General features: G+C 40.8%; 2 protein-coding genes across 2 annotated transcripts; one reads left to right on the top strand and one right to left on the bottom strand.

Moving 5' to 3' along the window:
- Nucleotides 1-19,308: 19,308 nt before the first annotated feature.
- On the bottom strand, nt 19,309-21,552 carry LOC138984414 (uncharacterized). The gene is made up of 5 exons (XM_070358577.1): nt 21,457-21,552; nt 21,257-21,389; nt 20,483-21,089; nt 20,257-20,336; nt 19,309-20,124 (listed from the first exon to the last, which is right to left on the bottom strand). The coding sequence occupies exons 1-5, from the start codon at nt 21,550-21,552 to the stop codon at nt 20,102-20,104; spliced, it is 939 nt and encodes a 312-aa protein (XP_070214678.1). The 3' UTR covers nt 19,309-20,101.
- On the top strand, nt 20,811-129,513 carry GPR156 (G protein-coupled receptor 156). The gene is made up of 10 exons (XM_070369951.1): nt 20,811-21,004; nt 48,611-49,063; nt 49,273-49,409; nt 99,298-99,433; nt 99,688-99,798; nt 104,763-104,888; nt 105,889-105,984; nt 108,512-108,748; nt 115,892-116,050; nt 126,482-129,513. The coding sequence occupies exons 2-10, from the start codon at nt 48,968-48,970 to the stop codon at nt 127,808-127,810; spliced, it is 2,427 nt and encodes an 808-aa protein (XP_070226052.1). The 5' UTR covers nt 20,811-21,004; nt 48,611-48,967; the 3' UTR covers nt 127,811-129,513.
- Nucleotides 129,514-136,739: the final 7,226 nt, after the last annotated feature.

Raw genomic sequence — 136,739 nt, 5'->3', positions numbered from 1 at the left:
GAAGTCCAAATCCTTAAACAACCCCACATACACACACACATACCTCATGCAAATATACACATGCACACCCAAAGACTGAAGTTTGGTCATTGAGCACAGACTGCAGAATGTGTCTGTCATTCTCACTTTACCACACGGACCAGAGAGGAATAAATGAGCTGCTGAGTGACGCTACACACAGCACTGGGCTCGCTGTGTGGTACTATTGATTTTTTTTCTCCCTTGAGAAATGCACTGCCAAAGCCATCTTAGAGCAAAGGCTGAGTACTTGATCTAACATAAAGCAGATACCCTTTTTCTCAAATCAAGATTTGGGGGGACCTGCCTGTCATTGATGAGCCTATTCCCCTGATGAGAGTGCTTTTCCTACACATGCCCTTTAGTCTCGGGTATCCAGCACCTAGGGCTCCCCAGGTGGCTCAGTGGTAAAGAATTTGCCTCCCAAGCAGGAGTCGCGGGTTTGATCCCTGGGTTGGGAATATCCCCTGGAGAAGGAAATGGCAACCCACTCCATCCCTGGAGAATTCCATGGACAGAGGAGCCTGGCAGGCTACAGTCCATGGGGTTGCAAAGAGTTTGACATGACTTAGTGACTAAACAGCAGCAACAGTCAGCATCTAATCTCTTTCCTTTGCACTTGAACACCAAGTCAGGATTAGGCAATCATTCATACTAGCAGATCCAGGAAAACAAGGCCCCATGGGTATATGCTGTCATAAAATTGGGCACTTAGGAAAGTGGGAAGATTGTGAAGATGCAAATGGTGATTTAAGGAAATCCCTTGGCACTAAGAACTAATCTCCAAAAGATAGCTGTATCACTGAAGATTTTTAGTACTTGTATCTTGCTTTCCTTTCTCCTCATTCTCTTTTTCTCCTCCCCCTCTTTTTCTCCTCCCTTCTCCTTCTCCATCTTGATTATAATAGTGATATGTAGGTCACAGGATTAGACATGGAGGACACAAGAGGCAGTCATGCTTTCCAAGAGCTTAGTAAGTAATTAAGATTTAGAACACTGAGAAGATAGCAATTTAAGTAGAGTTGCCTTCTCTTTAACTAGCAACTCCGATATTTTTGTTGAGTGGCAGCTAAGACTATGAGTGTATGAATGAAAGTTAGGCTTTGAATGAGTCTCAGAGGGAAGATAGGGTGCCAGGATCCCCTTATCAAAGACTATAAATAAGAGAGACCACCATTGGAAATGCCCAGGGGTAGAATAAACTCTTAAAGCTAGGGAAAACTTGGCTCTGAGAGATCTTGTTGATCTTAAGGATGAAGGTTGATTTTTCTGGTCTGAAGAAGGCAGGAAAGAATTGAATAGTGAGCTGTACCTTCCCTGCCTCTGAGGCTGAGAGAATCTATGAAGAACAGGAAACAGTACATCTCCCTCCCTGCTTCAGTCGAGTCTTGTGGACAGCTTCTCTCCACACAGGAAGTTCAAAGAGAGACCACTTTGCCTTCCACAATATCTAAGGCCGAAGCCTCTGAGGAAACTCAATGCCAGCCCTGAGCACCGCTGAGTAAAAAATGGACATAACAATAGTAGCAGAAAGGAGGATCAGTCAGAACAGACAAAGCATATATCAGAAAGATAGAAATGCTGGAAAAAAGAAAGGCCTCTGGAGCTGAAAGACAGGGAGAGAGGGAGGAAGAGGAAAAAAAATAGAAAAGGATGGAGGGAGGGAGAGAAGGAGGGTAGAAGAAAGAGAAAGGGAAGAAAAGATTTTCCAATTTCATTTTGTGCATGAATGAAAGGAAAGAATGGTCACTGTTGAGACTAAATTAGTGGGCTAGAAGAGAAAGTATGGAGAAAGTACCTCAAAGCACAGAGCAAAGATAAAATGTAATTGAACTCATGAGAGAATAGACGAGAAGGATAGCTCTGTTCTTGAGAATGGCTCTGCTCTTGAGCTCCAAGAGGCTTAGCATATAATACTGGGACATCAGGATGACGAAAAAGCCACACATGAAGGAAAGGCAGTAATCAAATATAGAAAAGGAGAACATTTCCTTGGAACAAGAAATAGCCTCAGTCTATAGATTGAATGGTCTTTCTAAGTTCCAAACTGAAATAATGAAAACACACACACACACACAAATATCCTGATAAGATTCCTGAAATCTAAGGAAGAAAAGAAATGTTTACCAGCTTCTATATAGAAAAAATAGGCCCCTTATTATAATGAAAATAGAATCAGACATTGTATCTTATTACCAGCAGCTAGAATTTAGAGAATTAGCATCTACAAATGTCTGACAAAAGAGGACTGCAACTCGAGATCCATGACCACCCAAGACAACATTCAGTTGTCAGGGTGAACGAATGATCCTTGCAGATATGTAAGGATATGTAAAGATATGTAAGAAGTCAGAAACTAACTGCTACATTTCCCACTAACAAAAATACTTCAGAAAAGGCTCCAGCCAAAAAACAGATTAGCCATAACAGAGCATGAGGTGATAAAGAAGGAAGGAGATGGTAGTGAGCAACAAAACTTAGAATAATGGATCAGTATAGATGAAGAGTGAAAAAGTTGGCTTAAAACAACATTCTGAAAACTAAGATCATGGCATCCAGTCCCATCACTTCATGGCAAATAGATGGGGAAACAATGGAAACAGTGAGAGATTTATTTTGGGGGGCTCCAAAATCATTGCAGATTGTGACTGCAGCCATGAAATTAAAAGACGCTTGCTCCTTGAAAGAAAAGCTATGACAAACCTAGACAGTGTATTAAAAAGCCGAGACGTTACTTTCCTGACAAAGGTCTGTCTAGTGAAAGCTGTGGTTTTTTCAGTAGTCATGTATGGATGTGAGAGTTTGATTATAAAGAAAGCTGAGTGCTAAAGAATTGATGCTTTTGAACTGTGGTGTTGGAGGAGACTCTTGAGAGTCCCTGGGACTGCAAGGAGATCCAACCAGTCCATCCTAAAGGAAATCAGTCCTGAAGGACTGATGCTGAAGCTGAAACTCCAATACTTTGGCCACCTGATGCAAAGAACTGACTCATTGGAAAAGACCCTGATGCCAGGAAAGATTGAAGACAGAAGGAGAAGGGGACAACAGAGGATGAGATGGTTGGATGGCATCACCAGCTCAATGGACACGAGTTTGAGCAAGCTCCAGAAATTGGTGATGGACAGGGATGCCTGGCGTGCTGCAGTCCATGGGGTCGCAAAGTCTGACATGACTGAGCAACTGAACTGAACTGAACTGATAGAGATATATGTAAAAAATAGAGATCGTCATAGACTGAGAATGTATAAACATATATACCAAACAATATAACAGCAAAATGTTGTTATATAAGATATAAATATAACAGAGTTAAGTACTCTAGTTACCTTAGCCATGATTTATGAAATCATAAAAAGTTATAAGATATACAAGAGGAATTTCAAAAAACAATTATAGCAGAAACTTTAATATATTTCAGAATTAGGCAAATCTAGTATATAAAAAATATGGGATAACATAGGAGTTGAACAGTACAATCATTAAATTTAATGTCATACCTATGTAAAGAATCTAATATCCCTTGAACAACAACAACAAAACATTTTTGAGTACCCATAGGATATTTACAAAAATCATTCATTTGACTGCAGAGAAAACTTTAACAGATTCTAAAACCACATTCTCTGATATTAATAAAGTTGAAAACAAATAATGTAAGGATGACCAAAAACCATACAAAGAGGAAATCAAAACAAAATTGGAAAGTATAAAGTAGTGAAAAAGAACACTTTATACCAAAACCCAAATGTCACAGTAGAAACTGTACTTAGAAGAAAATATATATCTTAAATGTTTTAATTACTAAAGAAAATAATGTAAAAAATATGGGTAGTTTCTATCTTAAGAAACTGGAGGCAGAGAAGAGTGACAAAGTAAACCAAAAGAAATTAGGAAGAGGAAATTAAGATTAAAGCTAAACAAATAGGAAAAAAGTAGATACTACAAATAAATATAAATGCCTTTCTCTGCAAAAGATGAGGAAGATCCCCTTTGATTAAGAAAAAGAAGCTGAGCAAAAGTAGATAAAATTAAGAATTCTGTAGAAAGAAAAAAAGAATTCTGTAGAAAATGACAGAGAAGGAGAAATTTAAAGCATAAGAAATTTATGGCAACAAACTGAAATCCCAGATAAAATGGGAAATTCTCTGGTAAAAATACAAATTACCAAAATGGATCCTAAACTAAGATAAATATAAATAGACCACCTCACACAGAAAATCTTGAAATGTACTTTAAAACTTTGCATTGGAAAGACCCCAGGATTACATGGAATTCAGAGTTGAGCCTTAGTTGACCTTTAGTTAATTCTTATGTTATTTTAAATGGTCAAAACCTAGAGCAAAAAATAGGACTCTTCTATTCATTTTAAGATTTAATATCAAAGCTTGATATAGTTGATATATTTCATCTAATATGCCAATGATGGCAAAATTCATATTATGTTATATACCATAACAAAAACACTTAGGACTTAGAATTTTTATTTTGAATTTACTCAAATTTAGGCTTATTTTGGAGAAGGAAATGGCAACCCACTCCAGTGTTCTTGCCTGGAGAATCCCAGGGACAGGGGAGCCTGGTGGGCTGCTGTCTATGGGGTCACACAGAGTCGGACACGACTGAAGCAACTTAGCATAGCATAGCACACAGGCTTATTTTAAACGATTAACTTCTATCACTCTTGTGCATCATAAAAAAGAAAGTCTTCATATTCAGAGTCAAGCTCTTCTGAATCACTTTTCAATCCAAAGCTGATGATGTCTGTGTTTTCTGTAAAATACTGTACCATCAAAGCATTGGTAATACTGCCTTTCTCTAGAAAAGGGTCCATTGCTGTCTCTGGGTCTTTCCCCCCCAAAATGCTGCTGCTGCTGCTGCTGCTAAGTCGCTTCATTTTCGTCCGACTCTGTGCGACCCCAGAGACGGCAGCCTACCAGGCTTCCCCGTCCCTGGGATTCTCCAGGCAAGAGCACTGGAATGGGTTGCCATTTCCTTCTCCAATGCATGAAAGTGAAAATTGAAAGTGAAGTCGCTCAGTCGTGCCCGACTCTTAGCGACCCCGTGGACTGCAGCCTACCAGGCTCCTCTGTCCATGGGATTTTCCAGGCAAGAGTACTGGAGTGGGGTGCCATTGCCTTCTCCACCCAAAATCCTGACATTGGCAAATTTTGATGCCACTTCTTTCTTACTCTTGCTGTAGGTGTCAATGGAAGGTTTCAGACAAGTTCACACAAGCAACAGAAATAACAGCTGTGTCACAACTTAGGCCTGGCCTATAGCAATTGTCAGTGGCACCTTGATTTCAGAGATTCTAAAGCATGAAACAACATGCATCATAAATTTGAAGAAAAATAGTGCAAAACCATAATCTCACATATGGAATACAGTATAAACATTCTAGAACATCAGCAATGAGAATCCTGCAATGCATCAAAGGAATAATGACCAAACACTAGACCTTCAAATCTGGGGAGCAGTGGTAATAAACAGGAAGAGAAATTGAGTGAAACAAGTTAAGTCGACTACAACAATGCTGGTATCACTTTTAGAAAAACAGTACTTGACCAAGGGCCCAGAGATCTGAGTTAGAATCCTAGTCCAGTCACTGAGCTTCTGTGTGACTTGGACCAGGATGTGTCACTCCCTGGTTTCAGTGTCCTAAAGTAAAAGAAGGGTCCACCTGAAGCCCTTTCCAGCACTGATATTCTGGGAGCTCATGAGTCTAGGGCAGTGTCTCATCCATGATGAATCCAGCCCCGGTTTTATACCGGACTTTGTGTAAGTCAAACCCTTGGTTACTCAGGTAGAAAACTGGTCACGCTGCCCAATAAATCCTTCTGCTCTTTAATTTCATAGAATAGTGCAAAGTGTAACCACAACTCCTATGAAAATGAAAAATCACCAGATTCCCCTCCCCAACTTACTCCAGACAAATATTTATGTCCTGGCTCCTTTCTGAAACCCCTTCCATGAAAGCCCCAGGAGGCCTCCTGTGCAGGAGCCTTCTGTGAGAGCCCAAGACAAGGCACTGGACTTGTTTTTATTGCCAGCTCAGAGCTTTCTCACATTCTCTCTCTTCTTGCAGCTCCTTATCCTCCTCTTGATATTTCTTTTATTTAAAATGAATTTACATTCATTTACATTTTTATTGCAGAAAATAGACATGACGTAAAACATCATTTTAACCATTTTAAGTGTGTGGTTCAGTAGCATTAAGTACATTCACATTGTTGTACAACCTATTTAATTTTCACATTAAAAAAATTAGTAACAAATTCAAATAGCACCTGAAGGTATCAAATGAAAAATTAGTCTCTTTGTCATTTGTGCCAAAGGAAATCACTCATATTTCTTGTGGATCCTTCCAGAATTATTTTTAATTTATATATCAGTATACATAGTATGTGGGGCTTCCCTGGTGGCTCAGTGGGAAAGAATCTGCCTGCCAGTGCAGGAAACACGGGTTTGATCCCTGTGCTGGGAAGATCCCCTGGAAAAAGAAATGGCAACCCACTTAGTATTCTTGCCTGGGAAATCCCATGGACAGAGGAGTCTGGCAGGCTACATTCCTTGGTGTCACAAATGAGTTGAACACAACTTAGCCACTAAAAAACAACAATATACAATATGTACTGTATATTTTAAAAATATTTATACAAGCAGATTTTTTAATTTTAAAGATTTATGCCCATTGTGCTGCCTTTGCTTTTTTACTTAAAAAAATATCTTGGGAGGGTTCAGGATGGGGAACACATGTATGCCTGTGGCAGATTCATTTTGATATTTGGCAAAACTAATACAATTATGTAAAGTTTAAAAATAAAATAAAATTAAAAAAAAATATCTTGGAACTGTTTCTATGTCAACACATATAATTCTACCTCAATTTTTTGTTGTTGTTTTTAAACGTGTGTTTATAAGATAACTGATTTAATAAGTATCCTATTGATAGTATCATATTGTTTCTAACTTTTTGTTGCTATTATTTTTTTCTTTTTGTAACTGCTGTTTTTTCTATTACCAATAATGCTGCCATAACCATCCTTGCATATATAATATGTCATATGTTAATTACTATATCTTTAGTCTCAGTTCCTAACTGTGGAATTCCAGGATCAAAGGGCATATGCATGTAACTCATTTATTTTAAAGACTCTTTTTTGTAGAGTCTAAACATGAAATAGTTTTGTTTCTCAAACCATCATTTTCAACTGTGTTATTTTGAACACCCTTCAGGCTTTTAAGGGCGTCTCGAGCAGATTCCATAACTTTCCAGTCCATTTAAAACTTCAAAGCTGATTCAAAGCTCTCCTTTTCCCTTGAGATACTTGGAAGGGATACTCCTTCAATGATAGAACAGAGGAGGAATGGAGGTGGGAATAAAGCAAACTCTTCTTGACTTTAAACATCTCTTGTTGGCTATGCTGTTTCTCTGGCTGACCAGGTGGATGGTTGATGCTATTTGAGTGGCAGGCATCAAGATCTTTAGTTCTGTGGAGGTGTCTCACGAGGCCTCCTCTGTTGCACGATCCCCAATATGGGCAACATGGCTGTAGTTCAGCCTCTTCCTGAGCACCCACCACTGGACCACGGGGGTCCACTTCACGGCTGTCGCTCGCTGAGTGGGTAACCTTCTTAGATGAAGTACTGGCAAGATAATTCAAGCCCAGAAACCTCCTGTAGGGTCCTCTCAACCCACAGAACAACCAAGTGTCCTTGCCACCCTTGGAGTTACATTCAGTTGGGTTCAAGGAGGAGGGAGCATCCTTCCTTCCCACTCACAAATAAGAATGAAAAGCTGCTCACGGTGATCATGGTTGTCTTTTCTCACAAGACCACCAGTGACCATTCCTCCCACTCTTTCTGAGTCTTCTTAAATTGACTCAGCATGTTGTTGAGGTATGTTGATGATAGGAGTCCCAGTTTTGCTTCCTTCCAGAAGCCGTAGGAAAGTATTTGACTCCCATCTCAAGGTGACTGATGGCTGTCTTGAAAATGTATACGTCTGTAGTTTTTCTTACCTAGTGTCCAATAGTATGAACTTTGGGTTTAAAATGCGATTTAGGAAGAGGAAAAAATCCCTCTCAATTTCTTGTTACATGCATTTAGTTATTTACAAACTACTCTCCAAAAAGGTTATGTTGATGCACACTACCATCAACAGCAAATGGGAATGCCTGTTTGCCAAAACTTCCCTAACATTCCCTTTAACATTTCTTCTTCTTTTTTAAAAAAGTTTATTTATTTGTTTATTTTTGGCTGTGCTGGATCTTCATTGCTGCACTTGGGCTTTCTCTATTTGGGGTGTGCGGGTTTCTCATTGTGATGGCTTTTCTTGTTGCAGAGTGCAGGCTCGAGGGTACAGGCTCAGTAGTTGTGGCCCACAGGCTTAGTTGCCTCATGGCATGTGGAATCTTCCTGGACTAGGGATCAAACCCTGGACTAGGGATCAATGTGTCCCCTGCATTGGCAGGAGGATTCTTAACCACCAGGCCACCAGGGAAGTCTCCCTTCAACATTTCTGAAGATCAAAGCTCCTGGTTGAACCAACCTTCTCAGTTAACTTTGTCTTCTATAGGAGCAGGAAGAAAAAGAAATCAGACTGGGAATACAGAGTCCCAATCTCCCTGCTATCATATGATTATTTGTTGTGTAGATGTTGGGCTATTTTATGTGTATATACTTGACTTCTAATAATTAGCTACAGAGTATGTCTTGCCTCTGTCAGCTCTGAGAACAGGTACTATCAGAAGGCAAATGATCTGTTGTGAATGCTGGAGAGTAGAGGAGAAGCTAGCACCCTGTGAGGATAATGTTGAGGTACTTAGGAAGGTGTATAATAAGATATTTAACTGGGTTTTGTCTGTAGGTGCTGGGTGATTACCTCCAAATTCTTGAAATTTTCAGTGATAAGTGTCTTTATTATTTGTGGTTGGCCCCTCAGATCATATCTGATAGTTTATGCTAATGAAGTGGCTCAGGATGTGGGCTTCACATACCAGAAAGACTAACCATATGATTAGAGGATTGGGTTTTAAATTATATCAGCTCAACTTTCAGGTAGGAGAAGTGTCTGGAGATTGAGTTCAGCCACATGAATGATATTTCAGTCAATCATACCTATATAAGGAAACACCAGTAAAAACTCTGGAAACCAAAGTTCAGATGAGTTTTATTTTGTTTTATATATTGTTGCACACTGATGCGCTGACCAGAAAGGCAATGCATCCTTGAAGATGATTGAAGTTTTGCTTTTGAAAACCTTCCAACTTTGCCCTGGGGCTTCCCTTGTAGCTTTGGTAAAGAATCTGTCTACAATGCAGGAGACCCTGGTTTGATTCTTGGGTTGGGAAGATCCACTGGAGAAGGAAATGGCAACCCACTCCAGTATTCTTGCCTGGAGAATCCCATGGACAGAGGAGCCTGGTAGGCTACAAAGAAGCTGGTAGGCAAGGAGTTGGACACAATTTAGCAATTAAACCACCATCACCACCACCAACTTTGCCCTACATATCTCTTCCTTTCATTAATTTTTATTTATATCCTCTTGCTATAATAAAATTATAACTGTAAGTATGTCACTTTCTTGAAATCTGTGAGTCATTCCAGAATATTATCAATCCTGAGAAGACAGTGGAAACTCCTAAATTTGCAGCCAGTGAGTAAGAAGGTGGGCTGGAGACCACTGAACTTGCAGCTGGTGTTTGAAGTAAGGACAGTCTTACAGAGGACTGTGCCCTTAACCTGTGAAGTTTGGCCTAACTCTCAGCAGTTGGTGTCAGAACTTCTTACACTGAGGGAGAATCTCTAGGCAAAAGTTAGAACTGTGAGGTCTAACCACAGTCACCCTTATGGGAACCTATTTCCATGACAAAAAGAGTTAAGAAAATTAATTTCTATCTATGTTCCTTACTGAAGAGTCAAACAACCCTGTGGCCTAGTGAAGAGATTGTCCACCTGGAATGTCTTATGTATCTCTGCTCAAAAGACTTGGTCCAGTGGGCTACTTCTATAGGTCAAGGCAAGAGAATAGTAGGTTCATCAGGGACCATACGTTATTCAACTATGCGTCCCTCTCTGAGAACATATAATCGTGCTTCCCTATGACAGATACTAAAATAATAACAGTGGTAGTAGTAATTACAATAATAATTTAGTGAAATGGGAATGTCCACTTCTGGTAGTCAGAAGGCTTGAGAATCATCCATCTAATGGGTTAAGAAGGAATAGACTAGGGTCTTCCCTGGCGGTCCAGTGGTTAAGATTGGGCTTCTAATGCAGGAGGCCTGGGTTTGATCCCTAGTCAAGGAACTCACTTTTCAGTGCTGTGTGGCCAATAGATAAAAAATAAACACATTTTTTTAAAAAGGGGAATAAACCAAGTCAAAACAATGAAGACTGAAAGGAGATGGGATAAAAGTTTTCTTAAATCATGAAGGATCATAAGGATAAGAATGCTTATTCTCCATTACATTTCAAAGTATTTGAATCTTGAAGCAGAAAAATTGAATACATGCAGTATATATAGTGGGAAATGGAAAGAGAGAATCCATTACTCAGTGAAACAGCGAGAGCTAAAAATATCCAAAAGGTTTAGAGGAAATTCAAGAGGCACAAGCCAAAATAGATTATTTCTTAAGAAAAAATAAATTTAGGCTGTTATAACTTTCTGAGGTCTTGGAACAGAGTCAAACATTCACACAACCTGTGCTTAGAATTTACTCCAAAAGTAGAGCCCTCAGCTGAGTGGATAATGAAGATGACTCAGTCTCATCTCCCAAAAGGAGGGGACCCATTACATCAGATCCTGGCTCAGCCCACTTAGGATTCTCAGGCTCATTCAGTTGTCTGGTCATGCTGGAATTCTTTGTCCTGCCCACAGATGTCAGTTTATATACCACAAAAGAAATCATTTCAGTCTTCTCTACCAAGTCCCTGACAGATTTCCATTTCTACTGGCACTCTTGCATACTCTGGTGCAGACGGATGCTGGACAAGTTTTGTCTTTATTTATTGAAGAGTTCAGCTCCAGGCCAAAATCCTATGTGTGATAATTTAGAACTGATCATTGAAAATTGCAGGGCTCTGCCTGGCAGGCCTCATGGACAGAAGTTGCCCTTCCCACACCGGACTATACACTGCCGATCCATTGCAAGTTTCTGGAGGGAGTTGCAGTCAAGGACCCAGTCTTCGTTCTCCCTAATCCAGCCAGCCATGCTCATACACATAGCTACATTCCTAATCTAGATGTCTCCACTCAGTCCTGCTCGTTGGGGGCCTTGACTGAACTCTGGGCACTTTTCTCTGCTTTGACTCAGTACCTCTTTACTTTTAGCCCTTCTCTCTCTCTCCTTCCCCCTGGCCCATAGTCCACAAACAGGCAGGAACTTTTGTTCAGGGCTTCTTGACAGGGAGATGATTGCTCCCATATGTTCTTCTCTGATGGTTAAGATGGTAAGCAATCTGCCTGCAATGAAGGAGACCTGGGTTTGATCCCTGGGTGAGGAAGATTCCCTGGAGAAGGGAATAGCGACCCACTCCAGTATTCTTGCCTGGAGAATTCCATGGACAGAGGAGCCCGGTGGGCTACAGTCCATGGGGTCGCAAAGAGTTAGACACAACTGAGCAGCTAACATAACACGTATGCTGCATTCACCTGAAAAGTTTTCAAAATATGTACATTAAGAACCTAAATACCCAGCAATAAGGACTTTAGCAAATAAATTCTGGTGCATTTATAAGACAGAATACTGTACAGATGTTCAAAGTGGTGATGGAGATAATTGAAACAATGCTTATCATACATGATTCAAAGCAGCATATACTGCTTTGTGTATTTGTGTAAAGCAGCATTTGTGTAAAGAAAAAGTATGCAGACAGACTAGTTAGCAGTGGGGCTTTCCTGGTGGCTCAGTTGGTAAAGAGTCTGCCTGCAATGTGGGAGACATGGGTTTGATCCCTGGGTTGGGAAGATCCCCTGGAGAAGGAAATGGCAACCACCTCCAGTACATTTGCCTGGAAAATTCCAGGGACAGAGGGGCTTGGTGGGCTATAATCCATAGAGTCAGAAAAGTCAGACACGACATAGTGACTAAACCGCCAACCACCACCAGCTCCATGTCATTACCAATGGATACCTCTGGATAGTGACGTTATTCGTGTTTGATTTTCTTACCTATCTATATTTTTCTAATCTAGGATGACTATATATTATTTCTATAATAAGGAAAAATAATAAAAGTTATTACTTTTAATATACATGCTCCTTGAAAGAGCAATTCTATATCTAGGAATTCATCTTAAGAGTATAATTTTAAGCGTGCATGCAAAGATTTAACTAATGTTTAATGCAAAGTTGTTTATAATGAAACAATCTAGTGAAAGTCTAGAAATAATTCCTTATGTTAGGAGATTGGAAAAATAAATTTTAATACCTCCATAAATTATATTAGGCAGCTAAATTAAATATTTAATGACCTGAAAAGAGGTTCATAATATATTAATAGGGTTTTTTAAAAAGCAGATTACACAACACTGTATATCCATAACCTATGACTCAGAAATTCCACTTCCAGGAAATACTAGTACAAAGAAACAGTGTAAATATCTTGATTGTGTCATTTCAGTGAAAAAGTAGAAACTACTCAAATTTTATCAATGGAGAATACTAAAACAAATAATGGCACATTCATGTAATGGACTACTAAACAACTGTTAAAAACAATGAAATAAATTCTTGTGAGCTAACATGAAAAATGTCATGATATATTCTTAAATGAAGATATGCCTATATGGAGAAATTATGAAATACACTCTAAATTTTTTATTTCCATACTGTTTCAGTAACATTTCCAGAGCATCTATCATCATTCTACTTCTGTCTCTATGAATTTGACTATTCTAGACCCTGCACATAAGTAAAATCATATAGTATTTGTCATTTTGTAACTGGCTTATTTCACTTAGCATAATATTTTCATCCATGTTATAGCATGTGTCATACTTTTATTCTTTTCTAAGGCTGAATAATATTCTATTGTATGTTTATACAATATTTTGTTTATCCATTCATCTGCTCGTAGACATTTAGATTGCTTCCACCTTTTGCCTCATGTATAATACTGCCCTGAACATGAGTATACAAATATCTGTTTGAATTCCTGCTTTCAATTCATTTGGGTATATACACAGAATTGCAATTGTTATATAGTAATTCTACATTTCATTCTCATCAATTAGGGTTTCTTTTTGAGGTAATAAAAGTATTTTAAAATTGACTATGATGATGGTTGTGCATATCTGTGGATATACTAAAAACTACTGAATTGTAAAGTTTAAAATTGGTGAATTGTATCATACATGAATAAACAAATTTGTCTCTTAAAAAAGCAAAACAGAAAAATATTTGCTTAAGAGCACTAAAGCTGCCCTTCTCAACTTCTATCCCCAAGAAAGGCTGGACAACGAGAAAGCTTCTCAACCTCAAAGGACTGGCAGCTTGCATCAACTGTTTTGGATTCTGGACATCTAGTTTCAGGGAGTCTCGTACACGTTAAAACTCTCCCTCTGGCTGTGTGGGGCCACAGTGCATTAAGCATTTGGTGACGAAAGTGGTTTGGAGAATGTCCATTTTATTAATTTAATTATTCTTAATATGATGTTTACTTATGTTTCCCACAGATGTTCCCCTTTGTATCTTGTTTCTGCCTGTCCCATGGAACTGACTGACAAGTAAGGCCTAGGAGACAGGTTCCTTGCTAAGACTCATAATGGCAGCCCTTTCCAATGGCCTCCCATGATTCCAGCAAGCACCAACAAAAGATGTCTCTTACCTTTAAAGACTTGCTGGGGATTGAAAAGTTAACCTAAGTGTCATTTAGGGACATGACTGTAACATGAAAAAATAATCTACTAATTACTATGACTCAGTCCTCCTGTTTCACTCAAGATCAGTATCCATACATGTAAGGACCAGAAATCTTCCCACTTGCTTCATATGAAATTATTCAATTTGTGTTCCTGAAATAGTTCTTGTTGTTGTTGTTCAGTTGCTAAGTTGTGTATGACTCTTCGTGACCCCATGGACTGCAGCATGCCAGGTTTCCCTGTCCTTCACTATCTCTCAGAGTTTGCTCAAACTCATGTCCATTGAGTCAGTGATGCCATTCAACCATCTCATCCTCTGTCACCCCCTTCTCCTCTTGCCTTCAATCTTTTCTAGCTTCAGGGTCTTTTCCAACGAGTTGGCTCATCACTCAGGTGGTCAAAGTATTCGGCTTTAGCATCAGCCCTTCCAATGAATATTCAGGGTTAATTTTCCTTAGAATTGACTAGTTTGATCTCCTTGCTGTCCAAGGGACTCTCAAGAGTCTTCTCCAGCACCACAATTACCTGTTGTGTTACTGGAATTCTGAAGAGCATTTCCCTTCTTTTCCAAAAATGATGCTGTTGCAGTTTTTATTTCTTGGAGTAGATGTCTCACATTAGCATCACCTTTAAGATTTTTTGGTTTGAATATTAACTTCATCTCTCTGAGCTTCTTCATTTTAAAAATAAGAATTTTGAACTAGAAAATTTCTAAAGTCTTTGCCAGTTTTGATATTCTGTAACCGTATAACAAGTAAATTACAAAGGAAAGTATTTATTTGGGGGACAATTTCCCCCCTCTTAAGACATTCGTCTTCTATTGGAAGATTTCTTTTCTACCTGGAGTCACTGACACTTAACCCCATTAGGCTCTAATGCCTCTAATTAGGCCAGAAATCAAGAAACCACACAGTCTAGTTCCAATCTACCTGTCCAGTTATCTTCATTGCTTTCCTCAAAGATCCTTCCAGTTCTATCAAAAGTAAACTGCTTACCTTGATTCTTGCCTCTGAGTTTGTGTGTGCACACATGCTCAGTTGCTCAGTCATGTCCAACTCTGTGAGACCTTCCTGCCAGGTTCCCCTATCCATGGGATTCTCCAGGCAAGAATACTGGAGTGGGTTGCCATGCCCTCCTCCAGGGGCTCTTCCTGACCCAGGGATCAAACCTGTGTCTCATGTCTCCTGCATTGGCACCTGAAAAGCCTTGCCTCTAAGTTCATGCTCATGTTATTTGCTCTACCTGGAATATCTTTTCCCACATTTGCCCTTTGAAATCTTATCCTTCTTAAATGAAGTCACATTCCCTTTTCTTTCCCTGTTCCATATGGTCTTTGAAAACAGAAACCATAACATCTGTATCTTTAGTATTGATAGCAAAACTAAAACAGAAAATGATTCCAAAATATCTGATGATGACATTCTCATTTGAATTGTTATTGTTTAAATGTCTTAGCTCTACTACAAAAATGCAAATTTTTTAAAGGGCAAGGATCATGTACATAATCCTTTGAATTTCTCATAGCTCTTAGCAGTACATTGCACAAAATAAACACCAATAATTGGAATGCTAGAAGGAGAATCGTCTCTTTTGCCTCTGAGTTCTGAACAATAGAAATATAAATCCAGGAATCAGACTATAATCCAAATATCAGCTTTTTTTGGCTGTACTGTTCAGCTTGTGGGATCTTAGTTTTCTCTTCAAATTGAACCCTGGTGCTCAGCAGTGAAATCATAAAGGTCTAACCACTGGACCACCAGGGAATTCCCCAGGTATCAGTTTTTCATGGAAATGTTAGATTGGAGAACACAGCCTGGTTCAGAAGTCAAAATATACCTTTCACATTCCTTCATCTCAAATTGAACCAAACCACCCAAGCACAGGCAGAACTTATACAAATATAGATGCAGTCTGTTCTAGCTAGTCTACTGCATAAAGACAAGAAGACTGCATATCCCCTGTGGGTAAGATCATTCCACAGAAAGTGAAGGAAGAACATGGCTATGTATATGCAGTGAACCTTTTTCTAAAATAACAATTGCACAAATCATTGTATTTCCCATAAGAAACCCTGGGAGGTGAAAGAACAAAAAGGACTGATGCTTTCTCCTTAATACTTCTGAGAAAGCAGAACTATGTTTTGGACCAAAGCAAGAAATTATGGAAAGGGAGGGGTTGTTAGCTCTTACATTTGATAGATAACAAAAGTATGTATGCCATTCTGATAATGGTCCATTCTAGAATGTACCATACACAAACCTGTCACAGCCTTCTACCTGGTAATGCAAATTGAAGCCAACACTAGAAGGTCAATTTGAGGTTAGGCATGGAGCATCTTAAGAAACTGAGCTAGGTGCTAAGTCTCAATTCCTGATGCCACTAGTTGGGTAGAGTGGGAAGTCTGAGAATTCTAATGGTTTTCAAGTCAATGTCAAGGTAAAAATCTAGGGCCTTCTTTTAAATTACAAGTGGAACAAAATTAAAAGGGAGTCAAGATGAGGAGACAAGAGGGTGAAGTATGGAGGCTATCTTTTTTAAAGAATGATTAGCATGAGTGACAGGTGGTGGGGGAGCTTTAGGAGCTTAACTTGGTCAGAGTTCCAGTGCTAACATCAATCCATTTTTTATCTACTATTAAAGGTTTTTAAGTCAGCTATTACATAGTCACAGAATTAAAAGAAATCACACATAAAGAGCTTTTAAAAAAAATGAGAATGATTTCTCACAAAATCTAGAATATCAATAAAGAGATTATTTTACAAAAGAATGAAGTTCAAAGTCTGAAGTTGAAAATTACAATAAGTGAAATAACAAATTCACTAGAGGGGTTTAACGGCAGATTTAACAGGTAGAAGAAAGAATCAGCATACTTGATGATGAGTCAACTGAGATAATGCAATCTGAAGAACAGAAAGAAGAAAAAAGAAAAAGAAAACCTCAGAGATTTGTGTGACACCATCAAGTGTCCTGACATAAGCATAATGGGAGTCCCAGAAGGAGAGGAAGGGGAGAAAAGGACAAAAATATATTTGAAAAAATGATAGATTAAAATTTCCAAAATTTGATGAGAAGAATTAACTTACGTATCCAAGAGGATCAACACACTGTAAGTATGATTACCACAAAGAGACCCATAACTGAGCATATTAGAGTCAAACTTTAGAAAACCAAAGATAGAACCTTTAAAGCAGAAAGAGAAACACAGCTCTTCACATCCAAGGGATCATCAGTAAAATTAGTAACTGACTTTCCTCAGAAACTATGGAAGCCAGAAGGAAGTAGGATAATATATTCAAAGTACTAAAAGGAAAAACCTGTCAACCAAAAATTCTATATCCAGAATTGGATATAAATGAGGAAGAAATTCAACCATTACAAGGAAACAAAAACTGAAAGAGTTTGTGGCTAGCAGACCTGCCCACAATACATGCTAAGGGAAGTCCTTCAGGCTGAAATAAGAGGGCACTAGTGTCACGACTGAAGCGAATTAGCAGCAGCAGCAGCAGTGTGTTAGTCACTCAGTCGTGTCCAACTCTTTGGGATCCCATGGACTGTAGCCTGCCAGGCTCCTCTTTCCTTGGAATTCTCCAGGCAAAAATACAGGTAGCCATTCCTTCCTCCAGGGGATCTTCCCAACTCAGGGATCAAACCTGTGTCTCCTGCACTGCAGGTGGATTCTTTACCATCTGAGCCACCATGGAAGCTAGGCAGTAGCTCAAATCCACATTGAGAAATAAAGAACACTGGTAAACATACTATGTAGATAAATACAAAAGAACACTATAAATTGATTTCTTGTTTGTAACTCTTCTCCTAATTGATTTTAAAATAAACTGAATGAAAAAGTAATTATAAAAGTGAGTTGATGAACTTATAGTGCAAGAAGGATACAAATAATACTTGTGTGAAAATATCACAAAAGAGGGAGGAGGGGATGGAGTTACACTGGAGCAAAGCTTTGTATGCTATTGAAATTAAGTTGGTATTACTCCAAATTAGATTATTTTAGGTATGGATGTTAATTACAATGCCCAGGGCACCCACAAAGAGAATAAATTTTAGTTTTTAAATTCTAAACAAATAAAAATATATACAATCAAAAGAAACAAGGCAGAGCTGAGGATTTTAGTGGTTTGGATTAAGGATAGTCATTTTAAGACAATGTCAATCTAAAATTAAGGATTCAAATTCCTGGAGCATAGAGTCTGTCTGTTCTAGTGTGGGTCATGCCCACCATTACGGTCAAAAGAGGAGTTTCTAGCCTGGCAGATCTTTAGAATTGCATGGGAGGCATTTTCCCAAATAAGTGGGTTTGGGCAAAAATAAATAAGTGATGACCATTAAATGGGTTAACATTTTGTTAAACAGAATATTAAAGAATCAAAATGGTCTATTTAATGTGACTGTGCCAGATAATAATACATAGAAATTTATATTATACTATAAACAGAAGTATATTTGTGAATGGGGCAATTTGGATTAATAGTGACTGAGTATGGGATAAGGATAAGAGAGTAGGATGGTATGTCAAATTTTTTAAATACTGAAATAGAAGATTGATTTCCCTAAGAAGTTTGAAACTTTAAAGTCTATTTTAGTTTTCCAAGTGCTATGTTGACTTGTGAAATTAAGGCATGTGATATTAACTTGCCACAAACTGGAATAAGTTGTAGTTGGTTTTTAAATTCTAAACAAAAAGTAAATGAATAATTGGGAAAAGTATTTGCAAATCACATGACATGTTAACCTGTGACATACATATATAGTTACTATCTATAATATGTCTACTGCCATACCACCCTGAACACTCCCAATCTTGTCTGATCTCAGAAGCAGGGTAACATACAGGAAATTCTTACACTTCGAAAAGAAAAAGACCCATAACTCAAAAAGTAAAATGAACTAAGTATATGAATAAACAATTCATAGAACAGAATATCCAAAAGGGGAAACAGAAAACAAACAGCTTTACTAGTAGACAGTGAAATAAAAATTAAAGGAACAACAAATTATCACTATTCATTTAGCAGAATAGCTAAAAAATAAGTAAAGTAAATTGTTATGGTCTTTTAGAAGGCAATCTAGTAACATTTTAAATAGACCAATCTCACACCTGGAAATCAGTCCCTCAGAAATTAAATTACCAGGGCATTTGGATACACATAAAGGATGTTTATTTAAACACTGGTGCCAGTGGAAATTTTTTAAGAATTGAGTTAATTTTGGTACATCCATACTGTGGAACATTAGGCAGCCTCTAAAATAAAAGAATGAATCAGTGCTATACCAGTTAAACTGGAAGGATTTTTATGACATTGTTTAATGAGGAAAGCAAGAAGCAGAGAAGGGTTTACACTATGATTCCTCACTTTGTAAAATACACATATATATGGTTATATTAACATGCTTAACTTTTTTAAAATAGTTGAGAGGGGGAACAGTGAGGGAAGAGTCAGGTAAGAAAAGAGAATAATAAAAAAGGGTGTATCCTAAACATAACATACATGAGATAATTCCATTTGTGGATAAATGATGGATGGACATATGCATAAATATATACATGAAAATATGATCATCAAAACATTAACAGTGGTTATTTCAGTGTGTTGGTTTATTTCCTTCCTTATACTTTTATTTATTTGAATTTTTACAATAAGCAAAGTTTATATACATCCAAAGGATGGTTATTCATTTTAAAATGCATGTTGCCAATTGCCATGGGATTTAAGTTGAGTCAGAAACATATTATGCCTTGCAGGCTATGACAGTGGGGAGCCAAGAGGACACAGCCAGCTGTAACATACAGACCAACTTAGTAAGTGCTGTAATAGAAGCACAGAGTGTTGGGAAAGAGAAGTTAATTGATCTCTCAGATTTGACTGGGAATTTCTGGAAGAACATTGTTAAAGAAGAAGGCATCTCAGTAGGCTCTTGAAGGTTTGGGAACAATTCAACAGGTAAAGATGGGGATGAAGAGAAATCCAGAATAAATGAACAGAGTGAGCAAATCACACAGGGGCATTAAACATCCAGGATATATTCAAAGAACGGCAATTGGCCCAACACAGTATAACTGGAACACAGGTGTTGAGCAGATAGAAGGTTAGAATGGTAAGCTGGTTTCCAACTGTGAAAGTAGTTCAGACTGTATTCCACTTGCAGAGGGGGCTTACGGAGGGGGTCGGGGGCGGCCGCGGAGGTTTGTGTGTTTGTTTTTTCAGGAAAGCAGCATTCTTAGTTCTGTTTTGGGAGTGGGAAGAGGCAGGAGACAAGAACACCAGTTAGGAAACTTAAAATAATTAGGGCCAAGGTATCAAGTTTAACAAGAGCAGCAATATGGGAATGCAGAGAAAGGAGAAAGATTCTACAAACCTTTTTGAGGTAAATAGGGCAGGCCTTGGTAGAAGATGTTAAACCTTTTGTGCCTGGCAGCTGAGGGCTTGGGGATACACCTATTTGAGAAAGAGAACACTGGAACTGAAAGTGGGAACCACGCTGGGAGAAAAATCCCACTAACTTGCAGAATATACAGGGGCTGTATATAAAAGAAGGGAGAGCTTCTGAGGTAAAATAAAATTATCAAGTTGGTCCCTCTCACTTTCTGTATGTTCCACAGGAAAGGGTCTGGCTGTAGAGAATGAGAGATCCGGGGAAAGTCCAGGGTAAAATCTCAGACATAATTCCTGCTCTTGGGAACTGGAGCATGGGCGTCTTTCTTGCCTCTCCGCCGCCGAGACCCCCCGGGGCAGCCCTGTTCAGGCGAAGGAGGCGCGGGGCGCGGGTCCGCACAGCCAGGAGCGGCCGAGCGCGGGGTCCGGCGCAGCGCGCGGGGCGGTGCCAGGAGAGGGGCGGGAGGCGCGGCCCCGCCAGAGCCCGGCCCGGGTGGCCCCTGAGGCACCCGACGTCCCGCGCAGAGAGCAGAGCCGGGCGCCGCCGTCCCGCCGCCTCCGCGCCCGCCTCCCGGCTCCCAGCGCGGTGATGGGCGCGGCGCCCTGCGGTACTGCTCCCGCCCCTCCCCGTCCCTTCCGGCCCCGCGAACCCGCGAGAGACCCGGGCACCGCCGGCGTTCTGCCGCCCAGCCGCGGGCCTGGCGCTCCTCGGCGGTCCAGGACCTGGTGAGGTGAGCGGCGCGCCCTGGAGGATCCCATAGTCGGGAGTTTGTAGGAGCGCTCTGTGGGCAAGATATGTCCACAGAACGGCAAAGACTTAAATTCTGAAGTAAAAAGTGGAAAGGGGGGAAGGGCGTTCTCTGCTTTGCAGAATCTGGGCCGCTTCTTTGGAAACGGTGAAGAAACTATCTTAGAAACTGGAGGCGAGCCCGGGGTCACTGACCAGGGATGCCCGTGGCAGTTTCCTGAGGAGAGAAGCGTACTGGTATTTGTCGGGAAGAGGGGCTGCGGCTGTTCTGTTTTGTTAAACAGGCGATAGCCTCCTGAAACGGAGGGATCCGAGAACGGCATGTAGACCCTCCAGAGGCTCTTCACGGGGCTTGTCCCCAAACCTGCCTGTCGGGGGGTGGGGGGGAAGTGCACCCTAAGGGTGCCAGGTGGCGAGTAGGGTGGACTCCCTCACGAGGGTTGTGAAGTCCTGAATACAGAACGTTTTATTGCTCTGCTTTCTGTCGAACTGCCTTGTTCTGGGCAGAGAGACGCCCGGGAGCTGCAGCATCCTTGTAACTCTATCTGAAACTAGAGGCCACTTGTTAGATCGGTGTTTGAATGGTGGATATCTTGGTGTACTTGCGGCGCTGCGGAATATGAACTTTGAAGTTTTTCTTTAAAATTGAGTTTTATTGTTATCATTTTAGAGTAAGAATCTGTGGGGAGAGACGTCATGGCATGCTCTCTTCCCTTTGTTGGTTTCCTAGGTACGTGCGTGTATGAATAATAGGCAAATTATGTCCTAGCCTATAATGAAACATTTTTCCTGGTGTAGTCCTTTAACCGGGGTATGGAGGGTAATATCAAATTATTCCATACCTACGTGAAGTGTGGATTAAAAGCTGGAAAATTTGTCATGTAATTGTATGAGGCAGCTAGGCCTGCAAAGGAAAACTAATTTTTCTCTGCTTCAGTCGTGTCCGACTCTGTGCGACCCCATAGACAGCAGCCCACTAGGCTGCCCGGTCCCTGGGATTCTCCAGGCAAGAACACTGGAGTGGGTTGCTCCAGTGCATTTCCTTCTCCAATGCATGAAAGTGAAAAGTGAAAGTGAAGTCGCTCAGTCGTATCCGACTCTTAGCGACCCCATGGACTGCAGCCTACCAGGCTCCTCTGTCCATGGGATTTTCCAGGCAAGAGGACTGGAGTGGGGTGCCATTGCCTTCTCCTACCAATGGCTAAATGCAGCATAGAAGGCCTCCCTTCAGGCTGGGTAGCAGCCAGGCTTGCAAAACAGTAAGTAGCTTCTTCCTTTGCTGCAGTTGGAGGGAATGGATATGGAGATAAATGGCTGAGGATGTGGTAGTACACAATACAAGGCAGTTTGAGTCTGGAGAATAAAATGCCTTGGCAGGCTTTGCTTGAGTTAGAGATCTCTTGGGAGGCGAGTGGTGGCTCTCTGGTCCCAAATTTGCCAACCTAATTCCACTTTAGGGCCATCACTGTCTCTAGACTGCTCCCTGTATTTCCTCTTCTCTCACTCCAGCTTTTAGCGTCTCCCTGTTCCCCATTAAAGTCTAGGGTTGAGCCTGGCAGACGTCGAGTTATGGTGGCCTTGGGATAGAGAACTTCCAAGTCTAGTGAAAGCAGAATTGTGGCCCGGGGGAAACTTGGGGTGGGTAGGGTGAAGCAACTTCCAGCCTAGACTTCCAGCCTAAAAGACTCTCAAAATAGTGGCAGAGTGATAAAGACAGAAGGAAAGAGATTCTCTCAGGTGGACAGTAGGTGCTTAACAGTTTATTTCCTGCTCAGAATTTTAATATTTCCTTTTTTGTTGTTTGACCATAAGGGCATTTCCAGATGGGGTTGGGGGAGTATAGAACTCTGAAAAGTCCCTCCTTCTCCCAAATTTGCGTTTCTTTCTACTCCCTTGTAGGTTTTTAGAGAGTAAGTGGGGACAGGGGGCGAGAGAAGAAAGAAGCAGTGAGGCTCTGCCTTCCCACAGAGACAATGGACCATGGACTGACTTGGGCCCAGAAGTAGGATTTGAAAGTTGAAAAGAATGTTCCATGTTTCATTAAAAATGAGAGCCTTTATTATGCAGAAAGGCATTGAGAACCATGACATTCTCATTTAGTTACTGATGAGTTCTGCTTGATAAGGGATTCAAGTCTCTACTTCTCTTTTATTTTCCCTTCCAACATTTTATTGTGAAAAACTTCAGACATACAGAACTTAAATTGAAAGGTGGTCAAGAAACAGATGTGTGAAGGATATTAACATTTTGAGTAGTGGAGGAAAGGATCTTATTCTTCTGACTTTTCCCTAAGAATTCTAGGCATATCTCTTCATTGCTTCCTTTTTCCCATTCTTAAAACATGTGTGTGCTTAATCGCTCAGTTGTGCCTGACTCTTTTCGACCCCATGGATTGTAGCCTGCCAGGCTCCTCTGTCCTTGGGATTCTCCAGGCAAGAATACTGTGGAGTGGGTTGCCATGGCCTCCTCCAGGGGATCTTCCCAACCCAGGGATTGGACCTGGTTCTCGCTTATTGCAGGCAGATTTTTTACCATCTGAGCCACCAGGGAAGCATAAGTTGGATAATATCACTCCCCTGCTTAACATTCTCCAGTGAAATAAGATCCCTCACACTTTTAATAAAATCCAGCTCTCTACCAGGACTTACAAAACCCTAATTGATCTGGCCTCTTTGACCTCATATCTTTCTCCTCACTTTACTTCTTCCTTGCTCTTTTCTGCCTGAACACTCTTCCCTCAAATATTTACACTGCTTCTTTCCTCAGTTAATTCAGCACTCTTTTCAAATGTGACCTCCTCCATCAGGTCTTCCTTGACCACCTAATCCAAAACCACGCTTTGTCACTCCCTGTCCTCTGACCCTACTTTAGTTTTCTTCACTACATTTACCATTACCTGGCATTGAATAGTATGTCTCTTTCTTTATTAATCATCTCTGTATTCCACCCCTCAAATGTAAGCTTCATAAGGACAAGAAATTTTTTGTCTTATTCACGGCATATTGTAAGCAATTAATAAATTAATGAATAATTGTCGAATTAATTAGATAATTAAATGACACAGATAAGACATTGCCTCCCATAAGGGTGGCATAACCCTTGGTAAAATACTAGAAGTCCTTGTAAGTGATTCAGGTTAATCAATATTTTATAGGTAAATGATGATCCTGGAGATAAGTAGCCACTCTTATCCCCACAGTGCTTTGAAGCTGAATCCTATGTTAGAAGCTGAGCTAGTTTTGACAAACCCTCATCCCAAACAAGATATAAAAAATTTCAATCCTAGAAATTTCCCTCATGCCCCTTTCTAGTTACCCGCCCCCCCAGAAGCAACCTTTGTTATGATTTCTTTTATCATAGTTTTGCTGGTTCCTGGACATCATATAAATGCATTCACACAGTATGTACTTTTATGTCTGCCTTTTTTCTCAGCACAGTGTCTTGAGATTCATCCTTGTGGTTGTATATTAATTGTTTATTTCCTTTTATTCCAAGATGGTATTCAACTGTATGAATATCTACTTTTTATTTACCCATTCTCTTGTTCATGGATACTTGGGTTGTTTCCAGTTTGGGGCTATTTTAAACAAAGCTGCCTTGAACATTTTATAGAGTCTACCTCATTTTAAGTCCTATGTACTTTATGTGAAAATCTTCATGCCACCAGTGCTGAGAGAAAGATGGCAAGATTATGGTGGCTGTGCCCAGTATGGCAGCCTGCCTGTACCCCAGCAAGCGCCTTCTCCAGACAGCCCCACTGGGTGCTGATCTCTCTCCCACTGCAGAGGGGGAGCACTTGAAAAATGCGTGTCCAGGCAAATTGGGGAGCCCTCAAGCATGCTTTCAGTGTTTCTCAGTCCCTAAAAGAGACTGTAGAATGCTGCCGCCATTGCTGTTGTATTCCCTGCCTCCTCTCAGCTCCCCATCCCAGTACAAATTGACTCTAATCAGCCATTGAGCATTCTGCTCTCAAGAGGTTTAAATATTTAAGAGTAAGAGTCTTGTTCAGAGCCTGATAAAATATTTATGTGTTTCCATGGGGCATTGGTTTTCATCTAGGCTTCTCAAAGTGTTTTTCGGAGACACTTGTCATAATCATGAGCTAGTCAGACAGAGATAGATGATACAGCCAGAGAACATTGGTAATACTGAACCCATCTTGCAGAGTGCCTTGCTTTCTAGGGATGGGGGAGAATGAGCATACAGAAAAACGGGCATTAATAGTATCTGGACCAGGAGACAGGCTGACAATAGTGACTTGGAAAAAGCAGAGTCTGTTAATGGAGTTCCCCTGAGGGTGTGAGCCCAGAGGGATGGTAGAAAGGAGCTTGTCAGCATGAGGAGGGATTATTTTAGATGGAATGCATTCATCCCAAGTAGAAGAATAAAGGAATAAGCCTTTAAAGGACACAGTTCCTTTGACACCAAGGTAGACAAAGCCTGTATAAGATAGCTATGCTGAGTGCTATAATTAAGTCATCACACCTGCTATGAAAATATGGGAGAAGGAGTGGAGGCTAGCGAGTGTTTCCAGGTTGGGGGAGAGAACTAGCTATCTCAGGAGAAATTGTTATTTTCTTCTCCAAGGAAGAAGTGCTTTTTGAGTCAAGTTCTGAAGGAGTTATGGCTCTCTGACTGGCAGCTGTGTGGCATGGAAGGCATTTCCAGACAGAGTAACTTGAGCAGACATTCGAGTCAGGGCTCTAGTGCTGGTGTGGCCTGAGTAAGGTGAAGAGGGGGTGTCAGGGAGGGTTAGGGCAGGTTTGCAGTAAGAGATAAAGCAGGAGAGCTAAAGGCCAACTTGTAAAGGACACAGGAGCATGGACTTTAGTCTGTTTGTTGAAGGGAATCATGTAACTCTTGATTAGGTCAGATTTTGAGCAATTCTTGAGCGGTGCCTGTAGCCCAAGCAAGGCCTTGAGGTCTGTTTATGTCTAAGGCACTTCCAGAATATTCTGCTATGTCCAATCCAGTCTAGAGCCTTTGTAAAATCTACTCTAAAGGATGTAAACAGAAGGAGGTCAGATTCATTCAGTATACTCCTGGGACTAGCCAGAAACAGGTCTCATCCATCACAAATACTCCAAGTCAAACTGAATTCATAGGCTGTATGCTGCATCCTCTGATGGCAGCATACATCCTCTTTCGTGGCCACTTTGCCTCAGTGGGGGCTAGTTGGGAGGGTCTAAGTACCCCTTATCACCTGAACCTAAATCTGAGTCAGTATACTTCAGGCTGGGTTGCAGGCAACAGAGGACCAAGTGATGAGACAGGCAGACCATTGCTACAGAACTCAGACTTTCTTTGACCCGGCTACTGGTAACAGAGGATTGAGGCCGTGCAGATTGACAACCCATAGACAGGACCGTTCAGCCACCTACCACAAGTGTTCCCTTCAGATTCCTATTCAGAAGTGCCTCAGGATGTTTATTTTAATGAATAATGAAAATAGGGAGGGAGGAAAGGGTGTGAAACCTCTCCATCATCTTCGCTTTATGATGTTTGTAATAAGGAAGAGATAAGTAGAAGTGATGGTCCTGGGGAAGTCAGTCCTCAGCGCAGCAGTGAGGAACTTTGCCTATGTGTAGATTAGCTGCAGAGCTCTGGAATTCTGATGGGGAGAAGCGATTTCTTGGTGTGAGGACAGAAAAAGGCATGGAGGACCCCATAGAGAAACTTCATGATTCTGCTCAGGGTCTTGCTGTTTGTAACTTTTCTCTTGCGGTGGTGGGTACATGTTCCAGAGTGACACTGGAAACACCCAGAAGAGAATGCACTGGGCCTTCCCATTGCCTTCTGCCTATGCTGGAATGTCAGCCTCTCAATCAGTACTGTCAGCTCCCATCCTGATTTTCCCAGGGTAACTGGGAAGACCCTGAGAGAGGAGGCAGAAGCGGAAGTCTTAACTAGGGAAATAACAAGACTTCAGACTAACAATATCCTTCAATATTTAAGACATTCTTAGTTTTCTGCATGAAGTGAAATCTCCCAAGGGCCATGTTTGCTGTGTATTTCCTCCGAACAGGTGAAGAGGGTTCGTGCTTAACTGAGTGCCTTCTCGTAATGGACATTTCAGTGATTGTATGTTGTTCCCTGGCCTGCTTTTGGATGTTGTTTGGAGATTGGAGTAAAAAGGGAACAGGAAAGATGATGGCAGGAGACAGGAAAGGGAAGAGAGTAGTGACTGGCTGGGGTCCTAGGTACCCGATTATCTGCAAGTGAGAGACTGGGACGAAAGGAGATCAAATAACCACCCATGGGAATCTTTATGTGCAAATATTGCTGACTGCCAAAGTCAGTTGTGAAGAGAAAAGAAGGGCTGAGACATGAGGCTGCTCTCAGTCAGTCTGAGGAATATTAATACAGGCTTGACACACCAGAATACATAGCCACACCACAACCATGCAGATCCCAGCAGTAATATACTGTCCAAACCCCTTCACACTTCCATCACGTTCTCTCATATTCATTTATAATATTAGTTATGTATGTGAGATACTTGTAAAGATATACAAATGCAGACCTACTTTAAAAAGTAAGTATAAAGAAGCATTCTAAAATATTAGCAGCAGTGGGATTATGAATGATTATTTTTTTCTAACTTATCTGTATTTCCCATGATTGCTATTATAAGCATGGATTTCTATGATACTCAGTAAAACATTAAATAAAATAATCTTTCAAGGGACTCAGTACGAAGAAAGAAGAAAAGGCATACGTGGAGGACAGTAGGATTTTACCAGAATAGAAAAAAGATGTTGGAAAATGAATGAAAATCACAGAAGTGATTTTGTCAGGAAGACGGAGGGGAGAGTAGGTGGAGATTAGTAATGTTTTCTCTATTTACTGTTATTTACTAGACTTGTTATAATGAGTGTGTATTACTTTTATAATTTAAAAATGCAATAAATTTAAAATATAAAAAGAATTTATTGAGACTATTATTTACAAGTAATACCAGTGGAGTGTATAGTCACTTTCAGGCTGCTAACTTCTGCATATTTTTTGTTCATTGTTGAATATCATGTATTTCTTGCTGCCCCACCCCCACCCCCGCCAAGGATCTGGAAGCTTTTATCAGCATGAAGCCAAGTTGCCAACACTCTGCCAAATGTCACACCTCCAAGGCCTTAATGCCATTCTCTGGGCGACAACTGGAAGTCAATCGGCTTCCAGTGGTCCACCAAGGTGCTAACACAGAGCACTTCGCAACTGGACAGCAGCATCTTTCCCAGAGTTTAATATTTATTCCTGAAGCTGCCAGGCCATCCTTATACATCACATCTCTGAAATATGAAACTGGAGCCAACAAAAGCTGTCAGTAGCTGGAGTAGTGGGATTTTTCCAGACAAAACACTGTTCTTCTCTCATTCAGCTTACTGACTCGAGCAGCCTCTTGGGAACCTCTGCGGCTGAGCTTCTGGAGAGGTGGATGTACTTTTCATTTCACAACCACTGGCCTTTTCCAGAGACATTGTCGAGTCTGTGCTTTAATTGGCTCCTTCTGAGGAACAGGTGGTGAGGCCTCTCTCCAGGAACAAAAGTTGCTGCCTACCTCTGTGTACCAGGATCAATTTAAAGCAAATGCTGGAGAACTGTACCATCCACTGGCATTACTTGTAAATAATAGTCTCAATAAATTCTTTTTATATTTTAAATTTATTGCCTTTTTAAATTATAAAAGTAATACTCATTATAACAAGTCTAGTAAATAACAGTAAATATAGAAAATGTTACTAATCTCCACCTACTCTACCCTCCGTCTTCCTGAAAAAAAAAATTTCTTCTGTCCTTTTCTACATTCAAATCTAGGTAGAGTTATTTTCTATTTCATATGTAAATGGGATCATATAATACCAGTTACTTTATGTTTCATTTTATTTATTATATTAAGTACATTACTATAGGTACATACATATAGTTGATCCAATTTTTAATAACTACATATATTCCTTTGGAGACATAATTTTTCCCATTATTTTTGTATTGATAGATATTCTAAGTTATCCTCCAGTGTTTTTTCTTTTAAACAAAACAAATTATGCTACAATAAATATTCTACATTTATCCTTACACTTTGGCTTGTATTTCCATAGGAAAATTCCCCAGATTGGCATTTCTGGGTCAAAGGGAACACACACAATTTTCCTGCTCACTGTGGGTCTCCCCTCCAGCAGCCGTTTCCCTCCCTCCTTTTGTCTTGCTCTCCACTCTCCCGCTGCATTTCTTCAGGGAGGCCTGTGTATGTAGGCAGGAGAGCCCTGCAGTGAGAACTCATCCTTGCCAAGTGTGGATTATATCAGCTCAATGGGGAGCAGGGTCTGCTGTATCTTGGTTGCATTGTGTGTCTATTGCTTCTGGTTGGCCAAACTATTTACAGTTCCCCTTGTTCATTTATTCCATGCTGAGGAATTATCCATGGTCTTCATCTGTGGCAGGAGCAGCCTAATCAGTGGGGAGGGAGGCGCTTTCAGAGAGAAAAAGTCGTTACAGTGCTTTCTCACAATGCCAAATCTGCTATGTTTTTATGTCCTTTCCTTAATAGTTGGATTGAGAAAAGTTCTTTGATTCCATCCCAGTCTTCTCCCTCTATTTTGAGGGATTTGGGGATTTTTATGAGTATATAGTCAATCAACTTCAGCTGATTACTTGACATGAGGATAATTAGTTGAGAAGGTAGGGGTCTTACACCTAAAGAATCAGTGCCACTCAACAGATGTAAACATTTTTAAACAAGTGATTTTACTTAGCCTGGTATGAGTAGTGAGCTTCCCAGGACTACTTGGTTTTCATTTTTAGTTTTGCTCTTGTTTGCCTGTAAAAATTCAGTCTAGCTCTCAAGACTGGAGAGGAGCAGGATTCTTCACCACACCAGGGCTAGAGAAAATATCAGAGAAGCATTAAGGGAAGCCAGTGAGTATGAACAAGGGAAATGTAAGTAATGAACTGCCAAAGTAGCAAGAAGTATATGGGGTTTTTAAATCCTCAGCTGCAGGCTGCTGTGTGGGCCTGTGAGCTCTTGGACATGCTATGGAGATCTGTGATCCTCTAGTTCTGTGTTCAGAATGCAAACATTAGCTAAGTCATCCTAGATGACTTCAAAATTATGAAGTCCTGTGACAGACATTTTGCTGTTGGCTTCTATAATACATGCTGCAATTTTTGCTTGGTAGCTTTGAAATGAATTTTTATGTCCTAGATTGAAAACTAAAGAAAGAAAAGAAAACCAGAATAGAAGTTATTGTCGTTAATTTCTAAGAAGAAATTTTACTTTCATTTGGACATGTATAAACCTGAAGAATAAGCATCATTCTTTGTATTAATACATACTTTTTCATCAACTTTTCAGATATGTACTGATGGAGTAAAAATGATAGTTAATAATTGACTATAGTCAGTCACTATGATAGGTTTGTCTCATAACTTAGGGATTCTATAATGTATCTTAATTGGTCTCATAGTTAATAGTAGGATAGTTATATTTTATACTGTTTTCATTGTGATTTGAATCTCTAAAGATTATCTTTAAACAGTTTTGTCTCCTCAGTTAAAAAAAAATTAAGGTGAAACATATTATAAGACATTAAGCATCTGCTTCTAGCCATAATGAACCATCTGGTAGTAGACTGTTGCTCCCACAGGGGACACCTAGAAAATCCAGATTTCCGTAATCTGTTTAAAGGCATAAAAGACCTACTAATGCCAGTGCTTGAGATCTAAAACCTCAGAAAGAAGAGAAATTCATTGAGTGCCCCATATTCTGGGTTGCATTTTCCCTTGAGACATTTGCCATTTGTTAAGTAGCATGTAAGGAAAAGCTAAGAACCCAAGCAAAAAGAAGCTACTGAGAGTCAAAGAAGCTGAGCAGAACATTCTGCAGCCTGATAGAGCTGGGGAGGGAAAAAAGGGGGAATTCAAGGACACTAAATGAGCTGGGACATAGAGGTCATGATCGTGGAAAGAAAAGAGACTCAGAGGAATTAGTGCAATAAATTTGAGCCATTTTCCTTACAAGTCATTCGCCAATGTATAAGTAGCACAGCTGTTGTTTAGTCTCTAACTCATGACAGGCTTTTTTGCTACCCCATGGACTGTAGCCTGCCAGGCTCCTCTGTCCATGGGATTATCCAGGCAAGAATACTGAAATGGGTTGCCATTTCCTTCTCCAGGGGACCTTCCCAACCCAGGTATTGAACCCACATTTCCTGCATTGGCAGAGCAATTTTTTACATCTGAGCCCCACCCGAGGAGCCCAAGTAGGAGCCCAAGGATTAAAAAAAAGCCAAACAGAAAGCAATGCTAAAAAGCTAAACTCATCAGAGCTAGTGCAATCTTACTGTGCTGAGGAGATTAAAATGGGAGTGTTGGGTCCACCAAAGTGGAAGGGCCTGAAAAACACTGATGGTTAATTTCATGTGTCTCCTTGTATCGCCAATTTATTTTGGAGGTATACCTGTGAGAGTGTTTCTGGAAGAGATTAGCAGTTGAATTAGTGAACTGAATAAAGCAGTTGGCCCACCTCAATGTGTGACAGAACATTATTGAGAGAAATTTAAGAAGACCTAAATAGACAGAGAGATACATCTTATTCACAGGTGCTATGGATTGAATGTTTGTGTCCTCCCCAAAATTAATAGTTGAAATCTAGTCCCCAGTGTGATGATATTTGGAGACTGGGCCTTTGTGAGATGATTAGGTCAGAAGGATGGGGAAACCTTCATGAATATGATTAGTGCCCTTATAAGGAGAGGCCCGAGAGCTGAATAGCTCTCTTTCCATCGTGTTAGGGTATAACAAGAAGTCAGCTATCTGCAGACTGGAAGAGGGCTCTTACCAAAACACAGTCATGCTGGCACCATGATCTTGAGCTTCCAGCTTCCAGAACTGTGAGAAATAAATTTCTGTTGTTTATAAACCACTTTTAATCTATGGCATTTTTTAAATAGCAAGTGATTAGATTATTAGAACATTATTATTAAGATGTTAATTCTCTCCTAACTGATCTATACATTCAATATAATCCCAATCAGAATCCCAGATGACCGTTTTATAGAAATGATAATCTCATTTTAAAATTCCCTGGAAAATGTGCACTGTCTAGAATAGCTAAAACAACTTTCAAAAAAGGAACAAAGTTGAAGGATTATCACTCCTTGTTTTTTCTTTTGAATTCAAGAGTGGTTTCACAGGTGTATGGATATGTCAAAATTTATCAAATTGACATTTTAAATATTTGCAGTTTAATGTAATTTATACCTCAGTAATGGAGAAGGAAATGGCAGCTCACTCCAGTATTCTTGCCTGGGAAATCTCATGGGCAGAAGAGCCTGGCAGGCTACAGTCCATGGGGCTGCAAAAGAATCAGACAAGACTTAGTGACTAAACAACAACAACAATACCTCAAGAGAGCTGTTTAAAAGCTAATAGGAAAATGGGATAAAATACAATTGCAAAATATTTTAAAATACCAAAAAAAGAACATAGGACAGATTGGGAAAATAAAACAAATAGTGACATAATAAATTTTAACTCATTTATGTCAGTAATTCATAAGAATAAATAGAATACAACTAAAAGATTATTGTACTAGATAAAGAGTAGACATATTAAAAAGGATTATTAAAATGTTTTAATTGGTGACAGAGTTTTTCATAGCTTTCATCCTTTTAATGCATCATGCTTTACTTGTGGGTAGCCACAAGTATTTGATTTATGAGAACAATATAAATAGAAACCTTAATTTAAAAAAAGTTTTATCCCTAGCTTCACCTGAGTTGTGATTTGAAATGAGCCTCCTCACTGGACATGAATGGGGTTTGTAGGAGAGGTTGACATGGGCTATGATTCCCCTTTCTGATTTTATATGTAAAATATTACATATTTGTACATGTTTTTCAGAAGAGGGTCAATAGTTTACATCAGTATTTCATGTCCAAAGAACTATTTAAGAATTATGGTTTGAAGAATGAATAAATTGAGTACTATTCTAGGTGTCTAATTTCTCAGTAGTATGTCTCTGAGATTAATTTTTAGTGAATAATTCAAATTCAAGTAGACTCAGATTCTCATGGTATGAATGCCAAATCAACAGGTGCAGCATCACCTGGGAACTCACTAGAAATGCAGATTCTCAGGCCCTACTGAATCAGAAACTCTGGTGGTAAGGGCCTGCAATCAGTGTTTTTAAAGGCATTTTCTAGATAATTCTGATGTGCACTAAAGTTTGATAACCACTGGGTTAAACTGTTCTTAGAAAAGTCTATTCTGTACCTCATACTTCCAAGCCAAATTTAGGACATTTTGATAAGAAAGTGGCTGCAGAATGGAGAAGGCAATGGCAGCCCACTCCAGCATTCTTGCCTGGAAAATTCCACGGCGGAGGAGCCTGGTAGGCTGCAGTCCATGGGGTCGGACACGACTGAGTGACTTCACTTTCACTTTTCACTTTCATGCATTGGAAAAGGAAATGGCAACCCACTCCAGTATTCTTGCCTAGAGAATCACAGGGACAGAGAAGCCTGGTGGGCAGCTGTCTATGGGGTTGCACAGAGTCGGACACGACTAAAGCGTCTTAGCAGCAGCAGCAGAATGAACAGTCTGCTGTTAATAGCTTGCATTTTCCATCTTTTTATCCTCAGAGAGCCTGTATCACTCCAGTGTCCAGATTAAAGTGGAATTTGGAGACACAGCATATAAAGTGAAAACTGAAAGTGTTAGTTGCTTAGTCTTGTCAGACCCTTTGCGAACCCCATGAACTATAGCCTCGGAGAAGGCAATGGCACCCCACTCCAGTACTCTTGCCTGGAGAATCCCATGGACGGAGGAGCCTGGTAGGCCGAAGTCCATGGGGTCGCTAAGAGTCGGACACGACTGAAGCGACTTAGCAGTAGAACTATAGCCTGCCAGGCTCCTCTGTCCATGGAATTCTCCAGACAAGAATACTGGAGTGGGTAGCCTTTCCCTTTTCTAGGGGATCTTCCCTACCCAGGGATTGAACCCAGGTCTCCTGCATTGCAGACAGATTTTTTACCAGGTAAGCCACCAGGGAAGCCCACAGCATGTAAGTTCACTCACAGAAATTCTAACAAAAAGATTCAGGGATGAGTCCCATTAATTCCAAGAGCCTTGGACCTCTGCTTCTTTTGAGGAGTTGGACATTGCTTTCTCAATAGACTGAACCTCATGTTTTCACAGCTGTGTGGCACCTTCACAAACTTCTTTTGAAAGAATGCTCAGCATTACCATGGCTCTATTTGAAAGGTAGATTAATGAATTCACACAGCTTATGTTCTGGATACCCAAAAGGGCTGAGGTTTCAGCTATAGCAGCATAAAACTTGAGCCATCCAAAACCAGCCTCTGAAACCTTCAAATTTCCTTCTGTTGCCTGAAGCTTGATTTGTATGACACCTTACTGTTTCGCTGATGAGAAATACCATAGAGCACTTCACAGCAGTTCTCATTAAAGGAGGGCAGCCAAGTGGAATTCATTCTTGGCTCTTAGTAGTTTTCAAATGAGAATTTTATTGCATATTAATGAGCACTAATTGACATTTGTGACTGGTTTTTATGGAAAGCATGCATGTATAATTTGCATAATAGTACCTAAGTGCTTCTAGGAAACAGTGCAACTCTGGGAAGTTGGTGAGGGTTTTAGTATGTTGCTTTTTTTTTTTTTTTTTAATTCCCAACTCCAGTCCCTGGCAATAGTGTGGAATATTAACAGGTCTCTAAGATCCATCTATAAAACAGTGGTGACTCACGCCCAGTTCATGTGGTTGTGCCAGTTTATACCCGAGTTCAAAAAGAGTCAGCAAACCACATCAGGGCAGGAGCAGGAGATGCTCTCACAGTAGTCAGGGGGATTTTCCAGCCCTTCTGTATGAATCAAACCTCCTGTTTCTGCTGAGTTATAGTAGTATCTAGATGTCCTGAGGGTTGTTCCTAGGAGTATAGTACTCCTATAGAGTTTAGAGTTTTCTAAACATCTCTGGGTTCACATCAACACATATGTACTGATCACCTGCTAAGTATCAGGCACTGTGTTAGGTGCTAGAGCAAAACCTCATTGTCTTGTTCCCTGCATTCCTAGCTCTTAGCATAGTGACCAGGACACAATAGTTGATCAATCAATATTTATTGAATTATTGAACATGGTCTCTACTATCAGGGATCTATAATTTCATCTTACAAAATCTGATCTTACCTAAAATACAAAGATCATTACTCTTCCTGTTAGAAGAAACAATGATTAAGAACTCAGGATTCCATTAGAAACTTTATAACAAGAAAGATCTATAACCTTGATTATATGACCCAAGTCTTCTGTACAGATGACCCTTTCCTCTACTGTGGAGATGAAAGAAGCCAGTACTTATTGACAATCTAGTATATTAGTTACATTTACGAACATCTTGGATATCATATGACTTAATCATCAACAAAACCTATGAGGTACAGATAGTATTACCTCATTTCACTGAGGAGGAAACTGAAGAATTGAAGTTAAGTGACTAACTTAAGCCATCATGGATAGAAAATGATGGAGCTGAGATTTAAATTCAGCCTTGGCTTTGCCCATTGTAATATCACTCATTATACCAAGTAGTCCAAGGATGTGTGAAATGAAGCCAAACTCCATGTACTGAGATGGAGGCTGAATTGGCCCAGGAACCCTGGGGTGTGCCCTGCATTCAGTTGACCTACTGTTTACAGCAAACCTGGTGCTTACAGCAGTGTTTTTCAGGTCCTATGGGGGACCCACTCCAATAGCCAGTCTGATTCATTTTACTTCTACCAAGAAGCCAGAAATGTTTAAACACTGTAAGCAAAGGGAGAAATCAGGTTTACTGGAAGAAAAGTTACAGGTTAATATCAAATTTAAAAGTTGAGTATGTTCTTCTGTAATCTTGAGCAAAAATGTTCTCCAGATTGTGGAGAAATCACTGACTATGAACTGAGAAGCCCTGGAGAGGAGAGGCTTTAGAACACAGGGATTAGGAAAGAATGGTGGTGTGGTCCAAGAATTCATACAGAGCCCCATGATCCAAAAGCTTTGTTTCCTCTAAGTTTCAAATTACAGTGGTGAATCAAATCCACTCTTCTTCCTCCCATCCTGTCCACCTCCCACCTCTGCCAAGGACATCCAGTGATTCCCTTCTGCTTCTAAAGCCCCCTAAGAGGGATGTGTTTCAAGCAGCCGTCTCTTCTGCCCTTGCTCTTCCCTCTGGTGAATCAAGATTCCCTGCATAGCCCTGCTTCAGGGTCCTAGGGATGATTACTCAGAAACCATGCAAGTATGTGGAAAACTTAATTGGAGGCACTTCAAAGGCTTTACAAGGAAACTTTTATTATTTCACCCTCTTTTATAAGGCAAATCTGTGAAGCAGATTAATTCAGTCCATTTTACATTTTGGGGGAGAAAACGTGCACGTTCCCAAACTTATACTGTCCCAGGAGAATGGTCTTTCGTCTTCCACATTGTTCCTTTTCTCTCTCAGACTTCCTCCACAAATGTCTACAGCCCTAGAGCTGTTATCCCTGTGGCCTGGCCTCTCCAATTGCCTATACTGGTCCTGTGCACATTCAGTGTATTCAAATCAAACTTGCCTTCCTTCTGGTCACTATTCCCATCTGGCACTCCCCATATACACACACACTCTCCATCTTCCCTTCCCCAAGTCCAGGCCTTTGCTCAGATATTCCATATACATTAAAGGCTAACTGTAGTTTCCTTTAAAGTCCTTTAGCTCAGTTGGTAAAGAATCCACCTGCAATTCAGGAGACCCCAGTTTGACTCCTGGGTTGGGAAGATCCATTGGAAAAGGGATGGGCTGCCCACTCCAGTATTCTTGGGCTTCCCTTGTGGCTCGGTTGGTAAAGAATCCGCCTGCATTGTGGGAGACCCCGGTTCGATCCCTGGGTAGGGAAGATCCCCTGGAGAAGGGAAAGGCTACTCACTCCAGTGTTCTGGTCTAGAGAATTCCGTCGACTGTATAGTCCATGGGGTCGCAAAGAGTCAGACATGAGCAACTTTCACTTTCAAAGTAATATAGAAAAAGTGCTGAAGTTGGGAGACCAGAGCTCTGTTCCTACACTCACAAGGTGATCCTGAACCTCCCAACCTCTGTGAAGCACTTTTCTGGCCCATAAAATGAAGAGATTGGACTTTATTATGTCTAAGATTACTTCCAGCTCCAGCCTTCTTTCCCTGACTGAACCGTCTGTTCACATACATGGAATATTTTCCCATCCTGATCTCATGTTCATGCTCTCTTAGAATTTACAATGGTGAGCCATCTTCTATGTTGTAGATCTGTGTGGCGTGTGATCTTTAGGAGAGCTTTAATCTCTTCTGCCCTGCTTGTACCTGCCTGTTGTCCTCACGAAGAGCAGTGTATGTTCAGGAAATAGAAATGAATTTTACTGCTAATGTAAGTGACCCATATTCAGCATGTTTGTAAATCTGCTAGCAGAACGCAATACAGTGCAATCAAAAACAGCTAAAATGCATTTTGCATTCCCTGCTGTTTATAATTATCCATATATCTGCTGTCTACATTAACATAGTTAATGGGGAGGTACTACTTCAGACAATATTAGCACCAGAAGGTTAGCGCCAGAAGGAACGTTAGTGAATATCTAGTACAATACTACTGGGGCTTCTCTGGAGGCTCAGTGGTAAAGGATCCACCTGCCAGTGCAGGTTCACAGGTTTGACTCCTGGTTCAGGAAGATCCCCTGAAGTAGGAAATGGCAACCCACTCCAGTATTCTTGCCTGGGAAATCCCATGGACAGAGGAGCCTGGTGGGGCTATAGTCCATGGATTTGCAAAAGAGTAGGTCACTACTTAGGGAGTAAACCACATATTGACTAAACAACAGTGCTCTTGGTGGTGATTTGAATAGATACATTTTTTATTAATTTGCATGTGGTTCTGACTTGCCTCTTCTTAGTGGATAATCTGAGGCTGAGATACTTCAAACAGTGTATCTATTTGTTCACATTGGGTGGAAATATCCCTATTACTTCAGTTGTCCCTTTTCCTGTTTTTAATATAAAGCATGAAATGGGTTGAAAAATGAAGAGGTAATGAAATCCGGACAAAAGGAAATTAGTCATAGGATAATAAAAATGAGCCAGAAATGCCTAACACTGCACAGTTGCTGTAAGTGAACCACATATTTGATTCCAAGCATCCCGGCAGCCAAAAGAGAAAGAAACATACTATTCATGACATTAAAATGTTCCAGAAAAAGATAACTTTTCCTGGTATTTGAAAAAAAAGAGAAATTTAAACCATCTGTCCTCATGGAGGAGCCACCAAGTCAATGTTATCGACCACACCTTCAACAATATTTTTTTTTCTTTTTTTTTTCTTCAACAATATTTTACTAATACCTATGATGCTAAATTCATTTATGCAATAATCATTTATTGTGTGCCTTCTATGTGCCATATATGTGTTACTGTATTAGTTATTTTTTGTTATTGTTCACTCAGTCATGTCCAACTCTTTGCAACCCCATGGACTGCAGCACACCAGGCTACCCTGTCCTTCACCATCTCCCAGAGCTTGCTCAAATTCATGTCCATTGAGTCAGTGATACCATCCAACCATCTCGTCCTCTGTCATCACCTTCTCCTGCCTTCGATCTTTCCCAGCATCAGGGTCTTTTCAAATGAGTCAGCTCTTCGCATCAGGTGGCCAAAGTATTGGAGCTGCAGCATCAGTCCTTCCAATGAATGTTCAGGGTTGATTTCCTTTAGGATTGACTGGTTGATCTCCTTGCAGACCAAGGGGCTCTCAAGAGTCTTCTCCAACACTACAGTTTGAAAGCATCAATTCTTTGGCTCTCAGCCTTCTTTATGGTCCAACTCTGACACTGGAAAAACCATAGCTTTGACTAGACAGACCTTTGTTGGCAAAGTAATGTCTGTGCTTTTTTATACACTGTCTACGTTTGTCATAGCTTTTTTCCCCCAAGGAGCAAGCATCTTTTAATTTCATGGCTGCAGTCACCATCCGCAGTGATTTTGGAGCCCAAGAAAATAAAGTGTCATGGTTTCCATTGTTTCCCCATCTATATGTCATGAAGTGATGGGACCGGATACCATGATCTTACTTTTTTGAATGTTGAGTTTTAAACTAGCCTTTTCACTCTTCTCTTTCACCTTCATCAAGAGGCTCTTTAGTTCCTCTTTGCTTTCTGCCATAAGGGTGATGTCGTTTGCATATCTGAGGTTATTGGTGATTCTCCTGGCAGTCTTGATTCAAGCTTGTGATTTATCCAGCCCTGTATTTCGCATGATGTACTCTGCATATAAATTAAATAAACAGGTTGACAATATACAGCCTTGACGTACTCCTTACCCAATTTGGAACCTGGTGACTGCAGCCATGAAATTAAAAGACGCCTACTCCTTGGAAGGAAAGTTATGACCAACCTAGATAGTATATTCAAAAGCAGGGACATTACTTTGCCAACAAAGGTCTGTCTAGTCAAGGCTATGGTTTTTCCTGTGGTCATGTATGGATGTGAGAGTTGGACTGTGAAGAAGGCTGAGCCGCCGAAGAATTGATGGTTTTGACCTGTGCTGTTGGAGAAGACTCTTGAGAGTCCCTTGGACTGCAAGGAGATCCAACCAGTCCATTCTGAAGGAGATCAGCCCTGGGATTTCTTTGGAAGGAATGATGCTAAAGCTGAAACTCCAGTACTTTGGCCACCTCATGCGAAGAGTTGACTCATTGGAAAAGACTCTGATGCTGGGAGGGATTGGGGGCAGGAGGAGAAGGAGACGACAGAGGATGAGATGGCTGGATGGCATCACTGACTCAATGGACGTGAGTCTGAGTGAACTCCGGGAGTTGGTGAGGGACAGGGAGGCCTGGTGTGCTTCGATTCATGGGGTCGCAAAGAGTCGGACACGACTGAGCGACTGATCTGATCTGTTCCATGTTTAATTCTAACTTGCTTCTTGACCTGCATACAGATTTCTCAGGAGGCAGGTAAGGTGATCTGGTATTCCCATCTCTTTAAGAATTTTCCAGTTTGTTCTGATCCACACAGTAAAAGGCTTTAGTGTAGTCAATGAAGCAGATGTTTTTTGGGAATTCTCTTTTCTAAAGATCCAATGGATTTTTCTTTTTGATACTTAAATTATCTTGTCATTGACAAGAAGCCTGTTGACTCCTACATCCATTTGACATGATTCTGTAGTCTCTGTAGTCTGATAATTTTTTATTTTCTAGCAAGGCAAAATATCCCAGTTTCATCTTGGATATTTCCAATTCTGTAATTTAAACTGGCAATTTCACTAAAGAAAACTGATTTCTTTTTAGTGAAAGTGTTTTGAGAGATTGCAGTCTGGGCACTTGGAGGGCTTATTGTTACAGATTGTACTTATTTCTGAACTTTGGTTGACAAACTGGGAAATATGAATATTTTAGGAAAAGAACACTTTGATTCCATAGTTATATTTCCCATTTAAATAATAGATGGAAAGATTTTACTTATTTTATATGTTTATCTTTTTTCTGTTACTTTGAAAATCTTAGTTTCCAGTGGCATGAACATAATTACTTATTTGCTTTACCTAGTAAATAGATGTGTCTATATGTGTATGTATGTATATGTATATATATAATGTATATGTATATATTTGCTTTACCTAGTAGATAGATGTGTCTATATGTATATGTATGTATATCCATCTCTATAAAATAGGAACAATATCCAATACCCACTTCATGTTGTTTAAGATTTCTTTGTGGTTATTTTTTGTCCTTTGATGTATAATCAAAATACTCTTATTTAAATTAATTCTGGGCTCCCCTGGTGGCTCAGATGGTAAAGAATCTGCCTGCAATGCAGGAGACCTATGTTCTATCCCTGGGTTGGGAAGATCTCCTGCAGGAGGAAATGGCTACCCACTACAGTATTCTTGACTGAAGAAGAGGAGCATGGCAGCAACAGTCCATGATGTCACAAAGAGTTGGACATGACTGAGTAACTTCACACTTTCAAATTAACTCTTCTTTATGTGGTTATATCATCAACTTGTTGATAGGTTGATTTGTTTCAGTTTGTTTCCTAAGTTTAGACATCAATTTTCTTTTTTTAATTTTGTTTTTAAACTAAGTAAACTATTTATATGGTTTCAGAGTCAAAACTATAAATATTAAGAGATCTGTTTTGCCTCTCTGTCTTCTCCTTGTTGTTCTTTTCCTTCTCTTATAGGTAATGCTGGTAATGCTTTTATTTTTTCCATTGTTTCTTTTGGAAAATGAGCCAATGACCTAAATGAGTTTCATCCCTTTTCTTACATAAAAAGCAGCATACTATATACATTTTGTTGCATCTTCCTTTTTTTAAACAATGTGATTTGGAAATCATAGTATATAGAAATTTACTCATTCTTTTTAAAGAATTGAGCTATTATTCATTTTTATAAACCAAGTATTATTTGTAGAAAAGCAGTAGGATGATTTTCTCAGGCGAGGGGGTACTAGAATGAGACAGGTAGATTGGAATGAATATGCCAAGGTATTAATGTGTAATTTTGGATGCTTATTATTTTCTTCCATGTACTTTTCTGAGTTTCAAAACTATCAATTAAAGAATAAGTTTAAATACAACTTCACACCAGAGCAACAAAGGAAAATACTCAGGAATCACTGAGCTATAAACATTTAATGGAATTAGATCAAAGAGGGAAGGTTTAGGTGAGTATGTACATGGGAAACTTCTATAGGTGGTCGTTGTTGTTTTTGTTGAGTCGCTAAGTCATGTGTGAGTCTTTGCAACCCCATGGATTGCAGCATGCCATGCTTGCCTGACCTTTACTGTTTCCCAGAGTTTGCTCAAAAACTCCTGTCCATTGAGTTGGTGATGCCGTCCAACCATCTCATTCACTGTTGTCCCCTTCTCCTCCTGCCCTCAATCTTTCCCAGCATTAGGGTCTTTTTCAATGAGTCATCTCTTTGCATCAGGTTGCCAAAGTACTGGAGCTTCAAGTCAGCATCAGTCCTTCCAATGAATGTTTACAGTTGAATTCTTTTAGAATTGACTGCTTTGATCTCCTTGCAGTCCAAGGGACTCTCAAGAGTCTTCTCCAACACCACATTTCAAAAGCATCAATTGTTTGGTGCTCAGCCTTCTATATGGTTTGGCTCTCACATCTGTACATGACTACTGGAAAAGCCATAGTTTTGACTAGATAGACCTTTGTTAGCAAAGTGATGTCTCTGCTTTTTTAATCTGCTGTCTAGGTTTATCATAGCTTTCCTTTCAAGGAATCATAGGCTGGAATCAAGATTATGGAAAGAAATATTAACACCCCCAGTTATGCAGATGATACCACTCTAATGGCAGAAAGAGGAGAGTGAAAAATCTGGCTTAAAATGCAACATTCAAAAAAAAAAAAAAAAAAGATGATAGAGATGGGCCTAAACAGAGAGCTCTCAGTACTCTACTCTCAGAGAGCTCTACAGTTACCTAAAATATGAGAAATTGCAGAAGAGAATGGAAGATGCCTATCCTCCCCAAATTTAGTTGCCTAACTGATCATTATTGGATGACTCTGCATAGAGCCATTCTTTTATCCTCAAAACCACTCATTCCCTGCAATAACAAGAGGGAGGTTAGCATGGAAAGCTCTCATAATTTTCACAATAGAATTAGACTTTAATTTTTTTAGGTTTATGTAGCCAAACCTGATATTCTCATTTAAAATGGTGTAACTCTTCCTCTGGCATTCCCAAACACTCTTGCCCAGGTCTGCCTTTTCCTCCATTGTCCTTAATATCTTCTAAATTCTATGTATGTATGTATTATGTCCACTGATTACTGTTTGATTCCCCTATTGTAATATAAATTCTTTAAAGGTAGGGATCTTTTTTTTTGTTCACCAGTGTATTCAGGAGCCTAGAATGGTGCCAGTCATGTTGTTAGTACTCTTAAAAGATTTATTAAGTGAATGGATATTGGAAGCAGTGGAGTTTTGGAGGAAAAGGGAATGTGTAACCATGAAGTTCAGCACTTATGTATTCATCATCCCCTTATCAGAGAAAGCAATGGCACCCCACTCTGGTACTCTTGCCTGGAAAATCCCAGGGATGGAGGAGCCTGGTGGGCTGCGGTCCATGGGATCGCTAAGAGTCAGACATGACTGAGCGACTTCACTTTCACTTTTCACTTTCATGCATTGGAGAAGGAAATGGCAACCCACTCCAGTGTTCTTGCCTGGAGAATCCCAGGGACGGGGGAGCCTTGTGGGCTGCCGTCTATGGGGTTGCACAGAGTCCGACACGACTGAAGTGACTTAGCAGTAGCAGTAGCAGTATAGGTGATTGATAATGAATGTAAAGAATTTGGTATGTGTGTGTTTTTCTAATAGGCACATCTTTATTAGCATAACTTAAAAAATTAAGAAACACAATTCTTTTTTATTTGCCCATACACTCACCATTTCCAGCACCCTTTATTCCAGATTTGCATGTGGTATCATTTTCCTTCGGCCTGAAGGACTTCCTGTAACATTTCTTGTAGTGCATGTCACTCAGACTTTCTTTTTCTGAAAATGTCTTTATTTTACCTTGATTTCCTGAAGACATTTTCACTGGGTATTGTATTCTGGATTGACTTTTGTCATTCCACTCTTTTCTGGTTTACATAATTTCAAATTAGAAATCTGTTGTAAGCATTACTGTTGTTCCTCTATACAAAATCTGTCTGAATCAGAGATTTTTATCTTTATCATTGGTTTTCAGTAATTTCATTGTAATGTGTCTTGGGGTATGTGTGTTTGGGTGTTTCAGTGTTTCTTCTGCCTGAGTTTGGTTGAGCTTCTTGAATCTGTAGGTTTACCCTTTTCATTAAATGTTTAAAAAGTATGGTCATTATTGCTTTCAAATATTTCCCCTCTTTTTTTCCCAGAGCTCCAATTACATGTATGTTATACCACTTTCTATTGTTCAGTATGTCACTGAGGCTACCTCCATATTTATCAATTATATACCTCATTTTGGATAATTTCTTTTGTTTTTAAGCTAAGCAGTGTTTTATTTTTGCAGTGTCTAATCTACTATATTTTCTATTTTACAATTGTGTTTTAATCTCTAGAATCCTATTTGGCTATTTTTTATATTCTCCATTTCTCTTTTCATTTTGTTTATGTTGTGTTCTATGTCTTTGAGCATATTTATAATAGTTGCTTTAAGGTCCTTGTGTGCCAATTATATAATTTCTATTATTCCTGTATGTTTTTATTAAACTTTTTAAAATGTATTGTTATAGGTCTTTTTTCCTTTTTCTTCTTTGCATGCCTGGTAATTTTTTACTGATGATGGACATTTTGAGTTTTATGCTATTGAGTGCTGGATCTTGTTGTAGTCCTTTAATGAGCATTGGGTTTTGTTCTAGATTGCAGTTAAGTTTTTTGTAGATAAATTTGATCCTTTTTAAGACTTACTTTTAAACATTATGAGGGAAGGTCTAGAGTAGTTTCTAGTCTAGGGTTTATTTGTTCCATTTTTTTCCTGAGAATTTTATCTAATATCCTGTGTATCATGAGATCTGTCCACTCTGGTTGGTGGGAACACAAAGTATTTTCAACCATGTGTGAACTCCAGGAATTGTTCAGCTATTGTCTATCAGTGGTTATTTCTTTCACTTCAGATAGTTTCCTCTCACTAGATCAATACTCAGAAAAAGACTGAGAGGGTCCCCAGCAGATTTCCAAAGCACTCTCTTTCTTGGTATCTCCCTCTTCTTTGTTACTCGGCCTCACAAGTTTGTTTGCCTTGATGTCCATAACTCCAGTCTATTCTCCTTACCTTAGCAAGACTTCTAGGCTCTCTTTGAGTTTCCCTTCTTGTACCCTGGCCTGGAAACTTCCTTCAGGCAGTAACTTGGGGTCAGTTATAGTCATTGGGATAATGTTTATTTATATTTCGTTTTCTGTCAGTCAATTGTAGGTTCACCTCATTTGTTTTCCAAAGTCCTGTGAAATTTGTTATCCAGTATCTGAAAAGAGCTTTTCGGATATTTTGTCTGGTTTTTGAGTTGGTTATAGCAGGAAGGCAATTCCAATAGCAGTTAATGCTTCATGAACAGAAGCAGAAGTTCTACCAACTGCAAAACAACTTTTTAAAGGACAATAATTGTAGGACTAGTTTTTCAATAGCCAGAAATAATGTGTAAAAGGATAGGGCAGATTTTTGTGGAAAGATATGGGGACTGTTGTGGAGAAGGAAATGGCAACCCACTTCAGTATTCCTGCCTGGAGAATCCCATGGACAGAGGAGCCTGGTGGGCTACAGTCCATGGGGTCTCAAAGAGTTGGGGATGTCTGAGTGACTAATACACACACATGTGGGAGCGGTTGAGCGTTGTAAACCTATAAAGCACTGTCTTGCTCTTGGGAGCAGCATAGCTGATACAGTGTCTTTTTTCCTAATGACTGGGCAGGATTCTACATTCTGTCAAGTAAATTGAAAGTCCTGCCATGGTCTTGGATCTGCTACTGTCTGTGAACGAGACAGTTTACCTCTATAGACTTAGTGGGAGAGGCAAGGAAGGGGGTTGTTCTTGGAGGAGCCTGGCACACTTTTCTCTTTGTGCCTTGGATTCTTTATCTGTTTTATGGTCAGATGCCTTACTGTTATCCCCTCTGACATACCACTTCCCACCCACTTTCCCAATCACTCAATACGTTTTTGAAATCATTCAACTCTCTTCTTTCAGTGACTAAGCCATTCACTGTTTCACCAGCTCCTCATGTGTGAATCTTTGTGAATGTGTGCTAATATTGAAGTTGAAAGCCTGCCCCATGGTGGAGCCTAGTATCATGGTTTATAAAGCTCCGACACTGGGTAGCCATTGATTGTAGGGGGGCCCAGCACTCAAATTTCCATACCATTGTGTTAGTCTGTCCACAAGTGACCTTTAGAATGTACTCAGAAATCTGTTCAAATGGACAATTCCATCATGTTCACAAAATCTCCCAAGAATGATTTGGGCTTAAGGTTGTTATTCCTTCTGAGATCCACAGTGTTGACCATGGTTTCTCTACCTTAGCATTATTGACATTTGAGAATAGATTAGTCTTTGTTATTTGGACCATTCTGTGAATTGTAGGATATTTAGCAGCCTCCTTGGCTTCCACCCTCCTCTGTTTTGACAACCACATCTGCCAGATGTCCTCTGAAGGTACAAAATTGCCCTAGTTGAGAGTCACTGGTATACACATGCTGTTGTGCGCCACACTCCAGAGAACCCATAGATATGAGACTCTAGAAACTAAACATGAAGAAACTTAATAGGACATTGGTGTCCTCTTGGGTGAGCTCAGTCCAGGTTGTCTGCCCCATCCAGGGTGTATACCAGAAGGACACTGACCTTGCAACGTAAACACCAGATTTGAGTCCTATCTCTGCAGATTTGGAGCAAGTTTCTCCACTTTTCTGCTCTTAAGTTTCCTTTTGTGAAAATGAGGAATGGTCTTGTTTACTTCACATGACACAGTTGCAAGAGCAAAATGAGGTTTTATGTATAAACACACGTCTATATGATATAAGGATACACAAACAAGGACTTAATAATGTTAAGGTTATTAACATTATAACCTTATTATAACATAATAATGTTAAGGTTCAAATATAAGTGTACTTATTTGCAAGTATGATTAAAAGGGTGATATAGGAAAAATGTCTCTTTTAATCCATCATGCAGTATAGTCTTTCCTGTGGTTTCTAATATTGCTCTATGCTAGAAGACATAGTAGGGGATGTCTAGCTTTTAAGAAAAAGAAAAAAAATGTCTTTTCAATTAAAAGACAATTAAATTTTAATTAATTAAAATTAAAATTTCAGGTTAAAATTTCAACTAAATTAAGATGCAAATAGTCATGTTTTTGGAGAAGGAAATGGCAACCCACTCCAGTGTTCTTGCCTGGAGAATCCCAGGGACGGGGGATCCTAGTGGGTTGCCATCTATGGGGTCACACAGAGTCAGACACGACTGAGGCGACTTAGCAGCAGCAGTCATGTTTTTATATATACTTCTTAATTTTCCATTCAGTAATCTGACCAGTCTGCACAAGAATTTAAATGTCTTGACAGGAGGTAGTGGCTTTTAGTTCTCTTGGGATTTCATTGTAATGAGCCTGGTAAATAATTCAGGAATATATGAGAGGCCAATATATGGGCAGCACCTGGTGCTATATTGTTCATGTCTAAGTATGCAGAATCCAAAGATGGCATTCTACACCTGTCACTATTATTCTGTCTTAAACACAAGTCCTATATTCAGTGGCTATTGAAATAATTGATATTTTTTCCTCTTCCAATTTTCCTCCATAGTGAAAGAAAAATGTGCTAAGCTGTCCCAGAAACACAAACCAGAAGTGGCATCCTCTTTAAAATTCCCACTGATAAAATTTCAAATCTGTTTTTCTTAAGAGATAGGTGCTTTAAAGAATTGGGGACATGTCTGCCTTTTCTGCTGGGATTAATTTGAGCCTCTCTGCATTTCTACTTTTGTTCTGCAAGGTAGAGCTTGTTTTTAGATCACAGTGTTCAAATTGTAGTCATCTTCTGAGAAAAGATGGGTACTCGCTCACTCTGTGGGAATTTTTAGAACCCTCAGTTTCTCTCCCTACTATCTGAGTAGCCTTTCTAGTAGTCTGACAGTTTTAAAAACAAATGAGTAAAAAACTCGATAAAGAGTTTGCGTATCCTTCTGAGATTTCATCTGACTAGACAGAATGCTCCTCCATTCGCTGAGTGAATAGATCATCACAGGACCAACCAACAGACAATGTGTATAGACACTATGGGGCAGCTGAGCCCACTGTCAGCCAGGACCAGACAGAGCTTAATCCCTGAGGTGCATAGAAAGATCTTGGAAGGCCAGGGGGCGTTCCTAGTAGGGAAAAAAAGAAAGATGTGCTCACCTATGTAAACTAAAATTTTTGTGGTGCTGGGCCATGAAAGGATCTGAAGAGGGACTGTAGAGCTTTATATCTATAAATTGTTAGATGTGCTTTATCTTTTTTTTAAAAGTATTGTTTATTAAAGAGGTTTTGATATATATTTATTTAAATATATACTGTATTTTAAACTTTTGTTGTATATAAGGATGTATTATGTATAATTATGGAAAATAAAAATATGCTTCCCTGGTGGCTCAGACGGTGAAGAAACTGTCTGCAATGCAGGAGACCCAGGTTCAATCCCTGGATCAGGAAGATTCCCTGGAGAAGGGGATGGCCACCCACTCCAGTATTCTTGCCTGGGAAATGCCATGGACAGAGGAGCCTGGTAGGCTACAGTCCATGGGGTTGCAGAGTCAGACACAGCTGAGTGACTTTCACTCGCTCGCTTGCCTAAACCTTTGTTATATATAAGAATGTATTATACATAACTATATCTAATAAAAATATAGCTATTATAGTTAAATGTATAAAATATTTTAAAACCTCTGTAATAATCCATTTACATATATGTATGTGTTTATTTGAGTAAATTATATGTATGTAAATAAAACATTTATTTATTAACAGGTTTAATTGCTTTCCTCTCCTTCAGGACCTGTGTGAGAGTACTTGGAGCAGTGACTGCCATCTGGTGGCAAGCTAGAATCATCGCTTTGTGTGACCTAATGGTTACTAAGATGTCCACTCTTCACTCATGTGGTCTGCACTGGCAGCAAGGGACCAGGAGAGCCTGGAAGGTGTCTGATGTAGGAGCCTAGTGAAATAACTCTGTGCTTCCACCTGAATGGATTGTTCATCCCAGATTCTGAGCCAGGATCCAGCTCCAAAATGGCGCCTCTGAAGGAAAGATCTGAGTTGCTGTTGTGTTTTAGTCAAAGATCTGCTGGTTACCTACCAGTGGGTAACCAAGACTGTGAATAGGCACATACCAAGAGGGGCATATGATGACATGGAGCCTGAAATAAACTGCTCTGAATTGTGTGACGGTTTTTCTGGTCAGGAGCTGGAACGTAGACCCCTTCATGATCTCTGCAGAACTACAATTGTAAGTGAGCAGCCATGGGGTGTCAGGGCTGCTGCTTAGATATACATGTTGTTGTTGTTATTGTTGTTAATGATAGTGGTGGTGGAGGGGGGAGGGGTAGATGTTTATGCAGGACACCTGTGTCCCAACTCTGGAGGTAATGGGGGCAGTTCATGTTTGACCTATAGAAGAGCTTCATTTCTAACAGCTTCTCTTCATTCTGTTCTCAGACCTCTTCCCACCACAGCAGTAAGACCATTTCTTCATTGTCTCCTGCCCTTTTGGGTATTGTTTGGACTTTCCTAAGCTGTGGACTTCTCCTCATAGCCTTCTTTCTTGGCTTCACAATTCGCTGCAGGAAGAACAGGTAAGCAGCATGCCTAGTTTCTCATCTTTCATCACCTGAAACATAAAACCCAGAGTGTTGGTGTCATTTTGGCACCATGAACTGCTGGCTGGTGTCAGAAAAGCTTGTGTCCTACTGCAGCATTAAGCTATGTGAGACACTCCCCCTGACGGAGGCCTGGCTTTGCAGTACAGATCCATCTTGAGAAGGTGAAAGATCTTCCCAGTATTGTGCTAACTACAATATCAAAACAGCGAATGAAAAGTTTCTCTTCATGAAGGAAGGTGAGATCCTTCTGAGAAGATGTATTTGTATTAAAAACAGAGATCATGTAGAGAAATATTCCAAAACAACATTAAAGTTTATGGCAGCAGAATTGGAACCAGTCTGGGTAAGCTAAGATTCTGCAAAAATAGTGAAGCCCTGCTCCTGGCTATTCTGCTAGACAATTGTGACTAATTGGAAAGTCACCGGTTCATCCGGGTAAGTGTGTATGGCACCCACGACTGACAAAAGGGACTTGAAGAGTCTTTCCTTCACTGCCATCCAGTCATTCCCTCAGGACCTACCCCATCTCTCCCGTTCTGCGCCGTCATTCTGCTCCAGCTGTCCCAGGCTGCCTCCCGAGAAGCCTTGCTCCAGCCCTCTCTTCCTGGCCCATAGGCCATTTCTGGTTGGATCCTGTTGTCAGATTTCAGCAACTCCCTCGGAGATGCCAAACTCATCTGGCTCCATATCAGCCTGATATTTTGTGGTAATCAGTGTGTTCTGCTCTATTGCCTGGGCTTGGCACTCAGATGAGGGTCATTTAGTTGGATTTGTCTATAGGTGTTTGGGGCGCCTCTGGCTATCTGAGGCATGGAGGATATGAAACTGTTAGGCAGAAGTGGCTTGATCTGCTGGGTCAACCTCAGCATGGCCATGAGGCATGGCACTCAGCCCTGGGGGTACCCCTGAAGCTTCCCCAGCCACTTTTCACTCTATTCCTTAGATACACTAAGCCTGCTCTCATCTTAAGACCTTTGACTTACTGTCCCTTTACTGTTCCCACTGCCTGAGAGTCTTCTCCAGATCTTCCCATGACTAGTCCTTCTCATCTGATAGATGGCTCAAAAGTCATCTCTTCAGAGAAGATTTCCCTGATCATCCTATCTAAGGTTACCTCTTTACAGAATGGCCACCCAGCCTCTACACCTCATGCCATATCCTATCACTCATTTATTTTCTTCACAGCAAGTCTCAGTCTCTGACATTACCATATTTGTCGATTTACCTGTTTATTGTCTGTATCACCCACCAGAATGTAAAGCCCACGAACACAGGAACCTTCTCTGTCATGTTCACCACTGTCTCCAGTACTTAGAACAGACAGGAACATAATAAATGCTCAGTATATATGCTTTTGCTTCCCTGATGGCTCAGTGGTTAAGAATCTGTCTGCCAGTACAGGAGACATGGGTTCAATCCTTGAGTTGAGAAGATCACCTGAAGAAGGAAATGGCAAACCACTCCAGTTTTCTTGCCTGGGAGATTCCACGGACAGAGGAAACTAGCAGCATATAACCCATGGGGTTGCAAAAGAGTCAGACACAACTGAGAGACTAAACAACAAAATATGCTTTCAGTCATCCTGGAAGGAAGGAGATTTAAATCCCAGCAGTGTCTGCTGCCAAGAAAATGACTAGGAAAATCACACATTTCAAGGTTAGAAAACTATGGAGTATCCTGTTTTCAGCTGCAACATATTTCTGTAATGCAAATTAGTGCCCAGTTGGCAAATAAGAAAATAACATCATTGGTTCATATATAATTTTTTCCCCCAGCAAATCAATAGTTTAAAGAATTGAGTGCTAATTTTTCTTAAGTTAAAGAAGGAAGCCTTAAGTTAAGAATATTGTGGCAGTGCAAGAAGTGGCTGGTTTAATGACTTGAAGAACTGGTATTCTACCTTACAATGTGACCCTATCTGATGAAGTTGTGGGAGCAGATGAAGACATGGAAAAGACATTTCTCTTGATTTTAAAAACAATGTGCTGTTGAAGACAATATAGATTCAAATTAGATTTTGATGACAGTGTTATCTATTGGAGGTATATGCCCTTAAGGACCTATCTCTTGCAGATTTAAGGCTATAAAAATCAACTGTGATCCTGGGTACAAGTGGTAGTGGACATCTACTGAGTACTAACATTTTAATTGAGATTATTATTATTTTATTAGTATTCTGGTTACAAAGTTAAATGTGTTTCAAATGTTATGGTCCCATACTATTTTCCCCATAACCCATTATTTTTATACACAGTTTTGTGGAATGCAAGGTTTTTTTAGAAGCGTTTATATGTCCTGTCAAAATAGGAACACTTATAAACAGTGTTATGCTAGAAGCACCTATATTTCTTTCATTCTGTTGAAGGTTTTGTTGCCTGTCCTGCCTGCAGCAGGCGCATGACTTGGCATAAAGAGACACTGTGAATAAAAACACATTTCACAATTAAGTAGCTTACAAGGTCAGACAGGGAAAGATAAAATAACCCAGTTTCAAGAGCGCTTTCTTAAACAGCAAAATTTGTTCAGAGGTGCAGCATCACAGTTAGATGTCTCATTTCATTCCATTTCTGTGGTCTCTAAATTTCTGCCTGTGATTCTGTGTGTGACAGAGTAAGAAAAACATTTTAATAAAATAAAAATAGTTTAGTAATGTTCAAATTCTGTCACTGATATTGCATTTTTATAACATTTTTAAATGTAGTCTACAAGAGAAAATCAGTAAAGATATAGAAGACTTGAACAATCCCATCAACCAACTGGACCTAATTGACATTTGTATAATCCTACACCCAAAAGCAGCAGAATACACATTCTTTTCAAGTATGCATGGAACATTTACCAAGATAAATCATCTTCTGGGCCATAGAAAAGGTCTTATTAAATTTAAAAAGATTCAAACCATAAAGAGTGTGTTCTTTGACCCACAATGGAATTAAACTAGAAATCCATAACAGAGAAATCTCTGGAATATTCTGAAATATTTGGAAACTAAATGTTGTTTAAACGCTAAGTCATGTCCAACTGTTTTGTTAGCACTTTAAAATGACCCATGATCAAAGACAAAATCAGAAAGGAAACTAGAAAGTATTTTCAACTGAATGAAAGTGAAAATACAACATGTCAAAATTTGTTGGATGCCATTAAAGTAATACTTTAGGGGAAATTAGAGCAGTAAACTCTATGTTATAAGAAGAAAGATCTATCTTAGAGAACAGAAAAAAAGGGTGAATAAGTCCCAAAATAAGCAGAGAAAAGGAATAATAAAGATTAGAGTGGACATTTATAAAAGAAAAAACAGAAACAAAACAAAACAGTGAAACCAAAAGCTCTTTATGAGGATCAATAAGATTGACCAACTTCCAGGTCAGGAAAAAAAGAAGATTAATTACCTAAGTAAGGAAGAGAGAGCTATCATCACTAAAGATTCTATATATATTAGAAGGATAATAAGTTACTGTCATGAACAACTATGGTAGGCAGACTCTAAAATGTTCTCTGATAAGGCCTACCTCCTAGTTGTCACACTCTTGTGAAATCCCTTCTCCTTGTGGGTGGGCTGGACTTGTTGATTTGCTTATTAATCACTTGGAATAAGGTTACAAAAAGGGTATGGGATCCCTTTCACTCTTTCTCTTACACTCTAAGGAAATACACCTTCCATTTTGTGAGCTGGCCTGTGGAGAGGCCTACATGGCCAGGAACTAATGTTTCTAGTCTGTAGTCAGCAAGGACTTGAGGATTACTAACAGGCATGTCAATGAGCTTGAAAATAGATCATCTGAGGTCTGCTAAGGACAATGTGAATAAGCTTGGAAGCAGATTTTCCCCTTGGAGGACTACAGCCATGGCTCACCAAGAGGTATACTTGTGAGAGACTCTGAGCCAGAGGCACCCCGCTAAACTGTGCCTGTATTGCAAAAATATTACCAGTTTTACAAAATTCTTCTAAGAAACTGAAAATAAAGGAGCATTTCCTAATTCATTCTAATGAAGAAAACATTACCCTGATATCTAAATCTAACAGACATTAGAAGAGAAAAATCATAGGCTAATGAACATAGATCCAAAATTCTAAACACAGTTGTAACAAATTGAGTACAGTTCAGTTCAGTTCAGTCGCTCAGTCCTGTCCTATTCTTTTCGACCCCATGGACTGCAGCACGCCAGGCTTCCCTGTCCATCACCAACTTGCAGAGCTTTCTCAGACTCATGTCCATCGAATCCGTGATGCCATCCAACCATCTCATCCTCTCATCCTCTCTTCCTCCTGCCTTCAGTCTCTCCCAGCATCAGGGTCTTTTCAAATGAGTTAGTTCTTCACATCAGGTGGCCAAAGTATTGGAGCTTCAGCTTTAGCATCAGTTCTTCCAATGAATATTCAGGACTGATTTCCTTTAGGATTGACTGGTTGGATCTCCTTCCAGTCCAAGGGACTCTCAAGAGTCTCCTCCAACACCACAGTTCAAAAGCATCAATTCTTTGGCTCAGCCTTCTATATGGTCCAACTCTCACATCCATACATGACTACAGGAAAAACCATAGCTTTGACTAGATGGACCTTTGTTGGTAAAGTAATGTCTCTGCTTTTTAATATGCTGTCTAGGTTTATCATAGCTTTTCTTCCAAGGAGCAAGCATCTTTTAATTTCATTGCTGCAGTCACTATCTGCAGTGATTTTGGAGCCCAAAAAAGTAAAGTCTGTCATTGTTTCCACTGTTTCCTATTCAATTTGCCATGAAGTGATAGGACCAGATACCATGATCTTAGTTTTCTGAATTGTTGAGCTTTAAGCCAACTTTTTCACTCTCTTCTTTCACTTTCATCAAGAGGCTCTTCAGTTCCTCTTCACTTTCTGCCATAAGGGTGGTGTCATCTGCATATATGAGGTTATTGATATTTCTCCTTGCAATCTTGATTCCAGCTTGTGCTTCATCCAGCCTGGCATTTCACATGATGTACTCTGCATATAAGTTAAATAAACAGGGTGACAATATGCAGCCTTGACATATTTTCCAATTTGGAAGCTATCCATTGTTCCATGTCTAACAGTTCTAACTGTTGCTTCTTGACCTGCATACAGATTTCTCAGGAGGCAGGTAAGGTGATCTGGTATTTCCATCTCTTTCAGAATTTTCCACAGTTTATTGTGATCCACACAGTCAAAGTCTTTGGCGTAATCAATAAAACAGAAGTAGATATTTTTCTGAAACAATTGCTTTTTTGATGATCCAATGGATGTTGGCAATTTGATCTCTGGTTCCTCTGCCTTTTCTAAATTCAGCTAGAGATCTCTCCAAGAAAATTAGAGATACCAAGGGAACATTTTATGCAAAGGTATGCACAATAAAGGACAGAAACGGTATGGACCTAAGAGAAGCAGAAGATATTAAGAAGAGGTGGCAAGAATACACAGAAGAACTGTACAAAAAAGATCTTCATGACCCAGATAACCATGATGGTATGCTCACCTAGAGTCAGACCTGGAATGCAAAGTCATGTGGGCCTTAGGAAGCATCACTACTAACAAAGCTAGTGGAGGTGATGGAATTCCAGTTGAAAGTGAAAGTCTCCCCATCATGTCCAACTCTTTAGAACCCCATGGACTATACATATAAGTCCATGGAATTCTCCAGGCCAGATTACTGGAGTGGGTAGTTATTCCTTTCTCCAGGGGCTCTACCCAACTCAGGGATCAAACTCAGGTCTCCCACATTGCAGGCAGATTCTTTACCAGCTGAGCCACCCGGTAAGTCAATTCCAGTTGCGCTATTTCAAATCCTAAAAGATGATGCTGTTAAAGTGCTGCACTCAATATGCCAGCAAATTTGGAAAACTCGGCGGTGGCCACAGGACTGGGAAAGGTCACATTTCATTCCAATCCCAAAGAAAGGAATGCCAAAGAATGTTCAGACTACCACACAGTTGCACTCATCTCACACGCTAGCAAAATAATGCTCAGAATTTTCCAAGCATGGCTTCAACAGTACCTGAACCAAGAATTCCAGATATTCAAGTTGGATTTAGAAAAGGCAATTTGATCTCTGTTTCCTCTGCCTAAATCGAGTACAACCAATATCAAAAGAATAATTCATCATGACAGTGAAGTTTATCCCAGGAATGCAAAATTGTTTTTTATATCCAAAGATAATATAATACACTATATTTACCAACTGAAAAAGAAAACCATATGATCATCTCAATAGACATAGAAAGAGTATTTGACAAGATTCAACATACATTCCTGATAAAGCCTCAACAATCTAAAATAGAAAAGGACACCCTCAACCTAATTAATGAATCTGTGAAAATCCAATAGCTAACACCATTTTTAATGGTAAAAGACTGAATGCTTGCCCATTGCAACCAGAAACAAGATGTCTGCTCTCATCACTTCTCTTCTACAGTGGAGTGTGAAAAGAAATAAAAGCCACCTAATTTAAAAAGGAGGGCTTCCCTGGTGATTCAGTGGTAAAGAACCCACCTGCCAATAAAGGAGACATGATTCGATCCCTGGGTTCAGAAGATCCCCTGGAGAAGGAAATGGCAACTCAGTCCAGTATTCTTGCCTGGGAAACCCCATGACAGAGGAGCCTGGTGGGTCCAAGGGATTGCAAAGAGTCATACAACACTGAGCATGCATGCATTCAGTGAGTTACTGAATCACTAACTGTTACAGAAAGATGGATATATACATCAATAGAGCAGATAGAATCCAGAAATAAACCTATGCATATATGGGAAACTGCTTTTCAGTAAAGGTGCAAAGACAATTCAGTGGAAAAGGGACAGCCAATCTTTTCAACAAATGGTGCTGGAACATTTGTATACCCATATGCAGAAATGAACTTTGATCTCTATCTTGCACCTATTCAGAAATTAACTCAAAATGGATCATAAACCTACCTATAAAATCTAAAACTGTAAAACTTCACAAAGAAAGCATAGGAAAACCATTTTGTGACCTTGGAATAATCAAAGATCTATTAGATACAACAATAAAGGTAAAATCCATAAAAGAAAACACTGATGAATTGGACTTCATCAAAATTGGAAGCATCTTCTTTTCTAAAGAGAATCTTAAGAAAATTAAAAAGAATGCCACATAGTGGAAGAAGATCTGCAAGTCATGTATCTGATAAAGAACTTGTATCTGGAATATATACATAATGCTAAAAATTGATAATAAAAGAAATAATCCAACAACAACAACAAATGAGTGAAAGATTGAATAGACATGTCACTGAAGAAGATATATGGATGGCAAATAAACATGTGAAGAGAGAGTCATAAGGGAAATGCAAATTAAAACAAAATGAAACACTGTCACACACCTATTAGAATGGTTAAAATTTTAAAAGACTAACCAAATTAGGCAAGGATCTCATTCAGAATTGATGAAGAAATAAAAAGCTTTTCAGACAAGCAAAAGTTAAGAGAATTCAGTACCACCAAACCAGCTTTACAACAAATGTTAAAGGGACTTACATAGTCAAGAAATACAAGAGAAGAAAAAGATCTACAAAATCAACCCCAAACAATTAAGAAAATGGCAATAGGAACATATATATTAATAATTACTTTAAATGTAAATGGATTAAATGCCCCAACCAAAAGACACAGACTGGCTGAATGGATGCAAAAACAAGACCCATATATATGTTGTTCACAAGAAACCCACTTCAGACCTAAAAACACATATAGACTGAAAGCGTAAGGATGGGAAAATATATTCCATGCAAATGGGAAGCAAAAGAAAGCTGGAGTAGCAATCCTTATATCAGACAAAATAGACCTTAAAATAACGAAGATTACAAGAGATAAGGAAGGACACTATATAATGATCAAGGGATCAATCCAAGAGGAAGACATAGCAATTGTAAATATCTATGCACCCAACATAGGAGCACCTCAGTACATAAGACAAATACTAACAGACATAAAAGGAGAAATTGACAGTAACACAATAATAGTAGGAGACTTTAACACCCTACTCACACCAATGGACAGATCATCAAAACAGAAAATGAATAAGGAAACACAAGTTTTAAATGATACATTAGATAAGATGGATGTCATTGATATCTTCTGGACATTCCATCCAAATGCAGAAGAATACACCTTCTTAAGTGCTCATGGAATATTCTCCAGGATAGACCACATCTTGGGTCACAAATCAAACCTCAGTAAATTTAAGAAAATTGAAATTGTATCAAGCATCTTGTCTAACCACAACACTATGAGACTAGATATCAATTACAAGAAAAAACTAAAAGAAACACAAACACATGTAGATTAAGCAACACATTCCTAAATAACCAACAGGTTACTGAAGAAATCAAAAGGGAAATAAAAAAATTTCTAGAAACAAGTGACAATGAAAACATGACAACTCAAAACCTATGGGATGCAGCAAAAGCAGTTCCAAGAGGGAAGTTTATACCAAAACAATCCTACCTCAAGAAACAAGAAAAACATTGGATAGACAACCTAACTTTACACCTGAAACAATTGGAAAAAGACGAACAAAACCCCCCAAAATTAGTAGAAGGAAAGAAGTCTTAAAGATCCAAGCAGAAGTAAATGAAAAAGAAAAGAAAGAAACAATAGTAAAGATTAATAAAACTAAAAGCTGTTTCTTTGAGAAGATAAACAAAATTGACAAGCCTTTAGCCAGACTCATCAAGAAAAAGAGAAGAATAAAATCAACAAAATTAGAAATGAAAAAGGAGAGGTTACAACAGATAATGCAGAAATACAAAGGATTGTAAGAAACTATTATGAACAACTATATGGCAATAAAGTGGATTACCTGGAAGAAATGGACAGATTCTTAGAAAAGTTCAATCTTCCAAGACTGAACCAGGAAGAATTAGAAATTATGAACAACCCAATTACAAGCACTGAAATTGAAGCTGTGATAAAAAAAATCTCCCAAAAAACAAAAGCCCATGACCAGATGGCTTCACAGGAGAATTCTGTCAAATATTTAGAAAAGAACTAATGCCTATCCTTCTAAAATTCTTTCAAAAAATTGCAGAGGAAGGAATACTTCTAAATTCACTCTATGAGGCCACAATCACCCTGATACCAAAACCAGACAAAGACAACACAAAAAAAGAAAACTACAGACCAGTATCACTGATCAACATAGATGCAAAAATCCTCGACAAAATTTTAGCAAACAGAATTCAGCAACACATCAAAAAGCTTATACACCATGATCAAGTTGGGTTTATTCCAGGAATGTAAGGATTCTTCAGTATACACAAATCAGTCAATGTGATACACCATATTAACAAATTGAAAGATAAAAACCATATGATAATCTCAACAGATGCAGAAAAAGCCTTTGACAAATTCAGCTCCCGTTTATGATTAAAACTTCAAAAAATGGGCATAGAAGGAACCTACCTCAACATAGTAAAGGCCATATATGATAAACCTACAGCAAACATTATTCTCAATGGTGAAAAACTGAAAGAATTCCCCCTAAGATCAGGAACAAGACAAGGATGTCCACTTTTGCCACTATTATTCTACATAGTTCTGGAAGTCCTAGCTACAGCAATCGGAGAAGAAAAAGAAATAAATCCAGATCAGAAAAGAAGAAGTAAAGCTCTCACTGTTTGCGGATGACATGATACTGTACATAGAAAACCCTAAAGATAGTATCAGAAAATTACTAAAGCTTATCAGTGAATTTAGCAAAATTGTAGGATACAAAATCAATATACAGAAATGACTTGCATTTCTATATACTAACAATGAAAAATCAGAAAGAGAAATTAAGGAATCAATCCCAATTTACCACTGCAAAAAAAGAATTAAATATCTAGGAATAAACTTATCTAAGGAGACAAAAGAACTGTACACAGAAAATTATAAGACACTAATGAAATCAAAGACAACATAAACAGATGGAGAGATATTTCATGTTCCTGGGAAGGAAGAATCAATATTGTGAAAATGGCTATACTACCAAACACAATCTACAGATTCAACTGGATCCCTATCAAATCACCAATGGCATTTTTCGCAGAACTAGAACAAAAACTTTCACAATTCATATGGAAACACAAAAGACCCTGAATAGCCAAAGCAGTCTTGACAAAGAAGAATGGAGCTGGAGGAATTCAGATCATACTACAAAGCTACCATATACTACAAAGTACCATACTGGTACTTTGGTATGTACTGGCACAAAAACAGAAATATAGACCAATGGAACAAGATAGAAAGCCCAGAAATAAACCCTTGCACTTATGGGTACCTTATTTTCAAAAAAGGAGGCAAGAATATACAATGGGGCAAAGACAGCCTCTTCAATAAATGGTGCTGGGAGAACTGGACAGCTACATGTAAAAGAATGAAATTAGAACACTTCCTAACACCATACACAAAGATAAACTCAAAATGGATTAAAGACCTAAATGTAAGACCAGAAGCTATAAAACTCTTAGTGGAAAATATAGGCAGAACACTCGACATAAATCAAAGCAAGATCCTCTATGACCCACCTCCTAGAGTAATGGAAATAAAAACAAGAGTAAACAAGTGGGACATGTTAAACTTAGAAGCTTTTGCACAGCAAAGGAAACTATAAGCAAGGTGAGAAGACAACCCTCAGAAAAGGAGAAAATAATAGCAAGTGAAACAACTGACAAAGGATTAATTTCCAAAATATACAAGCAGTTCATACAACTCAATACCAGAAAAACAAACAACCCAATCAAAAAGATGTAAACAGACTTTTCTCCAAAGAAGACATACAGACGGCTAACAAACACATGAAAAGATGCTCAACATCACTCATTATTAGAGAAATGCAAATCAAAACTGCAGTAAGATATCACCTCACACTGGTCAGAATGGCCATCATCAAAAAGTCTACAAAACAATAAATGCTGGAGAGGGTGTGGAGAAAGAGAATATTCTTGCACTGTTAGTGGGAATGTAAATTGATACAGTCACTCTGGAAGACGGTATGGAGATTCCTTAAAAAACTAGAAATAAAACCACTATATGATCCAGCAATTCCACTCCTAGGCATATACCCTCAGGAAACCAAAATTGAAAGAGACACATTATCCCATGGTTCATTGCAGCACTATTTACAATAGCTAGAACATGGAAACAACCTAGATGTCCATCTACAGATGAATGGATAAAGAAGTTGTGGTATATATACACAATGGAATATTACTCAGCCATAAAAAGGAATGCATTTGAGTCAGTTCTGAAGAGGTGGATGAACCTAGAACCTATGTTACAGAGTGAAGTGAGTCAGAATGAGTAAGATAAATATTGTATTCTAACATATATATGGAATCTAGAAAAGTGGTACTGAAGAACTTATTTACAGGGCAGCAATGGAGAAACAGACATAGAGAATAGACTTACGGACATGGGGAGAGAGGAAGAGAGGGTGAGATGTATGGAAAGAGTAACATGGAAACTTACATTACCATATGTAAAATAGATAGCCAACGGAATTTGCTGTATGGCTCAGGAAACTCAAACAGGGGCTCTGTGTCAATATAGAGGGGTGGGATGGGATGGGAGATGGAGGTAGGTTCAAAAGGGAGGGATATATGTATACCAATGGCTGATTCATATTTAAGTTTGACAAAAAACAACAAAATTCTATAAAGCAATTATCCTTCAATTAAAAACTAAATTTAAAGAAAAGACTAGCTAAATTAAATATTGGAAATACTGCTGATGGGAATGTAATATGGTAAAATCACTCTGGAAAATAGTCTGGAAGTTTCTTTAAAAGTTTATCATATGGCTACTGTAAGATCCAGTCATTCTGCTCCTGGGTTTTTATCCAGAGAAATGAAATTATATGTCTGTATAATTACTTATGTACCATGTTCACAACAACTTTATCTGTAATAGCCCCAAACTGGAAATAATGCATATTAATACAAATATCCATCAACAAGTGAATGGATAAATGAAGTATGGTATATCCATACAATGAAATAGTACTCAACCTTAAAATAATTATTAATACTCGGAACTGCATGGATGAGTATCGGAATAATTATACTGGGTGAAAGAAGGCAAAAAGGATTACATACTATGTAATGTCAATTATACAAAATTCTAGAAAACTAATCTCATTACATAATCTGTAGTGATAGAAATCAGATGAATGGTTGCCTTGCAGGTTAGGAGTAGCACAGAAGAGTAGGAAGGAAGGATGACCAATGGACATGTGGAAACTTTTGGGGTGATGTTTCATACTTTGATTGTAGTGAATGTTTCACAGGCATATATCAAAACTTAGCAAGTCATGTACTTTAAAAAAAATCATAGTTTATTGTATGTCAGTTACACTCAGTAAAGCTATTTCAGTTCAGTTCAGTCGCTCAGTTGTATCTGACTCTCTGCGACCCCATGGACTACAGCATGCCAGGCCTCCCTGTCCATCACCAACTCCCGGAATTTACTCAAACTCATGTCCATTAAGTCAGTGATGCCATTCAACCATCTCATCCTCCATCGTCCCCTTCTCCTCCTGCCTTCAGTCTTTCCCAGCATCAGGGTCATTTCAAATGAGTCAGCTCTTCACATCAGATGGCCAAAGTATTGGAGTTTCGGCTTCACAATCAGTCCTTCCAATGAATATTCAGGACTGATTTCGTTTAGGATTGACTGGTTGGATCTCCTTGCAGTCCAAGAGACTCAAGAGTCTTCTCCAACACCACAGTTCAAAATCATCAATTCTTCAGTGCTCAGCTTTCTTTATAGTCCAACTCTCACATCCATACGTGACCACTGGAAAAACCATAGCCTTGACTAGACAGACCTTTGTTGGCAAAGTAATGTCTCTGCTTTTTAATAAGCTGTCTAAGTTGGTCATAACTTTGCTTCCAAGGAGCAAGCATCTTTTAATTTCATGGCTGCAGTCACCATATGCAGTGATTTTGAAGCCCCCCAAAAATAAAGTCTCTCACTGTTTCCACTGTGTCCCCATCTATTTGCCATGAATTGACGGGACCAGATGCCATGATCTTAGTTTTTTGAATGTTGAGTTTTCAGCCAACTTTTTCACTCTCCTCTTTCACTTTCATCAAGAGGCTCTTTAGTTCTTTTTCACTTTCTGCCATAAGGGTGGTGCCATCTGCATATCTGAGGCTATTGATATTTCTCCCTGCAATCTTGATTCCAGCTTGTGCTTCATCCCCCAGCATTTAGCATTATCTACTCGACATATAAGTTAATAAGCAGGGTGACAATATAAAGCCTTGACGTACTCCTTTCCTGATTTGGAACCACTCTGTTGTCCCATGTCCCATTCTAACTGTGCTTGTTGACCTGCATACAGATTTCTCAGGAGACAGGTAAGGTGGTCTGATATTCCCATCTCTTGAAGAATTTTCCACAGTTTGTTGTGATCAATAAAGCTATTAAAAACTCTTATTTAGAAGCATTCTTATTTATCTGAGAAGGTTCTCATGAGTGAGAAAAGTATACCATATTTGGTGTCCTTTTCCAAAGGGCCCTGCTAGGTAACCTAAAACCCAGCTGATAACTGTGCTAGATATTAATGACTGATATGGAAGAATGCACTCTTTTTTTCTAGATTCCTCATGCAGTTTAATAAGGACCAAATTAACTCTTGGAGCAAAGCAGATCTTTCAGTTCCAAAGGAAGGCTCTCCTGGTGCCTCTTCTGAAATGCACAATATAAGGGCAATGTTATAAATTCTGCATGAAGCTAAACTTGTTCAATTAAAAGTCTATCTTTTGTTCTAAAACCTTACCTCACTGTCATTTGTGATAATAATTGTTGATGGTAGTTACTGACATATTGTTACTTCTCAGAATCAAAAGTAACATTCCTCTAACAATCCCTAGTGTCTGGGGTCTGACTTCCTGAGATATCAAGAAGTTTGAGGATTGAGTGTGAGATTTTGAGTGTGAGTATGGGTGTGAGATTTTTCCCTACTTATGAATTAACAACTTAACCTGTTACTGTTTTATGTTAAAAGACACGAGACTCTTGGGTCAGAAACAAAGTAGTTCATTACTCATGGTAAAAAGCAGTCGGGAGAGCCTCATGTTGACTTTGTGCTGGTTCCCATGCCCCTGGTCCCATGGGGATGATTCAGGGCCCATGATGGATGATGTTGCACACTCAGGGGGCTGCCATTAAAGGAAAGCAACCTAAGCCTGGGGAATTCATCACTTTTATAGTGAGTCATAACAAGCCTGTTCTTTGGTAGGGAGGGTATATTAACTCATCCCTCAAGGTTGCTCACTGCAGACACAACCCTGCAAAATCATCTGGGTAAAGAGCAGTCAGGGCCTTTCCTGTGGGCATACCCAGCAAGAATGTGTGGAGCTGTTCATGCACACGGCAGATTGCCTGTCCCAACACTGGGAACCCTGCATGGAGGCATCTGCTACCTCTGCCGGTACCCCGGGCTGGAGTGGCAGCCAGAGACCCAGATGCTGGTAAATGGCTGGAATATATTCATCCCTGTGGCCTGTTCACTCTACCATATCTCGTTCCTGAGTAGTGTCCTCATACAGGTCCTCTGGCAGAATCTAGCAAAGTTGAATTATGTTCAACATTCAGTGAATTCAGGCAGTTCATTCATGAGTTACTTCTTGTACCCTGCTCTATTTGTTCTCTTTGCCTTCAGAAAGTCCAATTACAATATGAATTATGGTTCTCAAGCATGTTTAGCCTTTCTAAGAATCTCTCTGACTCCCCAGGTTTCACATTATTTTTTATTATCATGAAAAGATCTCAGTATCCCCACACTTTTGAGAAGGATTAGATTCATCCTCAACTTTTCTTTATCCTTTGCATCCCTGAGCTCTCTGTATTATCACCTTAGTGAGTTTTATCTATCAATGTCAATAGTAAATATTTACTGAACACCTACTGTGCTCAAGATACTGTGTAAAATGTGATTAAGGATTCCTGGGAACATCAAAGGGATCACCTGGGTGGAAAAACACAAGCAAGTCCGAAAGGTACATTCTGTTTTTTAAAATAGCTTTTCAAAAAATAATGCTTTGTGGCAGAGATGGGAACTGTGCTCTTCTCATATCAATTGTTTCAGGCCTGTTTTCTGAGTGGTTTGAATAATTAGAGATGAAGGGGAAGTGACTGGCAAGAAAAGAAGGCAGTACTGATCTTGTGGGCTTCAACAAAGTTTGCTTTCATACTATGCCCTACAGGGATTTCTGGGATCTTCTCTATAATACTCAATTTGATGGTTATTGGCCAAGAAGGAAGGAGAGCCAGGTAGGCCTAGAATAAATACCACCCATATAGCTCATTTGGGGGATAGTGTGGCAGGGCCATGAATGAATGAGGCAGAGTGACCAGGGACAGATCCTATGAAGCCTTACCAAAAAGAGAGTTAAAGTTTGTAGCTGGGAAAAATTATGTCAGTCATCACATCCAAAGGATTGAGCATAGAATCAAAAATAGGTGGTGTATCATGTCAGAAGCCACTGGATTTCAGGAATAGTGCTGGAAAAGAGGTGCAAAGCTGAAATGAGGTGAAAAAATCTAGGGTTGTGATCAGAGATGATGTCTTCTTTGCGTACCAGCTATGGGTGAGTCAGCAGAAGATAATGAGGAAAAATCAAGATTAATGCATAGGAGTAGTTTCTAGAAAGTCCTTTCATGCTGTTTATCCTCCTTGAAGTCAGGCCTAAAATATCATCGCCAGATGAAGTAGACACACCCTCCTTTGTGTACCCATAATTATAGATAGGTACATAGTTACCCCATCACAACATACTGGTTTGGGATGAAGAGGGGGCTTTGTCTCTCCTCCCAGATAATGAACTCCTTGGCTTTAGGACCATATCTTATTGACCTTTGTATCTTCATTGTGCCTGAATTATACTCCGTGTTTCTTAATGAACAAATTGAATGGCCTAGAATATAGACTATGGTGATAAAGATAACTTCTTAGAAGACAGACATCTTCATTCTTTAACTTTAGTACATTATCAATTCTATATTAAATGGTGCCATAGATAAGCAAGTGCTTTCCATTGTTCTTTCTCTCTCCTGGTGGTTGATCCCTCCAGGAGCCCAGGGAGTGACATCCAAAATCTCAGATTTCCAGTTCTCCTGGTTGTGGCCCTTCATACTGAACTATCCTTTCTGTCTTTGTCATATCACTAAAATCTGTCTGCTTTTAATGCCCTGTTGGCCACAGAGTTCTGAACTTTTAAAAGCCACCTCATAATTGTTTTGTGGTTGAGTCGCCAAGTCATGTCTGACTCTTTTGAGACTCCATGGCCTATAGCCCACCAGGCTCTTCTGTGCATGGAGATTTCCAGGCAAGAATGCTGGAGTGGGTTGCCATTTCCTCCTCCAGGGGATCTTCCTGACCCAGGGATTGAACCCATGTCTCTTGACTCTCCTGCATTGGCAGGCAGATTCTTTATCACTGAGCCACCTGGGAAGCCCTTTAAATATGGGTTGAAGAACATAGAAAACAAGTTGTAAGGTAAAGACTTTTTCAAGCAAAAGGAACAGAATATGCAAAGGCCCTGAGATAGGAATATACCCAGTGTTCAAGGAAAGCAAGGAGGCCAATGTGACTCTAGCAGAGTAAATGAGGCAGTAAATAGGAGAAGTCAGAGAGGTTGTAGAGGCCAGATCCTGTAGGGTCTTGTAGGTCAAATGACTTTGGCATTTACTTCAAGTGATATAGAGAGTCATTGTAGGGTTTGGGACTGAGGAGTGACATGACCTGACTTACATTTAACAAGAAAACTGGCAGCCCTACTGAGAATAGACCTTTAACATTTAAAAATACCCATAGCATTCTTTTATCAATAACCTCAGATATGCAGATGATACCTCTCTAATGGCAGAAAGAGAAGAGGAACTAAAGAACCTCCGGATGAGGGTGAAGGAGGCGAGTGAAAAAGCCGGCTTAAAACTAAATATTAAAGAACTAAGTGATTTGGCTGCATCACTTCATGGCAAATAGAAGGGAAAAAGGTGGAAGCAGTGACAGATTTCTTCTTGGGTTCTAACATCACTGGGGATGGTGATTGCAGCCATGAAATTAGAAGACAATTGCTTCTCGACAGGAAAGCTTTGACAAACCTAGACAGTGTATTAAAAATCAAAGACATCACTTTGCTGACAAAGATCTGTATAGTCAAAGCCATGGTCTTCCCAATAGTCACATATGGTTGTGAGAGTTGGACCATAAAGAAGACAAAGTGCCAAAGAATTGATGCTTTTGAACTGTGGTGCTGGAGAAGACTCCTGAGAGTCCCTTGGACAGTAAGGAGATCAAACCAGTCAGTCTTAAAGGAAATCGACCCTGAATACTCATTGGAAGGACTGATGCTGAAGCTGACGCTCCAACACTTTGGCCACCTGATGGCAAACAGCCGACTCACTGGAAAAGACCCTCATTCTGGGAAAGATTGAAGGCAGAAGGAGAAGAGGGCAACAGAGGATGAGATGGTTGGATGGCATCACCAATGCAATAGAATGAACTTGTGCAAACTCTGGGAGATGGTGAGGGACAGGGAGGCCTGAAGTGCTGCAGTCCATGGGGTTGCAAAGAGTCTGACATGACTTGGCGACTGAACAACAATAGCACTCCCTTAAATAAAAGCATGCTCCTTGGGATACCTTGATTCAAGAACAGAAGTGGCTAAAAATGGAGTTTAAGCTGAATCAGCCCCCAAAATTGCAAAAACCAATTGTCTGACAAATCCATATATCACTTACTAGTTTTGTTTCTCTGAACCCTGACTAATACACTAGGGAAAGATGCAGTATCTCTACATGGAAAATCATTAAATATTTTGAGAGAATTTAAGTTCTAAATAAGTAAAGGATATATTATCTTTGATATAAGAAGGTCCAATACTGTCAAGATATAATTGCTCCCAGATTGGTATATGGTTTCAATGTAATTGCAGTAAAAATTCTGAACTTTTTTTCTTTTATGGTGAGACTCAACATATCAATTCTCAAATTTATATGGAAATTCAAAAGGCCAAAAATAGCACAGAAATAATGAACCAGGTGAGAAAACTTCTTTTGAATGTTAAGGGTTATTATAAAACTAGTAATTAATAACAGGCTCAGTCTGCTTTGGGGGCAGGGGTAAACAGAGACCAGTGTTACAGAACAGGGAGAACTCAGAGCCAAGCATGTATGGACACTTTTTAATAAATGATGCTAAGTCACTTGGCTATCCACATGGGGAAAATAGGCAACTTGAATCCTACCTCAACAAAATCATCTTCAGGCAGGCTGTAGATCTAAATATAAAACAAGCTTCAGGACGATAATGTAGGAGAATATTTTCATGAACTTGGGTCAGGAAAACATGTCTTAAATAGAACACAAAATGTATAGCTCATAAAAGAAAGACTATTAAATTGGTTTATATAAGTATCAAAAATATTTTCTATTCACTAAAAGACACCCTTGAGAAGGAAAAAAGCAAGCCATAGAATGAGAATATATTCATAATGTGTATATCATCAGAAGATTTTTATCCAGAATAAAAAACTGTGATCAATAAGAAAAACACAGAGAAAACAACTTTTAGATGAGCAAAGATATAAATTAGTAGCCACTTCAAAATAGATTACATCAAGGCAGCCAATGTACAAATGAAAAGTGCTCTACCTCTTTAGTCATTAGGGAAATGCAAAGTAAAGGCAAAATGAGATAACACTATATACTCACTTGAATGTCTACAATTTTAAAAAGACTGAAAACGTGAGTGTTGGGAAGGATGGAGAGCAGCTGGTTGTAAGAATTTACACATTGTTATAATGATTTTAGAAAGCTCTTCAGAATCTACCAAACATGAACATAATCATGTCCTTTGTCACAGCAATTCCAGCAAAAATTACATACATGTTTTCACCAAAATGCTAAAAGATGATGCTGTTAAAGTACTGCACTCAATATGCCAACAAATTTGGGAAACTCAGCAGTGGCCCCAGGACTGGAAAAGCTCAGTTTCCATTCCAATCCCAAAGAAAGGTAATGCCAAAGAATATTCAAACTACTGCATAACTGTACTCATCTCACATGCTAGCAAAGTAATGCTCGAAATTCTCCAAGCTAGGCTTCAACAGTATGTGAACTGAGAACTTCCAGATGTTCCAGCTGGATTTAGAAAAGGCAGAGGAACCAGAGATCAAATTGCCAACATCCGTTGGATCATCAAAAAAGCAAGAGTATTCCAGAAAAACATCTGCTTCATTGACTACACTAAAGCGTTTGACTGTGTGGATCACAACAAACTGTGGAAAATTCTATTAGAGTTGGGAATACCAGAGCACCTTATCTGCCTCCTGAGAAATCTGTATGCAGGTTGAGAAGCAACAGTTAGAACCAGACATGGAACAATGGATTGGTTTCAAACTGGGAAAGGAGTACTCAAGGCTGTATATTGTCACCCTGTTTATTTAACTTATATGCAGAGTACATCATGTAAAATGCTGGGCTGAATGAAGTACAAACTGGAATCAAGATTGCAGGGAGAAATATCAATAACCTCAGATATGCAGATGACACCACCCTTATGGCAGAAAATGAAGAGGAACTGAAGAGCCTCTTGATGAAAGTGAAAGAAAAGAGTGAAAAAGCTGGCTTAAAATTCAACATTCAGAAAACTAAGATTATGGTATCTGGTCCCATCACTTCATGGCAGATAGATGGGGAAACAATGGAAACAGTGAGAGACTTTACTTTTATGGGCTCCAAAATCACTGCAGATGGTGACTGCAGCAATGAAATTAAAAGATGCTTGCTCCTTGGAAGAAAAGTTATGACAAACCTAGACAGCATATTAAAAAGCAGAGACATTACTTTGCCGACAAAGGTCCATCTAGTCAAAGCTGTGGTTTTTCCAGTAGTCGTGTATGGATGTGAGAGTTTGACCATAAAGAAAGCTGAGTGCCAAAGGATTGATGCTTTTGAATTGTGGTGTTGGAAAAGACTCTTGAGAGTCCCTTGGACAGCAAGGAGACCAAACCCATTGATCCTAAAGGAATTCATTGCTGAATATTCATTGGAAGGACTGATGCTGAAGCTGAAACTCCAATACTTTGGCCACCTGATGCAAAGAACTGACTCATTTGAAAAGACCCTGATGCTGGGAAAGATTGAAGACAGGAGGAGAAGCGGATGACAGAGGATGAGATGGTTAAATGGCATCACAGACTCGATGTACATGAGTTTGAGCAAGCTCCATGAGTTGGTGATGGACAGGGAAGCCTGGCTGCTGCAGTCCATGGGGTTGCAAAGAGTCAGACGTGACTAAGTGTCTGAACTGAACTAAACTGACTCACCAAAATACGTATGCTAGAATGTCCTTATCAGCACTATTTCTAATAGGCCCCAACTGGAAACTACTGAGCTGTTCATCAACAGTTGTCTAAATGCATCATGGTATATTCACTGCTCAACTATAAGCAACCATGAGAATCAATAATCTATAGTTACATGCAACAATATGGATGACTCTTACAAAAATAATGTTGAGCAAAAGTAGCCACGCACAAGGATTGTACCCTATATGAGTCCACTTAATGTGAAATATGAAATCAGGCAAAACCAATCTCTGGACCTGTATGAGAAAAAAAAGTCTAAAAAAGAGTAGATGTATGTCTAAGTGATATACTTTGCTTTACAGCAGAAAGTAACACAGCATTATAAATGAAATATACTCCAATAAAAATCTTTTTGCCCTCTGCCTCCCTCCCCTCCAATAAAAAATTTTAAAGGGTTAAACCATTTTGGAAATAGATAGTAGAAGTGGCTGCATAACATTGTGAATGTAATTAGCACAATTAAAAATGGCTAAATACAAAAAAACTCTTAGTTATGGAATATAAATATTACTTTTTTATTCTAAAAAAACAACCTTATGATGTTAGAAATCAGGATAGTGATAGCTCTGGAGGTTGAAGGGAGAGTTAGGGGAGCATAGTCACAGAAGGGAGCAAGAGGACTTCTAGCACACTAGTAGTGTTCATTTCTTGACTTGCATACTGTTCACACAAGTGTGTCAAGTTTCCAAAAATTCTCTGAATTGTATACTTATATGCACTTTTCTTTTATAATATTAGTTTCAGGTGTACAAAATAGTGATTCAAAATTTTTATGGATTTCACTACATTTAAAAGTATTATAAATCCCATTTGATCATGTATGTTCGTTTCAATGTATTATTGAATTTGGTGCTAGTATTTTATTGGGGCTTCCCTGGTGGCTCAGATGGTAAAGAATCCACCTGCAGTGCCAGAGACCTGGGTTCAATCCCTGGGTTGGGAAGATCCCCTGGAGAAGGGCATGGCAACCCACTCCAGTATTCTTGCCTGGAGAATCCCATGGACAGAGGAGCCTGGCGGGCTACAGTCCATAGGGTCTCAAAGAGTCGGACACTACTGAACAACTAAGCACAGTATTTTGTTGAGAATTTTTATATCTATGTTCATCAGTATTATTGGCCTGTAATTTTTTTTCTTGTGGTATCTGTCTGGTTTTTGGTATCAGACTGATGCTGGCCTCATAGGATGAGTTCAGAAGTGTTTCTTCCTCTGCAATTTTGGGGAATAGTTTCAGAAGGATGGGTGTCAACTCTTCTCAAAATGCAAAGAATTCACCTATGAGGCCATCTGGTCCTGGACTTTTGCTTGTTGAGAGTTTTAAAATTACTGATTCAATTTTATTACTGGTAATTGTTCTGTTCCTATTTTCTATTTCTTCCTGGTTCAGTGTTGGGAGAGTATACGTTTCTAAGAATTTGTCCATTTCTTCTAGGTTGTCTGTTTACTGGCATAAAAATAGTTTCCTATAATAGTCACTTATCCTTTGTATTTCTGTGGTGTCAGTTGTAATTTCTCATTTTTCTTTTCTGATATTATTGATTTGGGCCCTCTCTCCTTTTTTCTTGATGAGTCTGGCTGCTACTGCTGCTGCTAAGTCACTTCAGTCGTGTCCGACTCTGTGTGACCCCACGGACAGCAGAAGATTTATCAATTTTGTTTATCTTTTCAAAGAACGAGGTGTTAGTTTCATTGATCTTTTGTATTGTTTTTCAATCTCTATTCCATTTATTTCTTCTCTGATCTTTTATGATTTCTTTCCTTCTACTAACATGGATTTTATTTCTTCTTCTTTTTCTAGTTCTTTTAGGTATAATGTTACGTTGTTTGTTGAAGATTTTTTTGTTTCCTAAAGTAGCTGTGTTGCCATAAACTTCCCTCTTAGAAATGCTTTTTCTGCAACCCATAGTTTTTTTTATTGTTGTGTTTTCATTTTCTTTTGTTTTCAGGTTTTTAAAAATTTCTTTGATTTCTTCACTGATACATTGGTTGTTTAGCAGTATATGTGTAGAGTCTACATGTTTATGTATTTTTCAGTTATTTTCTTATAATTGATTCCTATTCTCATACTATTATGGTCAGAAAAGATGCTTGATATGACTTCAGTTTTCTTATAAAGTAAATTTACTGAGACTTGTTTTGTGGCTTAGCAAATGATCTATCCTGGAGATAGTCCATGTGCCCTTGAAAAGATTGTGTATCGTGCTGATTTGAAATGGAATGTCTTATTATATATATATATATATATATATATATATAATATAATGTCTTATAATGTCTTACAGTATATATTATATATATATATAAAATCTTTTATATGTGTTCCTATGTTGGGCACATATATATTTATAATTGTTATACTTTCTTCTTAGATAAATCCCTTGATTATATAATGACCTCCTTTGTCTCTTGCTACAGTTTTTGTTTTAAAGTCTATTTTTTTTTTTGGATATAAGTATTCCTGTCCCAACTTTTGTTTGATTTATATTTGCATGGGATACCTTTTCTCCGCCCCTATTTTCAGTTGTATGTGTCTTTATATCTAAAGCGAGTCTCTTATAGACAGTATATATACAGGTGTTGTTTTTGTATCCATTCAGCCAGTCTGTCTTTTGATTGGATCATTTATCCATTTTCATTTAAAGTAATTATTGATAGGTATGCACTTATTGCAATTTTGTTAACTGTTTTGGGGGTTTTTAGTTCAATTTTTTCCTTTTTTCTTTTGTTGACTTCCCTTTTGATTTGAAGACTCTCTTTAATGTTATGTTTGGATTTCTTTCTCTTCTTGAGAAAAGGAACATATATTTTATGACTTCATTATATAAAATATTTAGAACAGGCAAATGTATAGAGACAGAAAGTATATTAGTGGTTGCCTGTGGCTGGAGAAAAGAAAATTAAAATTGAGATACACATCAAATGCCTTAAATTTTTAAAGATAATGTTAAGATAAAGATGTGAAGCTATGAAATTCTTATCTGATCATGATGAGAATGCAAACTGGTACCACCGCTTTGGAAAGTAGTTTGGCATGTCTTCTTTTTTTTTTCCTATGAAAAGTTTTTTTCTTCCAGTTTTATTGAGATATATTTGACATACATCACTGTATAAGTTGTATAGCACTTTCCATCATCTTGTATAGATAAAAAATTAAAGAAATAGAAAAAGACTTTTCCCTTGTGATGAAAACTCCTAGGAGTCATTCTGTTAACAACTTTCATATGTAACATAGCAGTGTTAATTATATTTATCATGTTGTACATTATATCTCTAAAACTTTTCTTACATGGTGTATCTTCTAAAATTAGCAATTCATATACCTTGTGACCCAGAAAATCCAGTCTAAAGTATTCCCATGAGAAATGTATACACATTTATGCAAAAGGTTGTATAAAGAAATTAACAGTAGCATTATTTTATAGTCACCCTAACCGTCCTTTAGTATTAAAAGAAATAAATAAGTTATGGTATTTTCTTGCAATGAAATACTATTCAGCAATGAAAATGAATAACACCCAGAAACATAGCCAAATCTCACAAAGCCAGCCAGCCACAAAAGAACATGTATTCTTTTATGATTCCCCTTAAATAAAGTTTAAAAGCAGGCATAACTATAGTATTAAAAGTCAAGCTAGTGAAGAAAAAAGGCAGGACAGTGGTTTACTTTTAGGGAGGAATGAAAGAGTAATAATTATGAGTGAAGATTTTGAGGTATTAAAATGTTCTTCTTGACTTGGATGATAGTTACATAGATGTCTTTTATGATAATTCACTAAGCTAAACATTTATAACATGTGCACTTAAAAAATACCTTTCCTAGCCCAAGATTATTTTTTTAAAAAGTCAACCTGTCAGGGATCTACAAGTGTAGGAGTCATGAATAAGAAGTGGCAGTGTCTTCAGGGGAATGTTGAACAGGAGGACAATGAATCAGCTTCCTTCCATAAAGCCAGATGTCCACATGTGTTCAACTGTTTCACCATAATAGCCTTTCTTACTTTGATCAAATTACTGCATCAGGATTTGTTCTTAAACTTCCTGTTCTCTTTGCTTTCATAAATGTAGCTGAGCATCAGATTTTCACTTAATTTGGATGTTAATAAGATTAGACAGTAATCTGACATTAATCAGTTGCTGATCCTATTCTATTCCACTCTTTCCTACTAAAGAGCTTGCTTTCTGAGGGGAGGGAGATTTTCAGATAGTAAGCATTTTTTAGGAATTTTGAATTTTGCCATGATCAATGAAAAAAGATGCCACTTTCCAGCGCGCATGTGTGTGTGCACATGTTGGGAGGAAGTGGTGATCAGGATGCTAATCTATGCACAGTGACCTTTGTTTCTATCTGGCTGAGCAGATGTAGGAATTAATCATTGTCACTCCTGGATGCTATGGCTGCAGCTGTCCCCCACTGCCTCTCTGCCCCTGATAGATTTATTAATGTATTTTGTTTGCTGGAAAACATGCCTCAGCAGAGAAGAGCTGGCAAATTTAAAAAGCTTATCTCTGAATATCGTTTTATAGAAACATGTATTTTTCTGCACATCTTACTTATTCACTAAACTCTTTAAAAGAAGACAGAGAGAAAAGAAAAACAAACTGGTAATATTGTTTATGTAACATCCGAACAATTATGTCTCATCCTGAGAAATTTCACAGTGGACCAGTAACGTGACCGTAGAGCGAAGAACTGATTGTCTTCTAACTTCTGTACCCTTCTTTTTGTAACTGTCCCCCCGCCCTTTACTTTCAGTTTGTTCCTACCCCTGGAATCTAGGCAATCTTTGAGTCTAGGCACAAGAAAATAAGTGGTCTAGATTAATACCAAGTTCGTGTTGTAGCAGCTTCCACTAACAGCTTTCAGATTATAACTAACAGTATCTGAAGTCCAAGAAACCCCAGTGTGTAGATATTTCTAAAGTGAAAGAAAGTGAAAGTGAAGTCGCTCAGTCAAGTCTGACTCTTAGCGACCCCACGGACTACAGCCCACCAGGCCCTCCGTCCATGGGATTTTCCAGGCAAGAGTACTGGAGTGGGGTGCCATTGCCTTCTCCGTTAACAGCAGCAAGGCATATTATATTTACTTGGAGCTGGTATACTTTGTGACACCCTTAGTGCCCTCGGACACGGTGTGCTTGGCCAGCTCCCCAGGTAGCAGCAAGCGCACAGCAGTCTGGATCTCCCTGGATGTGATAGTCGAGCGCTTGTTGTAATGCGCCAGGTGCAATGCCTCGCCAGCGATGCGCTCGAAAATGTCGTTGACGAAGGAGTTCATGATTCCCATGGCCTTGGACGAGATGCCGGTGTCCGGATGGACTTGCTTCAACACCTTGTACACGTACACGGAGTAGCTCTCCTTGCAGCTGCGCTTGCGCTTCTTGCCGTCCTTTAGATATCCCTAAAGCCTCACCAAATTCAACCCAATATTTGCACCAGCCTGAATGGAAATCAGAGTAGCCACACCATTTTGGATGTTGGAAGTCAGTTCCAGAATTTACTGGGTCTGGCTTATCTATTTTCATTTTCCCCATTTCTCTCTATCAAATCAGCATACCCTAGGGCAGAGGCTAAGGGGGAGCAGCCTGTTCCTGTTCATAATCTGTTCATTCCTCTCTGGTGGTGCACTGCTAGCCAGAATCCTAGACCTCTCCCGTAGATACCTGCACTAGCCTGCAGTATACCCTCCCTTTTTGGTACCACCCCTCATTCACTGGGTCCTCTCCTAATTTTCTGAACTTCCTGACTTGGCTTGACTGACTTTGAGTCTCATGCACAGCTCACTATTTTGTTGACTTTTTCTGTATTTGTCTTCCTCAAAATGTTCTTCTGATTTTAGACATTCTTACATGTTCAATCCCTAAGTTATCATTGCTTGTTCTTCCTTTCATGTTCCCAGTATCTGGTTTATGTGTCTTAAGCTTACTCATCTGCCTAGATTCCTGAATTCAAATTCTTCTGGTCTGACTTTTAGCCACCATTTGAGCCCCAATTCTGACCATCTTTCTGTCTCTGAGAGTGATACTAAGCACCTTATTAGAAGACAGGTTAATCCTCTGGATATCAACTTTAGTGTTTGGCTCCATCTTCCACCCTGAACTCCTCACCCAAAAAAACAAGCCATCCAAGTGTCCATTGATAGATGAATTGATAAACAAAACATGAGATATACATGCAATTGAGTATTAGTCAGCTTAAAAAGGAAGTAAATTGACCCGTGTTACAACACAGTTGTATCTTGAGGACATTAAGTAAAACAAGCCACTCAAAAAAGACAAATGCTATGTGCATCTACTCATAGAGATATTGAGGGTAATCAAACTCATAGAAATAGAAAATAGAATGATTGCTGCTAGGGGCTGAGTGAAGGGAGGGAGAAATAGGAAATTGTTGTTTGATGGATATAGAGTTTCAGTTTTGCAAGATGAAAAAGTTCTGGAGATTTTTGTACAACATCAATATAATTAATACTGCTGCTGCTGCTAAGTCGCTTCAGTAGTGTCCGACTCTGTGCAACCCCATAGGTGGCAGCCCACCAGGCTCCCCCATCCCTGGGATTCTCCAGGCAAGAACACTGGAGTGGGTTGCCATTTCCTTCTCCAATGCATGAAAGTGAAAAGTGAAAGTGAAGTTGCTCAGTCGTGTCCGACTCCTAGCGACCCCATGGACTGCAGCCTACCAGGCTCCTCTGTCCATGGGATTTTCCAGGCAAGAGTACTGGAGTGGGTTGCCATTGCCTTCTCCATACTACTGAGCTTTAAACATGGTTAAATATGTTTAAACATCTTTTAAACATGGTTAAACCACTTTAAACATGGTTAAGATGGTAACTTTTATGTTGTTTTATTGTGTGTAATTTTATTTCCATTTTAACATAATTAAAAATTTTCTAAATTTTAAGCCAAAAAGTAAAAGATCCTATTAGTTGTGACTTATTTTGATAAAATACGCTATTATGGGACCGTTTCTTTAAAACTGTATTTTATTGCCTAGAGTATCTCTCAAGGGAATAATGAGAAGTATCTTCCTTAGATCACTACCTGTTTTGTGAAGTTGTCACTTTATTTTCATGTCCTAATTTTGCACATCTGAAACTTTAAATGGTACTCTCTTTCAAGTACTCCAGGATTTCCCTCCACTTTACACGAGATCTCTTTGTGATTAAATAGGTTTCAATCACGTCCCCATTGGTCTTCCCTCTGCAGACTGCAGAATGGTCTGTCCTCATTCTGTAGAGACTCTGCCATTCAGCTTTCCTTCCCCAGATTTTATTTTTCTCATATCCTTCTTTAGTAATGGTGACCAACGCCAGATGTTTTGTTCTGGCAACCTGTGAGACTTTACCTTGACTTTTGATTCTCACAAGAAAGGGAAGGAGGTGTGAGATATACAACAAACAATAGTAACATAGAAATGTTATTGGCAAGGAGAGGCTTTACTCCATGGGTAAGAATTCCTCAAACACATAACAATAAAACTGTACTTATCCTTTTGAGATATAATTCACATACCATGAATTTCATCTTTTTAAAGTGTACAGTTCAGTAGTTTTTAGTTCATTCACAGGTTGAATAATCATCACTATCTAATTCCAGAATAATTTCATTACCCTGAGAAGAAGCCTCATGCCTGTTAGCAGTTCTTCCTTATTTCTTCCCTCCCCTAGCCTCTAGCAACTATTAGTCTACCTTCTATCTCTATGAATTTTGCCTGATCTGGACAATACATATACATGAAGTCATATAACATGTAGCCCTTTGTATCTGGCTTCTTTCACTTAGCATAATCTAAGCATAATGATTACAAGGTTCATCCATATTGTAGTATGAAGCAGCACGTCCTTCCTTTCTATGGCTGAATAATGTTCTGTTGTATGGCTGTTCCACAGTTTGTTTATCCCTTCATCAGTTGATAGATATTTGGTTATTTCCCTTTTTGGCTGCTATGAACATTCATGTATAAGTTTTTGTGTGGACATTGTGTTTTCCTTTATCTTAGGTGTATATCTAGGAGTAGAATTTCTGGGCCATATGGTGGCTCTATGTTTACATAAGTGCTAAGCTGTTTTCCAAAATAGCTTATTACAATCTCACTAGCAATTTTTGAGGGTTCCAGTTCCCTCCACATCATTGCTGACACTTGTTATTATCTGTCTTCTTTACCTCTAGCCATCCTAGTGTGTAAAAAGTGGTTTTGATTTGCATTTCTCTGATGGCTAATAATGTTGAGCATCTTTTCATGTATTTATTGATCATTTGTGCATCTTCTTTGGGGAAATGTCCATTCAAATCCTTTCACTATTTTTAAAATTAGATTATTTGTCTTAGGAATGTACTTAAACCAGTGATTGGATTATATTAGAATCTCCTAGGGAGCTTTTAAAAATCCTGATGCCCAGGCTTCACCCTAGACCAGTTAAATGAGAATGTCTAGGGGTAGGACAGTAGCAGCAGTTTTTTCCAACTTTCCAGATGATTTCAGTGTTTGAAAACCAGCGCCTAAGACTAGGTAACCAAGCTGTTGATACCAGTATAGAAATGGTAAAGATTTAGAAACTTAGAAATTATGCCAGGTATTAAAAACTGAACTAAATGTGAATTATAAAAGCTTGATCAGGTCAAGAGATAGAAGAGAGCTTTTTAACAAATATTTTTGCTGGAATGAACTTTACTATAACAGAAGATTTCAAACCACCTACAGTTAGAAGAATGTCCTGGCTCTGGTTCTTGTCTTGTGACCAGGTGTTGGTTTTAGGAAGTAACCATGTGTGAGCCAATTATTATGAGTTATCATGACACATTCAATCCATAAGCCAAAAAAAGTGTCTCAATTATCCAGGGTTCAAAGGGAAACTGACAAAATTTGAGGTATTAGCTAGGAGACAATTGAAAAGTGGGCTTTTGAAAAGTCATAAGAAGATTGGAGACTATTTTAAGAGATTTTATTAGAAGTGTAGGAAAAGAGTAACTGAGAATTAAAAAAAGAAAAAATCTAAGCACTTAAAAAATGCGACAGTCATAGTGGCTATTGTGGAGGGAAAAAGACATTTCTCAAAGAATGTAAAAAGCTACCCAGAGGAGATCAGGGAGCCCACAGAGTGTCTGGTTAGGTACAAAATAGGAAAAAAGACTTTGAGAATCACCTTTGAAGAGAGTCCAAAACACATAAAGGGATTATTTAAATCTATTAAAAGGAAAGAGCTTGAATAACAGTCAGATCTTTGCTGTTAATAATGGGGCACAGAAAGTGCTCAGAGACCGAAAACAGTAAGTCTAAACTAATTACGTGCCTCTGAATTTATTGAGAAAGATACCAGAGTGCTTACTACACTCAAATTGCCTCCTGTAAATGGACCAGTAGTAGTTGATCAAATAGTTTTCTGTATTTTGTGTATTTCAGGTCAGGTAGACAAATAAATATTGATTAGCCACAGGGAACGGTTGACATTCCTCTTGAGGCTTTTAAAGGCCTCCAGAAGAAATTTTCCTCTTGGTCATGCCTTTCTCTGAAGCTATTGCCCCAGCCCTCTCCCTCCTATTTCCACCAAGCTTCTTCAAAGAGTGGTCTTCACTAGGTGCCTCCAGTTCCTCATCTCCAGTTCTTTCTTCAACCCATGTCCTAATTCCACTGAAATGACCCTTGACAAGGTCGTTATATCAACTTATTTCTTTTTAGATATCATCCTGTTTAGCCTCAAGCCACATAACACTTAACTATCTCCTCTGTTCCTCTGAAACCTTCTCTGTTCTTAACTTTACTATACCTAATTGTCCTGGTTTTACCTCTCTGCTTCTTACCAGGTGCTGTCACTGGCTCCTGTATTCTACCTACCCATTCACGATTGACATCATCCTGGGTGTGTGTGCATGCATTCAATCATGTCCAACTCTTTGCGATCCCATGGACTGTAGCCTGCCAGGCTCCACTGTCTATGAAATTTTCCAGGCAAGAATCCTGGAGTGGGTTGCCAATTCCTGTTCCAGGGGATCTTCCCAACCAGGGATCAAACCCGCATCTCTTACATTGGCAGGCAGTTTCTTTACCACTGAGCCACCTGGGAAGCCCATCATCCTGTGTATCAGTCTTACTTCTTATGCTGTACTCCTCACCTGGCCTTAATCCCTCTTATGACATATCCCTGCTGCTGCTGCTGCTAAGTCACTTCAGTCGTGTCCGACTCTGTGCGACCCAGTAGACGGCAGCCCACCAGGCTCCCCCGTTCCTGGGATTTTCCAGGCAAGAGTGCTGGAGTGGGGTGTCATCGCCTTCTCCAATGACATATCCCTAGCCCCTGCCTTTTTCAAACCCCACATTCTAACTTCATAGTTGATATTGTCAGATGGATGTTCCTCAGTCAATTCAGATTCGGTGACCAAAAACCAGATTCACACCTTACCACTAACCTTTTTCTACCTCCAATCGCACTACTATCCATCCATTCCTCATTCTGGATTTCCTTGTTTCCCTACACGTTCAGTTAGTCTCCAGGTCTTAGACATTTAATCTCTGAAATGTCTCTCAGATTGGCCTCCTATTATCCATCTCCATTGCTCACATGTAGTCCTGATTTACTTTTTATCTAAATTCTTGCAGTAGCCCTCTAACTGGTCTTGTCCATTTCCAATTCAACTTCTGCCCTCTTGTCAGCATTTTTTCAAACATAGACTCTATTGCCTACTTAACTCCTAAGGTAAGCATTTTTTTTGTAATCCAGCTTTAATCTACAATTTCTGTTTATTCCTTTTAAATAAGGTTACATTTTCATCACCTGGCCTTTGCTCATGCTCTTCCTTATTTCATGACTCTTCTCGTTTTTCACCTGATAAACTCCTTTTCACTCTTTAAGACAAACTCTAGTCCAACAAAATGTGGGCCTGGACCAGCATTATCAGTAGCATCTGGGAACTTGTTAGAAATATAAATTCTTGGGGCCCTACCATAGACCCTACTAAATCTGACACTCAGGAGGAGGATGACCAGTACTGTACTTTAAACAAACTCTTTTAAGTGATTCCTATCCATTCTAAAATTTCCAGAACCACTGTTCTAAGGCACAGTTCCTTTATCAATGCCTGCAGCACTTTGCCTATATTCTTAGTACTTAACTACATTGTTTCATGATCTTATTTCCTTATTCACTTATCTATATCCTCTGCTTCATACTGAGCTCTCAAATTCAAATACAAAATTTTTGTTTATTTCCTAGCACCTGCCACAGTGTCTGGCATACAGAAGATGCTTGATAAGAATTCAGAACCTAAAATATATTCTACTCCCCTCCAGGATTCAGTCCAGTTAAGAGTGCCTACAGACACACAGCACTGATATTCAGAAGGTGTCCAGAATTTCTACTCTAAAGGCTGACATGTGCCACGCATGTGCCCAAAGCACACATACTGACAAGAGCGAGAGTCAGCAAGGATGCAAAGAAACTGTATGTCTCATACATTGCTAGTGGGTAAAAGGGCACTCCTACTTAATCAAACATACACTAACTACATAATTCAGCAATCATACTCCTGGGTATTTACTAGAGAAATCAAAACTTATATTCACACAAAAACCTGTACACAGATGTTTATAGCACCTTTATTTGTAATAATCAAAACCTAGAAACAACCCAGACATCCTTCAACAGGTGAATGGATAAACAAATTGTGGTACACCCATATAGTGGATCACTACCCAACAATAAAGGGGAACAAGCTGTTAACACATGCAACAACTGTGTTGATGGACCCCAAGGGCATTATGCCAAGAGAAAAAAAGCCAATCTCAAGATGTTACAAAAAAAAAAAAAAAAAGATGTTACATACTGTAAGAATCTATTTATATTGTATTCTAAAGAGATGAATTTATAGTAGTGAAGAACAGATTAGAAGTTGCATGGGTTCTGGTTGGAGGAAGGGTGTGACTCTAAACAGGGTAGTTGGAAGGAGGTTTGGTTTTGTTTGCATACTGAAACAATTTTGTATCCTAATTATGGTGGTAAATACATTAATCTATACATGTAATCAATTTTGTAGATACACACACACACAGAGTGCATGTAAACACTAGTGAAATTCAAATAAGGTCTATAGTTTAGTTGATAGTATTGCACCGGTGTCAATTTCCTGATTTTGATAATATACTCTAGTAATATAATATGTTATCTTTGGAGAAGGCTGGGTGAAGGGTACATAGAAATTCTGTTCTGTTTTGCAATTCCCTGTGAGTCAAATAATTTCAAGAGAAAAAGTCTTTTGAGAAAAAGAAATTCAGGGATTTCTGGTGAAAGCTAAATTAGAAAGCCTGACACAACACTAAAGTGGGACCCAGGGAGGGAGGAGAGTTCACTGCCCAGTAGAGATGGGAAAGGAGGGATGTGGAGTGGAAATTGCCTTCGAGACCACTTGATAGAACATGGCCTGGGCCTGTTCGCTTCTCTCCAGCCTGACTATGGACTCCTGCTTGCTCGGGGAAGAGTCAGTACTGGGGTGGAGAGGGAGGTGAAAGCTTATTCCTCAGCATTTTCCGACCCAAGGAGGGTGGGAGGAAAATCTTTCCTCAATAGGCCTAGGTGGGGAAATGGAGAGTGGGATTAAGAAGTGTTGACCTCTAGAACTTCCCTGGTGGTCCAGTGGTTAAGATTATGCACTTCCATTGCAGGGGGTGCAGGTTTGATCCCTGGTCAGGGAACTAAGATCCCTCATGTTGGGTGACATGGACAAAAAGTGAAAATAAGTTTTTAAAAATATTTTAAATAGGGTAATGATACTATGTATCTCAGAATGCTGTGAAGATTGCATTAGGTAGTATAGAGTGAGCACAGCCTAGCACATATTAAATATATAATTGATATTGCCTACTCTTTTTAATATTATTCTGTATAATTATCAATGTTCTAAGAAGTAGAGAAAATATGTATTCAGATGATTCTGACCATAATGTAATTTTTGATGATTCAGAGGTGCTTCATGATCCTTCAGTACTTCAAACATCATGAAATCAGCAGTCAGATAATTTAACATAAACATAATAGTTTTTACTTTCTATCACTGGTTTCTTATCTGCTTTTTACTTTAGATACATTATCTCTAACCCTTATAGTACTCAGAAGGATAAGCATTATTTTCGCCAGATGACATGAAGAAGCCACCCAACCTTGGTTAACAGATCACCTGTCACACATAACTAGTCCATCTAGTCAGTCTGATTTCCAAGCCTTTTCCACAACATTATGTTACCTTGATATTAACCTTAGTGTGAATCCATGAAAGCTGCTTAAACACACACACAGCCTACCTAACAGTTGTTCCTTTCACATCAGATTATAGGACAGAAAATGCAACTCCTGTCACAGCCTAGGGCAAACACTTCCAGGCCATTGCTGGGGCCAAGACTTGGAGACATTAGACAATGATGGAAACCAAGAGCCCAAAGCCAGCTGTCACAAGAATTCAGTCTGGGGTTCCAGCCAGTAGGTCGAGCCAGGAGTCATAAAGGAACCCTGCCAAGGCTCAAGGTCTAGGCCAGCAATCATAATTGGAAGATGCAGGCAGTGCCCCAGCTGAAGGCACTCCAAGGGGCTCAGACTTCCGCTCTGTCTCCTCTGTATGGTAAATTCCAGCTGAAGGTGAGAAGACAGGTGAAAACCCTGGGGCAGCCAGCGCTCCTGCAGGACCTTTGAAATCAGGGTCAAGAAGGCCCTAGGAGAAGTTTGTTGATCAGTAGGAGGGCCTCGGGGCCCAGGTGGCTGGGATAGACTGAGGGTAAGAGAAAGATCACTGGAAGAAGCCAAGAATCAAGACTTCTGGATTAGCCGTTCCTGTGTGGTTCCTATTTGGCTGTAAAATTGCATAGAGATCCCTTCATCTTAAAATGAAGGAGTTGGGTTCACTCATTAATTTAAGCCATGTTTCTTAGAACCCTAAGACTCAAAACCTGTCCTAAGTAATTGGGGTGGGGGTGGGGGTGGGGAGCAGCAAGTCTTGCCTCTAGAAGTCTCCTTTTTTCTTTTTGGAGTACCCTTACAAGACTCATGATTTATCCAGGATAACAGACATTTAGTAGGGTTCTACTAAGTTCAGAGCTCCAAAAACAGTGCGAGAGGCAAAGCTGAGTAAAACCCCGGCCCAGCATCATGAATTCCCAGATCTTGGCCCAGCAGGGTTGATTCTAGCAGTTGTAGTGGGGATTTTGCTCAGATTCACTAAGGCCCAAAGTTCTCATACCACAAACCTGAGGATTAGAAAGAAGGGGAGGAGGGAAGAGAAAACTCACAGCAGTGCAGGTGAGTCTGCCTCAGAGAGATCAATTTACATGTCACCTGGTAAATGATAATACTCTGGTTCACAGCAGATGCCCTGTGATTGGTGTTTCATGTGGCCAACTCTGCTTGTGCTTTTTGCTCTACTTAAAATCAGGGCATCTGCTCTGTCCTTTGAGAAGTGCTGCAAGTCTTCTGCTAGGAATTGCTCAAGGCCTTTCCCACAGCTAAGGGGAAATAGGAAGCTGAAATCCCTGCTTCATAAATTATAACACATGCCTACCTTTTCAGGTCTGAGGTATTTGACAGAAGAGAATTTTTTGTTTCTAGTGTTCCCTGCCTCCGTGGCATTTAAAAATACATTTTAAATATAACTACATGAGACATGGAAACTAATTTTTTTTAAACCTACGTGATGTGGCCATAATACTCCTAGTTAAAGCCATTCAAGCTCCCTTCTAGTAAGGATACTTTTTGGTACCCTTTTTTCCTCTCATCACCAACTTATCTTGAATTTATCAGTATGCATTTTCACCACTGACCTAAACTTGAGCTGGTATAATGAAGTACTTAACAGACATTGAGTCTTATATCTAAAATCCACATTTCAGCTTTAAAAATGTTTGTAAGGTTGTATTTTAAAATTAATCTTTAGGCCTGTTTATAGTCCCGGAGAGCTATGCATTATGAAATTTGTATTATAGAAATTTATATTCATAGTACATAAAAATATCCATAATAAGCATGTGTTCATATACATAGATTTTGTAAATGTCCCAATGTATACTGAGAAAATAACTGGTACTATTAAATTCTTATTCTATTTTAAAAGATGACAGAATATGAAAATTGTCTTTGCAGTGAAAGCATTAGAAACCAGAGAGGTGGAGTCCTAATGAGCTGAGGACAGAAATTACATCTCATTTGCTTTCTTGTCTCCAGTTCTTCTTCATACCTTGACAAGTAGATATTTAAGAATTGTTGAATAAGTATCTGATGCAGAAAGTTCATTAAGAAGATAATAATGAATAAAACATGGAGACACTAAGGTCATCTGTTAAAGGGAAATTTGGGGGCAGGATATTTACCAAGTTTTATTTTGCACTTAATAGCTAAATATTTTGATTGATTGAGACGTAAATTCTAATGCATCTTTGGTAACCAGGTCAGCCTATTTTTCCTACTTAAGGTAGAGAAGCAGAAATGCAAAGTATGACTGGATATATTAATAAGCCAGAAACAGGGAAAAGAAGTTTGCTTCTGGAATAAGTTGAGAAGGAAGAGCTGGAAAGGGCCTTAGATTTCATCAAGTTGAAGCACTGCTAACCATTTAGCTCTTCTGCAGGCAGAATGTCCTTATTTATCCAGTTCCTCTCTAGCTTCAGTGCTGAATACAGGGCTGAATTGACAGAATCGTCGGTAGGGAGTTTGCTCTCTCTGTGTGAAACAAAGCTTGGAAGCACTTATGACTACAGGAAAGCAGGCAGATTTAGGGAGGCCAGGCTTACTCAGGACAAGCAGCGGGGCTGAGTGTTTCAGTTCATGACAAAACACCCTTGACTGCCTGCAAGGATGTAAAGAGAAGGCATGCATTGCAGCCTAGCTAGAAGCAGCAGCAAATCAAGATCAGCAGATTTTCTGAAGTCAGAATGGGATGCATGTTATTAACTTCTGAGCAGATGTCAGCTGAGATCCTGTAGTCTGTGTGGTCATGAAGATGAGGTCTTATCCATCAGTTGCTCGACAAGGGCTGTCATCACATCACTGGGCCTACATGGCTCTTGACACATGATGTAAGAGATATATCGGACAAAAGCGTTTCCTGGGGGAATTCAGCCAATGGAAAGGAATCTTTCAGATGGCCTGATTTCATTGGAGACAAGTGAACACACATGTGTGTGCCTGTGTGAATATACACACCTCCAAGATGCTGCACTTTCCTAGAAACAAAGAATGGGAGAGCAAAAAGCTTTATAAGCACCCCATTAGGATCCTTTCTCTCATTTATTTTTAGACTCCCTCAGCATCATACTGAGAGGGAAAGCTGAGGAGGGGCTCACCCAGATGACAAGGCTTTTCCATGAGGGTTTGGTATCTGGGATTTGCCAAGCGGTTAAAACCCTGTCTGTGGAAGTCCATAGCACCTAAAATATCTTGTCCCTTTTGTGTTCAGTAATGCCAGAGAGTTTTCAGCCATTCTATGAGGGACTAGTAGGCTGCAGTCCATGGGGTCGCACAGAGTCGGACACAACTGAAGCGACTTAGCAGCAGCAGCAGCAGGAAGGACTAAGGGGATCCCCCTAAAACTCCTACCTTTACCCAGAATGTACTCCTCTTATCTTAGCATACAAACATTGAACCAGCTCTAGACTCTCCCTCTGACTATCAGGGATCTCTGCTGCTTTATAGCCATTTGACTCACTTTCAGACAGATGAGAGCCTCATCCACCCACCTAACAGAGGAGAGAAATGCCAGGGAAAAATGAGATGAAGGAAGAGGACAATGGACTTTCCGTGTCCATCAGTGAATTCATTCATTTGTCTAACAAATGGTTATGGAATACTTGCTGTTTTTCCAAAGCCTGTCCTAGGGACTGAGATACAGACAAATAAGAAACAGCCTGGCTTTTGAGGAGTAGAAATTGTCTAGTGGAACAAACAAAAAGGTAATATAACATGACAATTGTGTTGGTGTACATATATCCTGGGGTAGTATAAGGACAAAGAGGAGGGGACCAAGCCTAGACTGAGGGCATCATCCAGACAGGCACGTGCTCTTATTCCTTTGAGTCCAGTGAAGTGAGTCACTCACAAAGGAAATATGAAGAAATACCTCATAGAACAAATAAAAGGATTGACTGGTAGTACAATAAGCTTGGCTGATTGATTTTGGTGCCAACAGTCTACAAGGTTATACAATATTCTCCCCCAGCAGTCAGCTGCCTAGATATAAAACAATGGATTGTAATTTTTAAATTTAACTATACTTGATTTACAATTTGTGATAGTTTCCAGTGTACAGCTTCAGTTTCTGCTGCATTATAAGTCATTACAAGATATTGAATATATTTCCTTATGCTATACAGTAAATCCTTGTTGTTTATCTGTTTTGTATATAGTGGTGTGTATCTGTTAATCCCATACTCCTAATTTATCCCTCCCCCACTTTCCCCTTTAGTAACCATATATTTGTTTTCTTTTTTTTTTTCCATTTATTTGTTTTCTATGTCTGTGAGTCTGTTTCTGTTTCATTGATAGGTTCATTTGTATCATATTTTAGATTCTACATATACATGATATACGGTATTTGTCTTTCTCTGTATGACTTACTTCACTTAGTATACATGATATATGGTATTTGTCTTTCTCTGTATGACTTACTTCACTTAGTATGATAATCTCTAGGTCCACCCATGTTGCTGTAAATGGCAGTATTTCATTCTTTTTATGGCTGAGTAACATCAGTGGATTGTACTCTTGATGCGAGTTTTGTTGAGCAGGTTGCACCAAAAGGTCCTATTTAGAAAGGGAATTGAGTGTTGTTGAGAGCCAGTTCAGATAACTAATCAGAGGTTTGAAATTGAGTAGAGAAAGGAAGAGAGACTGTGAGGAAGCTAAGGAACCAAGGAACTGGCCGCCCAGAGGCTTCAGTGGGCAAATGTATTAGATGTAAGCTTATGAGAGTAGAAGGCTGAGGACAAGAGACTCACTTGTTCATTCATCAAGTATTTATTGAGTAATTTCAGTATGTGAGATAGTGTTACAGGGCTGGGAGTACATCACGAACTGTTCTAATTGGCAAGTGGTAGTGTTAGTCGCTCAGTCGTGTCTCTTTGTGACCCCATGGACTATAGCCCGCCAGACTCTTCTGTCCATAGGATTCTCCAGTCAAGAATATTGGAGTGGATTGCCTGCCATTCCCTTCTCCAGAGGATCTTCCCAACCCAGGGATTGAACCTGGGTCTCCTGCATTGCAGGCAGATTCTTTACTGTTTGAGCTACAGGGAAGACCTAATTGGCAACAGAAGACGTTAAATAAGAAAAGTTATAATATGTAAATTATGTAACATGTTAGAAGGTGAAAAGGACTATGGTGGGATGGGTTTGGAGAGAATGGAGTGGGACAAGAAGGATTTGGAGTCTGGTGTAAGAGTATGATTTTAAGTGGGATTATCATCATAGGCCAGGTTGAGAGGGTGACATTTAAACAAAGACATGAAAGGAGAGTGGGAATGAACCACACACATACGTGAATTGAAATATTCCAGGCAGAGAGAACAATCACTTTGAAGCCTTAAAGTGTGAGAATGCCTGGTGTTTTCATGGAATAGCAAGGAGGTGTGTGGCATTGGATGGGCAAGGGGAAGAAGTAGGAAATGAGGTACAGAGAGAGCCGGGACCAAATGTGAAGGCATTGTAGACACTGGTAAAGACTTTGGCTTTTCCTCTGAGTGAGATAGAAAGCCATTGCAGGGTTTTGAGCAGAGAAGTGACATGATTGGTATGGCTGCTGTGTTGAAAATAGACTTTGGGAGGATCCAGAGTAGAATCAGTGGGAGTCCGGTTAGGAGGTTGGTGCAATAATCCAAATTGCAAAATCAGAGTTTGATAAGGGTGATGGCAACAGAGGTGGTGAGAAGTAGTTGGATTCTGGATATGTTTTAGGGATATAGCTAATAGGATTTCATGACAGATTGGATGTGGGAGGTGAGCTAGAGTTAAGTATGACTCCAAAATTTTTAGTCCAAGCAGATATAAAGATGAAGTTGCCATTATCCGAATGGGATGGGGAAAAATGTAAGAACAGGTTGAAAGGAAAACTAGGAGTTAAAATTTGGACTCATTGAGATCAGAGAGTGGAGTATTGGTGTTTAAATTTTCTGAAGTGGAACAATTTTGAATGATCTTAAGACCCAGGGTGTGACCCTTGGGGACGGGTATCTGAAAGTGGAATAAAGTGCAGTTGTTATAATTAAAGAATTTAAATTCTTAAAATTGAAAGGTTAATGAAATCTCTTAGGGTGGTCTCCTAGGATGGTGGCCCAGGCAGTAGAGAAAGAATAAGGACCAGGCTGCTCTCACCCTTATGATACAAAGTTTGACTATAAATAGCTACAAGTCACACAAATATTAGTTTGACATGTCCAGAACTGGGTTCAGATTTTAAGCTTAATACATTAGAGATAAACGATCACATTTGCTGAAATACAACAGATAAAATTATGATAAAGTCACTTGGAACATACCCAGATGAGTTAGATTTATAATCTCATTGTAGCAAGGATCAAAAACAGTGGATTAAAAAAACATTTAATAAATTTCACAATTTAATCTTAATTGTTTTGTTAAAAAGCTTTTTGGAAAGATACTCATATTTGGTTTTAGATATATTTAAACCTAAATACCATTTATGTAAATTCATGTAGCATTTTAGAAAGCATGGCCCTCTGACATTATAGGAAGGTTTTCTGATTGTCACAGCAAGCTCAGAAGTAACGTTAGCTCCTTTCACAGGCCATGTTTCCAAATTCTGTCCTTAGCATCAGTAAGAAGAAACCTCAGGATGACCAGTCTCCATAATGCCAAGTATAATGAAACTCCAAGGTCAGACACTGATATTTGATTAGGATTTTTAAAACATCATACTCTGAGCTGCTGCTAAGTCGCTTCAGTCATGTCCGACTCTGTGCGACCCCAGAGATGACAGCCTCCCAGGCTCCCCCGTCCCTGGGATTCTCCAGGCAAGAACACTGGAGTGGGTTGCCATTTCCTTCTCCAATGCATGAAAGTGAAAAGTGAAAGTGAAGTCTCTCAGTCGTGTCTGACTCCTAGCAACCCCATGGACTGCAGCCCACCAGGCTCCTCTGTCCATGGGATTTTCCAGGCAAGAGTACTGGAGTGGGGTGCCATTGCCTTCTCCAATACTCTGAGCTGGTGAATGCTATTTATACATCTAAATTCATTAAAGATTATTGAAATGGTAATCCAGGTTTATACAGGTTCTACAGATATAGATGGATATTTACCTCTATGTACTGAGACCTTCGGAGAAGGCAATGGCAACCCACTCCAGTATTCTTGCCTGGAAAATCCCATGGATGGAGGGGCCTGGTGGGCTGCGGTCCATGGGGTTGCTACGAGTTGGGCGCGACTGAGTGACTTCACTTTCACTTTTCACTTTCCTGCACTGGAGAAGGAAATGGCAACCCACTCCAGTGTTCTTGTCTGGAGAATCCCAGGGACGGGGGAGCCTGGTGGGCTGCCGTCTCTGGGGTCGCACAGAGTCGGACATGACTGAAGCGACTTAGCAGCAGCACTGAGACCTTACTTGAGAACTGAGAAAACTCTTGTCTTGTACTTCCAACTAATAAATGAAAAAAAAGATAATGAGATAGTTATAAAATCCTTTAAAAAAATTCCCACATTGTTTCTGTCAGGAACCCCATCTGGGCTTTTTATGTCTTTATAAATGAAACACAGGTAATCTAGATGAGACTGGCTGTTTATAGGTAGATAATATTTAAATCTTCTTGCCGTGCAGAAATTAACGTTTGTGGTTGATTAAAATATTCAGTATATGCAGGATTCATCTTTTAGTTCAATAGAAAAATATAAATGACATTAGTGGTTGAATTCTTATTAAAGTATCAAAGACATTCTCCAGACTTACATAATTCACCTGCTGAATTGGAGATGATTCACCTTTCAGTGACTTCACAGGTATTAACTTGGCCAAACAAAACAGATAAATTGTCTTCCATTCATTTTTTTTTCCCTGAGGTAAGTTTTTAGTAAAACTAGGAAAATTATAAAAATATACATATATAAGTCCATAACATGTCCATTTGAAAATCAATTTGCATCAACTTTTGAGATGTGAAGACTATGTAATGTATATTTTGTTTTAAAACAAAACAAAACACTAAAATGAGTTCCTCCTAACTAAATCAAGAAGGGGAGGAATTCTAAATCAGGATTCATACAGTACTGAACTATACAAAAGAGACCTGATTGTACAGTGGTGTTCATGTAAAATGGTCCAGAGACGAGTTAAGAAAGAAACCTACCAATCAGTCATCTAGACAACACAGACATGTGGCTGTGAAAGCTGAACATTGGCTTGGTGAAAATCTCCTCGTCAGATATTCATGGCTGATGCCTAGGAGATTGTAAGAGGCTATGGGGAAGAACAGCCTCATTTCTTGGTCTTGCAGGAGACCACCCAGTGGTTGTACCACTGCCCAGGCTACTGGCTGCACTGCATGGCCAGTCCTGGCCAACAGTGCTCTGTTTTCTAAGTCAGTGTCAGAACTGGTCTCTCTGATGTATTGCTTTTCTTAACAAATGCTTTGTGGAGCTGCTGATAATCATTGTTACTTTGGTAGTCAGTATTCATCACATGGGCTTCCTGGGTGGCGCTGGTGGTAAAGAACCCAGCTGCCAATGCAGGAAACATAAGAGACATGGGTTCAGTCCCTGGGTGGAGAAGGTCTGCTGGAGGAGGGCATGGCAACCCACTCCAGTATTCTTGCCTAGAGAATCCCATGGCCAGAGGAGCCTGGAGGGCTACAGTCCATTGTGTCGCAAAGAGTAGGACACAACTAAAGCAACTTTAGCATACACGCACATTCACTACATATTGCCCCTTATGGGAAAAGACAAAGAAACTAGGGACAATTACTCTCTTTCAGCCCACAGTTTAAAGACATGATGACTGAGGATGTAGACCTATTAAGTGGATAGGTAGGATAAGGCTAAATCCTAAATGGGGATACAGGAGACTTAAGGTGAACAATAGAAAATTGTTCTTTATACATGTAGCTCTCTTGCTAAGTGATGAAGGTGATATTTTAAGAAGATAAATGTGAAAATAATGTACAAGATATATTAGGACAGGGAAGAACTGGTGTTACAGAGAGCTGAAGCTTATACCAAAAAACCTAACAGTTAATGTTTTTGCATTGCCTTAGAGTATTCAAGGAGTTTTAGCACAAACCTCATTTGATCCTCACAATACCCTGTAGGTACATAAGAAAGGAGATATTATCTTTATTTCACAAACGAGGAAACAGGAACCTAGACTAGTTAAATGACTCAATGAAAGTCACATAGCTGTGATTGGCTGAGCCAGGATTCTCATCTCACACCTGACTCAAGTTCCATTTCTCCTAACATGACTGTAATCTGGATAAATGTGACAGCAGTAGGAATAGTATGTGAGGGACAGCTCAGAGAGATTTTGAAATAACAACTGAAAGAAACGCAACGATTGAGTAGAGGTGATAAAGAAAGAAGTGGAGAAGGAAAAGGAAGAAGCAAAAGGTGATTCTCAGGTTTCTAAAGCCTGGAAGATGATGAGATTAATAACATTGTCAGCTATATTTGTAACATGCTTGCTACATGCTGGGGCCTGTCCATGCTACCACACACTTGGCTGTATTGCCTCATTGAATCCTCAGCCCTCACAACTCTTTGGTTTGGGAGGAGGAGAGTGTGTATTATTATTATCCCCTATTTACAAGGGGAATACATGAAGGCTGTTTTCACATTTGGAGGAAGAAAAAAAAAAATTAAGGTTTTTACTCTAAGACTTGGTAAAGCTCAACCAGAGTCACTGGCCTATGGTGACTATACTTGGGGCTTGAGTTGCAGGCAGTTTTGGTGTTCTTGTGTGTGTGTGTGTAATTATGTTGCTGAGTATGAAATAATCAAGCTGGGCTGGTGGTAATTGTGATGGTTTTAAGTCCTGCACTGCTAAACTGTTTTTTTAATGCCTCCCAGATAAATACTTTGCCTGTCTTTAAAATAGGCTCTAGTATGTAGCTGGTTTTGCCTTGGCTCTGGTCTTCAAGGTGGTCAGTCAGGGAATCCAGGTAGATAGATAAGAATGCTTTCCCCCTCAGTAATTATTTTAAAATAAAGGTATAAGTACTCAGTAAAGAATCTGCCTGCAGTGAAGGAGACTCAGGTTCAATCCCTGGGTCGGGAAGATCCCCTGAAGAAGGGAATGACTACCCCCTCCAGTATTCTTGCCTGGAGAATTCTATGGATAGAAGAGCCTAGCAGGCTAAAGTCCATGGGGTCTCAAAAAATTGGACACAACTGAGCAACTGAGTGTAATAAGTATTATAAGTGTAATAAGTGTAATAAGTATAAAATTACCAAAGGACTAGTAGTATAAATACTGTGTTTATGCAGAATATACTATGAAAAGCTATGACAAACATAGATATCATTTTTAAAAAACAGAGACATTACTTTGCCAACAAAGGTCCATATAGTCAAAGCTATGGTTTTCCCAGTAGTCATGTATGGATGTGAGAGTTGGGCCATAAAGAAGGCTGAGCACTGAAGAATTGATGCTTTCAGACTGTAATGTTGGAGAAGACTCTTGAGAGTCCCTTGGATTGCAAGGAGATTCAACCAGTCAGTCCTAAAGGAAATCAACCCTGAATATTCACTGGAAGGATTGGTGCTGAAGTTGAAGCTCCAGTACTTGGCCACTTGACGTGAAGAGCTAACTCATTGGAAAAGACCTCAATGCTGGAAAAGATGGAAGGCACAAGTAGAAGGGGTCGGCAGAGGATGAGATGGTTGATGGCATCACCGACTCAATGGACGTGAGTTTGAGCAAACTCCGGAAGATGGTGAAGGACAGGAAGCCTGGTGTGCTGCAGTCCATGGAGTCACAAAAAGTCGGACACAACTGAATGACTGAACAACAGAATACATTATTTAGACTAAAACCCTTAATTATTGCATTACTTCTTAATTGTTAGTATTTTTATTTCTTAATTGTTATCAATCACAGTCCAGTTTAAGTCTGGTTTCCCCTTAGGTTAACCAGTTCACTCATTTGTACCTTGTCTACAACCTCTGTTGGTGCTGAGAGTATGTCTCAGACTCAGTCTACCTTTCCCTATAATCTTTAAAATGCTCTGAAACCTCAAAAATCACTAAAGGGTCTTCCCTAGTGGCTCAGTGGTAAAGAATTCACCTGCCAATACAGGAGACAAGGGTTCAATGCCTGATCTGGGAAGATCCCACGTACCATGGGGCAACTAAGCCCATGTGCCACTACTTTTGAGCCTGTGCTCTAGAGCCTGGGAGCCCTAACTGCTGAGCCCACATGCTGCAACTCCTGAAGCCTGAGCAGCCTGGCACCACTATACCATGACAAGAGAAGTCACCACAGTGAGAAGCCTGTGCACTGCAATGAAGAGGAACACCCACTCCACAACTAGAGAAAGCCCTTGCAGTAACTAAGACCCAACACAGCCAAAAATAAATAAATAAATAAAAATTTTTTTAATCACTCGAGAAGTAGTCCTTCCCAAATTTCCTGCTTTCAGTCTCTGCTTTCTTTCTCTTTCTTTCCCTTCTTGGTCAGACAGAGAGAGGAAAACAGTTTACATGTCAAATAAAGTAAATAGTGCATGAAAAACTCTCCAGACTTTTTTCAAGTAGTGATGTGAAGTGAAGTCGTTCAGTCGTGTCTGACACTTTGTGACCCCATGGACTGTAGCCTACCAGGTTCCTCTGTCCATGGGATTTTCCAGGCAATCGTACTGGAGTGGATTGCCATTTCCTTCTCCAGCGGATCTTCCCGACCCAGGAATTGAACCCAGGTCTCCCACATTGTAGACAGATGCTTTACTGTCTGAGCCACCAGGGAAGTCCTGTATTTCAAGTAGTATTTTTCTGTAAAGCTCATTTTGTTTTTAATTTAATTTTTTATTGAAGTATAGTTGATTGGGCTTCCTTGGTGGCTCAGATGATAAAGAATCCACCTGCAAGGCGGGAGACCTGGGGTTTGATATCTGAGTCAGAAAGATGCCCTGGAGAAGGGAACAGCTACCCATTTTGGTATTCTGGCCTGGAGAATTCCATGGAGAGAGGAGCCTGGCAGGCAACAGTCCATGGGCTTGCAAAGAGTCAGACGCGACTGAGCAGCTTTCACTTTCACTTCACTTTCATAGGTGATTTACAGTGTTGTGTTAGTTTCAGGTATACAGTAAAGTGATTCAGTTATACATACATGTATATATATATATATATATGGAACAAAGACTGGTTCCAAATAGGAAAAGGAATATGTCAAGAATGTATATTGTCACCCTGCTTATTTAACTTATATGCAGTACATCATGAGAAACGTTGGGATGGAGGAAGCACAAGCTGGAATCAAAATTTCCGGGAGAAATATCAATAACCTCAGATATGCAGATGACACCACCCTTATGGCAGAAAGTGAAGAACTAAAGAGCCTCTTGATGAAAGTGAAAGAGGAGAGTGAAAAAATTGGCTTAAAGCTCAACATTCAGAAAACGAAGATCATGGCATCCGGTCCCATCACTTCATGGGAAATAGATGGGGAAACAGTGGCTGACTTTATTTTGGGGGGCTCCAAAATCACTGCAAATGGTGATTGCAGCCATGATATTAAAAAATGCTTACTCCTTGGAAGGAAAGTTATGACCAACCTAGATATCATATTAAAAAGCAGAGACATTACTTTGTCCACAAAGGTCCTTCTAGTCAAGGCTGTGGTTTTTCCAGTGGTCATGTATGGATGTGAGAGTTGGACTATAAAGAAAGCTGAGTGCCAAAGAATTGATGCTTTTGAACTGTGGTGTTGGAGAAGACTCCTGATTGTCCCTTGGACTGCAAGGAGATCCAACCAGTCTGTCCTAAAGGAAATCAGTCCTGAATATTCATTGGAAGGACTGATGCTGAAGCTGAAGCCACCTGATGCGAAGAGCTGACTCATTTGAAAAGACCCTGATGCTGGGAAAGATTGAGGGCAGGAGGAGAAGGGGATGACAGAGGATGAGATGGTTGGATGGCATCACCGACTCAATGGACATGGGTTTGGGTAGACTCCGGGAGTTGGTGATGGACAGGGAGGCCTGGCGTGCTGCGATTCATGGGGTCACAAAGAGTCGGACACAACTGAGCAACTGAACTGAACTGAACTGAACTGAAATACATATATATATATATACACACACACACACATATATACACATATATATGTATTACACATATTTGTTCTCAGATTCTTTTCCCTTATAGGTTATTGTAAAATACTGAGTGCAGTTCTCTATGCTATACTATGCTATACAGTAGGTCCTTGTTGGTTATTTATTTTATATATGTGTATGTGTGTGCTCAAATCTCTTCAGTCCTGTCCAGCTCTTTGAGATCCTATGGACTGTAGCCTGCTAAGCTCCTCTGTCCATGGGATTCTCTAGACAAAAATGCTGGAGTGGATTTCCATGCCGTCCTCCAGGGGATCATCCTGATCCAGAGACCAATCCCATGTCTCCTGCGTCTCTTTCATTGCAGGCAAATTCTTTACCACTGAGCCACCTGGGAAGCTCATTCTATATATAATGGTGTATATATATTAATCTTAAACTCCTAATTTATCCCTCCCTCCTTTCCCTTTTGGTAACCATATGATTGTTTTATATTTCTATGGGTCTATTTCTGTTTTATATCTAAGTGAATTTGCATCATTTTTAATTAGAATCCACATGTAAGTGATATCTTCTGATATTTGTCTTTCTCTGGTTTATTTGACTTAGTGAGATAATTTAGGTCCAACCATGTTGCTGCAAATGGCCTTATTTCATTCTTTTTTATGACTGATTAATATTGCATTGTATGTACAACCACATCTTCTTTATCGATTCAGCTATCAATGGACATTTAGGTTGTTTCCATGTCTTGGCTATTATAAATAGTGCTGCAGTGAGCATTCAGTTCAGTTCAGTCGCTCAGTCGTGTCTGACTCTTTGCGACCCCATGAATCGCAGCACGCCAGGCCTCCCTGTCCATCACCAACTCCCGGAGTTCACTCAAATTCACGTCCATCGAGTCGGTGATGCCATCCAGCCATCTTATCCTCTGTCGTCCCCTTCTCCTCCTGCCCCCAATCCCTCCCAGCATCAGAGTCTTTTCCAATGAGTCAACTCTTCGCATGAGGTGGCCAAAGTACTGGAGTTTCAGCTTTAGCATCATTCCTTCCAAAGAAATCCCAGGGCTGACCTCCTTCAGAATGGACTGGTTGGATCTCCTTGCAGTCCAAGGGACTCTCAAGAGTCTTCTCCAACACCACAGTTCAAAAGCATCAATTCTTTGGCACTCTGCCTTCTTCACAGTCCAACTCTCACATCCATACATGACCACAGGAAAACCATAGCCTATGCAGTGAGCATTAGGATGCATATATCTTTTCAAATTGTGCTTTTCTTCAGGTATATGCCCAGGAGTTGGATTGCTGGCTCATATGGCAATTCTATTTTTTTGTTCTTTAAGGAACTTCCACACTATTCTCCATATTTCTGTACCAGTTTACATTCCCACCAATGGTGTAGGAGGGTTCCTTTTTCTCAATTACCTGTCCAGAATTTATTTTTTGTAGACTTTTTGATGATGGCCGCTCTGACTAGTGTGAGGTGATAATTCATTGTAGTTTTGATTTGCATCACTCTAATAATTAGCAGTGTTGAGCATCTTTTCATGTGCCTTTTGATCATCCCTATGTCTTCTCTGGAAAAAATGTCTATTTAGGTCTTCTGCCCATTTTCTGAGTGGGTGTTTTTTTTGCTATTGAGCTTTATGAACTATTGTATATTTTGGAGATTAATCTCTTGTCAGTTATACCATTTGCAAATATTTTCTCCCATTCTGAATTGTCTTTTTTGTTTATGGTTTCCTTTGTTGTGAAAAATCTTTTTAGATTTTTAATTAGATCCAGTTTGTTTATTTTTCTTTTTCTTTTCATCACTCTAGAAGATGAATCCCAAAAGATATTGCTACAATTTATATCAGAATATTCTAACTGTTTTCCTCTAGGAGTTTTATGGTATCTGGTTTTACATTTAGGTCTTTAATCCATTTTGAGTTTAATATTGTGTATGGTGTTATAGAATGTTCTAATTTCATCCTTTTACATGTAGCTGTCCAGTTTTCCCAGTACCACACTTTGAAGAGACTGTGTTTTTTCTGTTGTATATTCTTGCTTCCTTTGAGCCTGTGCTCTGCAACAAGAGAAGCCACCATAATGAGAAGCCCAAGCACGGCAACTAAGAGTAACCCCTACTCACTGCAACTAGAGAAAACCCATGCAAAGCAACAAAGACCCAGCACAGACAAAAATGAATAAATACAAATTAAAAAAAAAAGAAATGTATTAATTAATTTTGTATTAATTTTGTATCCTGTAACTTTACCAAATTCATTGATGAGCTCTAGTAGTTTTCTGGTAGCATCTTTAGGATTTTCTGTGTAGAGTATAATGTCATGAACAAATAGTGACAGTTTTACTTCTTCCAGCTTGGATTCATTTTATTTCTTTTTCTTCTCTGATTGCTGTGGCTAGGACTGCCAAGGCGTTGTTGAATAAAAAGAGTAAGAGCAGCCATCCTTGTCTGATTTTAGAGAAAATGCTTTCAGCTTTTCACCACTGAGTATAATGTTAGCTGTGGGTTTGTCGTATGTGACCTTTATTTTGTTGAGGTAGTTTCCCTCAATGCCCACTTTTTGGAATGTTTTTATCATAAATGAATGTTGAATTTTGTCAAAAGCTTTTTCTGCTGCTATTAAGATGATCGTATGGTTTTTATTCTTCAGTTTGTTAATGTGTATGGATTTGCAGATATTGAAAAATCCTTGCACCCCTGGGATAAGTCCCACTTGATCATGGTGTATGATCCTTTTAATGTATTGTTGGATTTGATTTGCTAGTATTTTGTTAAGGATTTTTGCACCTATGTTTATAAGTGATATTGGCCTGTAATTTTCTCTTTTTTTGTGGTATCTTTGTCTGTTTTTTTTTCTAATAGTTTACCTTACAGCTCACTTTTAAAGGTTCCAAACTGTATCTCCTTAGGAATCTACCTGCTAGTTATTTATTCACTAGGCTGCATAGAGCAGTCTCTTAGCAACCATAAACTTTAGGGAAAAATTCTAACTCTTCTGTTATACCACCTGTTTGGGGGAAGTTGGCCTTCTTTTAAGACTTGGAGTTATATAAGCAAGAAATGCTAGAATGTAATTCTTTCTGAAAATAAATTTAAATAAACCATAACAATTTTTCACAGGGTTGTAAAGCAGTCTTCCCTATGACCTTTTACTCCAAGACCGCATTGGAGATTTTGCTGGCAGGGAAACTTTGTACACTCCCAGGACAAATGTCATGACTGTAGGTGTCTTTCTTCCTGGTTTCCCATAGGATTGTGAAGATGTCCAGTCCCAATCTGAACATTGTGACCTTATTGGGCAGTTGTCTGACTTACAGTAGTGCTTACCTCTTTGGGATTCACAATCAAGGTGCTTTAGTGGGAAGCTCAATGGAAAGTCTCATTCAGGTAGGTGAAATCTTCAATTTTATTTTGAATATCATGCAAATTTTGATAATCTTTAAAATCATCTGCTCCTGTAGGTGTTGGTTATCTTTGTCCTTGGTGTGGGCTCTTTCAGAGGCAAACCCTGGAACCCTGAGTCAGTGAGGTCCACTTTCTGCCCCAGGTCCTCTGTGGACTGAAGCTTTGCAGATCAGAATGTATGGAGAACCACAGAGGTTTCTCTCATGCCTCTTTCTTCTGTTCCTTTCCATCTGTAGATAAGACTCTCCATGTTGTGCATTGGAACCTCCCTGGTGTTTGGCCCCATTCTTGGGAAGAGTTGGCGACTCTACAAGGTGTTCACCCAGAGGGTTCCGGACAAGAGAGTGGTAAGTAGGTAGCAAGTACACATTGCTTGATCACAGACAGTAGCTCCATTATTGATTAAAAGCTAGAGAAACTTGTACCAAATTACTGGGTCTGGCTCTTTTATGATGATCTGAAGTTCCTGCCCCTACTTCAAACCTTGGAGTCATGTGGCCTCATAAATTCCAAGGCTGGAAAGCTGTTTGTCAGTGCTATTGGGAGACAGGTCTTTAAACGAAAGTTCTGCTTCATATGCATCCCAGGCCCAGGTACTACTCTGGGGGATGTGTGAGCTGGCCCTTATCTGGCACCAGCCTGAAGGAGAGCAAGATGCCCAGAGGGTCTGTTGCTTGGCACGGGTGTGAGCTGAAAAGTGGGCAGAGGGATAGCGATTACAGAGAAGCTATAGCAAGTAAGCAATTATTCCTGTCTTTGAAGGCCAGTTCTTTTCCATACAAGAAGGCCATGCTCTGTACTAAGAAGGATGGGCCTGAAACAATGAGCAAGGAAGAACATATCCATTCAGACAGAATCAACCCTAGCAGCTATGCAGCAGCCAGATTACCTATGTGTCCCTGACATCAGATGTCATCCTAACCACGTTCCCTCATTTTATCATGTTTCCTGATGGAGCTGCCCAAACCTCAAAGGCTGATCATCAAACCCTTAGTCCGTATCAATCCTGTCCAGATCCAACATATTACTCAGTTGGAGTTTACTTCTCTGGACTGACAAGATTTTCTTTTAGCAAATCTTTTGTGGTGAATATTTATCAAAAACTCTGCTGTGAATAACCATACATATGAGAAACATTGCCTAAAGGACATCCATGCCTCTAGAACACTAATTCCTCTTTTTAAAAATAGCTTTGTTGTTGTTATTCAGTCACTAAGTCGTATCCAACTCTTTACAACACCATGGACTGTAGCATCCAGGCTTCCCTGTCCACTGTCTCCTGGAGTTTGCTTAAACTCATGTCTATTGGATGGCGATACCATCCAACCATCTCATCCTCTATCACCACTTTCTCCTCCTGCCCTCAATCTTTCCCAGCATCAAGGTCTTTTCCAATGAGTTAGGTCTTCACATCTGGTGATAAATAACTTTATTTAGAGATAATTGACATGCACTGAACCACATATATTTAAAGTGTATGATTTGATATATTTTGACATGTGTATATACTATGAAACGTGGGTTATAATCTGCAAGTCTCCTCATACACCCTTGTCATCTTCCTCTCTTGTCGAATTCTTATATCCCCTATTCCTGTACCCAGGCAACCATTGACCTGCTTTCTGTCACTGTAAATTAGTTTGAATTTTCCAGAATTTTATATAAATGGAATTATACAGTGTGTATTTTTATCTTTCTTCTACTTGGCCTAATTATTTTGAGATTCATCTATGTTGTTACTTGCATCAGTGATTCTTTCCTTACTATTGCTGAGTGATTTTTCAGTGTGTAGATAAAACTGCCGTTGGTTTATCCATTTACCTATTGGTAGGTGTTTGGATTTGTTTCTAGTTTGGGGCTATTAAAATAAAACTTCTGTGAACATTTGTGTATGAATCTTTGTGCAGACGTATCTTACTTTCATTACTGTTGGTTAAAAACCTAAGCATAATGTGGCAGCCTAGATGGAAAGGGAGTTTGGTGGAGAACAGATACACATACATGTATGACTGAGTCCCTTTGATGTCCACTTGAAACTATCACAATATTGTTAATCAACTGTACTCCAAAATAAAATAGAAAGGTTTTAAAAAAGCCAAGCATAGAGTGATTAGATCATATAGTAAGTATATGTTTAACTTTTAAAAAAATTGCATGACAGTTTTACAAAGTGGTTGTACAATTTTATGTTCCCATCAATACTATGTGAGTCCCTTTCCTCTACTTCCTTCCCAACATTAGACTTTGTTGGTATGTGTGTTAGTCATTCTAATAAGTATGTGTAGTAGAATCTCATTGTATTTTAATTTCATTTCCCTGATGCAATGTTGACTATATTTTTATATGCTTATTTGCCATCCATATATCTTCTTTGGTGAAGTATCTGCTCAAATCAATCACCTGTTTTTTAATTTAGTTGATTTTCTTCTTATTATTGAGCTTTGAGGGTTCTTTTTACATTCTGGATATAGTCTTTTATCAAATGAATATAGGTATCTATACAAGGAAATCAAGAGGAAATCATCTGATTTGCAAAGATTTGCTTCTAGTTTATGACTTTTCATTCACTTAAGAATGTCTTTCAAACAGAAGATATTTCTAATTTTGATGGAGTTCAGTTTCCTACTTTGTTCCCTCATGGATCATGTTTTGGGTATCAGACTTAAGAAACTTGTCTAACCCAAGGCCTCAAAAGTTTTTCTTTTATGTTTACTTCTAGAAGTTTTAAGAGTTTTTTTTTTTTTTTTTTACATGCAGGTCTATGATTCATTTTGAGTTAATTTTGAAATATGATGTGATTGAAGTCCATTTTTTATGTATGGATATCCAGTTGTTCTGGCACCGTTTGTTGAAAAGACTCCTTTCTTCACTGAATTACCTTTGCACCTTTGTTGAAAACTATTTGTCCGTAGATGTGTATAACTACTACTAGACTCTGTCTCATTGATGTCATTGTTTGACACCAATAGCATATTATTGTAGCTTTATATTAAATCTTGAGTCAGGGAGTATTAGTTCTCTCTCAGTGTTGTTTTGGCTAATCTGGGTTCTTTGAATTTCCATATAAATGTTTGAATCACTTTGCCAATTTCTTCAAATTTCAGCAGAGATTTTGATTGAGATTGTATTGAATTTGTAGATAAAATTATGGAGAACTGACTTCTTAACAATGTTGTATCTTTTAACCCATAAACACAATATATTTCTTCATTTATTTAGGTCTTTTCTAATTTCTCTTAGCAATTTTTTTGCAGCTTTCAGTGAAGGTCTTTCATATCTTTTGTCAAATTTATGTCCAAGTATTTTATATTTTTGTGATATTATACATGTTACTGTTTTTCATTTCACTTTACAATTTTTGTTGCTAGTATATGTGTATAATAGTAATACAATTGATTTTTAAGCTGACCTTACCTGCTGCAATCTTGCTAAATTACTTATTAGTTCTAGTAGCTTTTGTGTAGATTCTATCAGATTTTCTGCATAGATGAACATATCTTCTATAAAAGACATTTACTTTCCAATCTCTATGATGGCACTGACTAGAAACACTAGTACAGTGTTTAATAGAAGTGCCTTGAGTTGTTCTTGATCATATGGGGGAAACATTCATCTTAGTCAAAACTAATGTTAATTTTGTTTTATCACAATGTTAGCTTTATGTTAGATATTAGCTGTAGTTTTATCGTAATGCTCTTTACCTAATTGGGGAAGTTCGCCTCAATTCCTATTTTATTGAGTTTCTATAAAGAATTATGTTAGACTTTGTCAAATGTGTTTTTTGTATCTATTAACCATATGTTTTTTTCTTTGCTCATATGGTGAATTATATTAAATAATTTTAGGATCTCAAACCAATCTTGCATCCCTGAAACAAGCTCCACTTGGTCATTATGTATTATCCTTTTATGTTGTTAGATTCAGTTTCATAAAATTCTGTTTATAATATTTATATTCATTTCTTAAGGTATGTTGCTCTGTAGCTTTCTTTTCTTATAAAATCTTCACCTGATTTTGGTAACAGAGTATTTGTAGAATAAATTGGGAAGTATTCCCTCCAATTCAATTTCTGGAAGAGTTTGTGTGTAATTATATAATTGGCATAAGTATTTTATAGTGGTATGCTTCCATTTCCCCATCTTCCAATCTTTGTGTTGTTTTTACTTTTACATATGTTACAAGCCCCATACACTTGTTATTAATTTTTGTTTAAACAATCCATTACATTTTAAGCGTATTTAAATAGTAAATATCAGTCATATATTTTTCTATGAAGTTAACATTTCCAGAGCTCTTGATTTCCTTGTATAGATACCTATATTCATCTGATATTTTTTCCTTTTGCTTCAAAGTTATCTCACATTCTCATTCAGGTGTGCTAATACTGAATTCTTTCAGCTTTTATCTGAAAAAGTCTGTATTTCACCTTTGTTTTTGAAAGTTACTTTTTCTGAGTATAAGATTCTAGGTTGAATTTTTTTTCTTGAGTACTTTTGAAGATTTCCACTGTTTTCTCACTTGACCTTGTGTCTGATGAGAAATCTGATGTCTTCCTTATTTTTTTTTTCTATACATGCTGTGTCATTTTTTGCTGGTTGATTTGAAATTTTTCTCCTTATCACTAGTTTGGAGCATTTTAATTCAGCAACTGATTCGTTTTTCTTATAAAAACCATGAATCATGTAACTAGTTGTGCTTCCTTCTTTTCATTGGTTGTCAAAAATGCAGAATTGTGTTTCTGCCCCAGTTCTTGAATGCTATGTGCTGTCCTCACCAGAGCATTCATCATAATTCTCCTTATTATCTCTTTTCCCTAATATTTTTCATCCTATTGCTATATACATTTTTAAAATTTTATTTTTCTAACCACAAAAATAACACAGTCTCTTTGTATTAAATCAAATGATTCACATATGTTTGAAGGAAATGCTAGTAGTCCCTCCTCCACCACCATTGTCTCTCAATCTGACCCTCCAGGTTAATGGTTGTTCATAGTTTAATATGAAAGTTTCCACATCTCTGTATGTGCTTGTATAAACATATTTAGAAATAATGGTGTATTTATTTTATAATATTCCTTGAATCCTTTGTGGGAAAGTCAGGATATGGAAAGGGCAAAGAAATGAAAACGATGATATGAACATAGAATCACTGAGTACACTTCATGTCTGTATCATCTTTGATGGCTGGCTTTGAAGTCCATTTGGAAGATTAACCCAGGAGCCTTTAGCTCAGAGCACACAGAACACTCTAGACTCTGTGTTGTATAGCCAGTGAGCAAAGGAAAGTTATGACCTTAACTCTTTTGCAGATAATCAAAGACCTGCAGCTTCTGGGGTTGGTGGCAGCCCTGGTGATAGCTGATGTGATCCTGCTCATGACTTGGGTGCTGACTGATCCCATCCAATGTCTTCAGATTCTCGGTGTCAGTATGACGGTGAGAGACCCAACCCCTGGAGAATCTAGTTCCTGAACTGGAGGGACTGGCTTCTGTGAGTACACAGAGGTCATTCTCCCAGGAACATTCACTGTGTGGACATCCTCCCAACAAGAAGATAAATGACCCCTAGAGGATGGCAAGTCGGGAGTTGTGGCTGCCCTGAACACCTACCCCTTGTCTGCAGGGTCTGCTGCTACTCCCGCTACTCCTCCCACCCCAAGTGTTCTGCGGCATCCGCTGAGATGTCAGCACACAGGAATCTGCCTGGCAGTTAACTCCACTTCCACATTATCAATAATGAGAACTTACAGAGTTGCCTTACCCAATTGTTGAAAGGTAAAGGATTCTGAAGGGTTCTTTGGAGTCAGTCAACCCTGGTTCAAATCCCAGCTCTACCACTTACCAGCCATGTGTCCTTGGGAAAGTTATTTAACCTCTCTAAGTTTCTATTTCCTCATAAGTAAAATAGAGATAATAATACTAATACTACCTATTTCATAGGGCTGTGATGAAGATTAAGTGAAACAGTACAGGTAAAGAATTCAGCTGTGCTCAGAACATAGTGTTTAATTAATAGGAAGCATTATGTCTTCAGCCTCACAAAGGGGCTGAGGAATACAGTGGGATCTTGACGTGCAGATTCAATATTGAAGTTTCAACTATTAACAAATAGCAGGAGCAGGATGTGAAATAATTTGTAATTTTTCTGCACGGATTTGAATCACTGTGGTAGTAAAGCACATAAGAGGAATAAGCCCTCCTGGCCCCAAGCATCCACATGTTAGCCCAACTTGGTTGTCTTTTCCTCTAATTCATAGTTACTCTCATTTGGATTATAATGGAGTCACCTAAGCTAGTTTTTACATATTAAAGGAGCTGTAGAGGAGCTCACAATCCAGAATGTGTACAAAGATCGGCTGTGTATGTGTGTTCCAGAATGTGTACAAAGATTGGCTATGTAACTGTGGGTGCCCTCCTGACCCTATGTCCCTCCTAGGTGACAGGGAGAGACGTGTCCTGCTCTCTGACCAGCACACACTTCTGTGCTTCCCGGTACTCCGATGTCTGGATTGCTCTCATTTTGGGATGCAAGGTTGGTAACCTTATCTCCTTGGGATACTATCTCTCTGTTACCAATAAATGGATATGAAGAGGAATTACAGGAGTTAATGAGGGGATTCCTGCGAAGTCTGACTCAGTCCCTTCCTAGCTGACCCTGAACCTCATTTAACCTCTTTGAGGCTCGGTTCCCTTATATATAAAACGAGGATGATGTACCATCATCTCAGAACGGTTGTGAGTTTTGAAAGGGTTGATGCATGCTGAGTTTTCAACCACTCCTGGCCCATAGTAAGAGCTTAATAAATGAGTAGATGTTTCATTATTATTCTTCCACTGCCCCCGCAACCCCCAGCGGTTCTAAAAGCACAGTGCCTCTCTCGTTCTTCGAGCCCCTGTGGAAGAGCACATCCTCCCTGGCACAGAAACTCAGCTCTTCCCCCATAGCAACTCCCTCTGCGACTCAACTTGATTTATTTCTCCAATGCCTTTCATGTAATCCCATTTCCATTTTATTTTACTGCAATATATTTCTATAGGACAAAGAAAGAAAGGAGAAAGAGTGCTGAGCATCAGGAAGCTGACTAAGCCAGGACCCCATGGGCTCCCTGGTCGACAAGCAGTTCTGGTGGAGGACCACAAATCTGCATATTAAGTCCCCCAACCCCCCACCCGAGCCTGCCAACTGCCCCCTACCCCACACTTCTCAGCAGTGAGAGCGAATGACACAAATATCGGATGTGAGTCACTCAAACATGAGTCCTGCACATATAGATGCTTTATTCATACCTCATTATTTTTTGTCAAGAATTTTAATAGAGTTAAAACATTTTAATAAAATCAGATTGAACATTTCAAAACCATAGAGTTAATTTTACTAACCTTTGATTAAATTGCTAATGATATAACTCTGCCAAATGCCACCTGATAATGTCAGTTATCCAGAAGTCAGGCCCTACTGGCCTGCTGACTAGTATGTCCTCTAGTCATTGAAGATCTCAGGGTGGCCACGATTGGGGCTCTGGCCCCCTTTGGACACTGAGCATTTTGGGCACCAGATGACATCTCTACTGAGCTGACTCCTTCACAGCAGGCACAGCCAGTCCTCCAAGCAGTTGTCTTAGGGCCATCCCTATAGATGGAGGTGGTCAGATTGTGTGATTTCAGGGTCCCTGGCAGGTAGCCTGCTGATACCTGACCTTACTTTTATTATTAGTTCTCCCTCTAAATCCCCATCATCCCCACCCACTTCCTCCCCCATGGCATCTTCACATTCTATATCATAAAACATGGATATTTGGGAACTTCCCTGGCAGTCCAGTGTTTAAGACTCTGAGCTTCCAATGTAGGGGGCACAAATTCAGTCCCTGGTCAGGGAAGTAAGATTCTGCATGCCTCATGGCATGGCCAAAAAACAAAAATAATACACAACAAGAAAAACATGGGTATTTGTATGCTTGCCTTAAATCTCCCAACCACACTGAACTTCTCAAAAGCTAGAACCATGACTTCCACTTGGCAACACCATTTCCCTCCCTACAGCTACCCCTAGCATGGAGCTTTGCCCCTAATCAAGCAAATCTATATATTGAATCTATATATTACATATTATTGAATCTTTATGTCATATATTATTGATTAGAGCTTTGATTTCTATTTAAATGTAGCTCCTTCTAGGAGAAGCAGCACTTTAAGAAGCTGTGAGCCATTTTCTGTGTAGTACAAATGAGAAATCTGAGAGCAGGTTTACATTCATGACAAAGAAGAAAGAGTAGGGCCCTGGGCTCCTGGGGGCGGGGCAGGGAATGTCACAAAGAGGGTGAAGGGTATAGATGAGGCTGTTGCTGCCTGTGCCTGTCTCCCGGTCCTGTCCAGGTCCCAGCCAGCCTTTGTTCTCTTCTTTTTTCACTCTCCATCTCCCATAAACACCCACTGGCACAGAGCTGCTAGTAGCCTATAGAGATCCTTTGTGTAAATCAGAAAAAGGCATCCCTCTGGGCAGATGCAGTCTTGCAGGTGCAGGGCTTGGCAAGCAGATGGTGCCTTTGGGAAAATTAGAAAAAAGAGCGCCTTCCTTTGGTGCTGCCCCTGCCATGGCACATGCTTGACAAGTGGACCACAGGGCTAGTTCAGCCTCTGCACGCCTCTCAGCTCCATGCAGTGCAGAACCACACAGTGGATGCAGCATGGTACACCCACTGCCCTCCCAGTGCCTGGCAGCTGGTTCTGTGGGGCTCCTACCCACCTGTACCACCCTGTCTTATACCTCATCCTGGAAGAGTCCTGTCTGATAGTTGACTTGCTGACCTCCGATAAACTAATTCTCAGAGAAGGAGAGGAAAACGAAATTTATTAAGCACCAAGAGGTAGTGGTGGTGCTGTTAAGCACTCTAAGAGTAGTCCCTTGTGTTATCTTAGTCAGTTCTCCTCACAGCAATGCTTTAAGGTAGTTATTATTATTCCTTTTTTACAGGTGAGGAAATCAGTCCCATCCTATTGCTCTTGGCCCCAAGCCTGGTATTTCACTTCTCTAAACCTCTGGTTCTTCTGTCCATCTCCAGGGCCTGCTGCTGCTATATGGGGCCTACCTGGCTGGCCTGACTGACCACGTCAGCTCTCCTCCTGTAAATCAGTCTTTAACCATCATGGTTGGGGTCAACCTCGTGGTACTGGCTGCTGGGCTGCTTTTTGTGGTCACCAGATACTTGTACTCCTGGCCCAACCTGGTCTTTGGACTCACGTCTGGAGGTATCTTTGTTTGCACAACCACAATCAACTGCTTCATCTTCATTCCCCAGGTATGCTTTAGGGAGAATTTGGAGGACCAGTTCACCCCCTCATTCCAGAGACTTCTCTGGGCATGACAGATTGTTTACTTTGTTTCCTAGTGAGAGTTTTTAGGTGCTTTTGATTAGAGAGGCAGAGGGAAGGTGGGGATCCTAGTGAGCTGGCTCCCTCTGTTCTTCCCTCCCCAGTGGGCAAGGAGGGCGGACCAGGGTAGCCAAGCAGTGGCACCATTTTCATGTGAGGGGCTGCCTCACAGACTTGCTTTTCTACCCACCCTCCAGGCCACTTCATGCAGCCCCAGTCCTCCCTTCATTACCACTGAGCCAAGCTAATGCCACCCTCCCTTCATCTTGATGATGTCATTTCTTATACTAGCTTGGAAATGAGGAACCTTTCCTTCTTTCCTGTTTGCAATTGCACATTCACCAAGAAAAGCACATTTGGATCTTTATGCAATTTAAAATGCTTTTTCTTTCATTTTATTAGAGGAAAATACAGAACATTCCTTTTCTTTTTACAGTAAGGAAAAATAAAAACTAAATTAAAAATGTGTTTCTTATTATGAGGATTAAGAAAAAAATCAAACAAGGGAGGAAGATAGAAGGAGAAATATCCAGAGGGCAAAGAGAAAGAAAAGGAGTCAGAGAGAGAAAGATGGAGGAATCCGTAGGCTGTGAAAGGAAAGTGATGTTAAATTACTCACGTTATGCCCCAGGGTACCACTGAGCCATGTTCATCCACATTAATGAACTTGGCATTAGGCACTTTTCCTGTGTCCCTTCTGGTTCTCTTCCTCCTGAGGCCTCCCTCATCCCACAACTCCCTCGGGATCCCATCCTGATGCCCTTTGCAGCTTCCAGTTGTCCATGAATGACTTCTCCACGAGGGAGCTAACTGGTAATGAAAGTGTTGGCTGATGCAGGGTTACAGTGTATTTATAAAAGGGAAGCATGCACTTTGAGACATGATAGTGTGAAACAGGCAGAGGCCTTTGCTCTTCTTCCCTTTCATAAATTCTCATTAAAATACTCAAGAGAATAAACAAATATGGAAAAATCTATAGCAGTAGCACTAAAAATCAAGGATGGGCATTGCTTCTGAGCAAAAAACTGGAGGAACTTTTGCTGAATCTTAATGTTATCAGAACTAGACTGAAGGAACCCATTGAGACCTGGGTCTTGTTTGTCTGGGATGTAGCAGAAAAGGGCTTTGAAAAGCCAGGGCTCTTCCTCCTTGTGACATGGGTAAAAGAGTGGGGAGACTTTTAGAAAGCCGATCCCTTAGGCCCTCTGGTCAACATTGTTGATGGGTAACCCATCCATCCATTGCCAAACCCTTTCTTCCTTGATTGCCTCTACTCAATAGGCTGAAAGAGCTGAACACTTACTTTGCCAGCCTCCCTTATAGCTGGGTGTGCCCATGCAACACAGTTTTGAACACTAAAGATTTTCTGGGAGGCTTCTGAGAAAGATTTTGCTTTCCTAAAAAAGCTATGGGTGTTGAAGCATCACCTCTCTTCTGCCTTCTTCCTACCTTGAATGTTTGTGATGCTTGGCGCTATGGCAGCCATCTGGTGATAATGAGAATGTATTAGTATACCAGAAAACTATAGCTCTCCCCATGTAAGACTGTAAGGAGGAAGGAATCTATGAAGAGATTCTGCAGTTCACAAAAAGAGGACCACAAATTTCTGAAGATTTAGAGAAGCTGCCTTCCTCTGAAGTAAAATAGAAAGCTTTTAGAGGATATCTGATTAGTCTTGTCAGTAAGATTCAAAGAATATTGTCTGTCTTTGACTAAAGCAAACCATCATGAAAAGGACATAATCTTAGATCATGAAATATTAAATAAGGATGAAAAGGATTGTGTTAAATCAAAAACCCCAGTAGAAGCACCGAATAGGCAATAGGGCATGGCAAAATAATGAATTAGTGGCTTAACTTAAGGAAACAAAAAACAAGGACACAGGAAAAAAATGAGAGACTAGATAAGAAAATATGGAGAGCAGATCTAGAAATATGATTTAGAGCTAATAGGAGTCTCTGAAAGAGAAGAAGATAATTTAGAGCAGAAGTAATCACCAGGGAACTATTAGAAAAAAGCCTTCCTGTTCTAAAACAAAACCTCCATCTGAAAACTGAATCAGTAACCTCCCTAATGAGGCCCTACTTAGGTTTCTCTCTCTACACTCGCCTCTGCTCCTCTTGCATCCTAAGCCTCAGACACAAGATTTCCACGTTCCTCAGTGTTTAAATCTTCAACCCCTAGGAACACAGTGATATAGAGGTGCACTTCAATCTCATACACAGACATAAAAATGCGGGATGAAGTTTAGTTTGGAATCGGACTTCCAGGTTTAAACTAAGAACAAGCGCTTGATTTGTTGAAGTGGGAGTGGAAATCAAATTATTGGGGCAGGTGAACCAGAGCCGGGCAGATGGACCGTGTTGGCCTTTCTCTTTCCTTCTCTATCTCAGTCCTTCTCACTGTCTTGAGCTTCCTTTCTCATATTCTATCTTTTCTACTTTCTCTCTCATGCTTTTTCCTCCTCTTGAACTGAGCATGATCTGAAACTAGAAAATACATTTTATAGTCTATTGTATTTTAGGTTTAGGATGTAAATTGTTTCTCAAAATATAAAAGTAATGAGGTTTTTCGGGATTTTTGTGTGCCCTGAATTGATCTTCCCCTCTGACTTGGTGGGGTCTTCCCTGATAGCTCAGTTGGTAAAGAATCTGCTTTGCAATGCAGGAGACCCCGGTTTGATTCCTGGGTTGGGAAGATCCACTGGAGAAGGGATAGGCTACCCACTCCAGTATTCTTGGGCTTCCCTTGTGGCTCAGCTGCTAAAGAATCCGCCTACAATGAGGGAGACCTGGGTTCGATCCCTGGGTTGGGAAGATCCCCCGGAGAAGGGAAAGGCTACCCATTCCAGTATTCTGGCCTAGAGAATTCCATAAACTGTATAGTCCATGGGGTCGCAAAGAGTCGGACACAACTGAGTGACTTTCACTTCACTTCACTTCACTTCACTTCTGACTTGGTGGCCTTTGGTTGAAGATTCTACCTGTGAGACCTGAGACTGGATATTCCCAGGACCATAGGACCGCTGAGCAAATTTGGAGAAGTGTTCAAGGAGAGCCACATGGGAGGCGGAGGGAGGGAATAGGAAAGCTTCCTCCTTGCTCCTGAGCCTTGAGCCTAGACTGTGATGGGAGATATACCAGATGCAGACTGTGAACCAGGCAAATCAAAATGATTGGCCAGAGGGAACCTGGAAGAAATACCCCATAAAGGTAACTCAAACTGCCATGAGGGTGCAACTCAGGGACTCTCCCTCTGAGTCTGCCTATGTCTCTGTCCACATGTACTGTACTCTTTTTCCCTTAATAAATACTTCACTACTTTCTGTCTGTGGAAATTCTTTTTTACAAAGCCTAAGGGCCAGGGCCCTTGTCACTGACCACTGATCTAATGGTCAGGATCTGGTGCTTCACTGCTGCAGTCCAGCCTCAATCTCTGGCTGGGAGCCCAAGCTCTGCTCCAAGCCATTGCAGGCTGAGGCCACCTGAGATCAGGATTTTTGAGGGCAGAGCCACAGGCTCCTCAAGGGCAGATAGGTGGTGCTAGAAAGCTGGATGACCTGACTGAAGAGACAAGTGGACCAAGTAGCGTTCTCCACAGGCCCTCAGGAAATGCCTGAGTATTTATGCCAAATGCTGAGGTCATCACCAGTGGTGAGCCAGCCTCTGCTTTTGTGACTTAAACGTGACCCATCCTTCTAACCACCCCTGTCCCCTCCCTCCACCTTTTGAGAGGCAGGCAGGTCCTGAGATAGGACATCATTTTATCTTCTAGACCCACAGAGTGTTTCATCTACTCCTCCAGGAAGTTACTCACAACTTTCTACTCTGCCTCACAGTCTTCTGTAAATGTCTCAGCACCCTTAGCAGACAGATGAGCTTTTTAAAGGAGAGCTTCCTTTGTTTGTTCACATATCTGTCCATCCATGTATTAACTGTTGGGAACATGCAGTTAAACATGGCCTCAGTCTAGGTCTAGTTGGGAGCAGATGTGAAGTGATTAATAACACATGAGTTAAGTGTTTAAGGATGTTACTCGATGCCAAGGAAGGGGTGCCCCAGGCTGTCTTGAGAACTCGGTGACACTGTCTCAGAAAATGATGTGCTTGGGCCTCTCTTGGAGGAGGAGAGGAGTTCACAGAGCAGACTGGGGAAGGTAGTGGGTGGCACTTCCAAGGAGGAAACCTTGTGACAGAGGCAGTGAGGTGTAAGAGAGAAGAGCTGTTTGGAATACCACAAGTCTTTGCTCTTTTCAAAGCACAAATTCAAACAAGGGTAAAGTGGCAGGAAATGAGAGAGGCACATGGGGTGAATGTCCAAAGGCACCCAGTTGAAGACCTGAGGCTTAATCCCACTATTTTGGTTTCCTATTGCTGTTATAACAAACTCCTACAAACTGAGGGCCTTAAGGCACACAGATTTAATATCTGATAGTTCTGGTGGTCAGAGATCTGACATGGGTCTTATCTGGCTGGAATCAAAGTGCCAGTGGGTCTGCACTGCTTCTAGAGGCTTTGGAGGAGAATCTGTTTCCAGGCCTTTTCCTGAGTTCTTCAACTCGCAGCTCTTCCCTTCATCTTCAGAGCCACAGCACAGCAAATTTAGGTATCTCTTTCTGTTGTCACATCTCCCCTCCTGCCTCCCTCTTGTAAGGACTTTTGTGATTACATTGGGCCCACCTGGATGATCCGGAATCTCATCTCACAATTTTAAACTCAATAACACTTGCAAAATTCCTTTTTCCATGTAAGATAACATATTCACAACTGCCTGGGATTGGAAAGGAAACATCTTTGAGGAGCCATTTTCTTCCTACCATACCCACAGAGCCCAGATGCTGAGAAAACAAGACTGCCTGTCCTGAAGGAAGGGCCATGGAGAGGTCCTGAAATTGTGACCTAAGGGTTATTTATAGCCATACTTCAGAAATCCTCAGGTCTTAAGGACTAGGACCTTCACAAATGGGGGATTAAGGGGGATGAGATTGGAGGGGCAGGGGCCTTTAGTCAGGGGCACCCTGACTTCACCCAGCCAGCTTAGGCTGTTCAGTTCAGTTCAGTTCAGTTGCTGAGTCATGTCCAGCTCTTTGCGACCCCATGAACCGCAGCATGCCAGGCCTCCCTGTCCATCACCCACTCCCAGAGTTCACCCAAACTCATGTCCATCGAGTCAGTGATGCCATCCAAGCATCTCATCCTGTGTCGTCCCCTTCTCTTCCTGCCCTCAATCTTTCCCAGCATCAGGGTCTTTTCAAATGAGTCAGCTCTTCGCATCAGGTGACCAAAGTATTAGAGTTTCAGCTTCAACAACAGTCCTTCCAATGAACACCCAGGACTGATCTCCTTTAGGATAGACATATCAAAAGTCTTGGAAGTATCCTTACACAAATGTTGAGCAGCTCCTTCAGCAGCTCTGCAGGGAAGGCTTGGGCTGGAGGTACTGGGGGTGGGGGGGGAGAGAAAGGAAAAGCTAGGGAGATGAGGGACCACAGAGATACTGTGACACTGCCAGGGCCAGTGCTAGGAGAGCAGCGCTGGAGGTCAATGACACCCACCCACAGCCATAGAGTGACCCTGCAGTGCTGGGCTCCAGTAACTCCTGAGCTGAGTGGTGAGATGACAGTGCCCTAGGAAGGGGGCATTCAAGAAGGGCATCTGACAGGGCAGGTTCCTGGCCTGACCCAGCACAGGTCACATAGACTTCTGATACCATGAAGGACTCATGCTGAGTTAACAGGGGACCCAAGAGGACTTACGGAGAACATTGTATTGAAATTGATGGTGGGATTTAGAATCCTATCTGAGACTTATGAAACTTACCTACCTTCCAAAGTCAGAGCTCAGTAAATGTCTGATGAGCGAGAAAAGACATCCCAGGATCCCTGGGAGCCACCCTGCAGACCCCTCAGCATCATTTCTAGAGCTAACGTGCCAAAGTGTCCAGAGCCCATTACTGGGGCTCTTCATTATGAGAATTCCTGGGGGAAAAGGAGATGCCTCCAGCACTGTGGCCTCCCCTGGCATCATGTCACTGGCATTCACCAGGAGTGTCTCCGAGGCTCAGAAGCATAGCCCTCTTAGCGAATGTCCTCTTCAGCCCCATGCCTGTTAAACTAAACCAACCTGTGCATCCATAGACCAGTTCTGAAAACCAGTATCTTCTGGAAAACATTCCCCAAGACCCTCACAGTTGACCATCAGTCTTCATCAGCTGCATTGAGAATGTGCAACGTGGCACAGCAACCTGGTTACAGCCATGACTCTGCTACTAAGTGTAGCCATGTGGACCTAAACAAGTCAAACTCCTTCTGAGTCTTTCTTGATTAGTCAAGGAAAAAAGATGGTCAGATCACAGACCTAATGTTGTCATTTTTATTGATTTTTACTGACATTTGTGGTTTTCTTTTTGTGTGAGCTTTGATTACTGATTTGGGTTAGAAGTCCTCTAGAGGGAACTAGTGGAGAAGGAAATGGCAACCCACTACAGTATTCTTGCCTGGAGAATCCCAGGGACAGAGGAGCCTGGTGGGCTACTGTCTGTGGGGTTGCACAGAGTCGGACACAACTGAAGCGACTTAGCAGCAGCAGCAGCAGAGGGAACTGGGCTTTCAGTGGCAGTAAGCACAGTCACTCAACAAATAAGAATAATGAAGAACAGCTACATATAACTAAAACCAGTTTCATTTGAAACCTATGGTGTTTAGCTTGCTTAATCCTGTTATAGCTCCTGAACTTTGGCTTAAGAATGTGGCCCCAGAAGTATGCCTCAGCCCTGGTTTTCTCTGACAGTCCAGCAGTGGGTCAGTTGATGGGTCCAGCAGAGATTGTTCTGTTTCACCAACCTGTCATCATCTTCCTTTGGCTTTTTTAAACACTATAACCTTAACATTCTCTAAACCTTCTGTTATTGCTGTTGTGAACTTTCCAGAATAAAGTACACTCTGAGGAGAGAATAATTTGTCCATTTGTGTATCTGTGACACTGTCATTCCTTGGTGTTTTTGAGAAACAGTAAGAGAATGTGTTTCTGGGTGTGTAATTAAATAAATAACATGTGTTCTTTTCTCTAACAGCTGAAGCAATGGAAGGCATTTGAAGAGGAAAACCAAACAATCAGACGCATGGCCAAATATTTCAGCACTCCCAGCAAAAGCTTGCACACCCAGTATGGTGAGGAGCAGAATTGCCACATTAGAGGAGAGAAAAACTCCATGGAGAGACTCCTCACAGAAGTAAGCCAGACCCCTGCCTACTGGCTTCTCTAGAAAGAACTCCAGTCATGCATTGGTGGGCCCCAGTTGCCTCATTGTTAACATTCCTTCTCTTTCCATTTCTCCACTTCCTGGCCATCCTGGTCTCCCTTCAGGTCAATTCAGCTCCTCAGTCGTGTCTGAGTCTTTGCGACCCCATGGACTGCAGCATGCCAGGCCTCCCTGTCCATCACCAAATCCCAGAGCTTATTCAAACTCATGTCCATCGAGTCGGTGATGCCATCCAACCATCTCATCCTCTGTTGTCCCCTTCTCCTCCCGCCTTCATTCTTTCCCAGCATCAGGGTCTTTTCAGATGAGTCAGTTCTTCGCATCAGGTGGCCAAATTATTGGAGTTTCAGCTTCAGCATCAGTCCTTCCAATGAATATTCAGGACTTATTTCCTTTAGGATGGACTCATTGGATTTCCTTGCAGTCCAAGGGACTCTCAAGAGTCTTCTCCAACACCACAGTTCAAAAGCATCAATTCTTCAGTGCTCAGCTTTCTTTATAGTCCAACTCTCACATCCATACATGACCACTGGAAAAAACATAGCTTTGACTAGACAGACCTTTGTTGGCAAAGTAATGTCTCTGCTTTTTAATATGCTGTCTAGGTTGGTCATAGCTTTTCTTCCAAGGAGCAAGTGTCTTTTAATTTCATGGCTGCAATCACCATCTGCAGTGATTTTGGAGCCCCCAAAAATAAAGTCTCTCACTGTTTCCACTGTTTCCCCATCTATTTGCCATGAAGCGATGGGACCAGATGCCATGATCTTAATTTTCTGAATGTTGACTTTTCAGCCAACTTTTTTACTCTTTTCTTTCATTTTCATCAAGAGGCTCTTTAGTTCTTCTTCACTTTCTGCATAAGGGTGGTGTCATCTGCATATCTGAGGTTATTGATATTTCTCCCAGCAATCTTGATTCCAGCTTGTGCTTCATCCAGCCTGGCATTTAGTACGATGTACTCTGCATATAAGTTAAATAAGCAGGGTGACAGTCTACAGCCTTGATGTATTCCTTTCCCGATTTGGAACCAGTCTGAAGTTCCATGTCCAGTTCTAACTGTTGCTTCTTGACCAGCATACGGATTTCTCAGGAGGCATATCAGGTGGTCTAGTATTCCCATCTCTTGAAGAATTTTCCACAGTTTGTTATGATCTACACTGTCAAAGGCTTTGACATAGTCAATAAAGCAGAAGTAGATGTTTTTCTGGAATTCTCTTCCTTTTTGTATGATCCAACGGATATTGGCAATTTGATCTCTGGTTCCTCTGCCTTCTCTAAATCCAGCTTGAACTTTCTGGAAGTTCACAGTTCACATTCTGTTGAAGCCTGGCTTGGAGCATTTTCAGCATTAATTTGCTAGCGTGTGAGATGAGTGCAATTGTATGGTAGTTTGAACATTCTTTGGCATTGCCTTTCTTAGGGATTGGAATGAAAACTGACCTTTTCCAGTCCTGTGGTCACTGCTGAGTCTTCCAAATTTGCTGGCATATTGAGTGCAACACTTCAACAGCATCATCTTTTAGGATTTGAAATAGCTCAACTGGAATTCCATCACCTCTACTAGCTTTGTTCGTACTGATGCTTCCTAAGGCCCACTTGACATCACATTCCAGGATATCTGGCTCAAGGAGAGTGATCACACCATTGTGGTTATTTGGGTCATGAAGATCTTTTTTGTATAGTTCTTTTTTGTGTTCTTGCCACCTCTTCTTAAACTCTTCTGCTTCTGTTAGGTCCATATGATTTCTGTCCTTTATTGTGCCCATCTTTGCATGAAATATTCCCTTGGTATCTCTCATTTTCTAGAAGAGATCTTTAGTTTTTCCCATTCTATTGGTCTTCTCTATTTCTTTGCATTAATCACTGAGGAAGTCTTTCTTATCTCTCCTTGCTATCCTTTGGAACTCTGTATTCAAATGGGTATATCTTTCCTTTTCTCCTTTGCCTTTCGCTTCTCTTCTTTTCTCAGCTATTTAAAAGGCCCCATCAGACAACCATTTTGCCTTTTTGCATTTCTTTTTCTTGGGAATGGTCTTTATCCCTGCCTCCTGTACAATGTCACAAGCCTCTGTCCATAGTTCTTCAGGCACTCTATAAGATCTAATCCCTTGAATCTATTTGTCACTTCCGCTGTATAATCATAAGAAATTTGATTTAGATCATACCTGAATGGTCTAGTGGTTTTCCCTACTTTCTTCAATTTCAGTCTGAATTTGGCAATAAGGAGTTCATGATCTGAGCCACAGTCAGCTCCTGGTCTTATTTTTCCTGACTGTATAGAGCTTCTCCATCTTTGCCTGCAAAGAATATAATCAATCTGATTTCGATATTGACCATCTGGTGATGTCCATGTGTAGAGTCTTCTCTTGTGTTGTTGGAAGAGGGTGTTTGCTATGACCAGTGCATTCTCTTGGCAAAACTCTGTTAGCCTTTGACTTGCTTCGTTTTGTACTCAGCTTCTTCTGCATTACCGGTTGGGGCATAGACTTGGATTACTGTGATATTGAATGGTTTGCCTTGGAAACAGAGATCATTCTGTTATTTTTGAGATTGCATCCAAGTACTGTATTTCAGACTCTTTTGTTGACTTTGAAGGCTACTCCATTTCTTCTAAGGGATTCCTGCCCACAGTAGTAGATATAATGGTCATCTGAGTTAAATTCACCCATTCCAGTCCATCTTAGTTCGCCGATCCTAAAATGTCAATCTCTTGTTTGACCACTTCCAATTTACCTAGATTCATGGACCTGACATTCTAGGTTCCTATGCAATATTGTTCTTTATAGCATTGGATTTTACTTCTATCACCAGTCACATCCACAACTGGGTGTTGTTTTTGCTTTGGCTCCGTCTGTTCATTCTTTCTGGAATTATTTCTCCACTGTTTTCCAGTAGCATATTGGGCACCTACTGACGTGGGGAGTTTATCCTTCAGTGTCCTATCTTTTTGCCTTTTCATACTGTTCAATGGGTTCTCAAGGCAAGAATACTGAAGTGGTTTGCCATTCCCTTTTCCAGTGGACCACGTTTTGTCAGAACTCTCCACCATGACCCATCCATCTTGAATGGCCCTACAAGGCATGGCTCATAGTTTCAGTGAGTTAGACAAGGCTGTGGTCCATGTGGTCAGTTTGATTAGTTTTCTGTGATCGTGGTTTTCATTCTGTCTGCCCTCTGATGGATTAGGATAAGAGGCTTATGGAAGCTTCCTGATGGGAGAGACTAACTGAGGGGGAAACTGGGTCTTGTTCTGATGGGCAGGGCCATGCTCTCTAAATCTTTAATCCAATTTTCTGTTGATGGTGGGGCTGTGTTCCCTCCCTGTTGTTTGACCTGAGGCCAAACTATAGTGGAGGTAATGAAGAGAATGGTGACTTCCTTCAAAAGGTCCTGTGCAAGCACTGCTGCCCTCAGTGCTCCCAACCCTGCAACAGGCCACCACCAACCCATGCCTCTGCTGGAGACTTCTGGACACTCACGGGCAAGTCTGGTTAGTCTCTTGTGGGGTCACTGCTCCTTTCTCCTGGGTCCTGGTGTGCACAAGGTTTCCCTTCAGTTCAGTTCAGTCGCTCAGTCATGTCTCTTTGCGACCCCATGGACTGCAGCACACCAGGCCTCCCTGTCCATCACAGACTCCTGGAATTTACTGAAACTCATATCTATAGAGTCGGTGATGCCATCCAACCATCTTATCTTTGGTCGTCCCCTTCTCCTCATGCCCTCAATCTTTCCCAGCATCAGGGTCTTTTAAAATGAGACAGCTCTTCACATCAGATGGCCAAAGTATTGGAGTTTCAGCTTCAAAATCAGTCCTTCCATTGAATATTCAGGACTGATTTCCTTTAGGATGGACTGGTTGGATCTCCTTGCAGTCCAAGGGACTCTCAAGAGTCTTCTCCAACACCACAGTTCAAAAGCATCAATTCTTTGGCACTCAGCTTTCTTTATAGTCCAACTCTCACATCCATACATGACCACTGGAAAAACCATAGCCTTGACTAGACGGACCTTTGTTGCCAAAGTAATGTCTCTGCTTTTTAATAAGGTTCCCTTAGCAGCAAGCAAACCTCAGTGTTTCCCCAGCCACTGCTCCTGTTGCTGACCCTCACACACTTCATTCATTCATTGGACAGATGTGTGCCAGGCATTGTGCTAAGTGCTGAGGAACAAAACAGTCTCTGCCTTCATGAAGCTCATGGTGTAGTGGAGGAAATAGAGACTGATCAAGTAGCCATACAAGTATAAATGGTGATAAGAATTATGAAGGCAAGAAACAGAGTGGGAAGAAAGAGTAGTGAGTGGTGAGGACAGGAGAATCTAATTTAGAGTGGTCAGAAAAGACTCACTGAGCTGAGAGCTGAAGTTAACTATAGATTGACCAAGCAAAGAGTGCAGGGAAAAGCATTCCAAGTGTGGGGAACAGCATTGTAAAGTCCCTGAGTAGTAGTGGGTGCTACCGTCTTCTGTAGGATACATTCTTTCTTTACATAGCATGGTGCCCTTGTTTCCAAGATCTTCTGGGTTCCTTTACTATCTTTTCCAGGTACCAACTAGAAATTGTTGTCATCCCACCAACCCAGAAAATTAAAAAGTATCTAAATATGGGGAAGAGAATGAATAGAGCCTTTGAATATCATAGTAGCACTAAGCAGGGAACAGGGCAGCCCCTAGTCCTTCTTTCTTTTGATCTTGAGCCAAAGTTGGCACCTCTCCCAGAACTGGGCAGAGTGGTGTGGGCTTGAAGAAAGCACATGGGAAAACTTGAGGAGGCATGGGGCCCAGAGGAATTAGTAGTTTTTTTCACACTAACTAAATTATATTCTATATAATTTTTTTAGTACAGAACATACCTGGGTAATGCTATTTGGGAAACTACACTTTTTTGTATTTGACTGACACTTGGGTATCAATAGTCCCTGTGCAAAAGGATGGTGTGATGGGGACCTACAAAATGCAACCTGTGAAAGAATTCAGCTCCCCAGGTCCCCTCAGTCTTTCACACCATTCCCTCTGTTCTGGATCATTTTTATCCATCAGAGTATACTTCATGTCTTTACTATTTATGAAGCAGTCAGGACCTTTTTTCAAAGCCAGATTTCTTCCCACCTGGCAAGGCAGTAGCATTGCCATTGATACTCTGAAGTCTTCAAAGAAGCTTTTTTTTCCTTCTCCCCCAGCTAAACAGAAGGCCAGAAACTTGGCGAGAACACCCAGCATGGTTTTCATTCACAATCAGCTCATGTTGGAACAGCCAAGTGGCCTGACTCTTTAGCCTTATGGTAATTTGTGATGTGCTTTTTGTACTCCTGCCATGCTACCCTGTTTCCCACGCAGTGACTGAATCTGCTGTGTCCAGAAAGATGCCTCGAGTCTGCAGAGGAAGAGCCATAATAGGGAGCAGATGCTTAGGCAGTAAAATGCTGGCCTCCTGCCCCCGACTCCCCACACCTGGAACATATTTCCAGAACAGGCCTGAGAACCAGAGCCCATCCCAGGGCCCTGTGGCAGGCCAGGAGAGGCTCCAGCATCTGCATCCCCACCTCCAGCCCTGCCCGGGACATAAACACAGGAGTCTGTCTTGCCTCCCTGAGTCCAGCTTCTTGGCTGCACTTCCCTCCTCTGCAGCCCCTCTGCCACCCTGGTGTCCTCCTACTTTCCCATGGTCTGGGTGGTTCATTTTCTCATTCTTCCCCCTTTTCCCTGTGGCTGGGGTCCCCAGAGGCTGTTTGGGGCAGCATCCACCCTCAGTTCCTAGGCTGTGTGGAAGCCAGCAGGTAAAACCCTCCCAGAGCTGGAGGGACTTCCCTGTACATTCTGTAGCAGAGGAAATTCACCTATTACTTTTCTTCCTTGAAGCACAGAAACAAGATATTCCATTTCTCCTTGTGGCCTGCAGCCTATGAAACATCCCCACAGATGTTTTGCTTCCCTGGGTGTGCCTAAAGTAATTGTTAATAAGCTCATTTCAATGCAGCCGCCATGGTCTGTCAGATTTTGGTCTCACAATGGCAAACCACGCCTCTGATTAGTATGCAGTCACGGTGAAAACAAAGTTCCACTTCCTTTTCTGTAAGAAGGGAGATTTACTGATTAGGCTGACTGTTTCTAAATCTGTCACCAGCCAGCTTCAGATGTTTGGTTTGCTGGAGAAGAGTATTCCTCCCGATCAAATGTTTATACTGTTTTCTTATAATGTGACAGGCTTCCCAGGTGGCACAAGTGGTAAAGAATCTGCCTGTCAGTGCAGGAGATATCCACAGACATGGGTTCGATCCCTGAGGTGGGAAGATCCCCTGGAGAAGGAAATGAAAACCCACTCCAGTATTTCTTGCCTGGAAAATCTTATGGATAGAGGAGCCTGGTGGGCTATAGTCCATGGGGTCACAAAGAGTCGGACACAACTGAGCATGCGCATGCCACACCATACACTGAGAAATTTGTAAATAAGGCACGAGAAGGCAGCACAGTTTGCTTGCTGGGGCGGTTGTCATCAGCTGATGGCTCCCTCCCAACTCTGTGAGACAGCAGAGGCCTCCTGAAGCCAGCCTGAGAATGTGGAAGGTGGGCTTCACAAGTAAAGGCTGGCGAAAAGAAAGAGAGTTGGGGTACCTCCAGTGCAGCCAGCACAGCCACCCACTCTGAGAGATACTTGGCACCACCCAGTTATCAAAGAGCCTGAGTGAATGCCTTCCTATGACTCACCCACTCTGCTCCTGGCAAGTCCTTGAATCACCTATGTTTCCCTGACAACACCCAGCCCTCACTGCTCTGCGCCTGAGAAGGGTGAACAGGCAGGCAGGCGCTCTGCTGGAAGTCCTTCCACTTACTCACCAGTTGCTCACTGGTCCCAGGACTCTCTCCCGAGGATAAGAGAAGCAGACTAAATCAGGATGAAACTGGGAGTACCATAGTCAGAAAAATCATCTCCTGCTTATGTCACCTCCAGGCTTATAAGTCCAAGCAATCTTGGAGTTGCTGCCAGAAGACTACTGTCAGACTAGTTTACTTAATTTACTGTTCCCTCAAAGAGTCACTTCTGGGCAACTCTTCCATATCTTTCTTAATTAATTTTTATTGGAGTACAGTTGCTATATAATGTTGTGTTAGTTTCTTCCATACAGCAAAGTGAATCTGCTATACGTATACATATATTCCTACTTTTTTAGATTTCATTTCCATTTAGGTCACTACAGAGCACTGAGTAGCATTCCCTGTGCTACACAGTAGTTAACTCTTCCATATCTACTCTAGAAGATACCACAGGTTTGTCCATAGGTGACTGGTGTCAGGAATCCTAAAGAAGGGAAACACCCTTTTATTTCTAGGGCATAATAAATGAATAGGCTTCTCAGGTGGCTCAGTGAGTAAAGAATCTGCTTGCAGTGCAGGAGTCGCAGGAAACGCAGGTTCGATCCCTGGGTTGGGAAGATCCCCTGGAGAAGGGCATTCCAATATTCTTGCATTGAGAATCCCATGGACAAAGGAGCCTGGTGGGCTACAGTCCATGGGGTCGCAAAGAGTCAGACTTGACTGAGCAACTGAGCATGCTTGCAATAGAGTAAAAGTCACTCAGTCATGTCCAACTCTTTGCAACCCCACGGACTATATGGTCCATGGAATTCACCAGGCCAGAATACTGGAGTGGGTAACCATTCCCTTCTCCAGAGGATCTTCCCAACCCAGGGACTGTACCCAGATTTCCCACATTGCAGGCAGATTCTTTACCAGCTGAGCCACCAGGGATACCCATGCTTGCAATAAATGGACATTTAATACTCACCCTGAACTTCTAAAGGGGATGGTAACAGTTCAGTCAGTTCAGTTGCTCAGTCATGTCCGACTCGTTGCAACCCCATGAACCGCAGCACACCAGGCCTCCCTGTCCATCACCAACTCCCGGAGTCCACCCAAACCTATGTCCATTGAGTCGGTGATGCCATCCAACCATCTCATCCTCTGCCGTCCCCTTCTCCTCCTGCCCTCAATCTTTCCCAGCATCAGGGTCTTTTCAGATGAGTCAGTTCTTCACATCAGATGGCCAAAGTATTGGAGTTTCAGCTTCGAAATCAGTCCTTCCAATGAACACCCAGGACTCATCTCCTTTAGGATGGACTGGTTAGATCTCCTTGCAGTCCAAGGGACTCTCAAGAGTCTTCTCCAACACCACAGTCCAAATGTATCAATTCTTCGGTGCTCAGCTTTATTTATAGTCCAACTCTCACATCCATACATGACCACTGGAAAAACCATAGCCTTGACTAGACAGACCTTTGTTGGCAAAGTAATGTCTCTGCTTTTTAATATGCTGTCTAGGTTGGTCATAACTTTCCTTCCAAGGAGTTCAGTTCAGTTCAGTCGCTCAGTCATATCTGACTCTGCGACCCCATGAATTGCAGCACGCCAGGCCTCCTTGTCCATCACCAACTCCCAGAGTCCACCTAAGCCCATGTCCATTGAGTCGGTGATGCCATCCAACCATCTCATCCTCTGCCGTCCCCTTCTCCTCCTGCCCTCAATCTTTCCCAGCATCAGAGTCTTTTCCAATGAGTCAGCTGTTCGCATCAGATGGCCAAAGTATTGGAGTTTCAGCTTCAAAATCAGTCCTTCCAATGAACACCAGGACTGATCTCCTTTAGGAAGGACTGGTTGGATCTCCTTGCAGTCCAAGGGACTCTCAAGAGTCTTCTCCAACACCACAGTTCAAATGCATCAATTCTTCGGCACTCAGCTTTCTTTATAGTCCAACTCTCACATCCATACATGACCACTGGAAAAACTATAGCCTTGACTAGACAGACCTTTGTTGACAAAGTAATATCTCTGCTTTTTAACATGCTGTCTAGGTTGGTCATAATTTTCCTTCCAAGGAGTAAGCGTCTTTTAATTTCATGGCTGCAATCACCATCTGCGGTGATTTTGGAGCCCCCAAAAATAAAGTCAGCCACTGTTTCCACTGTTTCCCTATCTATTTGCCACAAAGTGATGGGACCAGATGCCATGATCTTAGTTTTCTGAATGTTGAGCTTTCAGCCAACTTTTTCACTCTCCTCTTTCACTTTCACCAAGAGGCTCTTTAGTTTTTCTTCATTTTCTGCCATAAGGGTAGTGTCATCTGCATATCTGAGGTGATTGATATTTCTCCCGGCAATCTTGTTAGTGCTTCTTCCAGCCCAGTGTTTCTCATGATGTACTCTGCATATAAGTTAAATTAGCAGGGTGACAATATACATCCTTGACGTACTCCTTTTCCTATTTGGAACCAGTCTGTTGTTCCATGTCCAGTTCTAACTGTTGCTTCCTGACCTGCATATAGGTTTCTCAAGAGGCAGATCAGGTGGTCTGGTATTCCCATCTCTTGAAGAATTTTCCACAAACCCTTCCCCAAACCCTCAACCATGTCATCTGCCCCAAGACCATCAGTTCCCCATGATGATCTCTTTCCTGCTCCACTGCCTTCAAACAGAAATTTCAGAAGGTGGACATCAGGTCTGAACTAGGCACACAGCTGCTGTAGCACCAGAGGGTTCTCAGGGCACACACACTCCTCCTCCTACTTCGTGCCCCATGGTCATGCAGTTAGAATGGCATATCTCTGTAGCTGTCACCTGCCAGCTTCCTAGGCACAGCCTGTTTATCACCTAACAGCCATACAGCAGGTAGGCAGCTCAGCTTCTCCAGTAATCCTGATGCTTGCATTTCTTCGGGAGATACCAGCAGCTGATAGTGTCACATGATAGTGTTGGCCTCCCACCCCATGTGTCAGCGAGGCAGGTGATAACACCAACCTGATATTCTCACTCCACCCTAAACCCCAGCTCCACCCCTGGCTCCAGTCTTGTCACACTGGCCCAGGAATCTATCATTTCCATATTCTCCCCATTTTCTAGGCTATTTAGCAAGAGGTAGGATGCTTGTTTCCCCAGTCCTTCATTCCCTTCACAAATGCCTCAAAGTCATCTGTATTTTGCAGAAGTGTGATTGATATACCCAGAGATGGGCCATCCCAAACACTGTTTAGACTGCGGTTCTGCAGAGCGACCTGACTCCCTCCTCAGTTCTGAGAGGGTCTGCAGCAGCCAGCAGGCAGCTAGACTGTGCCCCACCCCCACTCCCCGCAATCTCTCTTATTGCAGACAGTGCTACAGTTTGGGGACATATGGGGGGATTAAGATCATACAACAATAAATGATAGTTAATCTTCACTGAGCACATGTCAGTTTATTGCGCTAAACCCTTTATATGCATCATCTTGTTTCACTTCAAGAAGGTGCCTCCTCAGGGCCTTAAGATCACCAGCTAGTATTGGAGAAATGGATTTAAACTGAGATCTCTCCTCCATGGGAGACACTGTGAAAACCCTCAGCAGCATCTTTTGTTGATGGTTTTGCTTTTGTTTTATAGAAAAATGCTGTGATTGAAAGCCTCCAAGAACAAGTAAACAATGCCAGAGAGAAGCTGGTGAGACTGATGTCAGCAGGGTGCTCCTCTGACTTCCCAGAGGAGGCTGTGCCACCTGCCTCTTCCCACCACAAGGACATCCTGGCCACAGCCTCTGCCCATAGCCTGGCACCTCAAGGGCCTTCAGAATGTCTCTCTGACTCTCAGAATGATACCAGTGCGGCCACCCAGGACTCCCAGAGCACCTCAGTGCTGGCCTCAAGTGTACAAGGCCTCAGGGGGCCTGTGAAGGATACCAGCCCCTCCACAGGGCAGAAGAAGAAAATTTCTGACTTGAAAGACCTTTCTAATCCTTTACATTTGGGCTGCAGCCAGAAGCCATGGGCTGAGCAAAGCCAGACTGCAGAAAGAAGAGACCAAGTACCCATGGCCCTCCACCAGTGTCTCATGCAAAGTAAAGAAGGCTCTGTTCCCCAGAGACACGGGCAGGTAGAGAACTCAGAGGGGTCCCCAGAGCAACTGGGGTCAAGAGTCAATTCAGTGATCAGGGAGAAACTTCAGGAAGTCCTCCAAGATCTGGGCCTGGGCCCTGGGGCTCCCCTCCCCTCTTCCTTGTCTTGTCCCCAGCAGCCCTGGAAGAGCATCGCTGCCCACAGCCCCCAGAAGATGCCCCTCTCCAAGGAGCCGGGCTTCAGCCCGTCCATGGTGAGGAGAAGGAGGGCGGCACAGCGGGCTCGCTCACACTTTCTAGGCACTGTACCCTCCTATGTGGGGCATCGGGTAAACAGGGCCATTTCTGGGCAAAATGTACAGGACAGCCCCTGCCTGGACCCCCAAACTGCTGATCCCAGGGTAGCAAGACCCTCTTCTGGGAATCCTTTAGTACTCCCTGCTCCTCGAGGCAAGCCAGGCGCCCTAGAGGGCCACACACAGCGCCAGGCAGAGCCCCGGGGAGCCGAACGGAGCCTCGAATCCTTTCCCCAAAAGTCTTCCGGTTCTGGCCGGAAGCTGTGTCCCGCTGCCCCACGCCCATCCAGGGCCTCCCCCGACCTGCCTGGGCAGCGGCAGCCCCCAGGGTCCCCAGGCTGCCCCTCCCTGTCTTCTCCGAGTAGCTACCTTGACACCGAATCCAGCAGCTCAGACGAGCTCTTCTGCCGCTGCCACCGGCCCTACTGCGAGATCTGCTTCCAGAGCTCCTCTGACTCCAGTGACAGTGGCTCGTCAGATACCGACCCTGAGCCTGCGGGGGCGCTGGCTTCCTGGGAAAAGCTGTGGGCCCGCTCGAAGCCTATCGTGAACTTCAAAGATGATTTGAAACCCACACTGGTGTGAACAGCAGAGCAAGTCTGGATCTAGGGCTCTGTCGGGATAAGCCATAGCGTGGCCCGCTGTGGCCTTCAGGGAACAGACCAGTGCCCTTTCCGCATCCTTGCGCTCATTTGAGCACCATGGTACCTTGAGCACTTCCTGATATACACAAAGAGGGATATTGCCTGTTTTGTTACTACCTCACAGCATTCCTGTAAGAGACTCCAGCTGAGTGCCCATAAAAGATACCCTTTAGATTAAAAGGTGCTAAATGAGCACAAAGGGTCTTCTGTTCTGGTCAGCCTGTAATGTACAAAACTCTATATATACCAGATGGATGGCTGGGTGGACAGACAGATGGAGAAGTGGAAAGAAAATTCTTGCAGAACCAGAGTTGTGGACTGTAATTCATCAGATTGGGTTTTTGGTGGCCAACCTGCTAGGAAAATATCTCCTATGGACTTGGTGGTCCACTCTCGGCAGGGGGTGGTTTGTTTCTGCTCAAGTTTGTGAACAGCACCACCTCTCAGTCCTAGCTTCCAGTCAGACTCGTCTCAGAGCCACCTGTGCGTCTCTATTTTGTGTTCATGTCCTCACACCATTGTGGCACCTCACCACCATTGATGAGACAGTCAGGCAGCCCGGATCTCTCTCCTGGGCTCGGTTGGCACCTGAGGTACTGGTGCCATCGGATGGCACCCCCCTTCTTTGACCCTGCCAGTGGTGCAGTTTTGTGGTAGTGGGAAGTATGTATTGGCAATCCCTGTTGAGGTTGGAGAGGCCCTATTGGTCAAGAGGGTGCCAGCTGGGCCAACATGACCACTGATGGCTACATTGACCTGGAAATAGAAAACAGGAAAATAGAAAGGAAGAAATGGGGAAGATAAGAAAAAAAAACAGATTTTGCACATTTACCTTGAGTCTAGCATGACTAGACTCAGTAATTACTTATGATAACCCCATGAAGTAGGTACTCTCATCCCCATTTTACAGGTGGGGATTATGAGGCTTAAGAGGATGGAGGTGGCTTCCACAGCATCACACTGCTGGAGAGGGGCCCATGTGGGAGTTGGCCACAGCTCACAGGATTCCAAGTGCATACACTTCCCTGGGGCACATCTCTTCACTTGTTCCTCTGGGAGTGGCAGGCAGAGTGTGGCAGGCTGGACAGCAAAGGTAGTGTGGGAAGCTGCGGTGTGCTCAACCTGCAGTCCAGGATAACAAAACTGGGCTCCTCGCCTCAGTAAGCAGCCCGTCACTGCCTCACTGCCTTGGGAGCCCACCCACACCTCCCACAGCAGCCGGGGAGCTGGTGAGAGATAAGTACCAGGGTCTTGTCGGCTGCCAGAGCCACAGAGAAAACACAGCTGGGTCCACTTCTTTTGTTGCTGAGCTAGTTGTTTACAGGCTATTCCCTGCCTCTAACCTGGGTGTGTATCCGCATGTGTATACATGCTTATGTGCAGGAGCATGGGCCTAATTAGATACGTCCAGAGGGGAGCATTTGGCTCTAAATGTCTTGCAGAAGATGTTATCATGGACTCTCGTTGGCTGCCGACACCTTGTGAGTCTCCAAACACTGGACCAGGAGGCCCTCCTGGCAACACAGCTTCTTCTGTTGTCCACTTTTAAATACAAATATCATAATTTATTCTGCATGTGGGCTTGAAGTTTCTGCTTGTGCTATTTGTATGCTGTCCAAGTGATGCCTTAATAAAAGAAATGGCTCTCAAGGCAAGTCTCTTCAGAAATTGTAGTTTGGGGCTGGGGAGGAGGGGTACAGACAAGACTGAAGCACCCAAAGGAGTGGAAACAAAGCAGCACTTAGAGTTGCTGTTGGCTTACCGTGGGATCCAAGTGCATTTCCCACCACACTTCCGCTGGTAAGATTCCTCTTACATCTCCATGTGCAGCTTCCTAGCCCAGGAACACCCATGAGTAGAGGAGACTGGACCCTTGACTCTTCCCACCCACTGGGGGTCCTGTGCTTGGGCTTCACCTCCTTCAGCTCCTTTCCCCCCAGCGCCTCACCACTAGCAGCCTACTATTCCATAGTGTGTGATATGGCAGTCCTCTCACTCTGTCCGCTCCTACACCCTCAGTTCCCCCAGCCCAGCCCATCTATATCTCCATGCCTCTTCTATCTAGAATTCCTCTCTGTTTTGTGCACCTTGTGAATTACTCATCCCTCAAGGCTCAGGTAGAGCATTCACTCTCTCTTCAGCCTTTCCTGAGCATCCTTCAGGTAAAAACAACATCCCCCAGTTAAATGAAGAAAGGTGTTTTGGGGCCCATGTTCAAACTTGGTTGTAAAGAAGCTTCTATCATACATTTTACCTAGACTGACTTTGTAACGCTTGCTAGACTTTGTTGAAAAGATGGAGAATCTATCCTAATTTCCTTATTTATCATTTGGCTGGAAAACTGTGTGCCTAGCACACAACTACCTGCCCCCAAATACCCTCTCCAAATCTCCTGTTTACTCTGTGTGCCACCTCTACCCACGCTCCTCACCAGCTCCTTCCCTGGACCTTTTACTCAAGACCAGCTAACCCAGTGAAGGTCTTAAAGGGATGTATGTGCCATGACTTTGGGCCAACTCTTGATTGTTACAGTCCTGAAGAAAGAGCAGAAACTTGGTGCAGAGAAATCCTGGGGGAGGAAACACTGCCTCTGCTGCTGTCTTTGGGACTATGCCTGTCTCTATTGGTCTCAAGGTCTGACATGGAGCCAGCCTGTTTCTTACCTAATTAAGAAAGGTTGCTTTGCTGACTGAAATTTTGAGGCTGGAGGTGTCCATCCCAGTCCCAAAGTCTGCCCCTTTCCCTGGCCCAGGTCAAACTCTCTTTCCTTAAAGGATCAGAGTGGCCTCCCCGGAGCTCAGGAAAACAGAGCATCAGATGTCAGTTCAGTTCAGTTCAGTTGCTCAGTCATGTCTAACTCTTTGCAACCCCATGGACTGCAGCACACCAGGCCTCCCTGTCCATCACCAACTCCAGGAGTCCACCCAAACTCATGTCCATTGAGTAGGTGATGTCATCCAACCATCTCATCCTCTGTTGTCCCCTTCTCCTCCTGCCCTCAATCTTTCCCAGCATCAGGGTCTTTTCAAATGAGTCAGCTCTTCGCATCAGGTAGCCAAAGTATTGCAGATGACACCACCCTTATGGCAGAAAGTGAAGAACTAAAGAACCTCTTGATGAAAGTGAAAGAGGAGAGTGAAAAAGTTGGCTTAAAGCTCAACATTCAGAAAACTAAGATCGTGGCATCTGATCTCATCACTTCATGGCAAATAGATGGGGAAACAGTGGCACCAGATGTCAGAGGCATGTTTTTACCAAACTGTATCACTTGTAAAGTGGTAAAGAGAAAAGTCAACGCAGGTTGCACAAAAATCTCTTCTCTGTCTGTATTTATTATATTTAGATGTGTCTCCTTCACAGACTGCAACTTCCTAAAAGCTCTAAGTGTGTCTTCTGCATCTTCGTATCCTCTAGAGTAGCCATCAGAGAGCTTTGCACAAATTATGAACCCAATAAATGTTTTATGGATAGATTTCTGGGCAGATAAATGGATGAAACCAAGGAAAGCAAGGAAACAAAGGAAGGCAAAAAACCTGTAATGGATCTTGCGATGCAGCAGAAAGGGAGGCAGGGCCATCTGGCTTCACTGCTTTTCAATGAGGTAAGAGCAAGAAACATCACTGAAAGACACGGAGGTGACTGAATTCTGAAAACGACAGTACTTTAAATCTCTTAGGGGTAGGGGAGGTAAAGTGACAAGAGTTAATGGGAGAGAAACAAGGTTGCTGTAATAAAGGTGTTCTCTTATAGATGCTTTCCTCCCATGCTTGTAACTAAGTTACATGCAGTATTAGCAAGAGGACAGATCTGCTCATCTTTCTCAGCATCATCTCCCCCTTTCTCAGAGCCCCAAACAAAACAGTGTCTCTGTTCTCTCTGGCTGCTGCACTCTTCCCAGGAACACTATCTGGGCTTTGTTAAGGGAAGTCTAATGTAGAGGTGGCAACTTGGGGACTGAAAGCAGGAGAGAGGTTACTCATTGCCCTCAAACTTTGCTCTTCTTCACCTCCGGTACCCACTCTTCTCTCTTTCTCCCTGAATTATTTCTGATGTTAGCATCCCCCTGCCAAACTGCATTTGATTAAGAGAACTTCTTGGGATGTTCAGTTCACCATGGAGGTCATAAAGAGATAAGAAATGCCAGTGTCATAATGCAAAATAATCTGTTATGCACTTGACAAGATCTGGGTCAATACTCTCCAACCCTTTTCATTCTTTGACTTACCTTTGGATGTCTAAATATACTAGCAAGACATGTAAGCTCAGAGAATAAGTACTTGGGAAAGGCCTTGAAAAGGTCTGGAGGGCAGGAGGACAGGAAGTCCAGAAAACAGAGAGATGAGGGACATACGGTGAAGAAGCGTATGTGCTAAGTCACTTCAGTCGGGTCCAGCTCTTTGTGACTGACCCCTGGAAGCCTGTGACTGCCAGGCTCTTCTATCCATGGGATTCTCCAGGCAAGAATACTGGAGTGGGTGAAGGAGGGAAGAAAGTAAAGAACAAGAGATACCTGCTTAGCTTGGTCTATAGATCTTGCGTCTCTTGTAAGTGAACAAGCTGCTCTGGTCTGAACTGAGCAAAAGTGGGGCCCACTTCTATGAAGAAGGCCGGGAAATCCTTGCAGAGCCCTTTCTTCAGTGGATACATAACCATGGATTCATTTCTGTACTAGATTGTGAGCTACCTGCCTGCCACTTGTAATTATCTTCGTGTCCCCAGCACCCAGCACTGTGGTGCATGCACTGATGCTCAGCAGGTGTTTGTCAAAAGAAATCAAGACAAGAGTGGCCTCGCCAGAACTGTCTCAAGGGGGACCCCAGGGAGGCCATGCATAAGAGCCGAGGTCACCTGGGAAGCAGGGCTTAGATATCTCACCTGGGGTAAACAACCGTGCTGTTGATTCACTGAAGTTTAAATGCTTTGTGATGATGCCTGGACCCTTTCTCAAAAGAAGTCCTTTAAATAGGCTCGCCACTAATTTTGTACAGTAAATTTCCCCATGATCTACCAGGGCTTAGAGTCATCCATGGGACTGTGTGACTTTCAGCAAGTTGGTTAACTTCTTTGTGGCTCAGTTTCCCCAACTGTAAACTGGGATAATAACACCTACCTCACATAAATATGAGGGTTAAATAAATTAATATTAATTACTGATTTGAGGGTTAAATAAATTAATATTAATTATTGATTCTAACTATGCCTGGCACCTAGTAAACATTATATAAATGTTTGTCTTAGAATGTTGTTTGGGAAACACAGCTTTATATTTTAAAAGTCTCTATATGTTTTCTTGCTTTATACCAAAATCCCCATTCCTGTGTTCAATTTGTTCCTGATGGAAGGGTCTTCTAAAAAGATCTGGTAACATAAGGAAGGCCCTTTGGTTCAGCCCACTTCTAGGACAACAGAAAGTTCTCCCTGAACCCCTTCCAGGTCAGACTCACTGTGTGTGGAGAACACATTCACCTGCAGGACTCAAATATTAGCGCAGGCCTAGTGGTAGTTTCAGGTGAAAGTCAGGAAGTCTAATTTTATTAGGGTGGAGCCAAAAGACAGCTACTTTCGTTTACAGAATATTATGCCCTTTATAATAGAAAAAAATATGTAGGGAGCCTAGTATGTGTCAAGGAACCTACTATGTGACAGGGAAACCTGGTGTGTTGCAGTCCATGGGGTCACAGAGAGTCACACATGACTTGGTGACTGAACAACAACAGCAAAACTTTGTGTTACTAATACTTCTCTCATTAAGACTTAAAACAGCTCTACAGAGTAGTTAATGATTTCTGTTTTACATCATGTTTTACAGATGAGAAAACTGTAACTGGGAGAGGTTAGGTAACTTACCCAGAGTAACTTAGCTGGTTAGAGATGGAGCCAAAGTTTAACTGAAATCTGATTTGATTCCAGAGTCCTTTTTGGATGCCCCAGAGCATGTGCTCCACGCATGCTGTGAGAAGACAGAAGGAATTTCAACCTGGCAGGGCAGGGACCTAGGCTGAGGTTTTCTTAGGACACCAAGGTTTCCTTAGGGAAAGCAAGCTTGTCTGGTTCTGTAAGCCTATTGCAAAACCCTCCATTGCTGAGTCATTGAACAGGATCTTGAAGGCTGGAAGGGAAGTTTCTAAAGCTACCCGGTCACTTTTGCCCACTTCAGGAAGTTCAATGCCAAACACACATGATACTGAAAATAAGCAAGTCCCTTGTTTAGAAAGACCAAACCCAGTCCTCCAGACTGAAAGTTTTTTCTTAAGAGTTGTACACTCTAAGTGACACAAAAAGATGATGCTGGACAAGGATTGCAGAAAACCCCATGATGACTAGAAGGCATGCAGACCACAGGGCTTCTGGGGAGACTGGGAATGGGCCATGCAATCTCTTCAACCCAAGCCTCCACTCTGCTGAAAAACTTTCATTGCTCCCACTTCCTGCAAGATGAGCTCTCACCTTGGTTTGGGATTCAAGGCCCTCCCTTATGGAGCTCTACCTTCCCCCCCATTCTCAACTCGCTTAAATCTCTCCTCCTGTCTCCCACCAAATGGGTTTACTATATGGTGAGCAGAGCTTGCCAGCACCCTCCTCAACACTCACTTTTGTTCATACCAGCCCCTCTCTCCCTCCTTCTATGCACCCCAGCCTGAAGTGACCTCTTGTTCCCCTGACCAGTTTTAGCTGGTCTCAGAATTTATTATCTTGGGCAGTTCTATAAGTCCTTCACTGTTAACTTTTCACACGTTCATTTATTGCCTCTCCAACTAGATCATCAGACGTCAAAGCCATGTCTGATTTATCATCGCAATCCCACAACATCTTGCACAGTGCCCAATGCCTCAGAGATCTCAATCAGCATTTCTAGGTTTATTTTGAAGACTGATAAACTCACTCTTTGTTCTCACCTTTGTTTGTATCAAGTGGATCTTGAGCAAACAAAAAGGAATTTGGCAGGTTTTTTTCCCTCAGACTGTACTTGAAGTTTAGCATTGTAGAAGATCTCTTCTGTCTCGTTAGTTGAGAGTCCACTATATTCCAAGCATTATGATAGAACCTTGCAGATAATGCTGGAAGAAATTAAGCTAACAGGACCCAAGTAGTAAGATCCCTGAAAACTCTGGATGCAATTTCCCCAGCATCCTCAAAACAGACAAACAGACAAAAATCAGCAACAGCGAAAACCTCTCCTCTGGATGGTTCCCATCTATGAACATCTACAGGAAGCTGGAGGGTCCTAAAAAAAGAGGGAAGCCAGATTGTTTCTACTGTTGTTGCCACTGTTCCCACCATAAAATATAGTGGAGAACTGGAAACAACATGCAGGTCTGTCAACAGAGTCTTCTGATGTCCCAAGCAGGTACGTTTGTGCTCAGAAAGAGAGGTCCTACCGGAGAACGCAGCCAGCTGTTGTATTTCCAGCAGCTATCCCTGTCACTCCGGGACTACAGGAGTATTATGACTGGGTCTAGTGACCTGGGTCTTGAATGCAGAAGCCACTGCTGTCAATCCACATTCTAAAAGGATTTCTTTCCTCTGAAGCCCTGCCTGTAACTTCCAGGATATCTCGGAGCAAGGGAGGGTCTGACATTAGTATTTAAGTTCCCAAAGTAATTTTCTTGTGCAGCCAGAGTTGAGAGCACCCGGGTTTTGACTCTGATCTCCATACCAGAAAGAAGCTTCTGGGACCTACCACCATCTCTATCCTTGAAAGAAAGTGAAAGTGAAAGTCTCTCAGTCGTGTCTGACTCTGTGTGGCCCCATGGACTGTACAAGTCCGTGGAATTCTCCAGGCCAGAATACAGGAGTGAGTAGTCTTTTCCTTCTCCAGGGGATCTTCCCAACCCAGGGATTGAACCCAGGTCTTCCACATTGCAGGTGGATTCTTTACCAGCTGAGCATCCTTATGATCTGCGCAACTCCTATCCTGGAGTAATCTGACTCCTTCCTAAGTATACAGGTTAGGAAGACAGATGGATTATAGATATTCTCTTTTTCCCTACTCTCTCCTTTTCTATCCCTTCATCTCCTGTGGGTGGGTCCCTCCTCCTCTGGGAGGCTTTCCCTTACATCTCAGCCCATGGCACCCGCTCTCTGCTCCAGCAGTGATCCCACAGTCGCCCAGCTTACACTCACCTGTGTGAGGAGTGCAGCCCCTCATGTGGATATTCTTCACCTCTGAAGAATCTGAAATTACAAACTCCTCAAAGACAAGAGCCATTCTCTGAATGTCTTTATGTTTTGACAGGGATGAGCATGGAATGCTGTGTACACAGTAGATGTAAGAGGTGCTTTAGTATTAATGGAAGGTAAGAGGAAAGGGAACAAGAGAGGGCAAGTTCTTATTCAACAAATATTTATTGTACCTCTATTATGAAGCAGATGGAGAAACAGTAAACAAGTCAACAAAAGGTAAAATTTCTCAGATAGTGGTAAGTGTAATAAAAAATAAATAAACTGAGGGGTAAAGAGATAAGAAATGGATGAATAAATAAATGAATGAATGAATTTATCAAATGTCTGTTAAATGCAATCTCTATAAACATTTAATTCACATCCATCCAGGGTTTTCCTCACCAGCTTGCACAAAAGCGGAAAGGGGCCACTGAGTATCTATATTATTTTGCTAGGGCTGTGATAACAAAGTATCACAGATTGGGTGACTTAAAAAACAGAAATTTATTGTCTCAGTTCTGGAGACTAGAAGTCTAAAATCAGGATGTCAGCAAGATTGATTCCTTCTGAGAGTTGTGACAGATCCATTCCAGGCCTCTCTCCCTGGTGTGTACCCTAATGACCTCCCTGTAACTTAATTCCCTTTGTAAAGATTCTATCTCCAGATGAGGTCACATATGAGGTACTGGGGGTTAGGACTTCAAGAT

Source organism: Bos mutus, chromosome 1 (assembly GCF_027580195.1).
Source record: "Bos mutus isolate GX-2022 chromosome 1, NWIPB_WYAK_1.1, whole genome shotgun sequence".
In the NCBI taxonomy this organism is placed as follows: domain Eukaryota; kingdom Metazoa; phylum Chordata; class Mammalia; order Artiodactyla; family Bovidae; genus Bos; species Bos mutus.
This window is presented reverse-complemented; position numbering and strand designations above follow the sequence as displayed.

Bases quoted from the DNA above. Each gene is read 5' to 3' on its own strand.
- LOC138984414 (XM_070358577.1), bottom strand. From the start codon at position 21,552: ATGCTGCAGCTCCCGGGCGTCTCTCTGCCCAGAACAAGGCAGTTCGAC. The intron at 21,390-21,456 runs GTGAGGGAGTCC...ACCCCCCGACAG, and splicing joins TTCAGGACTTCACAACCCTC to GCAGGTTTGGGGACAAGCCC. The intron at 21,090-21,256 runs GTACGCTTCTCT...TCAGAATTTAAG, and splicing joins CCTCTTCCCGACAAATACCA to TCTTTGCCGTTCTGTGGACA.
- GPR156 (XM_070369951.1), top strand. From the start codon at position 48,968: ATGGAGCCTGAAATAAACTGCTCTGAATTGTGTGACGGTTTTTCTGGT. The intron at 104,889-105,888 runs GTGAGAGACCCA...TGTCCCTCCTAG, and splicing joins TTCTCGGTGTCAGTATGACG to GTGACAGGGAGAGACGTGTC. The intron at 105,985-108,511 runs GTTGGTAACCTT...GTCCATCTCCAG, and splicing joins CTCTCATTTTGGGATGCAAG to GGCCTGCTGCTGCTATATGG.